Source organism: Peromyscus leucopus, chromosome 14 (genome assembly GCF_004664715.2).
Source record: "Peromyscus leucopus breed LL Stock chromosome 14, UCI_PerLeu_2.1, whole genome shotgun sequence".
Taxonomy (NCBI): Eukaryota; Metazoa; Chordata; class Mammalia; order Rodentia; family Cricetidae; genus Peromyscus; species Peromyscus leucopus.
In genome coordinates, this window is record NC_051075.1 from 78,643,347 (window position 1) to 78,766,093 (window position 122,747).

Consider the following 122,747-nt stretch of genomic DNA (forward strand, 5'->3'; position numbering starts at 1 on the left):
CCTGCCTATACTTCCTGCCTAGCCACTGGCCAATCAGTGTTTTATTTATTGACCAATCAGAGTAATTTGACATACAGACCATCCCACAGCACTGCTTTGTGTTTAATTTGTTTTGCTTTATTTGGGGAGTTAAGTATTTAAAAAAATCTGACCTTATAATGCCAATGTGTAGATAGAAAGGGAAGATGGGTGGTGGTGGCGGCGGTGCACGCCTTTAATCCCAGCACTTGGGAGGCAGAGCCAGGCGGATTTCTGTGAGTTCAAGGCCAGCCTGGTCTACAGATTGAGATCCAGGGCAGGCACAAAAACTATACAGAGAAACCCTGTCTCAAAAACAAACAAACAAAGGGAAGTGATATTTTGGTAGCTTTACACAATTACCAGTGTCCTCTGATGGTTAATCTCCACTATAAACCTGACTAGATTTAAATCACCTAGAAGATACATCTCTGAATGTGTCTATGCAGGCATTTCTAGAGTTTAACTGAGGAGGGAAAACCCATCCTGAATGTGTATCTACCACTGCTGGCCTTCACAGGTACTCAAACTGACATGCACATACCCACACAGGTACTCACACTCGTGTGCACAGACACACGCATCTACACACAATTAAAAATAAAAATAAATCTTAAAAATTCTTTTTTTTAAGATTATTTATTTATTATGTATACAGTGTTCTGCCTGCGTGCCAGATCTCATTACAGATGGTTGTGAGCCACCATGTCGTTGCTAGGAATTGAACTCAGGACCTTTGGAAGAGCAACCAGTGTTCTTAACCACTGAGCCATCTCTCCAGACCCCTTAAAAAATTCTTTAACCGGTCATGGCATCACACACCTTAATCCAAGCATGTGGGAGGCAGAAGCAGGATGATCTCTGAGTTCCAAGCGAGCCTCCTCTACAGAGTGAGTTCTAGGACAGCCAGGACTGCAAAGATTCCCTGTCTAAATATATATATATATTCTTTGTCAAGAATATATATATATTCTTTAAAAACCCCTAAGTAAGATAAATCATAAAAAGACATAGTGAGAGACCCAGGTATCACCTTATGCACATATTGAACAGCAGCATGCCCTGCCCCATCCCAGGGCAACTCTAATCCCGCATACCTCCATGGTAGGTAGGCCACCTCCTGAGAAGTCAAACGCTTTGATGACTTCCTTAGATGATTTTGCCATCGTTGAACATCAAAGAGCGAACTTGCACAAACCCAGACAGTGTATAGCCTTCCACCCACTAGACTCTATGGTACACACATATGGGTACAGCCTATTGCTTCCAGGGCCACAAGAAACAAGAGATTAAATCAAACACAAGAGAAAATGATGCAGTCTAGAGATGCTCAAACTCAGAGGCACTGTAAGGTATTCTGTTTTATGGAAAACTAATTTTTATAAGTAGACGTTCACTCTAAAATGGTTAGAGGTATAGTCAGTAGTCAATAGATACTGTGGGCAAATATCAATTATGACATACTGTATATAATTGTATGTGCCATTCTTTTTGTTTGTTTGTTTGTTTTTTGAGACAGGGTTTCCCTGTATAGATTTTGGTGCCTATCCTGGAACTGGCTCTGCCTCCTGAGTGCTGGGCTTAAAGACATGTGCCACCACCGCCTGGCTGTATCTGCCATTCTAGGTTTGTTTAAATCAGTGTGAGCAAGGAACACATGAGGACGGTGTGTCCCTGACACCCTAAGAGGTCACAGTGGCAACAGTGGCACTAGGAGATAAGACATTTCCAGCTCCGTTAAGATCATAGGAGCCCTGGACGACATGTGCTGAGATGCTAACTTGAACTTCCTTAGGTAGTGCCGTATGATTTATGAACCCTGACACATTCTGCCTTGGGAACATCATGCACTGATGTCTTACAAGGACACGTGAGGAACTAACTCCGAACCCTATATTTTCCTCTCAACGTTGTTATTATTTTCAGCCTGTCTATTGGCCACTTTCACAAGCTTACACACAGTGTTTGCGATTTCATTACTTATGCTTCTGTCCATGAGGACACCCCTTATTTCTCTGACTTGACTTTCCGGCTCCCAGCTTAAGTCATCTTTATGGTTCCTTTTACATTGTCAAGATTGAAGTAATTCTAATCCATCTACAATTACAATAAAGCTTTCTGAGTTTTATAGATTGAGTCAAAAGGTGACGATCTGTCAGTACAGTTTTTATTTGTGTGTGGTGTGTGTATGGATGTTTCTGAGTATGTATGTTTGTGATCTCTCTCTCTCTCTCTGTATGTGTGTAAAGGCCAAAGGTCAATATTGGGCATCTCCCTTGATCACTGCCTACCTTATTTCTTATTTTTTGAGACAGGTTCCCTTAATGAACCTGGAACTGGATTACAGACACATGTGGCCACAGCAGGCCTTTTGCATTGGTGTTGGGAACCAGAATTTGGGTCCTCAAGCTTGCATGGCTGACACTTTATCAACTGAGCCATCTTCCTATCTCCAGCTCTGTTTTTTTGTGGTTGGTTGATTGTTGTTTACGAAGTGTACACACATTTTTTTTTTCTTTTTGAGACAGCATCTCTTGAAGCCCAGGCTAGCCTTGACTCAGTATATAGCCCAGAGTGGCCTTGAACTGCTTACCCTACAGCCTCCACCTCCCAAGGGTTGGTTTACAGGCCGCCACAGCTTGGTCTGAGTCCCAGTGTCCTGGGTTGCAGCTGACTCCTCTTTCCTTGCCGCATCACCTTCCTTTCTTCCGTCTCCAGGCTCCTCTTCCGCAGCCTCCGGACGCAGCAGGGCCTGCAGAGCCCCTTTCCCGAGGGCCTCCTTCCAGCAACATCAACCCCCAGCTCCCATCTTCTGCCCAGTGCCGCTGTTGCCTGGATCTTCCTTATTACTCTCAAGAGTTGAATTCTGTTCCCAAGGTCCCATGTGTTCCCCTCTTTGTCCTCTCAAACCTCCGAAGTAGCTTCCAAAGAAAGGTCAGTGGGGGATGATGTTTTCTTACACTTGGTGACTTTCTCTCTTCGAAACAGGTTCTCTCTACATAGTGCTGGCTATCCTGGAACTCACTATGTAGACCATGCCGACCTCTAACTCACATTTATCTGTCTTCCTCTGCCTCCCAAATGCTGGGATTAAAGGCATGCACCACTACACCCAGCTCTAACAAATAGTTTAAAAAATTAGAAAATATGCCGGGCAGTGGTGGCACATGCCTTTAGTCTAAACACTTGGGAGGCAGAGGCAGACAGATCTCTGAGTTCAAGGTCAACCTGGTCTACAGAGTTCTAGGACAGCCAGGGATACACAGAGAAACCCCAGCTCAAAAAAAATTAGGAAATACAGCCAGGCGGTGGTGGTGCACGCCTTTAATCCCAGTGCTTGGGAGGCAGAGCCAGGCGGATCTCTGTGAGTTCGAGGCCAGCCTGGTCTGCAGAGCAAGAAAGATCCAGGACAGACACCAAAACTACACAGAGAAAGCCTGTCTCAGAGAGAGAGAGAGAGAGAGAGAGAGAGAGAGAGAGAGAGAGAGAGAGAGAGAGAGAGAGAAATATTAGGAAATACATATTTTACATGGATTTATTTGTGTGTGTGCTGGGATTAAAGGCATGTGCCACCACGCCTGGCCATTCCTTTTTGTTGCACAGCAAATCACAATAAACTTCAGTGATAAAATACCATTGCTTTCTTTCTACATATCTGCAACTCAGCTGCTCTCTGGACTTGGCTGGACCTGACTCCGGGCTTGTCTGAGACCAGCCCTACTTGCCTGTCTTCATTCTACTTAAATGAGGGATACTTCAGAAGGTAAAAGTCAAACCCAAGCCCACAGAGGGCACAGTCCAAGCTTTGGGCTGAGTTACCTCACTTATGTAGATCAAAATAAGTCAGATGGCTAGCCGGGCGGTGGTGGCGCACGCCTTTTATCCCAGCTCTCAGGAGGCAGAGCCAGGTGGATCTCTGTGAGTTTGGGGCCAGCCTGGTCTACAGAATGACATCCAGGACAGACACCAAAACTACACAGAGAAAACCTGTCTCCAAAAACAAAAACAAACACAAACAAACAAAAAACAAACAAAAGCTAAGCCAAACCCTGATGGGGCAAGGAAGCATGCTTCTTCTTGGAAATCAAGGTAAGAGGATAACTGTGTGGGGGCAATTCTGCTCTCATTTTATTGATAAGTTAGCTGGTATAGAATCCCAAGGTACAGCTAGCTCATTTTTACACAGACACTGAAGACCTGGTCACAAGGTCTTCAGCTATGAAAGCAAATCAGAGATGCTAGATGTGACTGGATCTACATTCCCTCTCATCCTGCTCCCCCCCCCCATCTCTTAGAGCTTTTATAATTGTTTTGCATTTAATTCTTCCTGTTTTCCTTTGCCGTATATTATTTGACATCTACTAGAGAATACATATGTAATGCATAATGAATGAACCATAAATCACAAATGTAATGAACAATTATTTATAGTACTTTTTTACTCCTTTGGGGAGAGGTTCTTTCTAAGAGCAGCATGGCCTGGAATTCAGGATCCTCCTACCTAAACCTCCTTAGTGCTAGAATTACACCTGCCTCTTAATGAGTTCTAAGTTCTAACTTCATCCCATTGTAGGTGAGGAGACCCTTTGCATATCTTTTTGTTTTTCAAGACAGGGTTTCTCTGTATAGTTCTGGCTGCCCTGGAACTCACTCTGTAGACCAGGCTGGCCTCAGACTTACAAGAGATCCGCCTGCATCTGCCTCCCAAGTGCTGGGATTTAAAGGTAAGGTATTTGACACCACCGCTTGGCTTTTTTTTTTTTTTTTTTTTTTTTTTTTTTTTTTTTTGCTTTTGCTTATCTTTTAAAACACATACACCAGGATTTGATTTGTGCCTCCCCCATATGGCCTGTCCTGGAGAAGGTCTCTGTGTCCTTGTGAAGATGTGTGTGCTGTCTTCTGCGGGTAATGATCTATGAGTATCTGTTGGCTATAGATGGTTTACTGTATTGTTTATGGCCTCTAGTTCACTGGATTCTTCATTATACTTTGTTTACTTTTGGAGCCCAAGATTTATCATTTTTACATTTATGAGTATTTTACCTGCACATAAGTATGAATTCCATGTGTGTGCCTGGTGCCCCTGGAGATCAGAAGGAGGAGTTACATCCCCTGGAACTGAAGTTAGGGAGTTATCAACAGTTGTGAGCCACCATGTGGGTACCGGGAACAAGTGCTCTTAACCAATGAGCCATCTCCCCAGCCACCCCTACCACAACAACCTCCTCCTTCCCCAGTTAGGTTCAGCTTCGCTTTCTTATTAGGCTGATCTAACACCTTCTCTATTTCCCACTTCCCTGAAGAACTCTTCCTCCCCTGTGGCAGAATACTGTTTTAAGATGTTACTTTTGTTTATGTTGCATTTGTTTAGTTCTGTGAAGCTGTGTTACTGTGCCTGTCTAAAACACCTGATGATCTAATAAAGAATTGAACGGCCAAAAGCAAGCCAGGAGAGAGAGAGATAGGCGGGGCTGGCAGGCAGAAAGGATCTATAGAAGGAGAAATCTGGGAGGAGATAGAAGTAGCCAGAGAATGAAGAGGACTCCAAGGGCCAGCCACCCAGCTACACAGCAAGTCACGGAGTAAGAATAAGATTTACCGAATAAGAAAACAGGAAAAGCCCAGAGGCAAAAGGTAAACAGGATAATTAAAGTTAAAGAAAACTGGCAAGAAACAAGCCAAGCTAAGACACGGCATTCATAATTAAGAAAAACCCTCCGTGTGTGAGCGATTTATTTGGGAGCTGGGTGGTTGGGCCCCAAAAGAGAAAAAACAACACTTCTCTGTCACAGTCTCTTTCTAATTTTGTTACCCTGCACCCATGTAAACAATCACATTTTAAATATTAATTTCTGCATATGAAAGAAAACATGTAGCATTTGTCTTTTTTTTTTTTTAAAGATTTATTTATTATGTATACAGTGTTTTGCCTGCATGTACGCCTGCAGGCCAGAAGAGGGCACCAGATCTCATTACAGATGGTTGTGAGCCACCATATGGTTGCTGGGAATTAAACTCAGGACCTCTGGAAGAGCAGCCAGTGCTCCTAACCGCTGAGCCACCTCTCCAGCCCCAGCATTTGTCTTTTTAATCTCATTTAGTTTATGTAATGTAACGACTTCCTATTTAGGGCTGAATACTCAGTCTCTTCTTTTGCTTTTTTCTTTTTCTTTGTTTTGTTTTGTATTTTGAGACAGAGTCTTATTTTGTATTTCAGGTTTCCTGCTAGCACAGGCTGGTCTCAAATCCTCCTGCTTTTGTCTCTGGGAAGAGTTACAGGCATGAAGCACCTGAAGGATTTATATTTTGTGGGAGCACATCTAGTAATAATGACCTTTCTTGGCTTTTGTTTATCCGGGGACCCCTTCCCCCCCTCCCCCCCCCCCCGCCCCGTTTGTGTGTGTGTGTGTGTGTGTGTGTGTGTGTGTGTGTAGTACAAGGTGGATTCAAACTTGCTGTGTAGCTCGGTGCTCAGTGGACCTCTCACACCTCAGCATCCCAAGAGCTGCAATTCATCTTCTTAAGGGAGAGGCTTGGTTTTCACCTTTTTATTGGGGAGCACAGGGAAGGAGACCTCTTCCATCAGTGGGAGTGTTTACAGGTTCTCTAGACACTCCAGGTTTGGGCCCCGAAGGTTCTGGGTGTGGCTGAAGGTCCTGGGTGTGGCTGGGTACCTCAGGCCCAAACCCATTATCTCCCGTGGGCACTTCGTAGCTGTAGGGTGTGGTCTGGTTGATCATGGTGGCTCTTGGTGAGGGGCTGAGTGAATTACACTGAATTACAGCAGTGGAAATGACCAGCAGCCATCTCCTTTGCCAGGGCATTCGGGAGGGAGGCATTCTTAGTCTCAGTGGAGTCTCCCTCTTTTCTGATTTCTTTTTTTCCTTTCCCTTTTTTTATTTCATCAGATTTAAAGTTCTCAGCCATTGTTTTTCATATGATCTCTCTTCTGAATTAGTTTAAAAACAAAACAGCAATAACCTCTTGTTCTCTCCTTTTCCCTCCTTCCCCAGGCAAGAAGTCCCTTACCACATGCTGACCCTAAATGCTGGGCTGGCTCTGACCCCGTGAGACCATACATTTCTACTCATTATGAGGTTGGCTATATGACTCAGTGGGTAACGTGCATGTTGTGCAGTCATGAGGACCTGAGTTTGAATCCCCAGAATCCACATAAAGCCAGGCTCAGTGGCACAAGTGTGTAACTCCAGCACTGGAGAGTGGAGACAGTCAGACCATGGGAGCTCACAGGCCAGACAATCTAGCCAAAATGGTGGGTTCCTGGTTCAGTGAGGGACCCTGCCTCAAAAACATAAGATGGAGAGCAATACAGGAAGGCATTGGACATGAATTTCTGCCTCCACATGTGCATACACAGGGGAGTCCACCCACACCCACACAATCACCAGGTCCCTGGTGTCCTATCACAGTTCACAAGAGGAACTGAGAGGTACAAGCCTTGGTCTGGAAACTGCACATTTTCCAACAGACTCCAGAGAGTCAAAATCATTTGAGACGGATTCTGCTGGATTGTCAAATAAATGAGGAGTCAGTTCCTGGCCCTTCCTATTCATCATCTTCCCTGAATCACTGCTACATAAGGAGCAGACAAGTCAATAACAAAGAAACAAGTGGCTGGAAAACTGGACAACCGGACAAAGGATCTGCGTACACACATTTCTCCAAGAATATGAACTGCTGGGACTGGAGAGGTCCTAAGTTCAATTCCCAGCAACCACATGGTGGCTCACAACCATTCGTAATGAGATCTGGCGCCCTCTTCTGGCCTGCAAGCAGGCATGTAGGCAGAACACTGTGTACATAATAAATAAATAAATCTGTAAAAAAAAAGAATACGAGCTGCTAAGAACATGAGAAGGTGTCAGCATTGTTAGCCCACAGGAAAGCTCCGATCAAAACCACCGTGTGATACCACTTCACACCACTAGTGTGGTGCTAAAAGAAAGCCACATCAAATCTCACAACCTGTGTGTTGCCTTATATGGCAAAAGGTGTCAGGAGCTTGAGGCTAGAAGCTTACCCTGAATCATTTGGCTGCTTTTCAGATGTGATTGCCTGTGTCCTCATGAGAAAGCAGCACATGCATGTGGTTTGTTTGTTTCAACTTTGACAGGTTCTCGCTCTGTAGCTCAGGCTGACCTGCAACCCTCTTGCCTCTCTACCTTCCAAGTAATAGGATTACAAGTGTGCACCACTGTGCCAGGCAGCATACTGAGTGTACACACGCACACACACACACGCACACATGCACGCACGCACTTGGGGGATGGGTAAAACAAAGGCAGAAGTCAGAGTGATGCAGCCCCAAGCCAAGGAATGCCACTTGTAAGAGTCATGAAACAACGTGCAGTAGAGCGCGCTGGTGCCACGGGAGAGGGGAGAGTTGAATTGCACTACTCAGCATGTGGTGCTTTGTCCCTGCAGATGACAGTGATGAGGCAGACCAGGCAATCGGGACCACCTTTCACAAACTCGGATGGTGGGAAAGAAAGAGGGAGCTGCAGCTTTGGAAAACGGGCCCAACTGCAGAGATACCAAGGGGGTGAGCAATTCCACTCCTCAGGAATACACCCAGGAAAGAAGAAAGTCTGCTTCCAAGTAGCAACTTGTCCGTTAATATTACAGCAGCATTAGTCACCTGCACCCCAAATGTCCAGCTGCCGAGTGGATAAATAAAACCTGTTGCGCACACACAACGAAATACTGTGCTTTATTTGTGGTTACTGTTTCTTGGTGTCCTACAAGAATTTTTATTTGAGATAGGGTCTCTCTATGTACCTCTGACTGTCCTAGAACTCACTCTGTAGCCCAGGCTGGCCTCAAACTCACAGAGATCTGCCTGCCTCTTCAAAGCATGGGATTAATGGTGTGTGTGACCCAGCATTCTTGGTTTAGAAATTTCTTACTCAAGATACAGCACTGTCTCTGATTGGACCTCTTTATACCTGGAAGATGCTGCTCATGTGGGGATGGTGGGGGAGCGTGTTCCTCCTCCAGTATCCTCTAGAAGATACGCTCACAGACCTGCCTGAGTCTGAACTCTTAGGTGGTAAGATGCAATCAAGTTGACAATGATTTAACATCACAGCTATCTTATTGTTCCTGAATTTCTGTTCCCCATCTCTCCAACGCACATGGACACACCATGCACACACATGTACACACACACACAGATACACACATGCACACCAGCATGCATGCACACAGGATCACATGCAAGCACATGCTTGCACACTCTTTTTTTGAGACAAGTCTCATGCAGGGCCAGTCCACTTGCCTGGAACTCAACCCTGTAGATTAGACTGGCCTTGGATCCGCAGGGATCCACTTGCCCCTGCCTCAGGAGTGCTCTTCAAGGCTGCACCATCATGCCTGGCATACTTCTTCACAAATTTCTTTTAGATTTATTGTATATGTGAGTGTTTTACCTGCGTATAGATGGATGTGCACCATGTGACTATCTGGTGCCTACCTGTGGGTGCTGGAAACTGAACTCTAGTCCTCTGCAATAGCAGCAAGTACTCTTGACCACTCAGCCAGCGCTCCAGCGCCTCACACACTCCTTGCCTTTGTGTGGAGGCTAAGAGGGTGTTGTTTGATGGTGTGCCGAGTTTTCATGCTAGTTTGCTCTTCTGTCATGGGCGGTATGCACTGGATGGTATACATCTTCCCTCACACTGTCACTGGTCTACACTGTCTTCTCTCTCACTGACTCTGGTCTACACTGTCCTCTCTCTCACTGTCATTGGTCTACACTGTCTTCTCTCTCACTGACTCTGGTCTACACTGTCTTCTCTCTCACTGACTCTGGTCTACACTGTCTTCTCTCTCACTGTCACTGGTCTACATTGTCTTCACTGTCACTGGTCTACACTGTCTTCTCTCTCACTGTCACTGGTCTACACTGTCTTCTCTCTCACTGTCACTGGTCTACACTGTCTTCTCTCTCACTGGTCTACACTGTCTTCTCTCTCACTCTCACTGGTCTACACTGTCTTCACTCTCACTGACTCTGGTCTACACTGTCTTCTCTCTCACTGTCACTGGTCTACACTGTCTTCTCTCTCACTGGTCTACACTGTCTTCTCTCTCACTCTCACTGGTCTACACTGTCTTCACTCTCACTGACTCTGGTCTACACTGTCTTCACTCTCACTGTCTCTGGTCTACACTGTCTTCTCTCTCACTGTCTCTGGTCTACACTGTCTTCTCTCTCACTGTCACTGGTCTACACTGTCTTCACTCTCACTGTCACTGGTCTACACTGTCTTCACTGTCACTGGTCTACACTGTCTTCACTGTCTTCACTCTCACTGTCACTGGTCTACACTGTCTTCACTCTCACTCTCACTGGTCTACACTGTCTTCACTGTCACTGACTCTGGTCTACACTGTCTTCCCTCGCACTGTCACTGGTCTACACTGTCTTCACTGTCACTGGTCTACACTGTCTTCACTCTCACTGTCACTGGTCTACACTGTCTTCACTGTCACTGGTCTACACTGTCTTCTCTCTCACTGTCACTGGTCTACACTGTCTTCTCTCTCACTGTCACTGGTCTACACTGTCTTCTCTCTCACTGGTCTACACTGTCTTCTCTCTCACTCTCACTGGTCTACACTGTCTTCACTCTCACTGACTCTGGTCTACACTGTCTTCACTCTCACTGTCACTGGTCTACACTGTCTTCTCTCTCACTGACTCTGGTCTACACTGTCTTCTCTCTCACTGTCACTGGTCTACATTGTCTTCACTCTCACTGACTCTGGTCTACACTGTCTTCTCTCTTACTGTCACTGGTCTACACTGTCTTCTCTCTCACTGTCACTGGTCTACACTGTCTTCTCTCTCACTGTCACTGGTCTACACTGTCTTCTCTCTCACTGGTCTACACTGTCTTCTCTCTCACTCTCACTGGTCTACACTGTCTTCACTCTCACTGACTCTGGTCTACACTGTCTTCACTCTCACTGTCACTGGTCTACACTGTCTTCTCTCTCACTGACTCTGGTCTACACTGTCTTCTCTCTCACTCTCACTGGTCTACACTGTCTTCACTCTCACTGACTCTGGTCTACACTGTCTTCACTCTCACTCTCACTGGTCTACACTGTCTTCTCTCTCACTGACTCTGGTCTACACTGTCTTCTCTCTCACTGTCACTGGTCTACATTGTCTTCACTGTCACTGGTCTACACTGTCTTCTCTCTCACTGGTCTACACTGTCTTCACTCTCACTGTCACTGGTCTACACTGTCTTCACTGTCACTGGTCTACACTGTCTTCACTCTCACTTCACTGGTCTACACTGTCTTCACTCTCACTGTCACTGGTCTACACTGTCTTCTCTCTCACTGTCATTGGTCTACACTGTCTTCTCTCTCACTGTCACTGGTCTACACTGTCTTCTCTCTCACTGTCTCTGGTCTACACTGTCTTCACTCTCACTCTCACTGGTCTACACTGTCTTCTCTCTCACTGTCACTGGTCTACACTGTCTTCTCTCTCACTGACTCTGGTCTACACTGTCTTCTCTCTCACTGTCACTGGTCTACACTGTCTTCACTCTCACTGGTCTACACTGTCTTCTCTCTCATTGTCTCTGGTCTACACTGTCTTCTCTCTCACTGGTCTACACTGTCTTTTCTCTCACTGTCACTGGTCTACACTGTCTTCTCTCTCACTGTCACTGGTCTACACTGTCTTCTCTCTCACTGGTCTACACTGTCTTCTCTCTCACTGTCACTGGTCTACACTGTCTTCACTGTCACTGTCACTGGTCTACACTGTCTTCACTCGCACTGACTCTGGTCTACACTCTCTTCACTCTCAGTGGTCGTCTTTGAAGTCTTAGTATTCATATTAATCTAAGTGTGCGGACTGAGTGATCTTCCCTACTGTGACAAACACCAAGGAAAACAGCTTCAAGAAATGTTTGCTTTGGCTCACAGTTGCAGAGGTTTCATCCATCATGGATGTGTGTGTGTGTGGGGGTGGGGGTCACAGCAGTTCACACCATGGTGGCCAGAAGGGAGAGAGAAGAGGTATGGCAGTGGGGTGTGTGTTGCTGAAATTTTCCCTTTGATCTCTTTTACTGTGTTCTGGCCCCCAACCTTTGAAATGCTGCCACCCTCATTCAGGGCCGGTCTTCTCCCTCTGGTACCCCTCCCTGCAAAGAACACACTCAGAGCTGTGCTGTCCTATCTCCTGGTGCTTCCTAATCCCATAGAGTGGCCGGCACCGTACATCATACTGTCTAAATTCCAAGGCTGTCTAGTGCAGCTGTGTCCTCTGGGTTGGCATGGTCATTACAGAGCAGCTACAGTGATCTGTATGTCACCCTGGTAGGTCAGGCATACAGTGGGACTGGAGAGGGTCATGACTCTCTGGATGCTCATGAACCCCTTCCCCTCCCTGGATTCCAATGGTCACTATATTAGAGGTCTACACCTCTGTGAATTGGCGGCCAGCCTGGTTTACAGAGCAAGATCCAAGACAGACACCAAAACTACACAGAGAAACCCTGTCTGCCTCTCCCTCCCAAAATAGGTCTGCACAAAGAGGTAAACAGTTGACTGGGGTGGTGCAGTTGCCTGAGAGTCACCGTGCTCCTATAAGTACCGCCAATACAGTAACTGGTTTGCCAGGCTGGACTCGGAGGAAGTTCCTGTCTGTTTCTGTAGGTGCCCTCTCTATCTGGGGCAAATAGCCTTTTCTTTATGTCTCCCAGGAAATGTCACAGAACGTCTTACCTTTTCTTTCCTGTGAATGAAATGGCATTTCTTAGACTCTTTTAAGGAGGAGTTGGAGGAGTCGGGCTGTAACAGTGCATGCCTTTAATCCCAAGCCCTCAGAAGGCAGAGAGGCAGGTGGACATTAATGAGTTCAAGGCCAGCCTGGTCTACAGAGTGAGTTTCGGGACAGCCAGGGCTACACAGAGAAACCTGGTCTCAAAACAAACCTCTTTTGAGACCAGAAGCTGCTCAAAGACCATGCATCTTACCCTGCAGTTATGCCTTAGAATGCCAAGGAAGCCACCACTGTGAAAATGGCCCACTCAGGGTTTGTCCTTGGCTGTGCTGAAGTCGCACTCACTGTGTTGGGGGCACTTGGTGTGTCTTCCAGATTTAGGAAGCCTTTTCTTGGGCTAGGGAGATGTCCCCATCAGTAAAGCACTGGTCCTGCAGGTGTGAAGACCCGAGTGGATAGCCAGAACACAGTGACAGGTCTCTAATTTGAGCATTTCTGTGATCAGATTGGAGGCAGAAGTGGGCCAGCGAGCTATCTGAAACACCTTGTCCCCATCGAGGTGGAACGTGAGAACTCGAGTCCCAGGTCCTCTGACCTCCACAGGCACTGGGGGCACATGCATGCCTGCAGTCACACAGAAATATATTGTGTTTAAAAGCCTTTCTCTGCCGGGTGGCGGTGCACGCCTTTAATCCCAGTACTTGGGAGGCAGGGCCAGGTGGATCTCTGTGAGTTCGAGGCCAGCCTGGTCTCCAAAGCGAGTTCCAAGAAAGGTGCAAAGCTACACAGAGAAACCCTGTCTTGAAAAACAAAAAACAAACAAACAAAAAAAGCCTTTCTCTTACTGCTTAATTTTCTTCCCTCCTTTCCCTCTCTCTGATTTCTATTAATCTGTTCCCTAATGAGACTGCACTTTTTGTTTTGTTTTGTTTGTTTTTTCGAAACAGGGTTTCTCTGTGTGGTTTTGGTGACTGTCCTGGATCTCGCTCTGTAGACCAGGCTGGCCTCGAACTCACAGAGATCCGCCTGCCTCTGCCTCCCGAGTGCTGGGATTAAAGACGTGGTGCCACCACCTGGCGAGGCTGCACTTTTTAAATTCTTACCAGCAGTGAATCTCCATATTCTTTGTTCAGTGCTTGTCACCTGTCTTCTTATTGTTTATTTTATTTTATGTGTATGTGTTTTGCAATCACATATATCTGTGTGTATGTGCATGTACGTGTGTGCACGTGTGCGTGCGTATGACTGGTGCCTGCAGATGCCAGAAGAGGGCAGATTCCCTAGAACTGTTGTTACTGATAGTCGTGAGCCAACATATGGATCCTGGGAACTGAACCCCAGGTCCTCTAGAAGAGCAGCCCATGCTTTTGTCCACTGAGCCGTTGCTCCATCGCCTGTCACTTATCTTTCTGATGGCAGTCATCCTGGTGTGTGTCAAGTGGCATCTTACTGTGGTTTAGATGTCCATTGCCCTGATAGCTGATGAGACTGAGCATCTGTTCATGGGCTTGCCATAGGCCATGTGTGTACCTTCTTTGTAGAAATGTCTACTCAGTGCTTCCATCCATTTTAACACTGCTTTGTGTCTTTATTGTTGAGTTATTTATTTATTGTACATAAACATCCCCGAGAGATACGTAACTTGCAAAGTTTTTATTCTATTACTTGAGCTCTCTCTCTCATCTCATGTAGTCTAGTCTACACTATGTCATTAAGGATGAACTGACTTTCTTACCCTTCTATCTCTGGAGTGCTGGGATTATAGTTGTGCACCCACTACCTAGTTTGTGCATGCTGGGGATGAAACATGAAATACATACATCCTAGGCAAGCATTCTGCCAAGGGAGCTATGCCCCACTGCTTAGTGCTTGTCTTGCTTTCTTTAAATCATTTTTTAATATAAAAAAGACTGAGTGTGTGGATATCCTTGAAAGGCAGAAGAGTGTACTACTGTATGCCCTAGTACTGCAGTTACCGGTGGTTGTGAATTGTATGAAGCAGGTGCTGGGAACTGAACTTGGGTCCTCTGCAATGCAACAAGCCCTCTTAATGGCTAAGCCACCTTTCCAGCCATTTTTTATTCCTGTATTTTTAATTTTTTAAAATTTATTAATATGACTGGTTTGTCTGCACATAAATCTATGTGCAGTGCCTAAGGGAAACAGAGGGCCTTGGATCCCATAGAACTGCAATTAGAGGTGGTTGTGAGTCACCACAGGGGCAGGTCCTCTCTCTGAGCAGCAAGTGCTCTTAACCACTGAGCTCTCTCTCTCTCTCTCTCTCTCTCTCTCTCTCTCTCTCTCTCTCTCTCTGTCTCTGTCTCTCTCTCTCTCTCTCTCTCTGTCTCTCTCTCTCTCTCTCTCTCTCTAAGTGTCCTTTTCAGCACAGAGTTTTTATTCTGAAGATGACAATTTTGTTGTTTTGGCATCTAGTCTGAAAAACTATTTCATTAAAAAAGGAGTTTGAGAGTTTTATATTTGGGGGCTTACATTTGTTTTTAACAGCTTTGATATTAATTTTGTTTTGTTTTGAGACAAGGTTTCTTTTTGTAGCCCTGGCTGTCCTAGAACTCCCTCTGTAGACCAGGCTGACCTTGAACTCAGAAATCTTCTTGCCTCTGCCTCTCAAGTGCTGAGATTAAAGGCAAGCATCATCATGCCTGGCCATGTTCTGTAATTTTGTACTAAGTTTTGAAATCAGGGTTGTCCCAGTGTCCCCCATCCACTCTACAGGTTCCCTGGCCTCATCTTAGTCCTCTGATTTACCATATAATAAAGAATTTTATTTTGTTGTGTTCTTAAGATGCTTTTGCCAGGATATTTTATCTCAGCAACAGACATGAAACTAAACCAGACAGAGTTTGAATGCAGCCTTGGCTAAATGGAAATTCAAGCCTGGCCTGGCCTAAATAAGATGACCTTATAGCTCAGTAGCTGAGCAGTTAGTTGTCCAGCATACACAAAGATCTAAGGTTGGTCCCCAGCGTTACCCACTCCCAACCCACTAAAAAAAAGTTTAGAAGAATCTGGTGAGTTTCTGTTGTTTTGAGACAGGGTCTCACTCTGTAGACCTGCATGGCCTGGAATTTGCTGTGTACACCAAGTTGGCTTTGAACTCATAGGGATTTGCCTCCTGCTTCCCAAATGCTGTGATTAAAGGTGTGTGCTGCCATGCCCAGAGACTGAAACTGTGATTTTTAGAACAACACTTTTACGTAAAAGTAGGATCTCTTCTGAGTAAATTTCCATCATTAGGGAGATTTAGGAGTTTCGAGGTTTTTCTTGTTTTCTATTTATTTGACTTGGGTCTAGATTAGAGAGTTTATTCTACTAGAATCTGTTTTGGATTTGCTTGGCTACAAAGGCTACTTCCTATTAATATTCAAACACACCAATTATTCATCTGTACTTGGTCACATTACGGCCCTGGTTCTCCTGGCCTCATTCTGAAAGAAGGCTTTGAGTCCTGACGCCCCACGGGGAAGGCGTGTAGGTGGGACTCGGGGCTGACTCAGAGGGCCAGCCCCAGACAGCTCATGTCTGAGGTCATACCACAGGACAGGAGGCATTCTAGCCTCAGGAACAGAATCTGTCCTAACAACTTCCCGGGCTCCCTCTTGTCCTGCCTGCGCTGAACCGGAGCTGCCCGTGTGAGATCAGAGACTTAACAAGCTGTGAGAGTGGACCACTGAGGGCTTTGCACTTTCAGCCCCGTCTCCTTTTCAGGCAGGCAGCAGATCTCAGAACGTATAGAGGACAGTTTGCAGGGTCAGGTCTCCCCTTTCACTATGAAGGTCCTAGGTCGTCAAGGTTGGCAGCACTGAACCAACTCACCAACCTCAGATTGTGTTCTTGAGATCCAGCCACTTTATTGTACAAGGCTAGACCTCATCAAAATTTTCTCTCTGTTACATATTAGCTTTGGTGCAAACATTCCAGATTCTCTATTCATACTGATAATGGACATTTATGTCATTTCTAGCTTTTTTTCTATAGAGAGCTGGAGTGTTATTTGTGAATGTCTTTATACATGTTTCCTTAGTACATTTTGAACTGTTCCTTAAAACTTTTTTTTTGGGGGGGGGAGGGGGAGGAGTGAGTTTTGAGACAGGATTTCTCTGGGTAGCCCTGGCTGTCCTGAAATTCACTCTGTAGATCAGACTGGCCTCAAATTCATAGAGATCAGCCTGCCTCTGCCTCCTGAGTACTGGGAGATATGATCCACCACACCTGGCCTGTTTTTATTTATGTATTTATTTATTTCTGGGCCTGTCCTGGATCTCGCTCTGTAGACCAGGCTGGCCTTGAGCTCACAGAGATCCACCTGGCTCTGCCTCCCTAGTGCTGGGATTAAGGTGTACGCCACACCCGGTCTGTTTTTACTCTTAATTATGTATGTCTATGTGTGGGTCTGTGAAGGCACCTGCAGTGCCTGTGGAGGCCAAAAGAGGGCGTCACATTCCCTAGTTCCAGCAGTTGTCAGCTGCCTGATGGGAAGGCTGGAACCCCAACTCTGGTCCCCAGTAAGAGCCATCTTTTCAGTTCCCTTAAAAATTTTAAAAATCAGCCAGGCATTGCAGTGAACACCTTTAATCTGGAGGCAGAGGCAGGCAGATCTCTATGAATTTGAGGCCAGCCTGGTCTACAGAGCAAGTTCCAGGACAGTCAGAACTACACAGAGGAACCCTGTCTCAGAAAACCAACCAACCAACCAACCAACTAACCAACCAACTAACCAAACAAACAACAAAACAAAAACAAACAAAAAAGCTAAAAATTTTAAATTGCATTTATTCATTTATGCGTGTATTTTCATACATAAGTGGCAAGGCAGGCGCAGAAGTCAGAGGACAACCTGCAGAAGTTAGATCTCTCCTCCACTGGGTTCCCAGGGATGGAACGCAGGTTGACAGGATGGTGGCAAGCCCCCCCCCCTCATCTGAGGAGCTACCTTGCCAGCCTCTGTTCAGGCATTCCTTTAGGGTAAATATTTAGGATAGAATTGTGGAGCACGCACAACTTGATGGTGTTGCTAATGTTACTAGTTATTGTTAAATTGTCCTGACATGTCATTAAAAATTATTTTAAGTGTGTTTTGACTCTCTGAGCATGCGTGTATGCACTCCTTGTGCCTGAGGAGGCCAGAAGAGGGCATTGGATCCCCTGGAACTAGAGTTCCAGAAGGTTGTGAGTGGCCATGTGGGTTGGGTGCTAGGAACTGAACATAGGTCCTCTACAGAGCAGCAAGGACTTGTAACTGCTCGGCCATCTCTTTAGTATCTCACTATGTCATCTTGGCTGGCCTGAAACTCTCCACTAGATTGGCCTCAAATTCTCAGAAATCTCCCTGCCTCTGTCTCCCAAATGTTGAGGGACGGCTCAGAAAGTGACGGCTATCTCTGCGAGCACAGGGACCTGAGTCTCATCCTTAGAGCCCAAGTGAAAAAGACAAGTGTGGTGGTCTATGCCTGTAGTCCCAGGGCTGAAGAACAGAGACAGGAAGACCCCTAGGGCCTACTGGACAGCCAGCTTAACCTAATTGGTGGGGAGCTCCAGGTCAGTGAGCGATCCTGTCTTCCAAGCACTGGAATACAAGCGGGCTGCTTTGCCCACCTGGGGTTTATGTGGATTTTGGGAGACCTAATCCTTCCACTTGAGCACCAAGAGCTTTAACTGTTGAACCATCTCCCTAGCCCTGGGTGCATTTCTGAATTGCAATGGATTTGTTGCTATGATGCTCAAGGTAGGTACTATTTTAACAGGAAGACAGGAAACAAATGGAGTGTACATCTGAAATTTTATAATTTGGTAGGGTGAGGCAAGAGGATAGGAATTGGAGGCCAGCCTGAGCTACACAGCAAGACTGTCTAAAAAAATAAAGGGGAGAAGAACCAGGAAGGAAACAAGAATTATGAAAAGAAATGAAAGGTGTCATTTTAACAATAGTTTTAAGGCTTAATTGCTCCATTCCTTTCAGATAGATGACAGATACACAAAATTCAGGACCACATAAGTTCCTCTGGATGGACAATGCTCTCCTCCTCCTCTTCACATCCTGCTAGCCCACCGTTCCTTTTTACATGTCACAAACACGCCTACCGCTTCCAGGTCTTTATTGTGTCTTTAAATTTCAGTGTCTTCAATTCTCAACTTTATGAAAACTAGGAAATATCTGGAGGTTAAGGGCTGTCATCTTTATTCCTAATCTTTAGCATCCACTGACTCACTGTTTAATGTGTAGCAGGAATGAGGAAACCCCCCCTGGGGGAAGCCTCATGTCCATTTACTTCTCTGGCCAATGTGGAATGCTTGAAAGTGTCCACAGGCTTTTTCAAAGCTCCTACCTGAGGCTGGCAACCTTTTGGAAGGTTTCTTGGATTCATCAGGAGCCAGTGTTGAATCACCAGAATTCACCAGGGTTGAGGGGAGAACTGGTGCCATGCTATGTCTAACTCTACCTGGCTCTGTCCCTTTGGCTCGACTCCCCATCTTCACATGGTCTTGATGATGCTGACTTGAATCCACTCTGTGGTTTCTAGCCACATGCCTTTGTATAGCCATCAACCCATCTTCAGAGTAAGCACACCCTCTGTAAGCAAGCCCTCTGTACGGTTCCCCTGACCAGGCCCCCATGTGGGGTTGGATGCCCACACTTGGTCTCCTATCTTCAGAGTAAGCACGCCCTCGGTACAGTTCCCCTGACCCAGGCCCCAACGTGGGGTTGGTTGCCCACACTTGGTCTTCTAGCTCTTGAGCACACTCCCAGTTATCATAATCTACATTTCAGTTGAACTGTGTGGAGCAAAGACTTGATTCAGAGGAATTCCGCTGCAGATCTCTGCTTGACTACAAAAGGAGAAAGAGAATAACCTTTTAAGTAGGGTCATCTGGTCCCCTTGAGCACACCCCAAAGAGCATCTGGGGGTTCTGAATGTGTCTTAGCCCTGTGTTGTTTTGAATTGGGATCCCCTGGCTTCTCTGGAAGTGATGCTGGTGTTTAACGATCTATGTTTCGCAAAGCAGGAAATGTCCCAGATACAGCAAGACATTGGGGTGTTGGGGGACAAAAAACAAAATCAAATCAAGCAAGCAAACAAAACATAGAAGGAAAAGAAAGCAAAACTAAGTCACTCACAAATTTACCTGTTTCTAAAGCTGTAGGAACGGGGTTCAGACTCTTCTTCTATAACCAACACTGATGATTTGGTTAAGAAACTAACTTGTCCAGACTTCAGATCACATGTTGTGTCTGCCCATCTTATATGGGTACGTGAGGCTTAATGAATAACCAGTGCAAGGTGGACTATCAGTAGCGGTTTGCATTACCCCAACCCACACAGCCCTCCTTCCTGTACCAATGGATTCCATCCTCAGAAGACTGAGGTGACAGACAGTTGAGAGCTTCTAGAAAAGGCCGCATATTCAGAGCTCCAGCTGCAGGTCACGCAGCCTGGCCCAAGCCTATAGGAATCTCAGTATTCAGGAGGCTGAAGCAAGACAGGGAAGTCGGATCGGGAGTTTGAGGGAAGGGAAAGGAGGAAGTAGAAAAAGAGAGAGGGAGAGAGAAAGGGAGAGGGAGAGGGAGTGGGAGAGTGGAAGGGGGGTAGGGTGGGGAGGGGGAGACAGAGAAATATTGCTATATAAGCCCCTACCGGCATTTAGGAATTGATCCCTGGGAGGGGGGCGGCGTCTACATGTTCTCATCGAACCCCTCTTCCCATCCCTTTCGGGCCACCTTTGTTACTGCACTCTTTCATCCGAATAGGTATTAGGTTGGGCCGGGTTCAATATCCAGTGGCCTCCTAGAGCCAGAGGCAAGAAAGTTCATTGACTGGATGCTCGGTGTCTCAGTTATGAAGCAGGAGCCTGGCTCTTGTCCTCTCCGCTAGACCTATAACTACTGATTCAGTAGCTCCATCCTTTGCTGCGTGGCCCGGGGAAAGCGAACTCAACTTTTGCCAACAGTAGGATCTCCATGTGTATGTAGGGTAACCCAGCCAGCTCGGATGTACTCTGTAAATGCCAGCCCACCAATCGGGCGCAGGACGCCCACTGGGGCGGTGGCCCTGGAAGGGTCAGGGATGCCCAGGCGCTCTGGACCATTGGAACTCCGCGAGCGCTGCAAGAGACCAAGCCAGTAAGTCCCCACGGCACCTCCCCCTGAGAACCAACAGGACGAGTCGCCCCTAGCAACAGCAGCCGGCCCTCGCTCCAACCGCGCTGATTGGCGGAACTCCAGGCGGCAGCGGCGTCACTTCCGGCAGCCGGAGGCAGCGGAGGAAGCCGAGGGGCGGCCATCTTGGGTCTGTGAGGCTCCCGAGGTGCCGGGGAGCGGCGGTGGCAGCCGGCAGGGCGAGGCCGGGCGGAAAGCGAGCGGGAGAAGGGAAAGCAGCAGGGCGTGGGCGCCTCCTCCGCGGCCCCCTCCATGGTTGGCGCCTGCAGGCCGCGGCGGCCTGTCTTGCTCTGCATCTCCGCTACATCCTCCTGCGCCGCCGCCGCTTCTGGGGCTGCCCGCCGCGCTGTGTGGAGCCCCCGGGACTGAGTTCCGCGGCGCTGCGGCTGCAGCGGCGGGCGGCGAGGAGGCGAGGAGCCCGCGAGGCGCCCTGAGGCTTGCGGCAGCCAGCCGGCCCGGTTCCACCGGGCTCCTCGCCGCGGCCGCCGGCGCTGGGGGAGAATGAGCCCCGGGGCCCGCGGGCGCACGGCCCGGGCCAGGCCGGGGATCTAGACTCCGGCCGGGGAGGGCAGGGCCCGGAGGCTCACGGCCGCTGCTCGCCGGCCGCCCCGAGTTGGGCGGTTTTGTTTTCGCCTTGGCGTTGTGCAGAATCAAAGCGCACTAAGATGTCCACTAGGACCCCTCTGCCAACGGTGAATGAACGAGACACTGAAAACGTGAGTGGACTGCGCTGCAGGGTGGCAGACCCTCAGGGTGGTAGCAGGGGGACCTAGCCCAGATGCTCCAGGCTGGGGTCAAGGCGCAGCCCTGTCCTGCAGCGCGCGTGCGGCCTGCGCGCTGTCCTTACGGTCTGCTGAGCATTCCCCGTCCGTGCGCTGCCGCGGCCGGTGCCTGTTGGAACCCAACTCTCCTTTCACACCGGGCAGGTTAAGATCCTGCCTGTCCTTGGTGCAAATTAATAGCGTTCAGTCGGGTCAAGTGGACGGTCCTTTAAAATGGGACTAAGCTTAATGACAACCGCTAAAACTCAGTGCTCCACGGAGAGATCCCTGTGGGCCCCCGTAGTTCCTGAAGACTGAAGAGCTCTAGAGCGGCCGCCTTTATCAAGGAGTAGCTTCCCGTCCTTGCAAATTAAAATCTGTTCGGAAGCAGTGGGCTAAGCGTTTTGAGAGGCAGATGTGGCGTGAAGCTCCGCTCTGTCCTGCTGCCCAGCTGAGAGACACCCACTGAGCTGGCTTTTCCTTCCGCTGCGCAGGTTGACTTAGAGGAGCTCCCAGGCCCATTTCAGTGTGCACACCCAGCAAATCTGTATAAAAGGATTTTGTTCGAAAGGACCTTCACAAACAAACCAAACAACAACCTGGAACCGCACTGCTAGGGAGTCACAAATGTGTAGAAGTTCTATTGAAGAAATATTTGACCTGCCCGAGTGTGCTTTTTTTTTTTTTTTGAACCCTTCTGCCGAATCAGATTCCATAGTGTTCCAGCCTAGCTTTGTCCTCTGTAAAGCATTTAGCAAATAACTTGTAAAGAAACTTCACTGGCCTTTCATTATACAGAGCTATGAGGTAACTGCTGGCAACAAAATGCCATCTCTTTGGAAAAGCTTCCATGCTCCGGGTGTTTTCATGCTTTGCACACCATCCTTAGATACGGTGACCTAGTGACATCCAATGCCTTCATTTTAATCTTCGAAATGCCACTTGGTACTTGATAGGTATTGAGTAATTTAGTCTAAATCATCTCTGTAATATATTAATATATGGTTGTATATGTTCTTCCACCTGAGAAAGATTAGAAAATTACCTAATTAGGAGAGCTTAAATTAGAACTTTCTCCTTTTCTTCCTCCTCTCCCTTTCCCTTCCTTTTTTTTTTTTCTCTCCCTGCTTCCCTTTCTTCATTTCATAGTTCTTGCTGTGTTTCTTGGGCTGCTCAAGGGAGCATTCTGTGTTTCTTGGGCTGCTCAAGGGAGCATTCTCCCCATAGCTGAGAATTACACATGCCATCAAGCTTGGCATCCTGAGACCTTTTTATGTTCTTTTGAAGACACTTACCTTTAACCTGATTGATGATCAATCAGGCCACTCTAAAAAAAATGAAGCAAGTAAATCGATTGATTGGCTTTGATCCCCTCCCCCCCTTCGAGACAGGGTTTCTCTTTGTAGCTTTGGTACCTGTCCTGGATCTAGCTCTGTAGACCAGGCTGTCCTTGAACTCATGGAAATCCGCCTGGCTCTGCCTCCCAAGTGCTGGAATTAAAGGCATGCTCCGACACGCTTGACTTTAATATGTATGTTTCAATGGGGAGGGATAAGGAGAAATCTAATTTTAGTCTGGAATGCATGGTTTAGGTGGTACTGTGATTATTATGGACTGAAGTGGCTCATTCTTTACCTGTTCTTTGTCAATTTGCTGTTTTGTGATTTTTGTGTGTGTATATTTAGAATTACTACTTTTGTCTTTTAAAAACAACCTAAGAGCTGGAGATGTGGTTCAGTGATAGAGTGATGGTCTTTTATACATGAAGCCCCCAGCTCAATCCCTGCCACCACTGAGTAAGAGAGAACAAACTTAGGTTGTGAAGGATACCCTGTTCTTATGTCATTTAATGGATCTGAGGTTTCAGCATTGCTAAAATCAAGAGGCTTATGATGGTCTTTCCAGCTGGTTGCACTAACTCACCTTGCCATGTTCTGCTTGTAGTTCTTGCGTAGGCCTGATATGGAAATAGCTGTGTGTCAGCCACAGTTTTGGGCCTGTGTCACTGTCACATCTGATGTCACTTTTAGCAAAGCCCGCCCTTACCTGTCACTACTACACAACGTAAGTTAGACTTTTCCCGGTGCATGAAGGACAGCAGTGAAAGAGACATCTCTGTCTGGTGAGAAGCTCTTCAGTTAGGCAGGGGTGTGGACACAACACCACCACTTTGGAGGTGGACGTTGATGAGCAGTCATGTGGACACCACCACAGTCAAGGTACAGAACACTTCCATCTGGAAGGGTCTCCTGTGGCCTCTGATAGCCTCTCCAGGCCCTTGGAAAACACTGCTGTTGTTTTTGTCCCTGTAGTTTGACCTTTTTTGTAATTGGGACCATAAAATGTATAACTTTAAAAAAAAATTGAGACAGTCTCACAGTGTAGCTGACGTTGGCCTCAAACTCATCTTCTGCTTCAGCCTCCTTACTGCTGTGAGTACTGCTGTGGGTAGCTTCATCCATGTAACATATGCCTGTGGGCCTGCCTCCTTTCTTTCCGAGACAGGGTTGACATAAGTATCCCTGGCTATGCATATTTTTTGTTTGTTTATTTGTTTGCTTCTTGTTTTTGTTTTTTTGAGACAGTGTTTCTTTGTGTAACCCTGACTGTCCTGGAACTCAACTCTGTAGATCAGGCTAGCCTCAAACTCAGAGATCCACCTGCCCCTGCTTCTCTGAGTGCTGGGATCAAAGTTGTGTACCACCACTGCCTAGCCATTTTTTATTATTGTTATTATTATTATTATTATTTTGGTTTTTAGAGACAGGGCTTCTCTGTATAGCCCTGGCCTTCCTGGAACTTGAAACGCAGTGATTTGCCTGCCTCTGCTTCCAAGTGCCAGGATTAAAGGCATGCACTACCATTGTCTGGGTGCATAATGCTTTTCAGATTTGTGTTTTCAAGTAAATTAATAGTTCCTTTCTTTTTTTGCTAATTAGTATTTCATCAGATGTACCATTATTTTTTTAAAAAATTCTTTTACCAGATGATGGTCATTGGTTATTATGACTAGAGCAGCTTTGCTCTGTGTGTGTGTGTGTGTGTGTGTGTGTGTGTGTGTGTGTGTATGTATGTGTGTAAAAAGGTATTTTACTTAGCCTAGGCATTTTAAATTTTAAATGATTATATTCACGTGTGGGGGTGGGCTTCCTTTTTAGACAGTATATATCTCACTGTATAACTGGCTGGCCTGGAACTACCTATGTAAACCAAGCTGGCTTCATCTCACAGAGAGCCACCTGTCTCTGCCTCCTGAGTGCTGAGATTAAATTTGTGGACCAATGCATCCTAGCTTTTAAGAAGCTCTGGCTTTCATCTGTAGTGTAAATATAAATAAACATAATTTGCAACAATAATTTTTTCCCTCCTTATACACTATTCTGTTCTCTCATGTGTTTGATTTCACATTACTATTTGCCTTCATGGATAGGAATATAAAAGTTCATCATAGTTCAGAAAAACTAAATATTTGGGGTCAGAAGATGGTGTGTCCAGCCTCCTAGAACTGGAATTTCGGGTGGTTGTGAATCATACAGTGTGGGTGCTGGGAACTCAGCCTGGGTCTGCAAGACCTCTTAATGATTCAGCCCTCTCTCCGGCCCAAAAGTAGAATGCTTTTTTTTTTTTTTTTTTTCCGAGACAGGGTTTCTCTGTGTAGCTTTGCGCCTTTTCTGGAACTCACTTGGTAGCCCAGGCTGGCCTCGAACTCACAAATTTCCTCCTGCCTCTGCCTCCCAAGTGCTGGGATTAAAAGCGTGCGCCACCACCGCCCGGCTTAGAATGCTTTTTAAAGATAAAAGAAAGTTTACCTTTTATATTCTGTTTTATAGTTGAGTTGCATAGAGATCCACTAGTAAGCCCTGCTTTTATATTTGACAGAATTAGAAATGAGTTTTTCACTTAGATTTCAAAGCATACGACACTTTGTAAACATGGATTATTTGCTAGAGAACTGGAGGTAGGGGTCTGCTAATTAACAGTCCCAGATAGGTACACCATTTACTTACTGTTAGATGTCTGTTTGGCAGTGGTCCTCAACCTGTGGGTCTCGACCCCTTTGACAAACCTCTGACTCTGAAACTATTTACATTATGATTCATAACAGTAGCAAAATTACAGTTATGAAATAGCAACGAATATAATTTTATGATTGGGGTCACCACAACATGAGAAACTGTATTAAAGGGTAGCAGAGTTAGGATGGTTGAGAACCACTGCTGTCCTGGAATTCTCTATATAGACCAGACTGTCCTCAAACTCACAGTTATATTCCTGCCCCTACCCCCCAAATTGTTCAGACTAAAGGCGTGTACTACCACACCCAACTACATAGGGTGTTTAGAAGTTAGTATAGCGTGGACTGATGCATCCTAGCTTTTAAGAAGCTCTGACTTCCTGTGAAATAAACTAATGGTGGTATTGTCTAGCCAGCTGTTGATTGGGTGATACTAAATGAAGCTGTGCTGTAGAGGGTGTACTGGATGCCTGGGAACCAGATTGTTCTTGTTGAGGACCTGCTCATCCAGCAGAACAAAGTACTCAGGGCTTTGTGGAACTAGTCTGTACTGTCTAACCTGAGCAAGCATACCTAGAGGATTGCTGTTGCTGACATGCTCATCTCCGGTTCTCACCTCAAACCTGGCTGCATTCCTACCAGGTTCCAAGACAATGATTCGGCACACCCAGGGATCACACTTAAGAAATTACTGCCTTAGTGTTCAGCTTACTATAACTACGCTACCTTTTGATTGTCCAGGTTTTTAGAAGAGAATTTTTTTTTAAAACTAGATGTAATGGGGTTTTTAAATTCTATGAGTTGTTTTGTTTTGTTTTTGAGACAGGGTTCCATCATGTAGCCTTGGATGGTCTGGAACTGCCTACTTAAATTGATTGGCCTCAAACGCTCTATGAGGTGGTTTTTTTTTTTTGTTTGTTTGTTTTGTTTTTGGTTTTTCGAGACAAGGTTTCTCTGTGTAGCTTTGGAGCCTGTCCTGGAACTCACTCTGTAGACCAGGCTGGCCTCAAACTCAGAGATCCACCTGACTCTGCCTCCTGAGTGCTGGGATTAAAGGTGTGGGCCACCACTGCCCAGCTACTCTATGAGTTTTCAATACTTGACTTTAGAAGGTGTGCAGGCTGGATGTGATGGTGCAGCACTTGGGAAGCAGAGGCAGGAGGATCTCGGAGTTTGAGGCCAATCTGGTCTACGAAGTAAGTTCCAAGACAGCCAGGGCTGTTACATAGAGAAACCCTGTCTTGAAATACAAAAACAAACAAAAGATGTGGCCATGGAATATAGGAGTAGTTACTACTTGTTCTTATTTCACTAAACTCAGGCGAAGGTACAAATTAGTTTATATAGTATCTTATTTAAGTATGTAGTATGTGGGGCTGGAGAGATGCCTCAGTGAGTAAGAGCACTGGCTGCTCTTTCAGAGACCCAGGTTCAATTTACGGCAGCCACATAGTGTCTTAAAACAGCCGTAACTCCAGTTCCAGGAGATCCAACACCCTTGGATGACCTTGGGCACTGAGTGTGTATGTGGTGCACACACATACATGCAGGCAAAACACCCATACACACAAAACAATGTAAGAATATAGTGTGAGCTAGACATGATAGTACATGCTTGCAATCCCATTGACTGGGGAGGCAGAATTGTATGTTGGCCAGTCAGTTGAGGTCAGCCTGGGCAACTTAGTGACATCTTGCCTCAAAGTTAAAATTTTTAAAAATGACATATTCATTTACTTTAAAATTTTTTATTTTGTGTGTGTAGTCTCAGAGGTCAACTTTTACCTTTTACCACATGGGCCCTGGTGATTAAAGGTTGTCAGGCTTGGCAGCAAGCATCTTTACTTGCTCAATATTCTCACTCACCCAAAATTATTTTTTTTCTCTTTTGTAAGCTTATTTTATTTTATTTTTGTATGTGTATGATTGTTTTACCTGCCTGTATGTCTGTACTTCATGTGTAACTGGTGCCCAGAAAATTCAGAAGTTTGTTGGATCTCCTGGAGCTGGAGTTGCTGATGATTGTGAGCTGCTTGCTGGGGTTCAAACCTGGTTCCTCTGGAAGGCTAGCCTTAAATCTATTTAAGAGCACTGTTTTAGTGCTCTTGACCAACCTCTAGTCTAAAATATTTACATTACGGTTCATAACAGTAGTGAAATTGCATTCATGGAGTAGCAATGAGTATGATTTTATGGTTGGGGGTCACCACAACATGAGTAACTGTAGTACAGGGTTAGGAAGATTGAGAACTCCTTAGAGACTTATACCCAGTTTGCTATAAATTGATTGTACCTGTTACTTTATTTCCAAATGGAGTGATGTGTTGGTAAGCAAGCTATGGTGGGTAATCCCAGCACTTGAGAGGCAGAGGATTGGAGAGTAGGTCAAGGCCAAACTGCCTGTATAACAACAAGACCCAGTATGTCTCTCTGTCTCTGTCTGTCTGTCTGTCTCTCACACATACAAACACATATACACACACAGAGAGAGCTCCAGGATGGCTCTGATTAAGAGCACTTGTTCTAACAGAGGACCTGGGTTCAGTTATCAATGCCCACATGGTAGCTCACAATTATCCATAACTCTAGGTCTAGGGTATCTGATGCTCTTTTCTGACGTCCTCAGGCACTAGGCATACAAGTGGTGCACCTACACACATACAGACAAAACACTTATCTATAAAAATAAATAAATCTTAAAAAAAAAAAAAAAAGGTTCTGAATTTTATCATTCGAAAATACAACCAAATTCAGCTTTAGAACTTGTTTCCAGGCTAGAAGAGTGAGCCACGGAGTGTAAACCCTCCTGGTTTGTGGCACATCTGTTTGGAATTTCAAATTAAGTTTGAATGGAAAAAAAATCTACCTGGAATGCTTTCATGTTCATTTGACAGAAATTAAAGAATACACTTGAAGGAGATAGCTCAGTGGTTAAGGGCACTTACTGCTTTTACAGAGGACTGGGTTCAGTTCCCAGCACCCACATGTTGGTTTACAACTATCTAACTCCAGTTGGGGCATCTGATGCCTTCTTCTGGCCTCTAAAGTCACCAGACACACGGGGTGCACAGACATACGTGCAAGCAGAGCGTCCATACACATAGAATACATCTTTAAAAAAGCAAAAATAAAAAGATTTCACTTGAAGCATTTGAGGTGCTGAAACAAGTGTTTGTCCCACATTTCAGAACAACCTGGGCTGCGTAGTTTGAGGCCAGCCTGGGCTGCAGTGTGAGGTACTCTATTCTCTATCTCTCTGTGTGTTCTCTTGTCTTGTCTTGGAGTTGATACACTGGCCAAGAATATGCTTATATCTGTTCTACCGACCCATATGTGCCTTCCTATAGGATTAGGAAGAGCAGACATTGACTCAGGATGACTTTCTTGGTGAAAGAGGAAAAATAGACCTTTCTGTTTTGGACTGTGACATTTTGAATATTGATGTCACCCACAGGCCTATTTGTTAAAACCTCATTCCCCATTGTGGAAAAATTAGGAAATCCTTATATCATTGGGGTATTCCCTTTCCTGAATCTCTCTTCCTAGCTCATGAGGTGAATGGTTTTGCCCTGCCAGCTAAACCATTGCCTTCTGGAATATCTGTAACTGTGAGCTAAACTCAACTTTTCTCTTAATTATCTCAGGGTTTTTTTTTTTTTTCCCTTTGAGATAGGGTTTCTCTGTGTAGCTTTGTGCCTTTCCTTGAACTCACTCTGCAGCCCAGGCGGGCCTCGAACTCAGAGATCCGCCTGACTCTGCCTCCCAAGAGCTGGGACTAAAGGCGTGCGCCACCAACACCCAGCTAATTATCTCAGGTATTTTATTGCAAGTTTTTTTTTAAAATTTATTTAATGTGCATTGTTGTTTTGCCATGGGTGTTGGGTCACCTGGAACTGGAATTACACAGACAGTTGTGGACTGCCATCTGGGTGCTGGGAATTAAACCCAGGTCCTCTGGAAGAGCAGTCGGTACTCTTAACCACTAAGCCATCTCTCCAGCCCTTCAGATACTTTATTATAGTAACAGAAGCTGACTGAAGTGATAGTTCAACTCCTTAACCTAGGATTCGTTTTGTTTTGTTTGTTTTTTTGAGACAGGGTTTCTATGTGTAGCCCTGGCTGTCCTGGAACCGGTTATGTAGACTAGGCTAGGCTCTCACAGAGATCCTCCTGGCTCTGCCTTCCAAGTACTGGCATTAAAGGTGTGTGCCACCATGCCTGGCTCCAATACTACTCTCTAATTACCTAAACTGCTCAGCCATGGTTAATCTTGAGGCTCAAACCAGGAGGTTTTGTCTGTATTTCTTGTTAATAGTTAGGTAGTTGCTTCTGGGTGGAGCCTAAATATTGTGGGGTTTGTGTTATCAGTTTGGTAGCATTTAATGTGAAATTTGTGTAAGTTCAAAGATTTTGATCACAGGATTCTGTCTAACCACTTCATATGTGGTCAGTATTTTATGACTATGCTGTCTACAGGAATACATTCTAGAATGAGAACCCTAGAAAGGAGGAGACTTAGAACCATTTCTTATTTGCCTTCTGTTCTAGGACTTACCAAGAAGAGTTAGTTAAATTGGGCAAGTGTCTTGCTGTAGGAGGCCTTGGAGGCTGTTTGGTGTTCTTTTCACATTTTGTCCCCAACTCTTCCCCCCTCTGATCCAGCCCTTACCTATTCTAGGTCTATTGTGGTACCGATAGCTTTACTGGGAGAGTAGACTTAGTCAGTCATCAGAAGAAGGTTGCCTTCTAGACAGTGAAGATACTCAAATGATAAAGCATCTTTTACGTATTATGGTAATGTATTCCAGTTTCTTTTTCCATTTTTATTAATTTAGTTTAGTTTTGTTTTGTTTGTTTTCGAGACAGGATTTCTCCATTTAGTTTTGGTGCCTGTCCTAGATCTCACTCTGTAGACCAGACTGGCCTCAAACTCACAGAGATCCTCCTGGCTCTGCCTCCCAAGTGCTGGGATTAAAGGCGTGCGCCACCACTGCCACCCGGCGTAATGTGTGTGTTTCCTGATGGTCTTAAGCCATTCCTGTGAAAGGGTTGTTCAACTTGCAAAGGGGTCACGACCCACAGATTAAGAATCAGTGCCATATATTAATGCTACTTTTTCATCTTGCTCAAAGGTCCCCTTGGTGAGACTTGTTCTGAGCACCCATGGCCCTTCCAGTCTCCCAACCTTCAACTCTTATTTCTTTTTTCTTTCTTTCTTTCTTTCTTTCTTTCTTTCTTTCTTTCTTTCTTTCTTTCTTTCTTTCTTTCTTTCTTTCTTTCTTTCTTTCTTTCTCTCTCTCTCTCTCTCTCTCTCTCTCTCTCTCTCTCTCTCTCTCTTTCTTTCTTTTTTTTTTTTTGAGACAGGGTTTCTCTGTGTAGCCCTGGTTGTCCTGGAACTCTCTTTGTAGACCAGGTTGGCAGAGATCCTTCTGCCTCTGCCTCCTGAGTGCTGGGACTAAAGGGGTGTGTCACTACTGCCCGGCCAAATCTTTGCTCTCTAACATACTTCATAACTTAAGTATTTCTTATAATCATTGTGCTTTGTCAGTTTCCCATGCTATACTAAAACTCTTTGAGAGCAGGATTGCTTTGCTTACTAATGTTATTATAAATATCTAGGGAGAAGTCATTTATTTATTATAGATGACCAATAAGCAAGTATCTGTTGAATTACTAAGATATAATGAGATGAATAAATTGGGTAAGCCCGACACAATAAATACATAAAAATTAGTCATCATTGATAGTGTATTTAAGGCTCACCACACCTCTGCCCCTGTGCCTTCTGGATTTCACTCCTGTGAGAATACCTTTTTTCTCCTTAAAGCCTCACATTACTTCCTGTGTGTGGTGCTGGTAAGACATGTAGGCAAGTATTGAGTCAGACCCTCACATTCCCTTCAGAATGATTTCTTTTTCTTTTTTGGTTTTTTTTTGAGACAGGGTTTTACTGTGTAGCCTGGCTGTCCTGGAACTCACTTCATAGACTAGGCTGGCTTTGAACTCATTGAGATCCTGCTTCTGCCTCTTAAGTGCTGGCTGTGATCAAAGACGTGCCACTATGTCAGCGCAGACTTAATTCCTTTCTTGGCTTTGGGGTTTTTGTTGTTGTTTTGTTTGTTCATCTGAGACAAGGTTTCCCTGTGTATCCCTGGCCTTCCTGGACCAAGCTGGTGTCAAACTCAGAGGTCAAACTCAGATTCGCCTGCCTCTACCTCCTGAGTGTTGGGATTGGAGCATGTGCCACCCTGCCCAGCCAGACTGATTTCTTAAAGGGTGGCATGATTGAAGGAGTCTGCGTTTGCAGGAGGAAGAGGCCCCCTGAAGCTGTGACTGAGGGAAGGGCTGAATGGATAATGTGTGGAGCAAATGGAAACCACTGTGCAGGAAAAGTTTGCTGTTAAAGACTTAAGCCGCTCTTCAATTGTAATCTTTATTTATGAGAGAGGGAAAAAAAGGGTAACATCATCTACCCCCTCATTGCTGTTGTGATTAAAGAAATATGCCTGTGAAGGGGTTTTCCCATTGCAGACAGTAGGCCTTCTTTAAATGTTAATTCCACCTGAAGACAACTTTTGTAGTTTTTCTGGATAAAGTATTTAAGTACAAAAACTGAGTAATCCAAAACCGTTGATTTAATAGTCGGGTTTATTATTGCCACTATTATTCCTTATTAATTTACTTTATTTTGCCATGCTGAGACTTGAACCTAGAGCCTCCCATGTGCTAACTAAGTAAGCACCTTTTCTCTTTAGAACATCTAGCTGTCCCCATACTGACAATTGCCAACCAAGTAAGTCTGCTTGGCCATTTGTTTATTAGCAGTTTGACGCCTGTGTTTGAACCTGTGGACTGATAATTAGACTCTCGAGGAGACCCTGCTTTCTTGGAGCTCATCAAGTAGAGTTCAGAAGTGAAGCCTTGGGGAGAGAAGGGCAAGAGCAGCAGAAAGGACAGCCTAGTGAAAGGAATAAAGGGAAGACATTGCTATTGCTGGGTGTGGTGGCGCACACCTTTAGCCCCAGCAGCACTGGGGAGGCAGAGGCAGGTGGATCTCTCAGTTTGGGGACAGCCTGGTCTGCATAGGGATTCCAGACTAGCTAAGGTTACATAGTGGAGAGACACCCTATCTCAAAAATCCAAAGATGGGGTATGTGTGAAAATGATGTGTGTGCACACCTTTAATCCCATCTCTCAAGAGGCAGGCAGAGGCAGGCAGGTCTCTGTGAGTTTCAGGACAGCCAGGACTGTTTCTACAGAGGAACCCTGTCTTGGAGTGGGGGGAGCTAGAGCCTTGTTCTGTGGTGTGTGAGGAGCTGAAGAGGCTGTATTAGAAGAGGGCACTGCTAGCAGAGATGAGTGCAGTGATGGCAGAAATGGAGAAGCGAGACTTGAGAGATTGACTTGAGTGGGAGAGAAAGTGGAGAGAGGAAGGAGCCCTGGATGACACCATCAGTTTCTCTGTAGGAGACAGAGATAATGGTTTACAACTGGTAAAAAGTAGAAGCAGGTTTTAGGGAAAATGAGTAAGTTTCATTTCCCTAAAACAGATCATTTTAATCTTGGAATGATTGATATTTTGAAACAATTTTTGTTGTTGTCCTTGTGAGTGCTGCAGGCTTTTATTTGTTCAGCTTGTTTTGTTTTTGCTTTTGACTCACTGTGGAGCCCAGGCAGGCCTCTTGAAGTCTCCCCTCCTCTGCCTCTCCAGTGCTAGGATTACAAACATGAATACGACACCAAACTGGACTGCAGGTCTTTGCTTTACTTACACATTTTTATTACACTTATGACTCACTGGGTAGCTTGGTGCATATTCTGTGGTGTACAAGTGGAAGTCAGGATAACCTGCTCAAGTTTTCTCTCCTTCACCATGTGAATGCTGGGGGTCCATCTCAGGTCTGTCATGCATGACAGCAAACACCTTTGCTGGCTGAGCCATCCAGCCCAGTCCTGTGCGTTGTAGGATGTTTCTAGTATCACTGGCCTCTACTAGCATCCCCTCAGTTATAATCTCCAAAAATATCTCCACCATTGCTAAATGTTCCCTATGGAAGTAAAATTCCCTTCTCCCTAGTTGAATTCCAGCACCTTTTTGGGTCCCTTTATTGAAAGTCATTTGCCGAAAAAGTTTATATAAAGTCAGTTTAATTTATATATAACTTAGTAAGTTTATAATAGTTGGTCTTGAATAGAACTTTAACATTCTCAAGGTTTATGCTTGTCTAGTTGCTTTTTATTTATTCATTCTTTTTTTTTTTTTTTTTTTTTGAGGCAGGGTCTTACTATGTAGCTCTGGAACTTACTGTGTAGACCAGGTTGGCCTTTAATTCACAGAGATCTGCTTGTCTCTGATTTGAGTGCTGGGATTAAAGGCTTTCGTCGCCATGGCCACCTAGTTGATTTTCCATAGAAAAAATGCTGAACCTTTTGGAAGGGTTGTGAGAAAATTAAGGGGCTTATGATGAACATCTCTCAACATCTTTTGGCTCCACCCCTCCACCACCACCTTGTGTTCTTCCTTATTACCAGCCCCCCATGTTTTTAAAACACTATGATAGAATCCAGGGCCTTGTGCATTCTAGGCAAACACTATCATTTAGCTACATTCCTGGCTCTTTCTCTTTCATTTCTGACTTTACCTATCTTTAGTTGATTGGATTTTAATATCTGACTATCATTAAATTTTCCACAAATTTGTATTTATGGCTGATACAGGAAATTCAGTGTATTAACCATATGGTCTATTATGATCTCTTCTGGACAGTTATTTTCCTAATTTATCAGGCATCAGCTTTTCATTCTTTTTATAGATAATGGCCAAATGTGCAGAAATGTAAGAGAGACTGTCCATAGATGTCAAAAAAATCTCTATTTTAGCAATTTATTTATTTTTTAATTTAATGATAAGGTTTGCTATATTGTCTTGGCTGGCCTGCAACCTGATTGTAGACCAGGTTGACTTTGAATTTCTGACAGTCCTCTGCCTTCCCAGTTCTGGGAGCATGCCTAGCTTAGATGCCCTCCTCCCCAGACAGGATTTTTTATGTGTAGCTCTGGCTGTCCTGAAACTCACGCTTTAGACCAGGCTGGCCTCTAATTCAGAGATCCGCTTGCCTCTGCCTCCCAAATGCCGGGATTAAAGGTGTGTGCCACCACTTCTTGCCAATTTTTTTTTTTAATTTAATTTTTTTTAAAGTTTTGTTCTAAAAAGCTTTTGACTGAGTATGGTTGGTGCATGCCAGTGATCTTAGCAGTGAGGGAAACTGAGGTAGAAGGATAGTAAACTTGAGACCAGTCTAGATTATAGAGTGAAAGTCTGCCTCAAGATAAGTAAAAAAAATACTGTTTTATTTATACAGAGACAGACTGGCATGGTTAGGAGGGTATGGCAAACCAAAAGCTACTATTTATTATTTGAATTGGTTTGATAATGAACAGCCTAGAGAGATCAAAGTGACAGAAGACCTTGTGACTGTGAACACAGAGGAGGAGGTGGGGAAATGGAAAAGACAGACACAAACATAAATCTAAACAAACCCCAGCAATGAACTCTGAATGACGAAAGGTACTGCTGCTGGTTTTGATCCCCACTGCCAACTTTAGGTTGTGACTTTATTTTTAAAACCTAAGTGCTTGCAGAGTATTTATTAGGTTTTCTTATTCACACATAACTTCGTTTTGGTTGGTCCTGTACCCTACCCAGTTTCAGGCATTTGCTATTGATTTCTTAGAAGGAAGCTGAGGGCATTGCCATTAAGGTTACTGCTTCCTCTTTTCCATCTGTTTGTCTCTTAGTCTTTTCTAGTTACACCAGTTGTCTTTGTTAGCTCTATCGAGTCTGCACAATATTGTGGGCATTTGGACCTATCACAGCTGAGTTGTATAGCATGCCATGATGATTTTTCCTGTATGTACTTGACACCCTCAAAATTGATTGATATTTGACTGTATATAAAATTCTAGATTGATAATCTGTCCCTTAGATTCTGTGTGTTGTGCTATATGATGTCTGATGGTGCATTTTTCAGGGAGCTACTTTGAAGTTTGCTTATATTTCTGTCCATATTGAAACAGTAAAGATGATTTGGAGGCCTGTGCAAAATACTTGCATGTGTTTGATAAACTGTGGGTCTCCTATAGGAGTCCTCTGGGGAGCTGTTTATTCTCTGTATGTTTTGTTTTTATCTCTGGGCTAGACAGATGCCAGTATAGGTGTAAGCCTAGCTGCCCATGTTCTAAGGGACCAGGCCATTGAAGAGGACAAGAAGAAAAAGCTTCTTCCTTTTCTGTTTTCAGTTCATTCTTGTTTCATGTGTGCCTTGTGTTCCCAGACATATAAGACCTTCTGCTTGGCTTTTTCTCTGTTTTTGTGAAATGGTATGTCATATGTTTTCTAGGCTGATCTTGAAATCCTGGGCACATGTAATTTTAATTCCTTACTCAGCCTCCCATGTGCCTATTTTGTCCTTTCTAGGGAACTCCCAGTTTTTTGCTTGCTTTTTGTTTCATTTTGCTAGACTGAGAGGAGACTCCAGTGTACGTATTTAACAACTGGCACATTCCAGAGGTGCTAGATATTGCCAACTCCTGAATCTTTAGGGATGGGGGATAAATAGTGTAACTCAAGTTACCCCATTATCTTTATAGCTGATTAGAAATTCATCTTTTATGTATTAAAGATATTGTCTCTGGGGCTAAAGAGATAGCTGAGTAGTTAAGAGTGCATATCCTATATCAGAGGACCTGAGTTCAGTTTCAGCACCCATATCAAGTGGCTCACAACCAGCTGTGATACCAGCTCCAGGGGATCCTCTGGACTCCATGAGCACTATTGTTCACACCTGCACATATCTGTACACATATATACATAATTTAAAAATAAAGCTAAATAGTAAAGATATTTCCTTTTCTAGTTTCTGAAAGTATGATTTTCCATCTATTCTTTTGTTGGTTTGTTTTGATGAAGTTTGAGCCCCAGGATGGCCTGCAAGTTTGTAGCTAAGGATGGCTTTGAACCCCTGGTCCTGTTTTCTTCACTTCACAGGTGTTGGAATTACAGGTGTGCTGGTGCACACCTGCATTGTCATCTGTTCATTTTTCCTTAGGTGGTTTGGATTTACTTTCATTTAAATGGACTTTTTGGACAGAGTGGAGGTAGATGTGGTCATAATCTTTAACCAGAAGTAGGTTACATGTTTACATCTCTATCATTGTGCTATTGACGGCTGTGATAACAGAGGAAGACAGATGATGATCTGGAGAAGTTGGACTATGATGCAGTTTGTGCCAGGGAGGTCTTGCCCAGTTGTCTCTGAACTGTCTTGCCTTGTCTTGGGTTGATACCTGGCTTGAAGTGATCTTCATTTTCAACTAGCACTCTCTGTTTGTCAGTCAGACTCTATCCCTTCACTTGTAGGACACCTTATTTTCTTCATCTCACCAAAATGTGACAGTGTTCTTTGCATACTTAGAGGTGCATTGTTAGCCTTTAGTTACGTGGGCTAATAAGCACTTGGAATGTGTCTGGTTTGAATAAAGATGTTCTGCAAATATGAAACAAATCCAAAATTTCAACACTATTTGTGTGTGTATTTGCAGGTGTGGAGGTGGCATGCTTGTTATGTGACTATGTATTTGTATGTGTGTAGGTGTTTGTAGAGGTTAACCTTCCTTGGGGGCCTCATCAAATGCTGTCCACCTTGTTTTGTTTTCCTTTCAATATTTTTAACATTGATTTATTGTGGGAATGTGTGTGCTACAGCATACAGGTGGAGGGCAGAGGACAATTGTGGGGAATCCGTTCTCTCCTTCTATCGTCCGAGTCCCAGGGATTAAACTCATAACACCAGGCTTGGTAGCAGACACATCCACCCGCCGAGCCATCTCACCGGTCTCTCTTTTTGTGAGACAGGGTCTCTCACTGGCCAGGTGCTTGCTGATTGGCCTAGGCTGTCTGGCCAGTGACCCACCCCAGAGGTATTCTTTGGTTTCTGTCTCCTTAACACTGGGACTGCAAATTGAACCCAGTGTTTGGCTGTTGTGTGTGTGTGGGTTCCTGGTTTGAACTCAGGTTCTCATGATGCACAGCAAAATACGGTACTGTGTTTGATCTCTTCAGTTCCAAAGACAATATTTAAAAAAATCTTAATATTATATATTACACACTGAAATATTTGTATATAAATTAGATTGAATTAGAGAAAAACTTTACCTGCTTAATGTCCTTAATGATAAGTCAAAAGTTTTCTGAAATCTGAAGGAACTTTTTGAGTATATAATTTTGGATTTTGAATTAAAGGTACATAAATCAGGAATGTAATGGACAGGATTCTCTGATTATTCTGGGACTGGAGGGGTGATTCAAAGGTTAAGAGCACCCACGTTTGGTTCCCATTACTGACATGGTAGTTCACAACCATTCATAACTCAACTTCCAGGGGATCTGATACCTTTGTTTGACTTCCGTGGACATCAGGCACACACACATGGTGCACATATATACATGCAGTGAAAACAGAAAATAACATAATCCGAAAAAGAATTCAAAAGAAGAAAGAAACAAGATTCTGGTTATATGTTGTGGTACCTGCCTGTATTCCCAACACTCAGGAGTTTGAGGCAAAGATCTTGGGAGTTTGTGGCCAACCTGGGCCCAGTAGTGAATCCAGAGAGGTGGGAGGAAATGAAAAGAGAGGAGAGAAAAAAATTTTAAAAAAAGAGAACGGTTAGACTCTAAAATTTCTCCATTAACTGTAATTTTTTGCTGGAATAGCTGTTGGGAGATGGAGGCAGGAGGATCAGGAACTCAGTCATTCTTCAGTTACATAGTGAGTTTGAAGCCAACCTGCAACCTGAGACCCTGTATCTGAGAGACAGAGACAAATGAAAAGAAATGAAAAGAAAGACAGAGAGAAATGGAAAGAAACAAGTTTCCTTAGTATACTGCCAAGAGAACAGTGGGCAGCTTGACAGTCAGCCAGGTGTGGTGTGGCATTCTGGGAGTTTATCAAATGGAGGAAGGTCTGTTCTTTTTGTTTGTTTGTTTTTGAGACATAGCCTTGACTGGCTGTCCTGGAACTCACTCTTAGACCAGGCTGGCCTCAAACTCAAAGATCTGCCTGCCTCTGCCTCTCAAATGCTGGCATTAAAAGCATGTACTACTATGCTGGGTCAGGAAGGTCCATTTTAATTCTAGTTTGCTGATAGTTTTTCTTTCTTCTTCCCCTCCCTCCCTCCCTCCCTCCCTCCCTCCCTCCCTCCCTCCCTCCCTCCCTCCCTCCCTCCCTTTCAGATTTATTTATTTATTTTTGTTTTTTTGAGACAGTTTCTCTGTGTAACAGCCCTGGCTGTCCTGGAACTCGCTCTGTAGACCAGGCTAGCCTCGAACTCACAGAGATCCATCCACCTGCCTCTGCCTCTCGAGTGCTGGGATTAAAAGTGTGTGCCACCACACCAGGCTCCCTAGATGTTTTTAAAAGTAAAATTTGACTTTGTGTCTCTGAAGAGCAAAATTTAGAAGATAGCCACATACTGTCACATACTATCTTTAACATTTGGGAAACCTTCCCTATAAATTAAGTATATGGCTTATTGTTTTAAAGATTAGACAAGATGTATGGTATGTGTATTGTGTTAGAAGGCAGCGACTAGGTCCTATTCAGGATGATTGGAAATACCATATGCAGGGGCTGGAGAGATAGCTCAGTGGTTAAAAGCACTTGCTGCTCCTCTAAAGAACAGCACCCACCTGATGGCTCTCAATCCACTGTAACTCTAGTTCCAGAGGATCCAATGCCCTTGTCTGGCCTCTAGGACTCCTCGGACCTCCTCCAGCAGGCACTGCATTCATGTGATACACAGGTATAAATGCAGGCAAAATAGCTATACACATAAGTATCAGAACAAAACTTTTAAAAGGAGTTGTAGCTTGCAAATCTGGTGGCTTATTTGGGAGATACTAAAGTAGGACTCTCAACTTCTGGTCGGTTCTCTGCCCCATAAATATAAGTACACAATAATTTTGGGACCATATTTGTTATGTTAAAACAAAACATACATATATATACACATACACACACATACATACAGATACACATATTTCTTTTTGAAAAAACGTTTATTATATATACAGTGTTCTGACTGCATGTATGCCTACAGGCTAGAAGAAGGTACTAGATATCACTATGTGATTTCTGGGCATTGAACTCAGGACCTCTGGAAGAGCAGCCAGTGCTCCTAACCTCTGAGCCATCTCTCCAGCCCCCACATTTATATATTTCTGAATAATGTAATTTATAAATTTTAGCTCTTTTTTAAAAAATTGTTTTAGTTTTACTTATTTTATGTGTTTGAGAGTTTTGCCTACATGTGTGTTTGTGCACCAGGTGTGTGACTGGTGTCTGGAGGCCAGAAGAGGGCATCAGACCCCCTGGAACTGGAGTTATGGATAGTTTTGAGCCAACATGTGAGTGCTAAGAATCAAACTTGAATCCTCTGCAAAAACGACAGGCTGTTCTGAATTGTTGTGGCACTTCTCCAGCCCTAGGCGTAGCTCTTTTAAGTAAAGACCAAAACCAAACCAAAACAAAAAGCCCTAAAATGAAACTAATATATAAAATGAAAACATTGATTGAATATAGCAAGAAATGGTAATTTTTTTTTTTTTTCCGAGACAGGGTTTCTCTGTGTAGCTTTGTGCCTTTCCTGGAACTCACTTGGTAGCCCAGGCTGGCCTCGAACTCACAGAGATCCGCCTGGCTCTGCCTCCCGAGTGCTGGGATTAAAGGCGTGTGCCACCACCGCCTGGCTAATAAAAATTTTTTAATGTCTCACTAATTAGCTATTGACCTCATTGTCGTCAGTGTATGGTGACATTAGCATTCTGCTCCTTCACAGGCTGTGATGAGGATTAGACATACAGATGCAGTTGTTAAGAGTTAAGTTCTCTTTCATGTGATAGTCACCTTTTTAAATACAGGTGCTCATCAGCTGACAGTGGGGTTACATTGTAGTAAACATTACTGCAGATGCCTTCCTAATTATTACCCTTAACCTACCAAACTTCATAGCTTAATCCAGCTGGCCTACCTTAAAGTGTTCAGAATACTTAAATTAGCCTACAAGTTTGCAAAAATTACCTAAAATAAACCTATTTTATAAGAAAGTGTTGTACGTCTTGGATAATTTAATTAAATACCTGTATCCAAAAAGGGCTGGCCGAACTGTGCACTGTACAGTCTTGGTTACTATTTCTCCATCATAGCCTTTTGGTGCTTTTAGATTGTTACACTGTGTATCAGTGGCTCAGGAAACAGTTACAATGCAGAATTTGAAGTATGGTTTCTACTAAATATACTCCATGAATGCTTCTGTAACATGGTAAATTTGAAAAACCATAAATTGGAATTGACTCAGCTCTCTGAGCACCTGATTGAGTTAAAATACTTGATCTGTTTCCTATAACAGTTTCTTGTTTTCTTCATTAAGTTATATCATGTGGTTCAATCCTTTAGGATTCAAGTGAAAGCCTTAGTGTTTTGTTCCTTCCACTAGATGCTCCTAAAACTTGGCAGCACTGCATGTCCTCTCATTTCCTTGTCTTTGTGTACATTACGTTTCAGCACACTTCACATGGAGACGGGAGGCAAGAAGTCACCTCCCGAACCGGGCGCTCTGGAGCTCGGTGTAGAAACTCAATAGCTTCCTGTGCAGATGAACAGCCTCACATCGGAAACTACAGACTGTTGAAGACAATCGGCAAGGGGAACTTTGCAAAAGTGAAATTGGCGAGACACATCCTCACAGGCAGAGAGGTAAATGCTTGTGCTTCCTTCTGCTGTGGTTTTACTCTGTAATTGTGTAAGAACCAGGATGCACATTAACAACTGGGGATTCTGCTTCCCTTCTGCTGTGGTTTTGCTCTGGAATTGTGTAAGGACCAGGATGCTTATTAACAACTGGGGATTCTGCTTCCCTTCCGCTGTAAATACACCAAGTGAGTGACCTAACCTAAAAAATGAGTAAAGTTCTGCTCTTTTCCAGTGGACAAATTAATAAAATTGTCTTGAACTGCATGTATGTCCTGTATATAAGCCCATAAGCTCACGGTGCTTGCAGATCAGTAGTTATCTGGATTTACAGGTTTATCCCATGGGTTTCCTTCCTTTTCTGAGGATTTCTGGTAGCCCATGTTTGCCAGGTTGTGCCGGAAGGCACATGCTTTCCCAGCTTTTGTGATCTTGGCTCTCATGCATCCCTTATCACAGTACATGGATCAAAACCACAAAGCTGACTTCCTCTTTGCCTCTTCTGTGGTTCAGACTTTCTTCTGCTTTGACAGAGTTCTTGTATTAGGTCTCAGCACCTGCTGTCTGACTGTCTGAAGTACTCTTTATCCTTCTGGGTAGGGATTACTTGTGGGAAGTATTTGTTGACACACTCCTTACCCCAGGCTTTAGACTCCTTAAAAAACCCTGATACCTCTCTTACACAGCAGGGTTTCTCTTACACTGATTGACTGTCTCTTCTCCTCCACTCTAACAGTGAATGCTGTATGTAGGGAAGTGGTTGGTACTTGGTACAGGCATAATAAATACTGGTCAGATGACTATAATTGTGTGATTGAAAGGTGATTTTAAAAGAGATGTTCTGGCTAGGAGAGGTGGTACACGCCTTTAGTTCTAGCACTTGGGAGGCAGAAGCAGAGGTAGGCAGATCTCTTGAGTTTGAGACCAGCCTGGTCTACAGAGTTCCAGGACAGCCAACACTTGGTTACACAGAGAAACCCTGGCTCAAAAGAGCAAAAATAAATAAATAAGCAAAACAGCAAAGCCTTCAAAATACAACCAGTTCAGGAATACAGTGACTGTTGGTCCTTTAGAGACAGTTCTTCATTTGATCCATAACATTAAAATGCAGCCCAACAGCAGCAGCACACAGCCCCACAGAGTGCCTGCATTCACACAGAAGGTGCTGTTCTCCTCAGGGCACATGGCAGACCTCTAGCACTCCACTGGCTTTGAGAATACAGCCATGGAAGAGCAGTTCACAAGAGCCATCTCCTTTTCCGTTTCTTCAGCTCTGGCTGGCTTCTAGGTAGAGCAGGCTGGCCTCAGTTTGCAGAGATCTACCCGCCTCTGCCTCCTGAGTGCTGAGATGAAAGTTGTGTGCCACCACACCCAGCATGAGCCCTATTTGACAAGGCAGGTATTGTGTGTGGGCCATGCCCTGATTCGGTTTCTAGGGCAGGATTCTTTGAGATGGGGATCCCTGATTTCAAGGCCAGCCTGGTCTACAGAATGAGTTCCAGGACAGCCAGAGCTACACAAAGAAACTGTCTCAAAACAAAACAAAACAAAAAAACGAAGCCAACAAAAAAGAGATGTGCTGCTGTATGCGTCACCCTCTCCTGATGGATATGCCAGCACGACATGACAGGTGTGCCATGGCATGGCTGCCCACAGCTCACTGGGGCTGGGGCTAAGGAGAACAAGGCCTGTGCCAGTCCTGCTGTCAGCAGGGAGTCAGTTGACCGCCACATGCCCTCTAGCTCTTCTAGGTTTTGTTTGTGCTGGACCTAGAAAATGGTTGGGAAGCCATGTTCAATGCTAGCTGGAATCTTAAGACAGTAACAGAAAATTCGCCCTTCACAATCTGTTTTAGTGACTCTGTTTCTTGTGGATATGTGGAGACTGAAAACAAGCTGAATAGATGGCACTGTCCCTACTGTCCCTAAGTGGACCTTTCTTGAGATACAGGTTAGTTTTCACCAGTCCCAGATGTTTGCTCCAGTTTCCTGATTAGCAGAGGTAATGGGACAGACAGACAGACAGACAGTGTTTGCCAGAGTCTGTCTACTGTGTTTACTCTCAGTGTCGTCTGTCTTCAGAAGGGTTTAACAAGTGTGACCAAAGTGCCTTAATTTAAGGTTTTCTTCAGCTTTTTAAAAACTTTAGTCAAAATGATTTTTCTTTTTTTCCCTTTTATTATAGGTATGACCAGAATCATATATGTAAACATTATAAAAATTTATTACGTAGAAAGCAAAAGGGGGTTTTGTTTTTGTTTTTGTCAATTTCTCTATTCCAAGAGAATTCCCACAGGTTTTATATAGACAGTAACTTTTGGCTTAACAAAAAAGCAGACTCAGCCAGGCGGTGGTGGCGCACGCCTTTAATCCCAGCACTTGGGAGGCAGAGCCAGGCGGATCTCTGTGGTCTGCAGAGCGAGATCCAGGACAGGCACCAAAACTACCCAGAGAAACCCTGTCTCAAAAAACAAACAAAAAAACTAATGGACATAATAGTGATCTCTATTATATGGCTATTTCAATAGTAATATTATTGTTGTTATAATTGAGTATGTGTGAGCCTGAGCATGCACAGCACTGCCCATGCGTAGAGATAAGAGGACAGCTCCGCCGGGTGGTGGTGGTGGTGGTGGTGGCGGCGGCGGCGGCGGCGGCGGCGGCGGCGGCGGCACGCACCTTTAATCCCAGCACTCGGGAAGCAGAGCCAGGCAGATCTCTGTGAGTTCAAGGAAAGGCACAATGCTACACAGAGAAATCCTGTCTCGAAAAACCAAAAAACAAACAAACAAAAAAAAAAAGAATGTAGGATAAAGTCATAGGAAAAAGCCCTGGGTCAGAGTGGGTGAATATTTCACATTGTAATAGACAGTGCTAAGATAATTTTGAAAAATCGTAATTATCCTACCAAAAAAATGAATGTCTACTTTTGTCTGATTGTCTCAATCCATTTTTACTGATGTAACAGAATATTAGATAGTGTACCTTATTTTTTTTAAAAATAATTTCTGATAGTTTGGGCGGCAGAGAAGTTCAAGATTGAGTGACTAGATTCCTTTTACAATGTCCTTCCATCCCACCCTAGGATGACAGCTGAGTCTATTTCTCAGTTATGGCTCAGTCACCCACCCCCTTATAATACTCTCCTGTTTAATGTTGTTACAATGGCAGTCAGATGTCAACATGGGTTTGGGGGCGGGGTAGAGTGACACACAAACCTTCAAGCCCCAACCTTAAACCCTCAGGTTTATAATCAGATATAAACCAAAATATACTTTTTCATTATGATTATGTAAGTTTGTTATATTATCTTCTATTTTTGTCATTTTTTTTTGGTGGGGGAAGGTTTGAGACGGGGTCTCTGTGTAGCCTTGGTTGTCCTGGAACTTGCTCTGTAGACCAGGCTGGCCCTGAAGTCACAAAGATCCACTATCTTATTTTTTCCCCACAAATATCTTTACTGTGAGACCTAATGGAAGTTTGCTAAGTTTTAATCTTCTCTGCATTGTTTTGGTTGAAGTGGATGAAGAAATAAAAGGGAGGAGTGTGGGGCTGGAGAGGTGGCTCAACGATTAAGAAGAGCACTGGCTGCTCTTCCAGAGGTCCTGAGTTCAATTCCCAGCAACCACATGGTGGCTCACAACCAACTGTAATGAGATCTGTTGTCCTCTTCTGGCCTGCAGGCATATATGCAGGCAGAACAGTGTGTACATAATAAATAAAAAAAAGAAAAAAAGAAAAGATTAAAAAAAAAACCTAACCTAAGACAGAGCACCTGTGTGGCCTGGGCAGGTGTCTCCATGACTGGTAAGGTGACCTGCTGACGTCCCACGCAACCTAAGTCAGAAGCTCATTTTTTAATAAAAGGGGGACCTGCAGGGCCCTGGCCCCCGTTTTGGGTAACTGTTGCCTTGCTTGTGGACCTTGACCTTGATATCCTCCCAATGCTAATTCCCTGCCAGGTTCCACCCTCCTGAATGCTTAAGGGAAGTTCCTTGTCTGTGTATCCTGAATAATGGACGTTAACAGCTTAGATGCAAGATTGTAAAACATCAGTAGCAAACTTCTGCCCTCCAGGGTCCTTCCATTGTGCTGTAAGCCTGTATTTAAGACCCCCTACCCCTTCAAGAAATGACATTCTACATTTAAAATTTTATATATATATATATATATATATATATATATATATAATTGAATGAATACTGCGAATGTAATCTATGAATACCACAAATGTGATTAATGTCATGAGTGTAAGTAATGAATATCATGAGTGTAATTTAAAAAATAAATAAAAAAAAATAAAAATTAAAAAAAGGGAGGGATGAGTGCTGGGGGGTGGTGGTGGTGCATACCTTTAATCCCAGTACTTGGGAGGCATGGCAGGTGGATGTCTGAGGCAGCCTGGTATACAGAGTGAATTCCAGGACAGCCAAGCTATGTAGAGAAACCCTGTCTCAAAAAACCAAAAAGAAAAAAAAAAAAGGAACACTTTACGCTTTCAGATATTATGGATATTGTCTTTAATGCTATTCTAGAACTCAGCATAGATTTGTTTCTTAGGATGGAAGGAGTGATTAATTGAAATTTAATTAAAAGCAACTACACAAAGACTGACAAAGTTAATACCCAGAATAATTTGCTTCAGTTGAGTATAAGTAGTAGCATATTTGGAAGTGAGTAACAGAAGATTAAAGGAAAGGCCTTGTATAATCTATAATAATATATGTAACTAAAAGCTGAAACTGATACTATGCTTTTAGTACATTCTGAAAGGACAAGGCAAAACCATGTTCTTTTTAAACATTTTTTTCTCAAGATTTATTTATTTTCTTGTATGTGTATGAGTGTTTTTGCCTGCATGTATGTATGTGCACCACATGTTTGCCTGCTGCCATCAGATGTCAGAATAGAGGGCCAGATCCCCTGAAACTGGAATTATAGATGGTCATAAGCCACCATGTGGGTGCTGGGAATTGAACCCAGGTCCTCTGCAAGAACAAGTGTTTTTAACTGGCTGAACCATCTCTCCATGCTGTAAACTCAATTTTCAGATATAAGAAAATCACTCTTACACTCAGGAGAATTGTTTTGTTTTTATGGCTCTTTGAGCAAGAGTGTCGGCTATGTAGCCCAGGCTAGCCTAGCATTCACTCTGTAATCCATACTGGTCTCAGTGCTCTTCTTCCTTTAGCTTCTCAAGTGCCAAGATTACTGGCCTGTACTACTGCTTTAGTGTGTGGGAAATGCATGTAGTGTAAGAGTTACAATTTTAACTGTTTTTTGAGACAAGGTTTCTCTGTGTAGCTTTGGAGCCTGTCTTGGATCTCTCTGTAGACCAAGCTGGCCTTGAACTCACAGAGATCTGCCTGGCTCTGCCTTCCTAGTGCTGGGATTAAAGACAGGTGCCACCACCCCCTGGCAATTTTAACTGTTTTTAAGTTTACAATTTAGTGATAATATTTTTACTTACATTGTTGTGAAGCCATTACTACCATTCACTCCAGGACAGAGTTCATGCTTATAAATTTATATACTTGTTATTTGCAAGAATCATCCCTCACAGTGCTTTGGCACTAATTTGCCTTTTTTTCCCTCCCGTCTAATTAAAAAAAAAATAATTGTGCTGATTAATGTAGTTCCTGATCGTAGTGATGCAGTGCTGTTTATTTGTCCTAATTGCAAGGCTGAGATGTGTCTTGCAGAGAAAATGCCTGTGTTCAGGTAAGCACCCCGAGGCATGATTGAGTTGTGGGCCATCAGTTCAACACTGACCAATAATATATAGTACCAGTTGCCCCTGAGGAGGCACTCAAATATAATAAGCCATGATTGGGAGGCTGAAGCAGGAGGATCATTAGTTAAAGGCCAGCTCGAGCTACAAGTGATGTTCGATTGACCTGTCATGTCAGAGGATCGAGCTCCATCTGATCAGCACCCAGCTGTTAGCCAAACAGCCACATTATGGCTGCAGGAAAACTTTGCACTTAGTAATTGTGCTTAATTTTGTATGTAAAGTGTTTAGTTTTACTGCCAAAAAGAATTACACCATGGTTTCAGATTATTCAAATTTTAGTAGTCTAAGATGTCCACAATCATTTTTTAAATTACTTTATCTGAAATAGTCTGCTTGCTTTAGTGCTTTTTTCTACTTTTAATTGTCTGTTGGCCTTTTAAAGTTGCTGTTCACTTAGACAAATGTCTGTTTTGAATACGTAAATGCTCTTGAGATCATGTAGTATTTACTGTGTACCCTGCTGCTTTTTTCTTCTTTCCTTTTCTTTTTTTCCTTTTTTCTTTTCCTGAGTCAGGGTTTCTCTGTGTAGACTCAGCTGTCCTGGAACTTTTTCTGTAAACCACGTTAGCCTTAAATTCAGAAATCTGCCTGTCTCTACCTCCCAAGTGCTAGGATTAAAGCTTTACTCTACCATTTGAAGCTGGCTTTTCTTTTTTCCTGTGACATTCTTGCATGCTGTTGTATTTTACTGTAATTGGAAAGCTTTTTTTTTTCTTGTATATGAATTAGTGTTTAATGTGCATGTATGTATGTATGTGCACCATGAGTGTGCCTGGTGCTTACAGAGGTCAGATTTGGGTTTGGATCCTCAGGATCTGGTTTGGATGGTTGTAGGTCACCATGTAGATGTTGGAACTGAGTCTTCTGTAAGAGCATCAAGTGCTCTTAAGTGCTTTGCCGTCTCTTCAGCCTCTTAAGTTTTATTTTGTAACCAACTACTGTCATTGTTTGCATCCACCATGGACTAAAAGGTATTCCCTCAAACTTTTTTTTTGTTTTTGTTTTTCAAGGCAGGGTTTCTCTGTGTAGACTCCGCTGTCCTGGAACTTACTCTGTAGACCAGGCTGGCCTCGAACTCAGAGATCCACCTGCCTCAGCCTCTGAGTGCTGGGATTACAGGTGTGTACCACCACTGCCCAGCTTGTCCTTAAACTCATATGTTGAAGTCCTGGCCTATAGCATGACTATATTTAATAATAGGGTCTTCATAGACGTTTAAGTGAGCCTTAATTATTATTTATATTATTTATGTTTTTGTAAAAAGATACAACAGAGAATCTTCTCTTTCTGGTCTAAGGGGATACAGTGAGAAGGAGTGCATCTATCTGAAGCTAGGAGCAGAGCCCTCCCCAGAACCAGCCGTGCTGGCACTTTGATGTTGAATGATCCATCATCCACTAAAACAAAATATTAATGGTTCTGTTTAAGCTACCAGTCTGTGGTATTTATTATGGCAGCTTAAGCAGACTGCTATTCGGGCTATTGAGAGCTTAAAGGATTTAGAGTTCTTTCTTTTTTTATTGTTAAAAGTTTTATTTTTTAATTTTGTGTGTGTGTGTGTGTGTGTGTTGTCTGTGTAGTTTTGTGCTCCTGAATGTAGGTGCTCAGAAAAGCCATAGACATTGGATCCCTCTACATCCAGAATTGGAGGTGGTTTTTAGCTGCTCATTTTGGTTGCTGCGGATTGAACTCAGGTCCTCTGCAAGAGCAGTACACACTCTTGACTGCTAAGTTATCTCTCTAGGCCCTAGAGTTCCTTTTTGACTATTATTTTAATGGTTATGCATGCCTTAACACCTTTCAGGGTCCAAGTATTAGGATATTTTGATTAGAAGGTAGAAGATGAACATTTTTCTTCAGGGATGCTTGCCTGGCCTGTTCTCATTCATGAGCCTCTTTATTTCTGTTTTGAAATTTTCTACTTTGCTTCTGGCATTACAGTTACTAAATAAAATTTCCAAGAATTTTATACAGCATGTGACAGGCATAATCTCTCCTCACCTAGTGAACCTACAAGGCTTATTCTGTACCACACTCCCCAATCCACAACCTTGAGAATGAGTGGTAGTCTCCACCTTCCTGGTAACACCCACAATCACCCATAGTCATCCTTTCTTGGTGATCTCAAGGTCCTGCTTGGATGCCGCACCACCCCCACCCCCTTCCAGGCTCTAGATCTGGTCCCAGGTTAATTTGGTGATTGAGTCAACACAGCTTAGAGGAAGGTCTAATTGCTGTGTGTATATGTTAAATGATTATCTTTAATTCACAACAGCTTTGATGACTTTTCTAATAATTTAGTGGAGCTGCATACACCATATTTGACCTTTTTTTTTTTTTTTTTCCTGGAGCTGAGGATCGAACCCAGGGCCTTGCGCTTGCTAGGCAAGCACTCTACCACTGAGCTAAATCCCCAACCCCGTATTTGACCTTTTTGAAAAGCAGTTCCTGTCTGGAGTGACGGTTTAGCAGTTAAGAGCAGTTTTTTGCAGAGGTTCAGTTCCTGACCCCCAGGTAACAGCTCGAAACTGTCTGTAACTCTAGTTCAGTGCTGTTTTCTGGCCTCCACGGTTATCAGGTATGCCATGGTACACTTATATCCATGTAGGCAAAACACTTAGACACGTAAAATAAAAATAAAATAAACTTTGCCTGGGTGTTGATGGTGCACACCTTTAATCTTAGGACTTAGGAGGCAGAGGCAGGCAGATGTCCGAGTTCAAGGACAGCCAGTGCTATACAGAGAACCCCTGTCTCAAAAAACCCCAAACCAAAAATCAACCCCACAAACAAACAAAATAAAAGCAATATCCCTGAATGTGAACTATGTAGGAACAGAAGCAGGATAGAATTGTTCTTTATAAATGGAGGAAGTTAGCAGTTGTAAAGAGCAGCTAGAAACCAGGTTTCGGGAACTCAGAGGGAAGAAAATGGGAAAAGGCCTCAACACTGCCAGATTTGGCCCCGAGAATGACATTGAGGGATGACCAGAAAAGAAAGATTTTTTTTGAAATTGGGGATTCTAAATATATCATTTAAAATTGCTTATGAAAGTAAGGTTTTGGGGCTGAGAGGTGGCTCAGAGGTTAAGAGCACTGGCTGCTCTTCCAGAGGACCATGGTTCAATTCCCAGCATCCACATGACAGCTCATACCTGTCTATAACTCCAGGTCCAGTGGATCTGACACTCTTACACAGATGTACGTGCAGGCAAAACACCAATTCACATAAAATTAAAAATAAATCATAAAAAGGAAAGAAAAATAAAGATTAAAGAAAATTAATTCTAACTTGAAATACTGTAAATTTTTATGAGTGACATTGTAATCTGTTAAAATGCTAGAGACAGTGTTTTTTCATTGACCTTTCTCCATTTTTAATGTATCTGAGTGTTCAAGGCCTTAGATTAGCTCAGCAAATGTAAGTACCATGCTGCTGTGTGACAGAACTTCTCCTGAGAAACATTTACATGACAACTTGACTCATGACAGACGCAAGTGCAGATACCACCAGAGGCCAACCTGGTGAGCTAACTCTAAGTTTTATCGGTGTTACTTACAAGAATATGGGTGAGGGGTCACACACAGGAAAGGAAGTGACTCAAAGACAGCTGTATCACTAAAGCGCCCCCAGCTGGGGTGACAGCTCACAGTCTGGGAACCTGGAGCACACGGCAAGGCCTGCACACGCTCACCAGATTGGAGAGTGTGCATCCCAGGTGCCTCAGTTTGTTTAAACTGCTGCTTCAGGAGCTAGCTGGTCTAGCTTCAGTCTTCTTGGCAGCTCAATTCCGTTTATCTGAGAGGGACTCTCAGGTTTTATTGTTTGACCTGAGAAGGAAGGGCCTAGTGAATCTGGTCAGTTTTGGGGACTCCTGAACCTATTGTGAGTTGTTAATCTTCCTGCTGAAGGAGCTTCATTGCAGGGTGGAATGTTTCAATCTCAGAGGAAACTGTTGGGCAACACCTGTCCATCCAACCACTGTCCAACTTGCGCTATACAGATGAATAAATAGTTTGGTGCCTCCCAGGTGAGATATGTATAGGCAATGCTTGACTATCCTACCAGCAAATATTTTTTTTCTCTTATTTAGTGCAGTTTCCACTTAAATTTATATTTTTCAAATATGGAACTAGTATTTTGACTTTTTCCCAGTGCGTCCACATTCATTCTATACTTTTTTCTCAATTCTGAGTTGCTTTGAAGCCGTCAGAATGATTGCTACAATGTTTCTTCTTTCTTGGTCCTGGAGGCCTACAAGTTCATAGAGAATCAGTAATTGGAGCAGGTAGGAGTTTCAGACCAAGTAAAGTAGTTTTTAAAATAGTATAGTGTTGGGCTGGCAAGATGGCTCTCCATGGGTAAAGGTTCCTACAGCTTAGCCTCCTCAGATGACCTGAATTCTTGGAACCCACATAGTGGGAAGAGAGAATTGACTTCAGAAGGTTGTCATCTGTGGCATGCATGTGTGCACACAACAAATACATACATACATACATACATACATACATAAATAAATAGGTTTTGTTTTTCAAGACAGAATTTCTCTGTGTAGCCCTGGCTGTCCTGCAACTCATTCTTTAGACCCAGGCTGACCTCGAACCTAGAACTCTGCCTGCCTCTGCATCCCTAGTGCTAGGATTAAAGGCATGTGTTACCACTCCCCAGTAAAAATAAATATTAAAACTAATTTTTGTACTAATACTATTAAAACTTTTCATTTTCACACAAATGGAAAGTGGATTTTCCAGAGGCCATGTAATCAAACGTATCACAACAGATGAAGTATAGATCCAGAAGCTGGTGCACACCTTTGATCCCAGCTCTTTGGAGGCAGAGGCAGGCAGATTTCTGTGCGTTCAAAGCCAGCCTGGTCTATACAGTGAGTTATAGGCTAGCCAGAGCTACACAGCGACACTTTGTCTTAAAAATAAAAAAGAATTTTGGGGCTGGAGATATGGCTCAGCAGTTAAGAGCACTGGCTGTTCTTCCAGAGGACCCCAGTTCAATTCCCAGTATCCACATGACAGCTCACACCTATCTGTAACTCCAGTTCCAGGAGACCTGATGCCCTCACACAAACATACATGCAGGCCAAACACCAATGCACATAATCCCAGCACTCAGGAGGCAGAGGCAGGCAGATCTCTGAGAGTTCAAGGCTAGTCTGGTCTGCAGAGCTAGCTCCAGGACAGGCTCCAAAGCTACATAGAGAAACCCTGTCTTGAAAAACCAAAATAAATAAAATAAAATAAAATGAAAAGAATTTTATTAGGGATGTTATGGTACCATGATGGGTTTATTGTTATTTTGTAATGAATAGGTAGATGGGTTTTTTGTTGTTGGTGGTGGTGGTTTCCTGTTTTCATTTGTGATGTGGTAAATATTGACAGATAGAGCCCACACTTGGGTCATCCGTAATCCTTAAGGATGTGAAAGCACCAAGTATGGGAACTATTGGCATGGAGACTCTCCAAGATCATGTCCTAGACTTTGGCTGCATATGCTTTCTTCAGTGGGTTTATGAGCTGTGACTTCTACAGAATACACAGTGGGAAATGGGCTCTCCTGCATCTTACAGGGCAGTCTGTTGCCTGATCTGTAACTTCAGTGGAAAGCTGAATTCAGTTCATACTCTAGTCATAGCTAAGTTTTTTCTTCTTAAGTTGCCCTCTACTTCTCAACACTTGACATACATAATCTGTAGAACTTTTTAAAATAATTTTTAATTCTTCTTCCCATCCCTTTTTGTTGTTGTGGATCAAACCCAGTGGCTCATGCGTGGTATGAAAATGCTCTTATACTGTTCTATACTCTCAGCCATCTTAATGCAAGCTTACCAGGTGAGGATACACATTCATCCATTTGTTAAATATTAATAAAACTGACCCCTTTCATTTTTAAGTAAGACATACATATTAAAAGAAGCTGTAGTTTCTCCCTGTATTCTAATGGCTTTTAAAAAAACTATTGTTTGCTCTATACTCTTTCTGAACAAAGGTTGCCAGGTGATACATTTATTATTGCCTCTGTATATGTTTCCCATGGTTAGCCCACAGATTGACCTGGGGTTTTCTTTAACTGTCTGAGGGACTTTTTCATTGTTACTTGAGTTGGTTCCTGGGGGACTTTTGCCATTGTTATTTGAGTTGGTTCCTGATGTGGTACCCAGACTGGTCTTTCAGTCTTCTTATCTTTTTTTTTTTTTTTTTTGGTTTTTTCGAGACAGGGTTTCTCTGTGTAGCTTTGCGCCTTTCCTGGAGCTCACTTGGTAGCCCAGGCTGGCCTCGAACTCACAGAGATCCGCCTGGCTCTGCCTCCCGAGTGCTGGGATTAAAGGCGTGCGCCATCAACGCCCGGCTCCAGTCTTCTTATCTTAAGTCTCCTTGGTACCAGAAGTACAGATGCACGCCACCACACCAGGCCTTCTGTTTTTGGGTGGATTCTTTTGTTGTTGTTTTCAGATTCAGTACCAACTTACCTCAATACTTATGAAAGCTCTGTGTGCAAGATACAAAGGTATTTTAGGCTAAATACTCTTTTCAAATTTTTGCCCTAGAATTCCAAAGTTTGCTGAAATTAGTCTCAGTAAATAGCAAAGTGGGGATGGGGTATAGGTCAGTAGCAGAGCACTCTTGTAGTGTGAATAAGACTCTGTCTAGTCAGCACTACTACCACCACCCCCCCAAAGCGAAGAGATCTGCTACACTGCGTAAGTTTTGAAGTGTATTCATTCTATAATACTTTGAAGGAAGGATAGAAGAGATTATTTCACCCTCCTCTATGTAAGTAACAAATATAAAATGTCACAATAATACCATTTGCATGAGGTCAGTCTCTTCTTAATCACATAGTCTTAGGAAGTTCTAATTGCTTTGTTATAACCAGCTGAGATTTGCTTTTTTGATTGCTTTTTAACAGTGCCATATGTGTGAGAATTTACAAAACTCTTACTGTTTAGTCTATAAAATTACCAAGTTCTGAAAAATCTGTCAATACTTTTTCCCCCTTAGGTTGCAATAAAAATAATTGACAAAACTCAATTGAATCCAACAAGTCTACAAAAGGTATGTTGATCTAGTATTTACTGTTCATTTTAAAATTTTATTTTAAATTTTTGTTTTAATTGCTATATAATTTACTTCTAATTGTTGGGTTTTTTTTTTTTTTAACTTTTTTTATTTAATGTGCATTGGTGTTTTGCCTGCATGTATGTATAAGGATGTTAGATCCCCTGGAACTGGGGTTACAAACAGTTGTCAGCTGCCATGTGGGTGCTGGGCATTGAACCTGGGTCCTCTGAAAGAGCAGTCAGTCCTCTTAACCCCCGAGCTATCTCTCCAAGCCCATTAAATGTCTTAGCTATTAGTAGTTAGTGCAACAAAGCTTTCAGTTCCTCCAGTGGATGTAGCTTGCTGGGCATGATAATGGTGCTTGCCTGTAACCCCAGCACTTGGAAGACAGAGGCAGAAACTCTCCCCCCAAGTTTAAGGCCAACCTAAGCTTTCTAGTTAGATATTTCCCTCCTCCCTCAAAAAAACTTAAATGGAATATTTCATAAAAATAGTTGGGTTAACTTCAATTGAGGGCCATCATTTTAAATGTTCGACTAAGATAGAATTTAAAAAAAAATATGATGGCCGGGCGGTGGTGGTGTACGTCTTTAATCCCAGCACTTGGGAGGCAGAGCCAGGCGGATCTCTGTGAGTTTGGAGTCCAGCCTGGTCTACAAAGTGAGATCCAGGACAGGCACCAAAGCTACACAGAGAAACCCTGTCTCAAAAACAAAAAAAAAAAAAAAAAAAAGAAAATATTTTCATTTGAGACATATAATTTTTCTTGACCCAGCTACTTGTGAGACTGCTGGAGAAAGGAAATTGCTTGAGCCTAAGCATCTTTGAGACTGTACTAAGCAGTTTAGCAATACTTCCATCTTTTTTTCTTTTTCTTTTTAATTTCTTGAGATTATAATTTACTTACAACATTTCTCCCTTACTTTTCCTTCCCTCCACACCCTCCCATAAACCCCTCTGAGCTTTCCTTCAAGTTTATGGCTTCTTTTTTTTCACCAGTTGTTATTGTATGCATATATGCATGTGTATATATATTCCTTTTTTTTTTTTTTTTTTTTTTTTGGTTTTTCGAGACAGGGTTTCTCTGTGTAGCTTTGCGCCTTTCCTGGGACTCACTTGGTAGCCCAGGCTGGCTTCGAACTCACAGAGATCCACCTGGCTCTGCCTCCCGAGTGCTGGGATTAAAGGTGTGCGCCACCACCGCACAGCTGTATATATATTCCTAACTATTACCTGTTCAGCCCATATAATGCCATTTGTAATATGTTTTTAGGGCTGACCATAAGGCACTGGGCAGCCAATGTATATGCTTTTCCCTGGGGAAGACTCTCCTCTCAGCATTCCTCAGTTGTCTGTAGTTTTGTGTAGGATTTGAGTCTTCATGGTCTTTTCTCTGGTTTGCCATATTTATTGGTGTCCTCCTTGTTCAGCTCATGGTTGAGCAGTCACATTGGTGAGACTTGATGGGTGTCGCTTCTGATGTTACTAGGAGACAGTCTCACAGCAAATCCTCTGATCCTCTGGCTCTTACAATCTGCCCACGCTTCCAAAATGTTTGAGCCTTAGGTAAAGGGCTGATGGGGTTTTTGTTGGCATTTTTTGTTTGTTTGTTTGTTTTTGTTTTTAGAGACATTGTTTCTCTTTGTAACAGTCCTGGCTGTCCTGGAACTTACTCTGTAGACCAGGCTGGCCTCAAACTCACAGAGATCTACCACCCAGCAGGACTGTTGTTCTTCATAGGCAATGCTCTATTTTAAAATACATACATACTGTTGGCATTTGGCTTGGTTAAACTCTTTGGGATTTTTTGTTTTTGTTTTTTGGTTTTTGTTTTTCGAGACAGGGTTTCGCTGTGTAGCTTTGCACCTTTCCTGCATCTCACTCTGTAGACCAGGCTGGCCTCGAACTCATAGAGATCCACCTGCCTCTGCCTCCCAGTGCTGGGATTAAAGGCGTGCGCCACCACCGCCCAGCCTCTTTGGGTTTTTTTGTTTTGTTTTTTTTCTCTGTGTAACAACTTTGGCTGTCCTGGGACTTGCTTTGTAGACAGAGATCCACCTGCCTCTGCCTCCCAAGTGTTGGGATTAAAGGTGTATGCCACCATCACTACCTGGCTCTGCTTTGGCTCTTTAAAACTTTATTATTGTTGTGAGTGCATATTGTACCTGTGTTGAGTGCCATGGCACATCTGCAGAGGTCAGTGGACAACTGCATGGAGTTGACTCTCTCCTTCTACCCTTTTATGTGGGTTCTGGACGTAAAATTCAGATTGTCTGCGTTACGTAGCAAGTTCTTTTACCCACTGAGCCATCCCATCCTGCTTCTCTGTCTTAACTGAATGTCTGGCTTGACCATGAGCAAGTCACTAAACTTTTCAGTTTTAGGTCCTTTATTTTTTGTTGTTGTTGTTGTTTTTTGTTTTGTTTTTTGAGACAAGGTCTCACTGTGTATCCTTGACTGGCCAGCAATTTGCTATAGATCAGGCTGGCCTCAAACTCATAGAGATCTGCCTTGCTCTCCCTCCTGAGAGCTAGGATTAAAAGTGCCCCGTAGGTTTTCATCTTTAAGATAGAGATAGTTTGATCCAGTGTTGGTGGTGTGGCCCTGTAGTGTTAACTACTAGTGATGCTGACACAGGAGACGCTCTTGAGCCCAGATATTGGAGACTCACCTAGGCGACCTATCAAGACCTCTCTTTAACAAAGTGATTGTTATCTAATATCATTTCACCATCTCAGAGTGGATGTATTAATGAAACAGTGCATATACAAGAGCTTTGTAAACCTCAAACTCTACAGTTGTAAGTTACTTTGGTATATGTAGTGTACAGTTTAATTACTACTCTATTCCTAATGGTGAGTTTTTAATCCTGATTTTTTTTTTTTTTTTTTTTTTGGAGTCCCATATCTTATTTAGAGAGGATCAGGGAACGGGGAGGAGGTAGACTTTATCTGTACTATAAATAGTATTTAAATATGATGCAAATAGATCCCAGTTCTTGGTTCTAAAGTATGAATTGTTTGCTTGCTTTCTCTTCTCCCTCCCTCCTTCTTTTCCTTTCTTTCTGACAAGGTCTGACTAAGTAACCCTGGCTGGCCTCAAACTCACCTAGAGGTGCCTGCCTTTGTCTTCTGAGTGCTAGGAGTAAAGACATGTTGCCATTATGCCCCTAACCTGTTTGCTTAGATTTTCATATCTAGACCTAATGCGAATAAACTAGGAAATACTATAATTTGGTATTAACTATAAAATTTACTAAGGACTCTTAATTCTGTATTTTATGATACTACAAACTATTTACGGTTCATGTGAACCTAGAGATAGTTGGAATTTTACCAATTTTGCAGGCATTTTAACATAGCTTTGTCTCAGGTTGGCTATAATTTCACCTTGCTCCCTGATTGCTTGCTTTAGTTTTTCATTTTACTGGTTCATTGCTTATTATTTATTATAAGGTACTGTTGCTACAGCATCAAGTTACTACAATTTATGTTTTCTTAGTACCCTGTATGTTTAGCCCATAGTGTGATTATGCATTTTTGCACTGGCATCAATTTTTGTTTACAATAATCTAATAGTTAAAACTTCATAATTTGCCGGGCGGTGGTGGCGCACGCCTTTCATCCCAGCACTCAGGAGGCAGAGGCAGGTGGATCTCTGTGAGTTTGAGGCCAGCCTGGTCTACAGATCGAGATCCAGGACAGGCTCCAAAGCTACACGGAGATACCCTGTCTCGAAAAACCAAAAAAACAAAAACAAAAAAAAACCCCACACTTCATAATTTGTGGTGTAGTGTTGGTTTTGTTTTGTTTTAAACTCTTTGTTCTTTGGGGGCGACTACTCAGCTCTGAAATGACTATACAGAGCCTTGTTCTTTCTTATGAATGTCCAGCCTTACCTTGGCTTGTTTCTAGCCAGCTTTTCTTAAATTACTCTGTCTACCTTTTACCCCTGGGTTTTTATCTTTCTCTAGTCTATATACCATTCTTCTTACTCCATGGCTTGCTGTGTAACTGGGTGGCTGGCCCCTAGTGTCTTCTCTCCTCCTTCTTGCTGCTCCATTACTCTTTTTCTCCTATTTATTCTCTCTGCCTGGCAGTCCCACCTATCCCTCTCCTGCCTAGCTATTGGTCATTCAGCTCTCCCCACCCCCACCCCCAGGAGTTCTCTGTGTAGTTTTGGTACCTGTCCTGGATCCTGCTCTGTAGACCAGGTTGGCCTCCAACTCACAGAAGTCCACCTGGCTCTGCTTCCTGAGTGGTGGGATTAAAGGCGTGTGCCACTGCCACCCATCAATAAATCTTAAAAAAAAAAAAAGCAGCAGCAGCTAGTCATAAAGCTAGGTGTGCTAGTGTGTAGTCAGAAGGTTTCTCCAGTCCCCCCAGGCCTCCTGCACTCTCGTGTCCCGCTTATAAAATAATCACTCAGAGGCTTAGTATTATTTATAACTGTTTGGCCACTAGCTCAGGCTTGTTACTGACTAGCTCTTACTCTTAAATTAACCCATAATTATATGTTTAGTGACGTGGCTTGGTACCTTTTCTTAGTTAGACATTCTCATCTTGCTTCCTCTGCATCTGGCTGGTGACTCCTGACTCTGTCCTTCCTCTTCCCAGCATTCTTCTTGTCTGCTCGACCCACCTATACTTCCTGCCTGGCTACTGGCCAATCAGTGTTTTATTTATCAACCAATCAGAGCAACACATATTCACAGCGTACAGAAAGACATCCCACAGCAGTAGTGTGTTGTAAATCCTACAGGGACAGGTGGCTCTTTGCTTGACAAGTTCCGGCCAGTGAGAGATGACTACAAATAAATGAGTGAATGAAGCCGGGCGGTGGTGGCGCACGCCTTTAATCCCAGCACTCGGGAGGCAGAGCCAGGCGGATCTCTGTGAGTTCGAGGCCAGCCTGGGCTACCAAGTGAGTCCCAGGAAAGGCGCAAAGCTACACAGAGAAACCCTGTCTCGAAAAACAAAAAAAAAAAAAAAAAAAAAAAAAAAAAAAAAAAATGAGTGAATGAATGAATGATAGATCTGGCTGTCCTAGTCTGCTTTGCAAGTTCTAGGCCCATAAAAGACCCTGTCTATAAACAGACAAACAATTAATAGAGTGAGTGACATCTGAGGAATGACATCAAGGTTGTCCTCTGACTTCTACACTAACATTTACTCCACATACAGAGATCATAATTCATTTTTAAACAAAAAATGCTTACCTTTTCAAAGTTACTAGACTTTATCCATTCATTCAGTCATATTATTTATTGAGACAAGGTTTCTGTACATCACCCTGGCTATCCTGGAACTCACTATGTTGTTTAGGCTGGCCTGGAACTCGAGATCTGTCTGCCTCTTCCTCCCAGGTGCTAGGATTAAAAGCATGCACCACTTTATCGAGGCATGTCTGTATACTAAGTGTAACCCATCTAAAGTCAGAGTGTTTCCCTTCAGTCTTAGAAGTAGACTGTAAGTAGACTGTCAACAAAGGAGTAATGCTTAGGAGCATGTGTAAGACAGACTCCATGGACTGAAATCAGACTTCCAAACCCTGCCTACTGTGTGTCATGCCACTTATCTGGGTCTTTAAAATAGCATTGTAGGGGGTTAGAAAGAAGTAAGTTAATATTTAGAGCTTTTAGCAAAGCTCAGAACAATACTTGACACATCATAAGAACACAATAAGCCTTGATCTGTGCTGAGTAGCAGTTTTTTGTTTGCTTGATTTTTGGAGAGGGGTTCATAGGTGTGGGAATAGTGTTTGGTATGCTTAAAATTGTTCCTCTCATAGGAAATAAGTAAAGTTTAGGAAGTGAATGGTAGTTTACAATTAGGTCTCTTTTGTAGGACTTAATTGTTGTATACTATTAATGACAATAATTATTAATACTTGCACGTTTAATCTGGATATATGCTGAACACTGTTTTAATAATTTATTTGTATTTACTTATTTACCCTTTGTAATTCAGAGGCAGATCCTATTCATTCTTTCTATCTGGTTGTTTTTTTTGTTTTTGTTTTATAACAGGGTCTCACTGTGTAGCCCTGGCTGGCCTGGAACTTGCTTTTGTAGACCAGGTTAACCTGGACCTTACAGAAATCCACCTGCCTCTCTGCCTCTAGAGTGCTGGATCAAAGCCGTGTTCTTCTCCACACCCTGGGATAGGCCCTATTAAGGTGAGGGAGGCAGGGAGATTAGGTAATCTGCCCTAATTGATGAAGGATGAATACTTAGCCAGTTATTCATCCTGTTACATGAGTGAAAGAACTACTGAAAAAACCATGCTGGGATTGCACTTGTGTATTGGTGGGTATAGGCATTTGCTGTCATCAGATACTAGACTGTACCTCTCCTTGTTCTTCTGTTAGATACCATGGACCTTTTATATTTCCTATTCTGATGGGCATATTTTCACCTTCACTTTCTTAGATGGGTCTTATTGCCTTCTTATTTTTCACTGAGGAAACACTCTGAGAAACTGATGTAGTCAGGCCCTCCATCTAATTAGTGATGGAGCAGGGGAACAAACAAACATCAACAACTTCCCCAGATTATAGGCTGTTTCTACTCTGTCATGCTGCATTTTTGTAATTACAGTTCCCTAATTCAGGGTTTTAAAAACCCTAGATAAGAACTGAGTGCTTCCTGTTTGAGGTATTGTAAAGAGGTTGGTCAGTAGTTTCAATCTGAGAAAATATTGCAAGTACCTAAAAGAAGCAGATTTGTATCCTACCTCCCCTTGAGCCATACTGGTTTTTCAAGACAGGGTTTCTCTATGCAGCCTTGGCTGTCCTGGAACTCTGTAGACCATACTGGCCTTGAACTCAGAGCGATCCACTTGCCTCTGCCTCCTGAGTGCTGGGATTAAAGGCGTGCACCCTCACCACTCAGTTTTCAAGCCATGTTTTAAATCTACATTTATTCATTCATTTATTTATTTAGTAAACATTTCAATACCTGCTGTATTTCAGGCACTATTCTGTGGACTGTGGGTACATCATTGAGCCAGGTGAAGTCCTTGCTTTCTTGGAAAATACTATGAAGAAAACCAAAGCAGGCTGTGTACACTGTTTTGTTTTCCTATAGTCGTGATTCTATGGTATCTGGGGCCTTACTGGCTTTCCTCAGGGTGAGCTAATTCTTAGTGATAACAAATTACTGTCCCTTATATGTGCCTTTAATATGCAAACCAGAAAATTCAGAGTCTGTATTTGAAACCACCAGCTCTATCTGGCCCTTAAGTACACCGTAGGGCCAAATGTCAATGAGAGACTATCTGTATCTCAGAGTTTCTGAGATTATCCCAAGTAGCTAGTCCAAGCCAGCATCTTGCTCTGGTTTGCCTTTCCTGTAGAAGCCATAATAAAGGCTTGCCCCCTTGCTTTTCCTGCCCTCCTCTGGGAAAACTGAAAGAAGGTATCTATTCATTGGTGGTCACAGATTGGCATGGATCTCAACTGAAAAGGCGGGGGAGGGTGGTGGTGGTGGAGATATCTTTGTAGTGGTTCATTTAAGAAATGTCCTTGTCCTCTGTATGAGACTCTGATACCATCAGATCAGTACAGCTGACCCCGGTGCTGTGCTATAAAATTTCACCTAACCTTGACCTAGACTTTCCAGGTGAAGAAGTATACTTAAGTACATAGGAATTCTCAGTGTTAATACACAAAGACTGGGGAGTACCAGCTGTAGGCTTTCAGAGGTCTCAATTCTGTCTTCTCTGGGACAGAAACTTGTTTCCACGGTGATACAGCCATCCATCTTTTTCTTAAACTGAAACTGTTAATTGAAAACAAGACATTTATAACATGTAATAAAATAGTTGATGGTTTTTTGTTATTGTTTTTCTTTCGAGACAGGGTTTCTCTGTGTAGTTTTGGTGCCTGTCCTGGATCTCACTCTGTAGATCAGACTGGCTTGGAACTCACAGAGATCCACCTGGCTCTGCCTCCCGAGTGCTGGGATTAAAGGTGTGCACCACTGCTGCCTGGCCAATAGTTGATGTTTTTAAAATGTAACCATGATTGCTGGCTGGTTTGCTGGCTAGTCTTACCTTCCCACAGCATCTTGTTCTGGTGTCCAGCAACTTTGTTATTAGACAGCATTTCTCCCTTGCTTTAGATGAGTATCTGTCTTTTGGAAGTGTCTATAACACTGTTCTCTATTTCATCATATGGAGCCCCAGAAGCAAAATTCACCATTTCAAATACAGCCAGCCTTTGAAGTCTTCTCTAAAGTAAACACTTAGACTTTTGGTCACTCACAGGAGATTCCCTTAGCACAGGCCTAGTTTCTACTGTGCTTAAATTGATTGTTTTCCTTACCTAAGTTACATGGTTCTTGCTAAAATGGTTTTATGCTGTAATTTGGACCTGTGTCTATCAGTGTATGTATGTTGTATGTGTGGCATTCTACCCCTGAGCTATATCCCCAGCCCTACTGGGGCATTTTTGAGCCCTGAGTCATTTTTATTAACACATAGGTCTACTTTGGTGCTGTCTAAATTAGGTATGGAGTTTTCACCCATTTAAAATATTAAGCAAGACAGGGACAAAGATCTTTCAGTGGAGAATGCTCCTTCTAAATTGTTGCTGTGGACTCAGTAGTAAAGCATTTAGATTTATTTGTTTTGTTTTGTGTGTATGAATGTTTTGCCCATGTGCATATATGTGTACCACGGTACATGCCTGTTGGATTCTGTAGGACTGGGGTTACGGGTGGCTTTGAGCCACCATGTGGGTATCAGGAATTAAATCTTGGCCTCTACAAGAGCACTTACTGCTCTTAACTACCAAGCCATGTCTCTAGCCCTGCTAAAACATCTTTTTGGAGACAGGATATCTTTATGCTGACTAGGCTGGTTTCAAACTCCTAGGTCCTCCTTTTTAGTGTTGGAACCATCAGCTATTATTTCTCCCTTTCCTTTATTTGTTTTAATTTAATTGTTTGGTTGATGAATTAAACCCACCCCACCTCCACCCCACCCACACCCACACCCACACCCACACCCACCCCGAGACAGGGTTTCTCTGTGTAGTTTTGGTACTTGTCCTGGATCTTGCTCTGTAGACCAGGCTGGCCTCAAACTCACAGAGATCCACCTGCCTCTGCCTCCTGAGTGCTGGGATTATAGGCGTGAGCCACCACTGCCCAGCTTTTTTTTTAAGGCAGTCTTGCTGTACTCGCCCAGTTTGGCCTGGAACCCACAGCTTTGGCATTCTTTTTGTCCTAGCTTCTCAAGTATCACTTTTTAAGATTTACTTATTTATTATGTATACAGTGTTCTGTCCTGCAGGTCAGAAGAGGGCACCAGATCTCATTACAGATGGTTGTGAGCCATCATGTGGGTGCTGGGAATTGAACTCAGGATTCCCTGGAAGAACAGCCAGTGCTCTTAACCTCTGAGCCATCCCTCCATCCCTAGGCTAACTTCTTGAGAGAACTAAACAGAAGTAGGATTAGCCAAGTAGTGAATGTGACTTAATGAACCATTGGCACAATTAAAACTGCCTCTGACAGTTGATTGGCTTGATCTGTTTGGGAGGCAACTAGGCAGTGGGACCGAGTCCTGTGCTCATTGCATGAGTTGGCCGTTTGAAACCTGGAGCTTATGCAGGGACACTTGGCTCAGTCTGGGAGGAAGGGACTAGACCTGCCTGGACTGAGTCTACCAGGTTGATCTCAGTCCTCGGGGGAGGCTTTGCCCTGGAGGGGGTAGGATTGGGGGGTGGCCTGGGGGAAGGGGAGGGGTGGGAGGGGGAGGACAGGGGAACCCGTGGCTGATATGTAGAACTGAATGGTATTGTAAAATAAAATAAAAGGGAAAAAGAAAAAAGAAAAAAAAAAAAAAAACTGCCTCTGGGCCAAGAAGATGGCTCAGCCAAGATTGAGGACTCAGGTTTAATCCTGGGAACCTGCTTGATGGAAGGAAAGAACCAACTTCCTCAAGCTGTCTCTCTCTGCCTTCCCTGTGTGTGCTGTGACACGTACCCATACTAAATAAATGGAAAAAATTCAACTACCTTGTCATAGTCCAATTTTCAACCTATTCTAAAGAACAAGCTATATTACGTTCTGTTAAAAGAAATCTGTCAATGAATTTTAATTTCCTCCAAGGCGTTGGTGGCGCACGCCTGTAATCCCAACACTTGGGAGGCAGAGGCAGGCAGATTTCTGTGATTTTGAGGACAGCCAGGGCTACACAGAGAAGAAAAAAGCGAGTTTCCTATAAAGAAGCAGTAACTTTTCTTCTATTCCTATTATCTACTACTTCTTTAAAACCTAAAAGTAGAAAACCACAGATTTTATTTGTAGTATTTTGAGCAGGCATAACTAAGAATTGTGTCAGAGCACTCTGTTTGCATCAGTTTGCCAGATTCATTGCATAGTCTTACTGCAGACACAAAACTGCAACAGACAAGGGCCTGGGTTGCCAGCCTGCTACAAATCAGTACAGAAGAAGCAAGGAAGAAGATAATAACAAAGGAAAGAAAAAAAAAGGGGGGGGGAGGATGAACAACTATTCTATGACCAAGATTTTGTAAGTGGTCTGTGTTGAGCTGTTAGGGAGGAGTCCGGGGCTATGCAGAGGCATTCCTAGGAGTTCTACAGAGGGAAGGAAGCAATCAGCAGGACTTAGAGAACGCATGGGCAAGGGGTTTTCTTTAAAAAAGGCTGTGTTATGGCTAGAGAGATGGTAAAACACACAAAAAATAAAATGAATAGGCCGAGCACTGGTAGCACATGCCTTTAATCCAACACTCAGGGTTCGGAGGCGGCAGATCTCTGAGTTCAGGGCCTCCTGGACTATTTAGCAAGTTCCTTGACAGCCAAGGCTACACAGAGAAATTCTGTCTTGAAAAACCTAAAACAAACAAATAAACAAACAAACAAATGAGTAAGCTAATTAAAAATTGTGAAACAGGCTGCCTTGTAGAAGAGTGTCTGTCCCAGGTCATTCTCATTCTAATGCACCATCACTGTTATTGTCCCAACCCTTTCAACCAGGACCTCTAGGGGGCAAGTACCCATCTGGGGAAGAAGAAGCAAGGTCTTTAAAAAAGAATCCACAAATGAATCCAATGAACAGAGTGCTGGAAACTACTGTTTTGTTTTTCTTTAGCAGTATTTTGTGTGTGTGACAGTTTTGCCTGCCTGCATGTTTGTGCACAGTATTCATGCCTAATTCTCACTGAGGTCAGAAGAGGGCGCTAGATCCCCTGGGACTGGAGTTACAGACAGTAGTGAACTGCCTCGTGGATGCTGAGAATCGAATCCTGGTCCTCAGCAATAGTAACAAGTGCTCTTAACCACGGAGCAACCCCCAGCCTCCTGAAAACTGCTGATGTAAAGAAGCCAAAGCAGCAGTGCCCCAAGTAGCCCATTGGCAAAGAGCACTGCAGAGCACACGAAGACCACTAACTGGTTCTCTGCCTGTAAAATAGGCAGCTTCTTGAATAGCCCACAACTAAGATTCCTCAAGATAGCAAAAAGACCACCACTGCTGCAGAACTCTCAAGTGCCACAGTAGCTCCAGAAGAAAATCCAGCTTTGAAAAGAAGTCACCAGACATGGTAGTCTGTGTCTGTAATCCCAGCACTTGGGAAACTGAGGCAGGAAGATCACCATGATTTTGAGGAAACCTAGTCTACAGAATGTATTCTAGGCTGGCTTGGACGTTAGACACTGCCTTAAAATAAAAGTGAGATAGTGGGTTGATGATGAACCCTGGTGGTAGAACACTTGCCTCCTGTCTGCAAGGTCCTACGTTCAGTCTCCAGTGCTGCAAGAAGTAATGTGTTGCTGACCCAGCACATTGCTGCTAGTGGTACCCGAGGAACCCTGTTTTAGATTCCTGTTTAAAAAGTCTTTCACGTTACCCCTGACTTCTTGCCTTTGCTCCAACAGAGGACTGGGGGCTCTCTAGGGCTGCGGCCAACAACACATCCACCTGGGAAGTGCTAATCTAGTTAATGCTTGGGCAGTTACCCCTAATTCACCACAATTGAAGACAGCAAAAGCAAAAGCCAGGCCTAACAAAGGGTGTAATGGTGCTTGGCTTTTAATCCTAGTATTTGGGAAGCAGAGTCAGGTAGCCACTCCGTCTGCTTAGCAAGTTTCCTGCAAGCCAGCTACATAGTGGGACCTTGTCTGGGTGAGGAGCTAAAGAAAAAAAGGGAAGACTGGAGATGGCTCAGTAGTCAAGAGCACTGGCTTTCCTTTCAGAGACCCAGGTTTGGTTCCTAGCTCCCAGCTATCTGTAACTATAGTTATTGGGGATCTAGTGCCCTCTCTGGCCTCCGCAGCACCGCGTGCACCTAGTGGACTTACATGCAGGCAGAGTAATCATACTCATAAAATAAATCATTTTGAAAAGAATTGTCTTCATTTGCCAGCATGTGTTTCTGCTACACACTTACCAGTTCTCTGGACATCTGCACATCCTGCATGAGCCAGTTGTGCAGAGGTCCCGTCCTGGTTCACGGGGTACCTGAGTGCTGTTGGAGTCTGAAGAGAGGACCTGTTTCTCTGGACTGCCTCTCACTCAGGACCAGCTTCACACACACCAAAGATGGCAGAACCTGATGGTCAAACATTTTCTCCAGCTTCTGCTCACTTTGACTTTGTTGCTATCACATTGGTAAAGCAAGGAATGCAGCAAGTGTAGCTGCATGTGAGGTGTGGTCAGGAAGCCTGTGTTGCTCCCGCTACGCTATCAGCCACTCATCCTCTCCAGTGAGGACTTCCAAATTGGTGTCATTCGGGATCACCAGATCTCATGTGCTCCTGATTTAGTTCATTGGGACTGCACAGGTTTTTATTGGCTCTCAGGTGTGCAGATAATGAATCAGACCAAGATTAATCACAAACTATTTTTAAGATGCCAAATTAAATTCAGAGTGTGGTTCCTCTCCAGACTGCTGCCATTTCCATTAATGCGAGCATTTGGGATACTGTGTGGTAACAGGGTATAAACCTATTCAGGGCTATTCTGAATTCTATATTATTTTATTTGTAGGATAGGGTAATAAATATAAATAATGAAGCAGTTATCTAAGAAAAACTTAAATTTATATTGTAAGCAGAATATAACATTTAATAACGTAGGGGCTTGTCTTTTTCTTTGTTTTTTAGCTCTTCAGAGAAGTAAGAATAATGAAGATTTTAAATCATCCAAACATAGGTACTTTTCATTTTCTTAAATACTTTGGAATCTTGAAAATATGTCATAAAGCTAAAAGTGTATTCCTGAAGTGCTAGGACGTTCCATCCCTTTTCCCTAGCCGAGCGAGGTCTATTTTTAATAAAACATGTACAAGTTATTACTTGTACTACTAGTTCTTTGAGAGTATAGCTATTAGGCATTTTGACTTAAGCGTTTATGCCATAGGAATATGTATAATTTGGCTTATTAATTTTTTTTAGTGTATTGGGAAATGTAATTGTATTTCATTAGTTGGTAACATTTTCAAAGATAAACTTTTGCTGTGTCTGTGTTCCTAAGAAAATATTTATACAAAGCAGTATATAAAAGATGGGATACATACTTTCTAATGTAATTTATATAGGAACTATTTGTCCTCTGTGTGCTTAACTGTGACAGGTGTTCAAGATGAGGGAAGGACTAAGATCAAACACACATGTGCACACCAGTGAAAACTTCTGTGTATCATAATAGAACTTTTAAATAGTGTCACTGCTTTAATTTTTTTGGTTTTTCAAGACAGAGTTTCTCTGTTTAACAGTTCTGGCTGTCCTGGAACTCACTATGTAGATTTAGCTGACCTGGAATTCACAGAGATCCATCTGCCTCTGCCTCCCAAGTGCTGCGATTAAAGGCATGCGCCACCACTGCCCACCAACACACAGAATTTTTTAATTTGAATATATACTAAGCAAATAGCTTACACACTATTTTAGTAAATAGTCATTGTTATTTAAAATATTATTGGGGCTGGAGAGATGGCTTAGCAGTTAAGAGCACTTGCTCTTACAGAAGACCCTGGTTCAATTCCCAGCACCCGCATGGCAGCTCACAACTGTTTGTAATTCCAGTTCCAGGGGGTCTGATGCCCTCACACAGACATACATGCAGGCAAAACACCAATGCACATAAAATTAAAAAATTACAAAAAAAAAATAAATAAAAACCATTGTTGTTTTATGCACTACTATACAGAAAAATGCTTCTAAGCTATCATTCTGAAGAGCTATTCATGGAAAAATATACGTATTAGAATCCATAAATATATATTTGGCGAAAAAGAAAAACCATAAGAAGTATAATAATGGAAAGAAACCCTTTCTTCATTTTTCATTTTAACCCTTTGAGAGTAATCATTAAATTCTGGATTTTAGATTCCAATTTTTCACCAAAAATTGACTTTATCACTGCTGCTCAGAATTTCATCACTAAATACTTGATCACTCCTGTCGGTGGGATCAAAGCGCAAGGCCTCTGTGCTAGGCCAGTGTAGAGTAAACTCATTAATCACAGTGCTCTACTCACTAAATGTAAGAGATTCAATTTTGTTTTGTTTTGGTTGTTTTTGTTTGTTTTGTTTGTTTTTGTTTTTTTGAGACAGGGTTTCTCTGTGTAGCCCTAGCTGACGTAGAACTCACTCTGGATCCCAGGCTGGCCTCGAACTCTAGAGATCTGCCTGCCTCTGTCTGATCTGCCTCAATTGCTGTGGTTAAAGGTGTGTACTGCCGCTACCCAGCTAGATTTAAATTTTTTAAACTCATATAACATTAAGATAATTTTCTCAAAAGAGCCAATATCTGCTTTTGCATATTAAAGTACTTTTATTTTTTTGTTGCTTGCTTACCAGTACTGCCTTTACTTTCTCAAGGTGTTTTTCTTAACAGTATGAACACAGAGACTAAATAATGGTCTGAGACTCTCCTAGCTCATTTAACACTTACTACTTTGTCAGGTATTTTGTTTGCTCTAGTATCTTACTAAGTCATCCAAAAAAAAAATTCTTTAACTATAAAGGACTAGCATCCTTTTTTTTTTTTTTTTTTTGAGAAAAAATGAAAGGAAATAACAAAATTAAGTAGATCTGTACAACAGTGACTTAATAGCTTCAGAGATTTACTTCATATTCCTTTAAAAATAATGTTTATTTTTAATTGATGTGTTGTAGCTTTATAAATTAGGAGAAATAGGAATTTCTATCTAAAGAAAGGAGTCGTCATAGCAAAATTTCATTGATCCCCATCCCCCTGAAAATCATTCTTTTTTGTTTGTTTTGTCTTGTCTCGGTTTTGGTTTTTAGAGATAAGGTCTCACTATATGGCTCTGGCTGTCCTAGAACTCACTATGTAGTCCAGGCTAGCCTCTGAAAATCATTCTTTAAAAGAAGCTCTGGGGTTGGGAATTTGCTTGGTGATAGAAGATTTTCCTAGCAAGCCCAAGACTCTGTGCTCAGACCTCAGCTCCAGAGGAAAGAACAAAAAAGTGATTTTTGCTGCTTGTGTCACATGCCTGTGATCTTACCTTCTAGGGAGGATGAGGCAGGAAAAAAAAAAAAACAAAAAACCGCTAACTCCACTCCTTGGCTACAGAATGAGTTCAAGGCCAGCCTTGCAATTTAGATCTTATCTCAAAACAAGTATTAAAAAGTTTGGGGATAATGGTTGACTAGCATTTGTGAGACTCTAGATTCAATTCTCAGTACTACAAAAGAAAAAAAATTGATTGCCATATAACCCCTTCTAATTATTCCTAGTTTTACTTTCAGAATATTAACAAAGGGGCCTAGTTCTTTGATAGTTGCAGCAAGTTCCCCAAGTTACAGAAATCTCAGGTGGAACCTTCTTCTTAAAATCATAGTACCAGATGACAGGGCTTGCTCTTGCCAGGAGGGCAATAGGTAAAAAAAGTGAAGAATAGGGTTGAGCTGCCGGAGGACAGCCCCACTTACACAGACACCATCATGGACAGGAAGAGAGGAAGTAAGAAAGCAGTCAGTCATGTGGCCAGACTGCTGAGCACATTCTCAACACCCAGAAATAGTCTTTATTTTTATGGTTTCTTTGTTTTTACGAAATTATGTAATACAGGATATTTTTTAATTCCTACAATGCATTACGAGCCAGCTCTCTAAAACCTTTAGCAGGAAAAAGTTGGGTATTTTTGTAGCTTATAAGTGCATGTTGTGTACATACAGACATTTGTTCTTTTTCTCATCTATCTTCTCCCTCCAGTGAAGTTGTTTGAGGTCATTGAAACAGAAAAAACACTCTACTTAATCATGGAATATGCAAGTGGAGGTAAGCACATTTATATTGTTTTCAAAGTAAGAGAGTATGTGTTTTCGTTTTTCTTGTTAAGAGCAATGTGCAGCCACAGTGCCCATTTGGATAGTTCTTTAGATTTTATTTAATACTCAGATGTTGTAAACTGGTATCATCAGAGTGTGAAATGCTGACCTCTCCTTGCAGTTATGTGGGCTGTAGTGTTTGATTATTAGCATTGCTGTTTTTTTTTTTTTTAATTATTTTTACTTTATGTGCATTGGTGTTTTGCCTGCTTGTTTGTCTTTGTGAGGGTGTCAGATCCCCTGGAACAGGAGTTACAGGCTGTTGTGAGCTGCCATGTGGGTGCTGGGAACTGAACCCAGGGCTTTTGGAAGAGCAGCTGGTACTCTTAACTGCTGAGCCATCTCTCCAGCTCAACATTGCTGTTTTTTATTACATTGATTTATTATGTATATGTGATGGCACATGTGTAGAGGTCAGAGAACAACTTGCAGGACTTGAACTCAAATGATCAGGTTTGCATGACTAGCACCTGACCTCTGAGCACCTCTCTGGCTCCACTTTTAGCATTACTAGTTGATAATATACAACAACTCTCATTTTTTTCATTGTGGTAATATATGTATCACATGGAATTTAGGACTTGGATCTCTGTCTCTTTCTATTCTGATGACCTTGAACTTCCTTCCACCTCCCAGGTACTGGGATTGTAGATGTGTGCCGCCATACCCAGTTGTTTTTCTTTTTCTCCCAGGTACTGGGGTTATAAGTGTGCCGCCATACCCAGCTGTTTTTCTTTTTCTTTTTTTTTTTTAAATGTGATTCTGGGGTTGGAACCCAGGGCTTCCTGAAGCTGAGTAAGCACTCACCAACACAGCCACATCTAGCCCACCATTTGACCATTTTCAAGTATACAGCTGAAAAGCTATCTTAGTCAGGGTTTCTATTGCTGTGATAAACACCATGACCAAAAATAAGTTGAGGAGGAAATTAAGCTTACACTTTCACATTATAGTCTGTCATTGAAGGAAGACAGGACCGGAACCTGGAAGTAGGAGCTGATGCGGAGGCCACAGAAGCCTGCTGTTTACTGGCTTATTCATCATGGCTCACTAGCCTGCTTTTTTTTTGTTCCTTTCTCCAATCTTCCTTTCTTTTTTACACAGGGTTTCTCTGTGTAGCTTTGCACCTTTCCTGGATCTCGCTCTGTAGACCAGGCTGGCCTCGAATTCACAAAGATCCTCCTGCCTTTGCCTCCCGGGTGGTGGGATTAAAGGCGTGTGCCACCACCGCCCAGCTCAGCCGTCCTTTCTTATAGCACCCGGAACACTAGCCCAGGGATGGTGCCACTCGGAATGGGCTGGGCTCTCCTACATTGATCACTAATTAGGAAAATGCTCTACAGGCTTGCCTGCAGTCCAGTCTTATGGAGGCATTTGTGATTGAGCTTCCTTCCTCTCAGATGACTCTCGCTTTGTCAAGTTGACATAAAACTAGCCAGCACAATGATACTAAGTACCTTCAACATAATTCTCTAACCCTCACCATTGTCTGTTCCTCCAGAAATAAATGTTCCTAAACTGAAGCTGTTCATACATTAAATAAACCTTACCTGCCTCCTTTCTTTCTCAGCTCCTTACATCCACCAAGCTATTTTCTGTCTCTGAATTGGACTAGTTTAGGTACCAAGTGTAATGAGATTGTACAATGTTTGTTTACTTATTATAATGTTGTTAAAGTCATCTACATTATGGCATGTAGTGGAATTTCCTTTCTTTTTAAATGCTAAATAGTAATCTGAGAGCAAGAGGGAGACTTACGTGTCTACTGACATTTTGTTTATCCCAAGTATTTGGGTTTTTTTTATGTGCTAGATATTTTATACCATTTTCTTAGATTTTTGTTTTTGTTTTGTTTGTTTTGGTTTTTCGTTTTTCAAGACAGTGTTTCTTGTGTAGCCCTGGCTGCCTGAAACTAGCTCTGTAGACCAGGCTGGCCTCAAACTCAAGAAATTCCCCTGCCTCTGTCTGCCTCCTGAGTACTAGGATTAAAGGCATGTGCTACCAGCACAATTTCTTGGTTTTGTTTGTTTGTTTGTTGTCTGTTTTTGAACTGGGGATTGAAATCTAGGGCTTAAAACCATAAGCTTTAGCCCAGCCGTGGTGGCACATGCCTTTAGTACCAGCACTTGAGAGGCAGAGGCAGGTGGATCTCTGTGAGTTTGAAGCCAGCCTGGTCTAGAAAGCCAGTTCCAGGACAGCTAGAATTACTTACACAGAGAAACCCTGTCTTGAAAAATCAAAAAAGAAAAACAAACCTATAAGCTTTATCACGGAACTATATCTCGTTTTATCAGATTTTAATGCCATTAATGCCTGTCTTTCCCAAAGCCAAAAATGATTTCAGTACATATGATTACCAGTAGATATGTATAGCTTCTGTTGGTTCTAAAGATCTTTCTTGAGGGTTGAGCTTGGGGAGCCTAGTGTTTCAGAACCACATGTAAATTCCACTGTACAGAACAGATGCTTTCCAGGTCATCTGTTCTTACTGTGCCTGTAGCACCATGGTTGGCACAGAGACACTTGACAAGTAAGATTAGCATTCATGTGTTGTATTAGTTTGCTTTCTGTTGCTATGATAAACACCATGACCAAAAGCAATTTGGGAAGGAACAGGTTTGTCTTCAACATCTTGATCACAGTCCATTGCTGAGGAACTCAAGCAGGTTGGAAAGCAGAGCCATAGAGGAATGAGCTTACTGGCTTGTCTCTGGGTTCCAGTTCAGCTACCTTTCTTATACTTTCCAGGATCATAGTTGGTTGATCGAGGTTCCCCTGCCCGCCATTAGTCAGCAAGAGAATGCCACATAGACACATGCCTTATAAGCCATGCTAATGGAGGCATTTCCTTGATTGACGTTTCCTCCTTTTTTTTTTTTTTTTTTTTTTTAAGATTTGTTTATTTATTATGTATATAGTATTCTGCCTGCATGTATGACTGCAAGCCAGAAGAGGGCACCAGGTCTCATTACAGATGGTTGTGAGCCACCATGTGGTTGCTGGGAATTGAACTCAGAACCTCTGGAAGAACAGCCAGTGCTCTTAACCACTGAGCCATCTCTCCAGCCCTGAAGTTTCCTCCTTATAGGTGACTTTTGCTTGTGTCAAATAGAACCCAGGTTCAGTTTCCAGTGCCCACATGGAGGCTCACAACTCCAGTTCCAGGGGATCCAATGCCCTCTTTTGGCCTCCAAGAGCACCACTGCTCACACATGTTGCACAAACATATATGCAAGCAAAACAGCCACATACATAAACAGTTTTAGATTTAGATTAGCTAAACAATTACAAGCTTGTCATGGGATGGAATGAGTTACAGTAGACATAACCAACACCAAATCTTCCATACTCTGAATTCATTACTGGCTATATATTTTGTGTTTGTTTTTATTTTATTTAAGATTTATTATTTTTAGTTATGTGTATATGGGTGAGGCTGTGTGAATTTTTGTATACTACATGGGTGCAGGTGCCCACAGAGGGCATCTGATCCCCTGGAACTGGAGTTACAGGCAGTTGTGAGCCTCCATATGTGGGTGCTGGGAGCTGAACCCAGGTCCTCTGCAAGAGTAGGAAGCACTACCACCCCAGATAGTGTTTCTCTGTGTAGCCCTGGCTGTCCATGAACTCACTCGGTAGACCAGGCTGGCTGTGAACTCAGATCCTCCGGCCTCTGTTTCTCGAAAGCTGAGATCAAAGGCGTGTGCCACCACTACCTGGCCTCTTTTTCTTTTCTTTTTTTTTTTTTTTGAGACAGTTTCTCCCTTATATAGCCCTCCCTCCCTTCCTTTTTTTGTACGTTTGTTTCTTTGAGACAGGCTTTCACTGTGTAGTCCTACTTACTTTGTAGAACAAGCTGATCTTAAACTCAGAGATCTGCCTGACTCTGCCCTCTGCATGCTGGCAGTAAAGGCATGCGCACCGTGCCTGGCAGTGCCATGTCATTTGGTACAGTCTTAGAATTGCTCAGAAAGGTGGTACCTGCCAAGTGTGCCCTCGCTAGCGAGTTTCAAGGCCCAGACTAGAAATAAAGGTATTCTGAACTTCCCCACTCAGTCCTTCCGTCCCCAACATGCTCTCCCTGACCTGGCAGGAGTACCGCTCAGCTTTTTTACTTAGTCAAAGTCAATCGCCTTTGGAGGCTTTTAGTCCAGCTGCTTAATCAAGTGTTAATACATTTTTAATAGGAAACATTTTTCCTGGCTTATAAATTGTACTCCTGATTCATAAAACTTAGTTATTGTGAGTGTCCTTCATAGTTCTAGGAATCTCTTAAGAGGTTTATATTGCATTTGAATTTATAAGTAAATTATGACTTGGATATTTGGACCTCATCTGTGGTCTGTATAACAGTGATTAGGTCTCGTCCACTAATAGTTTTCTTTTTTTTTTAAATTGTTTTTATGTGTGTGTGGTATATGTACATGTGTGCATGGGTCTTGTGCTTGTGCATACATGTGTACAGAAAACAGGATGGGGTTAGGTTTCCTCCTTTATTGCTCTTTTCATTGTACCTTTAAGGTAGGATCTGTCCTTGAATCTTGAACTAGAATTTTTCAGCTAGGCCATCAGCCCCTAAGATCCAGAGATCCTGACTCTCCTCTCTGTGGCACTGCGTTAGAGGCCATGGAATACTGCATCTGCCTTGTTTCAGCCTCGTCTTTTTGGCTGAGTAGCAAGCTCTTTTAACCACTGAGCCAGGTTTCTGCCCCTAGGTGTTTGCTTGTATTGGGGGTGTGGGAATGTGTGTTTGTTTGGTATGACAAGGTCTTATATAGCTCAGGCTAGCCATGAACTTGTTATGTAGCTATAATGCATGTGTGTTACTTTTCTGTTACTGTATTAAAACACCATGACCCAAGCAACTTACAGAAGGAAGAGTTTATATGGGCTTTAGTTTCAGAGAAATAAGCATCCATCATGGTGGGGAGGCATAGCAGCAAGCCACAGTCCTGGCAGCAGGTTCAGAGAGCTGAGGTTCCCATCTTCACCCACTAGCACAAAGCGGACAGAACAAACTGGAAGTAGGGTGAGGTTTTACGCTCTCAAAGCCCACCCTAGTGAACTTACTTCCTTCAGCAAGACCGTATCTATGAAACCTCCCCAAACAACTGTGAGCCAAGTATTGAAATACCAGAGTGTATGAGAGCTCTCATTTAAACCACTACAGTAGTCAAAGACGACACGGAACTGGTCCTTCTGCTTCCACGTCCTAGTGACGGGCTTGCTTCTGAGGACACCACCATAGCAAGCTCTGTTGCCTCACCTCACCCTGTCCTGAGCCTCCCTCGCTGCTCACCACCACTGCACACCCACTTAGCCAGTCATGCTCACGCTCAATTTGATTACTGCAGCATCTTCCAGTGGGCTTCCTATCCTTCCCCTCATCCTGACTCTTACCACTTGCAATTCAGTGGTCCTTTTATGAAGTCACTTATTTCTTCTCAGTTTCTCACCTCATTTAGAGTCTAGCCAGAACCCTTTCCAAAACCTGCTGAACTCTTGTAGACCTGCCTGCCCTGCGCTCTCCCCATTGCTCACAGTTTTCCAGGATCTATGGCTGCCTTACTGCCCTCTCCCCTCCCTTTCTCCACCCCCCCCCATGTATGTGTGTATGATGGATGTATGCAGACTTCCACTTGGACAGCTTCACTGTCCGCTGCATCGGATAGTCAGCAGAGTAAACATGTGCCCTACAAACTCTTGTTATTTTCCTTTTCTTCACAGCATTCATGGGCCTCTGATATATTCTATACATGTGTGTCCATTGCTTCTCCTATTAGCCAGCAAATTCCATTAGGAAAGGTAGTCTACTGAATTTGCTGTTTGTTGTTGTTGTTTGTCTTTACTCTTTTGGGGGCCCACCACCCAGCTCCCAAGTAAATCCCATGGAGTCTAATTCTTTCTTATGAATTCTCAGCCTTAGCTTGCCTTGTTTTTTGCCAGCTTTTCTTATATTATCCTGTCTGTCTTTTGCCTCTGGGCTTTTACCTTTCTCCATTTCTGTATACCTTTCTTTACTTCTTACTCCGTGGCTGGCCCCTTGCATCCTCTTCTCTTATTCTTTTTTTTTTTTAAAGATTTATTTATTATGTATACAGTATTCTGTCTGCATGTATGCCTGCACACCAGAAGATCTCATTACAGATGGTTGTGAGCCACCACGTGGATGCTGGGAATTGAACTCAGGACCTCTGGAAGAGCAGCCAGTGTTCTTAACCTCTGAGCCACCTCTCCAGCCCTGTTTCTTATTCTTGCTCTTCCCAGATTTCTCCTCCTATTTATTCTCTCTGCCTGCCAGCCCCACCTGTCCTTTCTCCTGCCTTGCTATTGGCTGTTTGGTTCTTTGTTAGACCAACCAGATGTTTAGACAGGCACAGGAACACAGCTTCACAGAGCTAAACAAATGCAATGTAAGAGAATGCAGCATATCTTTGCATCATTACACAAATGTTCCACAGCATAAATGAATCTTACACATCTTAAACTAATATTCTTTTCTTTTTTCTTTTCTTTTTTTTTTTCTGAGACAGGGTTTCTCTGTGTAGCTTTGCGCCTTTCCTGGATCTCACTTGTAGACCAGGCTGGCCTCGAACTCACAGAAATCCGCCTGGCTCTGCCTCCAGAGTGCTGCGATTAAAGGCGTGCGCCACCACTGCCCGGCTTAAACTAATATTCTACAACAGCTGTTGAATTTTCCAGAGCATGGGGCATTGCCTTGCAGTTAGTAGAGACTCAAAACATTTGTGGAATAAAGTAATGCTTTGTGGTAATAATCGTACAGGAAGATACTGGGGCATTGCAGGAGAAATGCCTAGTAACACATACAGAGAAGTATAGAGACAGAAATTTTATCAGAATTACTGAATTCAAAACAGGTTAGACAATATGGGTGTGGTGGTGCACACCTTTAATTACAAACCTCAGGAGGCAAAGACTGATTGATAACCAAGAGAGAGACAGGATCTCTCTTTATACCAGGCTAGCCTAAAACTCAGAGATCTGCCTGTCTCTGATTCCCATGTGATGGAGTTAAAGGCATACGCCACCATGCCTGGCTTACCTTTCTCTCCATCTTGATTGCTCAGTTTCTGTTGAGACCTCCTGAAGAGATGCAAAGCTGCATAACTTCAATATCTTAGTCTTAGGGTTTCTCCTCAGCCTGAGGATTATCCTTGTGAGCTAAGATCTTAAGCTTCAGTTATAGCTTAGTGATCATGTTTTAGTTAGTACTTATATTTAAAATATCTGAAACTTAGGGGCTGGAGAGGTGCCTCAGTGGTTAAGCACTCTTTCAGAGGTCCTGAGTTCAATTCCCAGCAACTACATAGTGGCTCAGAACCACCTGTAATGAGAACTGGTGCCCTCTTCTGGCCTGCAGTCATACATATAGGCAGGACACTGTATACATAATAAATAAGTCAACTTTTAAAGAAATATCTAAAACTCAAGAGTGGGCTCAGGGTTAGGGACACTTACTGCTTCTGCAGAGGTGGTGGTTCACAACATGCATTTGTAACTCAAATTCTAAGGGAATAAAATGCCACTTTGTGACCTCTGCAGGCACCAGGCATGCATCCAGGCAAAACACTCACACATAAAATAAAAAAAACCTAAAAGATTCGTGAATAAAAAAAGACTAGAACTTTGTTAAAAGTAGAATGTTATCAGTTTGTGGGAAAATGTGCAGTGTAGGATTTTTGCTTAATTTCATTTCTTTCTGTTATAGGTGAAGTATTTGACTATTTGGTTGCACATGGAAGAATGAAGGAAAAAGAAGCAAGAGCTAAATTTAGACAGGTATGAATTAACATGTCTTCAGTTTGTTAATTCAGTAAATTACATTGTTAGTCCTAGTAGTGCAATTAAGAGAGGCATCTGGAGCTGGGCAGGTGGCTCAGTCAGTAAAGTTCCCAATGTACACGCGTGAGGACCTAAGTTCGAATCCCAAAGAGCACACAGAAAGCTGGGCATAGTGATGCGCATCTATAATCCCAGCACTGGGAGAGAGAAGACCAGTAGATCTTTGAAGTTCACAGTCTAGCCAGTCAGGTTAGAGCATCAGGTTTTGTTAGGAACCATGTCTCAAAAATAAGACAGAAAACAGAAAAGTAAGGCACTTGGTATTCACCTGGCTTCTACACGGACACACATCAGTCTGTCAACAAATAAAGGTGGAGAGCAACTGACGAAAAACACTCCATGTTGACCTCTAGGTTCCACACAAACATGCACACACAGTCTTCCAGGACATTGATTAGCCACTAAGAAATTTAAGTACTTTTCATACCTAAGACACTGTATTAGCAGTGAATTCCAGTCACACTTAATGGATTCTGTAGGGTTTTTAAATTGTATTTATTTGGTGTATATGCATATACAAGCACAAATTTGTCAGGGGCTGCATGTAGATGTCAGCATGACCTACAGAGTTAGTCCTTTCCTTCTCCATGTGGACCCCAGAGCCTGGTCTGCAGAGGTAAGCTTTAGGACATCAAAGGCTACACAGAGAAACCCTGTCTTGAAAAAAGGAAAGAAAGAGAGAGACAGAGACAGACACAGAGAGACAGACAGACAGAGAAAGAAAGAGAGAGAGAAAGAAAAGTGTTTCTAGCTTGATACCAGGAAGCCCCCAGTAATAGGTTTGAGTATCATCTAGTCATTGTGGTGTCAGATGAGCTTTGAGTTGTTTGGAGCTGAAGGAAGAGATGTGAAAAGTGGCAGGAGCTTGTAAGATGTGATTCAGAACTTCAAGAAAAACCTCAACATTAGAAAATATGTTTACCGGGGTTGGAAATACGGCCCAGTGGATAGAGAACCTGCTAGCATCCATGAAACCCTGGGTTCTATCCCAGCAGCACATAAACCCAATGTGGGCATGCTGCATGCCTTTAGTCCTAGAACTTGGATTTGGAAACAGGAGGATCAGAAGAAGTTCAGGATCCTTGTCAGTTGTAGAAAGTTCAAGGCCAACCTGGGCTACATGAAACCATCTTAAAAGTTGAGTACAATAAAGCAGGGTGTAGTAGCACACTCTTTAATCACTTGGTACTCAGGAGGCAAAGCAGCTGGGTCTCTGTGAGTTTGGGGCCAGCTTGGTTTACAGAGCAGTTTCCAGGCCAACCAGAGTACATAGTGAGAGCCTGTCTCAGAAGAAACTAAACAAAAAACCCCGAAGAAGAAGAAATGAGGATAAATGAATATTGAAATTGTGAGTCTGCACCATTCGTGACTAACCCCACTTTTCTCATGTCCAGATTGTTTCTGCAGTACAGTATTGCCACCAAAAGCGAATTGTTCACAGAGACCTCAAGGTAAGCCCAAGCATCCTTGCTAAGTTATGTATAGTTCTCTTGGTGGCCATTTTGCAGAAAAGATTAGATTGTGTTGTTGAATAAGAGAAAAATAAATTTGGGGGCTGTAAAGATAGCTCAGTGGTTTAGAGCACTGCCTGCTTTTCCAGAGGACCCAGGTTCAGTTCCCAGCACCCACATGGCAGCCCACACCTGTCTGTAACTCCAAGGTCTGACACCCTCACACAGACATACATGCAGGCAAAATACCAATGCACATACAGTAAATAAATTCAGCTATAAATTAAAGGTGGTGGCACATACCTTTAGTACCAGCATCTAGGAAGCAGAGGCAGGCAGATCTGAGTTCAAGGCCAACCTGGTCTACAAAGTGAGTTCCAGGACAGCCAGAGCTACACAGAGAAACCCTGTCTCAAAAAATCAAAATAAACAAACAAATTAATTTTTAAAAGTTTGAAGAAAATAGTAATAACTTTTTTTAAAAAGGAAAAAATAAGTTCTATAATGATCGACTCCCTTTGACCCAGATACATAGTGAAAAGGTTTTTGTTGTTGTTCTTTAAGTGAAGTTTATGAAAAGTATTTTAGGTCTCAGTCAAGGTACTTAGTGGTTCATCTCTGAAGGACAGCCGTCCTGTAATCATACAGAGGTCTCCTGAAACTCAGCCCACCTGGCTGTGGATACCAATGCCTGTGTAGGAAGGCATTCTATCTTGTAACCTGTGAGTGATGTTTGTTGGAGGCTTCCATGGACTGCATCTCTGTTCTCCTTTGGCAAGGAGTTAAGACTCACAGAGCAATTTTCTTAGAGGTCTTCAGCTTGACTGTACCCATAGGCAGTCCTCTCTTCTCTCTTCTTGTTACTGGAACCTGGGCAGTTCTGCTGGTCCTCGCCCTGCTTCCAGACACACCCTCTTCCTCTCTCCATATCTCACAGCATCCTCTCGAACAGTCTCTAGACACTGGTCTTAACTTAGTGCTTTCATCACTCTCCTCACAGGATTACTGTCTGCTTGCTTGTCCCTCTCAGCACCCACCCCGAGTGCATCTACTCTGGCAGTTGTGGTAGCTGCCTTTGTGGGAATTCAGTCTGTTTCTGCAGCCAGAGCTGTCCTAAGACCCAAGCATCCTAGTACCTAGGCAAAAAGTATCCCTTGGGCACCTCAGGTGTAGCCAGTTCAAAGTCAAGACTTGTCCTTTCTAAGTAGGATTGTGTTCTTTTTCATTGTGGTGACTGGAGCTGCTTCTCCAGAGCCTCCTGCTTAGCCTCCCTTCAGTTGCCACTTCCTTTGCTGCTCTTCCTGTCTCTTCTGCTTCATTCCTGCTCTCCAGAGCCAGACCACAGCCATGTAGTAGTCAGTTAAAGCGCGATTTCCTGCTGTCTTCTCTACTCCTGGCCTCTCCTCCTTCCCATTGCATCGTTAGTTGATTTTAGTTGTGTGGGTGTGTTTTCTCTCTCTCTCTCTCTCTCTCTGTGGGTGTGGGTGTATCTTGGAGGCAGCTGGACTTCTGTGAGTTCTGTAATCAGGGCAACCTGATTACATAGAGAGTTCCAGGGAAGCCAGAGCTAAAATAATAAGACCCTGTCTCCAAAAGAAAAAAGTACACATAAGATTGTCATTTCCAGCCAGGTGGCGGCGGTGCACGCCTTGAATCCCAGCACCCAGGAGGCAGAGGCAGGTGCATCTCTGTGAGTTCCAGGACAACCAAGGCTACACAGAGAAACCCTCGCTTGAATGCTCCCCCCCCAAATTGTCATTTCCTTGTTTTTAACAACTTTTGAGTGATTTTCTCTCACCTTGAGGGTAGAAAATGAAGTTTCTAGACACAATTTATTTGGTGCCCACTACCTCCCCAGCCATCTCTCTCCCTACATTATCTTGTTGGAGATAGTTGTCGACAGAAATGTGCTCTCACCTTTGTGGACTTCTGACTCTTTATTCTGTCCCTCAAAAACCCCTTGTAACAAGCTTTACCTTTCTCAATTTCACTTCCCATGGCAAATTTCCTTGGCCATCTTTTGCTGAGCCTTTGGATTACCAGTATCCATAATAGTACTCAGATCTCAGCAGCTTAGTATCTTCCTGCTTTTCCTACCTCCACTGTGAATCCTGAGGGCAGGGCCCTGACTTGCTCATCTTTGTACATCCAGACAGCAGTCTCATACCTGATGTGGAGCAGCTGCTTAGTGCCTGTCAGCTGAAATCAACAGAAGTGACTGGTTTGTCTCGGGGATGGGGTGGGAGTTCTCCTTCCCCAGTAATACCAATTTTACATCTATTCTGGAGTGTTTATGAGATGTGACTACCTAAAACAAATACTGTATTGTTAAAAAGCCTCTTATTAATTGAAGAAGCTTTCTACATTTCCCTTGATCTTGAAGTGTTTATTATTTAAACTTGTCTTATAATTAGTCTGTATTTGATTGTTAATATCAAGTTGGGAATATAATTTATCTCCTGTTTTTCTCTAGAAATAATGTTTTTACATTTACTAACTAGGAGATAAATCCTTGTAAAAAGCCTTTATGAAATTCCTGATACTATTATCGTAATTGTATTTTAGTTAAGTTACATTTTTGTCTTGATGTTTTCTCTCTAGGCTGAGAATCTTTTATTAGATGCGGATATGAACATTAAAATAGCAGATTTTGGTTTTAGCAATGAATTCACTGTCGGCAGTAAACTAGATACATTTTGTGGCAGTCCTCCATATGCAGCCCCTGAGCTCTTCCAGGGCAAGAAGTATGATGGGCCAGAAGTGGACGTGTGGAGTCTCGGCGTCATTCTGTACACCTTAGTCAGTGGGTCACTTCCCTTCGACGGTCAGAACCTGAAGGTATAAGAAGCATTGCAGGCCGGGTGGTGGTGGTGGTGGTGGTGGTGGTGGTGGTGGTGCAACACCTTTAATCCCAGCACTTGGGAAGCAGAGGCAGGCAGATCTCTGGGAGTTTGAGATCCAAGACAGGCACCAAGACTACACAGAGAAACCCTGTCTTGAAAAAAACAAACAAACCAAAAAAGCATTGCAACCATGCCCTTCAAAAACTAAGGTTTTTTTGTAAAATTATATAGGTTAACATTTGTAATGTTCTACTTGTATGTGTGCTTTTATGGGTTTGATTTTATTGTTATTGTTTTTAAACTAAAAATTAACTATTATTTCTTTCCTGAATCCCCAAAGGAACTGAGAGAGAGAGTACTACGAGGGAAATACAGAATCCCTTTCTACATGTCCACTGACTGTGAAAACCTTCTCAAACGCTTCCTGGTGCTGAACCCAGTTAAACGTGGCACTCTCGAGGTAACCACGTGAGTGGGAAGGGAGAGTATTTAACAGACTGTGCCTAGTTTGTGTGACTCGGAACGCTTGCTGGGGTTTAAGTAGTAAGTGAAACAAACAAATAGATTCCCTTAAATTTCCTTTGGAGTGTTATGCAATGAAATGTTGAAAATCATGTCCCTAAATATTGTGACTATTGAGAGACTTCATTCTGTGCTGCTAACACACAGTTCACCTTTCAGCAAATCATGAAGGACAGGTGGATCAATTCAGGTCATGAGGAAGATGAGCTCAAGCCATTTGTTGAACCAGAACTAGACATCTCAGACCAGAAGAGAATAGGTAATTACCTGTGTCTGCATGTTTGTGTGTGTGCTCTACATGTTTTACTTCTGTGTATGGGGCTCAAACAGAAACGAAAAGAGGGTAAACACAGAATTTAGAGATCCACTTATTTGTTCTGTCTTAATTAGGAACTTAGCCAGGCGATGGTGGTGCTCACCATTAATCCCAGCACTTAGGAGGCAGGGGCTGGCAGATCTCTGTGAGTTCTGGTTTACAGAGAGACTTCTAGGAGAGCCAGGGCTTCACAAAGCAACTGTGTCTCAAACAAACCAAAAACAAACATACAAAATTGGGATCTTAATCTACGGTCTTCTGTAGCACCACCAGTAACTCAGTAACAGCTCAGTTACTCAGTTACCCCAGTAACATGTTCAGCAGCTCTTCTATGTTAGGAAATGTATAACCTTCTAAATCAAATGAAATTCTTTTCCCCCATGCTAGCATGATTTCCAGTCCAAATAAAATATATAAATCATATTTTATCTTGTAGATATTATGGTGGGAATGGGATATTCCCAAGAAGAAATTCAAGAATCTCTTAGTAAAATGAAATATGATGAAATCACAGCTACATACTTGTTATTGGGGAGAAAGTCTTCAGAGGTAAGAGTGTTTAGAGAGGAAAGCTAAATACCCCGTGTAAGGATGATGAGTGTGCAGTGCATGATGGCACCGGCCTGTAGTCCTTGCTTTGGGGTGGAGACAGGAGAGTCAGGTTCTGCACTCCTCAGCTATGTAATGAGTTCAAGGCCAGTCTGCACTACAGAAGACTGACCCTGTCTCCAAAAGATTGGACTTCATATGTTAAAAATAAAAATTATTAGTTTTTATGTAAACTATTTCCTTAATTTTTTAACATAATATTTGGTATTCATTTTAAAACTTTGCCTACAAACAGTGGTCTAACTTCATTGATCATTACAAGCTATTATTTTATATTTTTGGTTGTGAGTCTAGTGTCTAGTGGCTCATCTATCTCTCCAGCGCATAAGCTACTATTTTAACTTCAAGATAATAACCCTTTATGACCAATAATGTCACAAGCCTATACAATCGTGAGTTAACTTTAGTCCTTAACGTTTGAAATGATGTAAAATACCAAACGGAGGAAAACAGAGTGTAGTGTCTTAGTTCTTTGATAAGGTCAGGAAGGAGCTCATTAGCATATAATCTTATTCCCAGGAGTCAGAAGTACTTCTGACTGAGTTTAAAGTTGTTGTACATTGTGATAGCTCCTCTCCGACTGGGAGGAGTAATCACCAGGAGTTCCTGACAAGCCATCGGGCTCCGTGTATGGTTGTGCTCTTCTTACTCTCCGTAGCTGGACGCTAGTGACTCCAGTTCTAGCAGCAACCTTTCACTTGCTAAGGTGCGGCCCAGCAGTGACCTCAGCAACAGCACTGGCCAGTCTCCTCATCACAAAGTGCAGAGAAGTGTTTCTTCCAGTCAGAAGCAGAGGCGGTACAGTGACCATGGTAAGTCTGAGACTGTTCCAGTAGCTTCCTGTACAGAGCCTGGCGGGGCGGAGATTGGCTTGCTCTCCCTTTGTAGCCTTAGGGGCCGGTATGGTTAAGGTCCCCTAGCTATTTGGAACGTTTGGTAGACTTTGCTGGGTAAGGCTTAGAGAATGAAAACCTCATCTGTAGTTAATGCGTCTCTCTCTTCTGCAGTCGTTGTCAGATAGCTGTCCAGAGCATTGCAGCTGGTGGCCTTTCTGTGCTTGAAGTCAGGGTTGTGACAGCTAACATAGGAGGCTAGGGAGCACTTAAATGGAGGAAATGACTTTCAGATTTTTCTTTTTATGTGTATGAGTGTTTCACCTTCATGTATTTATGTACACTACTTGTGCCTGGTGCCCATGGAGGCCAGAAGAGTTTGTCAGATCCCCAGGAACTGGATGCTTATGAGCCATAACGTGGACGCTGGGAACCAAACCCGATCTTTTTTGAGAGTCGGCAGTGCTCTGAACTGCTGAATCATCTTTCTATTGATTTTAATTTCAGTTAAAGGTAAAAACCTCATCCTGGGTATTTTGACACGTGCCTGTTATCCCAGCATTTGGGAGGTAGAGGCAAGAGGATCAAGAATTTAAGGTTGGTGTTAGAATTCCTAGCTACAGGGTTGGGGATTTAGCTCAGTGGTAGAGTGCTTGCTAGAGGCCCTGGGTTTGGTCCTCAGCTCCAGAAAGGAAAAAAAAAAAAAAAAAAAAAAAGAATTCCCAGCTACTTCCCCAGCTACATGACTGAGCGTGCACTGTCCAGTAGCCAGGCATGCTTAGTCGTCCTAGGGAATCCATGCACTGTGTGATCATATGTGCGTGGGGAGGTGGACGGTGCAGGATGACCTATAAAAGCCGGTTCACCTATTCCTTCCCTCTTCCTGCACAGTCATTTCACAGGCCTATGCACATGCTCTCTGTTCCCTTAATAAACTCTTATAGTGGATTTTGTTGTGCCTTGTGGCTTTTCTTGCACGATAAACAGCACTGCTTAATAAATAACATTTTGTTGCCTAATAAATAACAGTTGAAGCTAGGGAGTTGGCTCAGTGGTGTAGAATACACTGGCTGGTCCTCCAGAGGACCTGTATTCAGTTCCCAGCATCCACATGGCATTACACAAGTATCTGTAATTCCAGTTCTAGAGGATCCATCTCTGTCTTCTGGTCACTGTGGGCATCAGGCACACATGTGCACAGACATGCGCACAAACAAAACAACTGTCTGCATAAGATAATACTTCTTTTCAAACTTCAAAAGAAGTTAAGTCATCCTCGCTATATGCCAAGTTTGAAGTTGGTTTAGGCAGAGACCCTTTTGCAAAATGAGGAGGGGAGAGAAGGGAAGAAGAAAGAAGACAGTGTGTGTGAGGGGGGTTGATTTACCCCGTCTGCAGGGTGGTAGGCAAGGAGGTGAGCTCAGTCCTTCTCTTCCTGTGGATTCATGTTAGCTAATAAGGAAGTTTTCAGGGCCTGTGTACTGAATGCCCTTAAGATAGCCAATTTAAAGGGAATTACTCCTAAATCCTGAGAGAAACCAGTGGAATTTTCTCATTTATCAAGGGAATAATCTTAGTAAGTTTATTCTTCCTTAAGCACATAGGTTTCACGTGGATTTCTATTGACTTTTTCAGAGATAAAGTGAGCTTTGGAACTAGAACCATATATTTGCTAACCCTTCATTTTATCTATAAGGCATGGAAAAAGGAATGTCAGTAAGTCTGGGGACAGAGCTAATGAGGAATGCCTGGAGCAGAGCTGACTCCTGATCCCGGCCTGTGGCTCTTACACTAAAACAGGACTTTTATCCACTCACAATCTGTTTTCACCATAAAAAGTTCTGTGAACCCAGGTGTATATGTATAATGATAATAATGAAAGTAATTTATTTTAAAGTAATTCTTTTGTATACATGCAACACTACTATTCTATTAAAAGGGATTTTTTTCATGCTAATTAGATGCCTATTGTTGTTTATTTTTACATAGACTCTTTTCTTGATGTTAGTTTTTGTTTTGCTTTGTTTTATTGAGATAGGGTCTCACTCTGTAGTCTTAGGTGGCCTGAAACTTGTAGAACCAGCCTTGCCTTGAACTTTAGAGATTTGCCTGCCTCTGCCTCTTGAGTTTTGGGATTAAAGGCCTGTATCACCACACCTAAATGAGAATTAAATGTTGACTGAATTTTTTGATACTAAGGACATAAACACTGATATTATTTTTTCAAATTGATTGTTATTTTTACTTTTATAATCCTTTATAGTATAAAAATATTACCATTTTATTATTTTTATAATAATACTTACTGAGAATACCACGTCATCTAAATGCATATATGGTACCTAGGGCTGGAGAGAGAGCTCAGTGGTTAAGAACACTTAACTGCTCCCCTATATTGGACTACAGTTTGGTTCCTAACATACAAGTATCCTTTCACAACTGCCTGTAACTCCAGTTCCAGGGGATCCAATGTCCTCTATGAGCTCTTACATGCACATGATGCACATAAACCCACAAAGGGAAACACATATACACATAAATAAGTAAATCTTTAAATGCATAGTACAAAGTGACATAAATATTCGACCTCTGGTCTCAGCACATGCACATACACCAAAAGGAGAGAAAAGAGTGCCATCAGGTGTAGCTAGAGTTTTCCTGCCTTGCCCACAGTCAAGACAAATCCTTGTCACCCGCCAGTCCCACAACCGCTCAGACCCAACCAAGTAAACTCAGAGACTTATATTGCTTACAAACTGTATGGCTGTGGCAGGCTTCTTGCTAACTGTTCTTATAGCTTAAATTAATCCATTTCCATAAATCTATACCTTGCCACGTGGCTGGTGGCTTACCGGCGTCTTCACATGCTGCTGGTCATGGCGGCGGCTCACAGTGTCTTCCCGCCTCAGCCTTCCGCTTCCCAGAATTCTCCTCTCTCTTTGTCCCACCTACTTCCTGCCTGGCCACTGGCCAATCAGTGTTTTATTTATTGACCAATCAGAGCAATTTGACATACAGACCATCCCACAGCAATCAGGGTGGCTGAGCAGGTAAAGAAGCTTGTTGACAAGCCTACTAGCCTGAGTTTGGTACATGGGACTTACATAGTGGAATGAGAGAACCTATTTCTGCAAGCTGTCCTCCACCTTGTGAATGCATATTGTAACATGTGTGTACACACACATAAAATAGGTGACTGTTAAAGTTTTAAGAAGATAGAAAGGGAACTAACTAGTGCACACAACAGCTTGGATGTGTGTCAGTGGGGTTTGGTGTTTCTTTAATTATTATTGTATGTGTATTGGTGTTATGCCTGCAGGTATGTTTGTGTGAAGGTGCCAGATCCTCTAGAATGGAGTTACAGACAGTTGTGAGCTTCCATGTGTTTGCTGGCAGTTGGACCCAGGGCCTCAAGAAGAGCAGCCAGTGCTCTTAAGCACTAAGCTATCTCTCCAGCCCTAGTCAAGGGAGTTATTTAAACAGAATAACTCAGGAACTGGAGAGATGGCTTAGAGATAGCTTGTTTCAAGCACTTGTTGCTCTTCCCAGGACTAGAAGTCAATCCCCAATCACTTGAATATTGGCTCACAACCATCCATAACTCCAGTTGCAGAGGATCCGACTGACACCTTCTGACCTCCATGGGTCATACAAGTAAACACATAAATAAGTCTTTGAAAAAAAAAGAAAAGAAAATACTCCAGACCAGCAAAGGAAGAATACATTGGGCCAGCAAGATCACTCAGCGGGTAAAGTTGCTTGCCACCAAATCAGGCAACCTGAGTTAAATACCCAGGACTGACATAGTCTGACCTCCATGTATGAATGTGTGTGTCCTCACAAATAAATGTAATTTTAAAAATCAAAACAAAAACTTCAGCAGTGGGCATTGGTGCCCACTTTAATCGCAGCACTTGGGAGGCAGAGGCAGGCTGATCTCTGTGAGTTCAAGGACAGTGAGGGCTACACAGAGAAACCCTGTCTTGAAAAACCAGAGAGAGAGGTCGTTAGTGAGCATTGTGTCTGATAATCACAGTAGCTCTGTGTCCATTTCCAGTTGTTTGAACTCCAGTGGGCCTCTGGGTGGCTGACTTAGGAGACCAGTTAACCATCTGCCATGATCCTCTTCAGATGTGCTCTCCTAGAACACGGCTATAGCCATTTCTTCCCTCGCTGGCACTTCCTAAAGGAGCATGTTTTCCTCTGCTTTATTGCTTTCCCTTATGGATTCATTTTCTCCCTTATCTCTAATACTGGTGTTTTTTTTAAAGACACAAGATAAATTTCCAAAAGAAATGGCATGTGAAATCTGTGCTGTCTTATTCTGACAAAATGAGAACATGTCATACTAAAGGATGTAATTCGATTTACAGAAGTTTGTTCTGCATGATGATGCCTTTGCATCTAGTGAATTTGATTAATGAGCTTCTAGACAATGACACAGTATTAAGTTGTTTCTGAAAGATAACTAATTTGTTAACTTTTCACAGTCTTAAAAAAGTAGAATCTTTGTATAATAATCAAATGGAAAACATCTTAGAAAATTTTACTAGTTTACACTTAGGTGTGAATAGAAATTTAAATTGTCTTACAAAATGTTATTTTTCACAGACTCAATATGAAACTGCATTCTGTCTTTTAAAGAGTGAACTCTTTGTTGCAGCTGGACCAGCTCTCCCGTCGGTTGTGGCATATCCAAAGAGGAGCCAGACCAGCACTGCGGATAGTGACCTCAAAGAAGATGGAATTCCCTCCCGGAAGTCCAGCGGAGCTGCTGCAGGCGGAAAGGGGATTGCCCCTGCCAGTCCCATGCTTGGGAATGCAAGCAATCCCAATAAAGCGGATATTCCTGAGCGCAAGAAAAGCCCTGCTGTCCCCAGTGTAAGTACTGTTGGGTAGGACAGCAGTCCTCGGTGTTGGGACTTGAATTGGCATCGTCCATTTTACTCTGTTCTCTGCCTTCGATGCCCTTCTTCCAGGCTTCCATACCCACTTCCCGCATTGTAGCTGTTTCTTTGGATAAGTCTGTTTTTTTTCTAGTTCATTTCTGCTGCTCTAACAGAACATCTGAGACATATTTATAAGGAACAGAAATGTGTCCTTAGATCTGGATACTGGGAAATCTAAGATCAAGGTTCCAGTAGGCTCGCTGTCTAGTGGGGATATTGTCTTTGCTGCTTCCCAAGATAATACTCTGTTGCCACCTGCTCCAGAAGTGAGGATGTGGGAGCATCACCTGGTAGAAGGGGTGGGTTTCTCCCTCCCTCTCTCCCTCCCTCCCTCCCTGCCTGCCTTTTGTAATGCACTAATGACCTAGAAGCCCCAGTTCTTAGCACTGTTGCACTAGAGCTCATTTACCCAGAGCTTTGGGGAGCCCAGACAGTCATAGCACATTCTCCACACTAGTAAGTGCTCAGGTCCTTGTGTCAGACGGAGACAAGGAGAAGTTACCCTGGAGACATCTACTCTCTGTAAGTTGTGTCACAGAAACCGTGGCTGTGCAGAAGCTGATAGGCACAGTACCAGCAAGTCGACTGTCGTGTTGAGAGTGTGTTCACTGAGGCCTTTCTGAGTACCAAAGACTGGACTACCAAGGTGACGAAAACGAAGGAAAGTTACATAATTGGTACGCTAAAATTATACAGCTCTGCATCCTTAGCCTTACCACAGTCCCTCAGTAAGTAGTTCCTGTTTGTTAGATTAAGTTGAATTCACTTAGTTTCAGTTGCCTTTTTCCCATGAATGGAAATGGTTCTGTCTGACATAACATGGTAATTATCATTAGTGCTTATAGAAGTAGTTTTGGAAAGAATTTGCACAGCAATGAACAGTCTTGAGGTTATCTTATCAGTATGATTTCCTGTCAAAAATTGACAGAAATGCAACCCTTTTACACGTAGAAAACCCAGAAAAGAACCCTTCATTATGTTCTGGGGTCAGAAGTTCACAAGGAAACCCAAGGGGTTTTGTCCGTTTCATTCTCTGGCATTGTACCTAATCAGAATAAAACATCTACAGTACTTATATTTTAGCTTCCAGATGCCTTATAAAGTGAGGTTGTAGCATTGAACTTTAATTTCTATCTCTTGTTTTTTTTTTGGAAGGGGATAGTTCAAGACAGGGTTTCTCTGTGTAGCCCTGGCTGTCTTAGAACTTGCTCTGTAGTCCAGACTGGCCTTGAACTCAGAGATCTGCCTGCCTCTGCCTCCTGAAGAGTATGGGCCACCACTACCTGGCTCAGTCTCTTGCATTTTAAATTCAGTCTCACGTTTGTGACAGTAGAATGTACTTTCTTTACCATCTTTGTGACATTTCACCCTATTCCTCTTATCTACATGTTTAAAGTATATCCTGAGTGTTCTCAACTGTCCGTATTTACCTAAAGAATAATAAGTAACAGCAGTATTATATAGTCTTGTTACTATAGCGGAATTCTGAGGCAATTAAACTAAAAAGAGAAAAGTTAGTTCAGGGCTAGTTCCAGTCCAAGGTGGGTTAGTCTTATGACTCATACCTAGGCTGTGAAGAACAAGGTAGGAAGGAAGCACGTGACTAGATGGGCCAGAGTCTCAACACACTCTATGGACATGCCCTGGTGACTTTAGAACCTCTGAAGCGGGAATCTAAAGTGTTGTTTGTATTCAAACAAATAAAGCTTGCCTGGAGATTAGAGAAACAAACGAGCAGCCACTAGTGACTTCTTACGTCTCTGAATCCTCAGACCAAAAGGGGCCAAGATCCTGTCTCTACCGCCTTATATTCCTGTCTCCACTTCCCGACTGCTGGGATTAAAGACATGAGCCTTCCAAGTGCTGCGATCAAAGGCTTGAATCACCATTCATACAAATAAAAATAAATCTTTTTGCCCATTGTCATGGTGCACACGCCTTTCATCCCAGCACTCAGGAGGCAGAGGCAGGTAGATTTCTGAGTTTGAGGCCAAACTAATCTACAGAGTGAGTTCCAGGACAGCCAGGGCTACACAGAGAAACCCTGTCTCAAAAAACAAGAGGGTAAAATCATTTTAATTTTCACTTATTATTTATTACTTACTCGCTCTGTAAGCTAGGGTCGCCTCAAACTCAGAGATCTGCCTTCCTCCCAGGTCCTGAGATTAAAGGCTTATGCCACTACACCCATCCGTGATTGTAATTTTATATTAAGTTTTGAAAGCAGGAAGTTTGAATTTTGCAGGCTTGTTCCTATGTCCCCATCCACTCCACAGGTTCACTAAATTCATTTGAGGCTGATTTACCATATAATTCCTGGGAAATTTATTTTGTTGCGTGGTGCTAGGCGTGGTGGCAGAGGCCTTTAATCCTAGCACAAGGAAGGCAGAGGCAGGTGGATCTTAAGAGTTTGAGACCAGCCTGATCTACAGAGTGAGTTCCAGGTGAGCAAAGGCTGCACAATGAAACCGTGTCTCAGAACAAACACAATTCTCTTTTTATAGAGATAAATGTAGCCAGTCATGGTAGCACATGCCGTTAGTCCCAGCACTTGGGAAGCAGAGGCAGGTGGATCTCTGTGAGTTCTAAGGCAGCCTTGTCTACAAAGTGAATTCCAGGACAGCCAAGGTTGTTACACACAGAAACCCTGTCTTGAAAGATCAAAAAATAAAATAAAAAATAAAAATTCAAAATAATTTTTTTAATGCTGTGGTGATGGAGATGAAGCTCTGGTGGTAAATTGTTTGCATAGCATGGAAGAGGCCTTGAGTTCAGTCTTTAGCACCACCCAAACTGGGTGTGGTGGAGAATCACAGTACTTAGGAGGTAGAGCCAGGAACATCAGGAGTTCAAGGTGGAAGGGACTAGAGAAGTGGATCAGTAAATTAAGCATGTTGGCTGCTCTTGCAGAGGAACACAGTTTGGTTCCCAGCACCCACATCAGGAGGATTATAACCGTCTGTAACTAGTTCCAGGTATATCAGATGCCGCTGACTTCTGCACTTTTACTCACATGTAGACACATAACTAATATAAAATAAATTGGCACTGGAGAGACAGAGGTTAAGAGCACTTGTTACTCTTCTAGAAGACCTGGGTTCAATCACCAGCACCCAGATGGTGGCTCATAGCTACTTGTAACTCCAGTTCCTGGGGATCCGACACCCTCTCTGGTCATCACAGTCCACACATGGTGCACAGGCATACATATAGCCAAGGCGGTCATGTACATAAAATAAGAGCAAGCCTCAGAGAGTAAAAAAAAAATCCGTGAGTTCGAGGCCAGCCTGGGCTACCAAGTGAGTTCCAGGAAAGGCACAAAGCTACACAGAGAAACCCTGTCTCGAAAAACCAAAAAAAAAAAAAAATCCTGGCTAGTGAGATGATCCTGAAGGTAGAGATCATTTCCCTAGTATACCTGATGGCCCATGATGGAAGCAGAACACTGACTTACAGGTTATCATCCAACATCCATATGTACACCACAGCATGCATGCACCTATACTATACACATCGCACACAAAAATAATACAGAAGTGTAATTAAAAAATATTCTCTGAGTGAGCTCAATTCTTAAAACAATTCCCTAATGTGTGCCACAGCCTTGGTTTTAATTTTCAGCACCACAAAAGTTAGTAAATATAGATGTTACATGATAAAAATCTTTCATTGTAACTTTTATTCCTTTGTTGGGGTTTTTTTTGTTTTTTATTCATAAGATTAAATTAACATAGAATCTACATAACATATAATTAGCCATTTTAAGTGTGCAGCTGGCATGTACAACCATACATGGTTAAGAACTTACTTTTTTTTAAAAATTTGTTTGGTTTCACTAGATTTGTTTTTTGGTTGGTTGGTTTGAAACATGGTGTCTGTGCCTTAGGCTGACCTCAGCCTCAACCTCCTACGTGATGCAATTACAGGCATGAGCCACTGCCCAACTTAGTTGGAGAATTTTTCAGTACCACAGAATAGCCTGTAACTGTGATCACTTGTCATTTTCTGGCTCCTCGGCTGCCTTTTTTGATGACTCCACATAAATGGAGCCAAATACATACATATATATATATATATATATATATATATATATATATATATATACACACACACACACACACACACACACACACACACACACACCATTGTGTTTGATTTCTTGAATTCAGGGTAATATTTTGAGAGTTCAAGTTTTGGCATATATTAACATGTCATTCCTTTTTAGAGCTTGAGTGTTAGACTACAATTCACTTGATCATTTATTGATAGACATTTAGATTATTTCTACCTTTTAGACATAAAGAATAGCATTGTAAACATTTGTATAAAATGTCTATGTGGCCTGAAGGCGGTGGCATAGGCTTTTAATCTCAGCACTCGGAGACAGAGGCAAGCTTATCTTGGAGGCCAGCCTGGTCAACAGAGTGAGTTCCAGGATAGCCAGGGCTGTTAGACAACTCTGTGTTGACTACAGTTTTCTATTCTGTATGTGTGTGCGTGTGTATGTACTTGTCTGTGCAAACGAGTATAAAAGACAAAGGTTAACAGTGGAAATGTTTTTGTCAATTGCTTTCTACCTTTTGGGTGTGCTCTGCCCCACTCTTTGCGTCTGTAGCCTCTGCCTTAAGTTTTAGCCATCTTAGTCTTTAAGAGGGAGTCTCTGAACTTGAAGCTTGTTGATTAGGTCAGATTGGCTGCCAGTAATTTTTCTGTCTCTGCCTCCCCGCCCCGGGATACATACATACAATACATACTACTGCACCTGCCTGTTGCTTTGTTCTGTTTCCTTTTTTAAGAAGGGTTTTTCTGTGTGGCTCTGGCTGGCTTTTTTTAAATGTGGGTTCTGAACTCACTTTATCCTCTTAAACTTTATACATTACTGGGGAGTGGTTCCTATGCCATAGGCACACATGGAAGTCAGAGGACAGGTCTCTCTGTGTAGCGCTGGCTGTCCTGGAACTCGATCAAGAGATTCACCTGCCCCTGCCTCCCTGAGTGCTGGGATTAAAGGTGTATACCACCACCACCCAGTTTAGTTAAGATTTCTATGGCTATGATAAAGCACTGATCAAAAGTTCAGGGGAAGGAAAGGGTTTATTTCAACTTTTTTTTGTTGTTGTTTTTGTTTTTTTTATTTATTTATTTATTTATTTTTTAGACAGCATCTGTCTGTGTAGCCCTGGCTGTCCTGGAATTCACTTTGTAAACCAGGCAGGCCTCAAACACAAAGATCTGCCTGCTTCTGCCTTCCAAGTGCTGGGACTAGAGGCATGCACCACCACTGCTTGGCTGGTTTATTTCATTTTAACAACTCTCAGGTTGTCTCAGAGGGAAGTTAGGTTAGAAACTCATGCAGAGGCTGGTGACTGCCTTCCCAAGGTTGGTACCACCCACCATGAGCCAAGCCCTCCCATATCAGTCAAGAGAATGACCCCACAGACTTGCTATAGGATTGTCTCTCTGATAGAGGTGACACCTCATTCCCAGGGTTGGCACTGCCCATCATGAGCCAAACCCTCCCATGTCAATCAAGACAGTGACCACACAGACTTCTTATAGGATAGTCTCTCTGATGGAAGTTCTTCCACCCAGCTTACTCTAGCTTGTATCAGGGTTACAAAACAGCCCACATGGGGATTGAACTCAGGTCCTTAGACTCTATGCAGCAAGCAACTTTACCCACTGAGCCATTGTATCCATTCATTTCCTTGTTTATTTAATTACATTTTATTCATTTGTGGGTGGAAGATATCCCAGAGTATGCCTGTGGAGGTCAAGGAACAACTTTATATAAAGTTGTTAATCTCTTTCTACGTGTGGGTCCTAGAGATGGAACATTATGGGGTCTCACTATGTAGCCCAGGGTGGCCTTGAACTCACAATAATTCTCCTGCCTCAACCTCAAGAGTTTTGGAATCTGCTGAGCAGTAGCTTTGCACGCCTTTAATCCTAGCAGGCAGATCTCTGAATTTGAGGCCAGCCTGGTCTGCAAATGGAGTTCCAGGACTGCCAGGGCTACACAGAGAAACCTTGTCTCAAAAAACAGCAAAAAAACCTTTTTTATTATATTTATGTTGTGTATGTATCTGTATGCACACACTCTTGCACACATGTGCAAGGGAGTTGCTTCTTATTTTCTACTGTGTGTATTCTAGGAGTCAAACTCAAGTTGACAGTCTCAGGAGCAAACACAGCACCAACTGAGCCTGAGCCGGCTTGCTGCCCTGTGTTAATATTCTGATCCTGCCCCTTGGCACCACCCTATGCCCTTAAGGGAAACCTCCCCCTCCCTCCCCCCCTCCCCCTCTCTCCCCTCTTCCCTTTCCTTCCACGAGGTGTGCGTACCCTCTCCCCCTTCTCCCTCTCTCCTCCCTCTTTTCTCTTCCTCCACTAAGTAAACCTCTTCACTGAGCGCTGTCTGCATGGCTTCTTTGTCTTTCACCCGCCACAAGAGCACCTTGGCTCTCTACCTGCCAGAGCCTTCTTTACACAATTCATAACACCTTGGGTTGCCCATTTTTAATTTGTCATTCTGAGATTATGTTGTAAGAGTTGTTGCCATATATTCTGAATACTAGACACTGATCAGACGTAAGCATTTCCTGTCCTTGTGCGTTCCTTCACTTTTCACAATATCCTTGGTACTTTTTTGTGTGTATGACTGTTTTTGTCTGCCTCTGTGTCTGTGTGCCACATGCATTCATGGTGCCTAAAGAGCATCAGATCCCTGGAACTGGAGTTACAGACAGTTGTGAGCCACCAAGCAGATGCTGGAAATTGAACCCAGGTCCTTTGGAAGAGCAACCAGCGGATGTGCTTAATCGCTGAGCCATCTCTCCAGTTCATCCTTTGCATTTTTATTAGTTTTTTTATATTCTTGTTCATACTTGTGCTAACTTTGTCTGCTAGTGTGTTGTCAAATTCCAACCTCATGGAAATGTGTTCTAATTTTATTTGCATGTATATTATTATATGTTTCTGCATATATATTAGCCTTATCCTTAAAATACTGCATTAATTTTTTTTCTATCTTTTTAAGCAAGGGCTTACTATGTAATCCAGTCTGGCCTCAAACTCATGATGTTCCTGCCTCAGCCTCCCAAACATTGGGATTACTAGATTTATTTAAAGACTTTTTTTAAAGGGGACTGGAGCAGTGGCTCAGTAATTAAGAGTGCTTTCTATTCTTGCAGAAGACCAGAGTTCAGTTCCCAATACCCACATTCGGCAGCTCTTATATAACTCTAGCTTCAGGAGATCCATTGTCCTCTTCTGGTACACAAGCGCACATGCACATGCACACACACACACACACACACACACACACACACACCATTGTACAAACACAGTCACATACGTTGTTTTTATTTGTTTGTTTGTTTATGAATGATTGTGTAGGTCTAGGGAGATGATTTAGTGGGTAAAATGCTTGCTGCTCAAGTGTTCAGAAACCCAGCACCCAAATAAAGCCAGGTGGTTATGGCCGCCTGCCTATGATCTCAGTACGCTAAAGGCAGTGAGAGAGAGGCTGTCCCTCCCTTTGACCAGCTGGCTAAGTAGCCTGACCTCAGTCTGAGAGCTTTGAGTTTAGGGAGAATACTCAGTAGAGAGTGTTCAGAGAGTTAGCACATTATTAACCTCCAACCTTCAGGCACGTGCACACCCCCAAACACATAGACAACAGCCGTCTTCCAATTTTTTGTTTGCATAAACAATTTTTTTTTATTTCTATTGAATTGTACTTACCAAATAGTCTAAGATAAATACACCCTTTTCTTGCAGAGTAATGCAGCATCTGGTGGAATGACACGACGAAACACCTACGTTTGCAGTGAGAGATCTGCAACGGACAGACATTCAGTCATTCAGAATGGCAAAGAAAACAGGTAGGAGATTTTTACCTAGGAAAATGTTTTCTCCCAAAAGAAGTGGTAGTATGTCACTTCTCACTTTTAAAATCAAAATTCAAATGGTTATTGCTTATTCTTTAAAGGTAAGTAAACTTTAAATGCTAATTTTTAGCAAAATATTGGGATTCCAGATTCTTCTCTCTGTCCAGAGCACCTATCCCTATGGTTGGCTATATGTGACAAGGAAAAGTTGAGGTTGAGCCAGTGAGGTTTCTTCTGGAAGACTCTTAGCATGCCATGCTTTTTGAAAATGGTGAGTAGGGGAATGGAAGAGATTTTGTGTATGTTCATCTTTGGAACAGGTCTCAGTTGTGGTTTAGGTACAGTGCCATAATAATGTGCATGGTTCCATTTCTAGCTCTACGATAACAATAATAATAACTTAAGCTGGGTGGTGGTGGTAGAGGTCTTTAATTCCTAGCACTCTGGAGGTAGAGGCAGGCGCATCTCCAGGTTCAAGGCCAGTCTTGCCACCAGGTGCAGATGGCCAGTCATAATGTAGTCCCCCCCTCAGAGAAATACTCTTGAGACAGTAGGAACATGGAGAGTCCATCTTCTGCATGACTTGAAACACTAATAAGATCATGTGTCTGTAAGTAGATCATATCAGAGTTATGAAATAAGAAAATGAGGGCTGGAGAGATGGTTCTGTGATAAAGAGCACTGTCTGCTCTTCCAGAGGACCCATGTTTGATTCCCAGCACCCACATGGGACTCAACAACCATCTGGAATTCCAGTCCTAGGCATCTGATTTTCTCTTCTGACTTCCACTGGCATTAGGCAGGCAAAACAACCATACATATATCAAACTACAGCCTCTGGTTGTCTTCTGAGACTCAGGAAGTCTCCTAAATGTGAACTCCTGTACAACAACAACAACAATGGATCTGGGCCCTGGTGGCGCACGCCTTTAATTCCAGCACTAGGGAGGCAGAGACAGGTGGATGGATCTCTGAGATCCAAGCCAGCCTGGTCTACAGATCAAGCAAGTTTCAGAGGGCTACATACCCAGAAAAACCCTGTTTCAGAACAAAAGTAAGAAAAATGGGATTAGGTTGATCCAGAAACCATGAAGTACTATTGATTTGTGGGAGAAGGGAAAAGAAATCTAGTTGGTGGGATTTAGTTAAATGCATATTCTGTATAAAATAAACCAAATTCTGAGTGAGGAGTTAGAAATTAGAGTAAGTCTCAGAGAACTCCAAGATGAGTTCAAGTTACCTTCTGCTGTCCTCTGACTTGAATCTTGACCACTGTCTGGTCATATTTAGCATGCACGCTCGCCAGAAAAGGACATTGGATCTCTTGGAGCTACAGTTGTAGATGAGCTGCCCACTGTGTGTGCAAGTGTAACCCTGAGGTTCACTCAGCAGGACAACAGTGAGAAGCACTGTTAGGGTGATAGTAGTCATCCTTTTTTCTTAAGGCTTGAAGCTCCTGATCTTCCCTGCCTCCACCCTCAAGTACTGGTATTACAGATGTGTGGACCACCACACGTGTCTTGTGACATTAATTTGTTTTATTGAATTGGTTTCTGTATTATTATTATTATTATTATTATTATTATTATTATTATTATACTGGACCAAATAGCAAAGTTGCTCCCTTCTGCGCTGACACAGAAGTCTGGGTACTATACATCCACTAAGGCTCCTTGTTTTTGCAAATCACGTTTATGACAACCATAAGGCAAACGAATCTAAAGGAATGGTTACGAGTGTTTCCAGCGAACAGACGGCTCTCCCCTCGCCCAGCAGGGCAACTCACTCCAGTAGCACCCTCGGGAACTTTGTGAAGTTGGGGGCTCTAGAAAGATGGTATTTTCTAGAGATGTGAAGAGGAAAAGAGGAAGAAAGGAAGTCATTTGGCTGGTGGTCAGGTGGAAAAAGGATGAAATAAACAAGAAAACTGAAGTTCCTGCAGCATTTCTTTAAGAACTGGGGTTTGACTGAAACCATATACAAATGGGGGCCACCTGTGCAGTGAGGGTGAAGCTGGCTCACCCGCCCGATGCCAGGCTCACCACAGCAGAGAAGCTCCTGGCGCACAACACGAGGGAAAAGAAAACACTGGCTTGCCAGTTTGTTTTTGTTTTTAAGTTTTCGAAACAGGGTTTCTCTGTGTAGCTTTGGAGCCTGTCCTGGATCTCACTCTGTAGACCAGGCTGGCCTTGACTCACAGAGATCCGCCTGCCTCTGCCTCCTGAGTGCTGGGATAAAAGGCATGCGCCACCACCACCTGGTTGTGAATTTTTTTTAAATAATTTTTATTTTATGTGCATTGGTGTTTTGCTTGAATGTATGTCTGTAGCGCGCACTAGCCCACATGGCCTCCTCTAGCACACATTTAAAACAGGGACCTGGAAGCCCTTATGCAGCAGCCGCTTGGATAGCGTGTGCCAGCGTTTGGCAGTTCTGTTCATGGGCTTTCTCATCTCTCCCATGGTACACCTTAAATGCCACAGCTGAAAATTCCGTCTGTGGGATCAGGATCCTTGCTCTCCAGATGCTTAAGTTTAGCCCTCATGTCAGGTAGCTCTGGGAGACAAGAGATGGATTTATTCCATGTCTTGAATTTTTTTTTTATTTTATAGTTTGCTGGTTTGAGGGCAGCTTTAGGAAGACCCGCCAGGAGGCAGGCTGTAAACTGATCTCTGGCTAGAGAGCCATCTGGATTATTATGATCCCAATGTGGGTCCTGATCATAAACTTATTTACATGCATCCTAGCCTGCTTCCAGACCTGTCCATGCTTAGTGGCCTGCCCGGTACCGGAGAACAAATCGGAGGTCAGATAGGTGAAGCCAGAGTTGGAGAGAAAGACTCAGGGATGGTTCACAGCTTAGGAAAAAGTGTGGGGATAAGATAACTCTTCATTTGCTCGTTCCCTGGCAGAAGTTAGTTAATTCCCGTGAAATATCAGGGTTCAAGCAGCCGTTCTGCGGCCAAATTTACTGGTATCTGGGGATATTTAAGACATTTCTCGCACTGGCGGTGGTGGTGCACACCTTTAATCCCAGCAGGCAGATCTTTGTGAGTTCAAGGCCAGCCAGGGCTACAGAGTGAGTTCCAGGACAGGCTCCAAAGCTACACAGAGAAACTCTGTCTTGAAAAACCACACACACACAAAAAAAAAAAGACATTTTTCAGAGGAGCAGTGGGACCAAGAGGAGGAAGCTTTTTATGTCCCATGACTGCAACCAAGAGAAAAAAATTAAAATAACAAAGGGGATCCCAGACTCACATCTCTGTGGACTGTCATAAATTAACATCACAAGTTACCCAACCCATTGTCATGGGATGGGCAAGGGCTGGGGGGTCGTAAGTACCAGAGGATCCCCAGACAGCATTCAGTGCTTCAAGAGAGAATGTGTCATGATACACAGCCCGAGGACTCCCTGGGGCATCTGGCCCGAGAAATATATCTCAGGCTACAGAGGAAATGGTGAGGGATCAGAAATGGAAAACTCACCAATCTGGTTAGCTGTTGTATGGAGCCGTCCTGGGGACTAGGCAAATGAAAAAAGCTGGCAGTTGTAGATCCAACCAAGTATAGGGCCCCAGACGCAGAGTGCTTTGAGAGCCTGCTTCATCACAGCACCAATGTTGGTTTTAAAAAACAAGGAAAGGTCAAAGGCACATGGGGAGGAGAGAGCAAAAGAGAGGGGAGGAGTCTGTGTCCAGCTTTTTTAAGGATTTCCATGCACATGCACAGGTGGGCTTATGGAGCTACGCCACTCATGTGCTTATTGCGTGACTGCGCATCACACTCATGATGTAAGACGCTACTGAACTGCGCATGGGCGGTCATGTAGCTGGAGTGGCAGAATCCTAACAGTTGTGTCCCCTGATTCCTACCAGGGCCTATTTGCTTTTCAGCAACATTCATTGAAAACACTTTGTTCAGTCTGGGGAGCTGACTTGGAGGGTAAATCGCACTTGCTCTGTGAGCATGAGATGGGAGTTTGAATTTCCAGCACCTATGGAAAGCAAGGCATGGCTGTGCTACCTGTAACTCCAGCACCATGGGGTGTAGACAGACATGAAACAGTTGAGGCATGTCATAGGTTTTTTTTTGAGGGGGGGGGTGTTTTTTTGAGACAAGGTTTCTCTGTATAACATTCTTGGCTGCCCTGGAACTCACTGAGATCGGCCTGCCTCTGCCTCCCAAGTGCTGGGATTAAAGGTGTGTGCCACCATTGCCCCGGCTTGAGGACCAGAATTCTAACTAAAGCTCAGGAGATCTAGTACCCTTTTCTAGAGTTTACAGGCATATTCACTCAAACACATTCACGTGAATGCATGCACGCACACTTTTAATATAACAAAAATAATTTACAAATAGTTCATCCTTTAGCTAGGTCTTGTACTTTGTGGAAGAATCAGTCGTTGTTGCAGAGTATTTGCACATGCTCTCTTCATGCCCCTGTACCTATAGGTCTTGCCTGGGCTATTGGGCCAGTCTCCCCTGCAGCTACTTCTTGGAGAAAGAGAACAGTCTCAGCGGGAAGGTACTTGTGCAGGCCTTTAATCCCAGCACTCGGGAGGCAGAGGCAGGCGGATCTCTGAGTTCGAGGCCAGCCTGGGCTACAGAGTGAGTTCCAGGAAAGGCGCAAAGCTACACAGAGAAACCCTGTCTCGAGAAACAGAGAGAGAGGGGAGAGAGAGAGAGAGAGAGAGAGAGAGAGAGAGAGAGAGAGAGAGAGAGAGAGAGAGAGAGAGAGAGAGAGAGAGAGAGAACAGCCTCTTGTCTACACCCAAGCCCTTTTCCTTCTCCAAGTCTTTAAGACCACTTATGTTCTCCAGAGAAGTCAAACAGCTCCTGCTTTTTCTGTTCTTGCTCTGCTCATTCACATGTTGAACCTAGCTCCCAGTTTGGTAAAAATTGTCAGCACCTAGGCAGACCAATCACATGTATTGACCACTGTCTGGATTTGAACAGAGTACAAGAGATGGGCCAATGAGACAGACAACTTAGCAGGTAAAAAGTCTTTATTGTTTGCCATACAAACCCCGTGACTGGAGTTTGATCCCTAGAACCCATGTGCAGGTGAAAAGAGGAAGCAGGTCTTAGGGTGCTACTCTGTGTGAGTGAGTTTGTCTGAATCCGTTGTGCAAGGTAACACTGAAGGCTTTAAATCACTACGATACTCTGTCCATAAATAGTCCACATGCTGATTTTCCCCATCCTGCTAAGAAGGGAGCACATGTCTTCTGATTGGGATGGTTCTGAACTCTATTGTTCAAATGACATAGGATACTCTGATGGATAATAAGTTTCTATGCTCATGATTGCAGTCATTCATTTAAAAGGGAACAGGTGAAAGGTACTATGTACTTGTGCTACATTCATTTTACCACCTAAATTTATATAGAGACATCTTTTTTTTAAAGATTTATTTATTATGTATACAGTGTTCTGCTTGCATGTATCCCTTCAGGATAGAAGAGGGCATCAGATCTCATCACAGACGGTTGTGAGCCACCAGGTAGTTTCTGGGAAGTGAACTCAGGACCTCTGGCAGAACAGCCAGTGCTCTTAACCTCTGAGCCACCTCTCCAGCCCTGTAGAGACATCTTTAGGATGTATTTTATTTTATGCAGAGCTTGTAGGGCACATGTAAACTGTTATTTTCTTTAAGATAGTGAACTTTTTTTTTTTTTTTTCAAGACAGGTTTCTCTGTGTAGCTTTGTGCCTTCCCTGGAACTCACTCTCTAGACCAGGCTGGCCTTGAACACAGAGATCTGCCTGCCTCTGCCTGCCTCTGCCTCCCGAGTGCAGGGATTAAAGGCGTGCACCAACACTGCCTGGCTAAGATAATGAACTTTTAAAACTGCTGTTTGCAGCTGTGCGTAGTGGCACACGCCTTTAATCCCAGCACTTGGGAGGCAGAGGCAGGTGGATCTCAGTGAGTTCGAGGTCAGCCTGGTCTACAGAGTGAGATCCAGGGGTTGGGGATTTAGCTCAGTGGTAGAGCGCTTGCCTAGCAAGCACAAGGCCCTGGGTTCAGTCCTCAGCTCCTGAAAAGAAAAAAAAAGAAAAACAAAAGTGAGATCCAGGACAGCCAGGACGGTTACACAGAGAAACCCTGTCTCGGGTGTAAAAAAGGAAAAAAAAAAAACCAACAAAAAAAAAAAAAACAAAAACCCTGCTGTTTGTAAAAGCAGTTAAGGGCTAGCAATTGGCCCAAATCCCCAAACAAGGTAAAGAGATTCTTAATCTCTGGAGGTCTGCAGGGGTCTGGGGAGAAGGTGTGTGCATTAGACAGCAGGCTGCTCTTTGTCACTGTTCCATCACACTGTTGTTTCTGCCTCTGCCTGAACCCAAACCCTCTCCCAGCCTGACAGAAGTGTTCGCTTACGCAGCTAGCCCTGCCTCACTCTGTGCCACATCTACCTGTCGGCTGAGACATCAGAAGTCGATGTCCATGTCAGCCTCTGGGCACCCCAAGATGATGTTACCTCCAATAGACAGTGAAGGAGATAACTTCAAGGCTATGTAAGAAAAATGCACATTCCTTGTGAAGCTAATGTGTACCCACTGCTGCTTAATTTTGTGCTGTGGATTTTATGGTTCAAGATTTTGTTACAGTTGTCCACAAGATGTTCTTCCGCCATATAGTTTTAGTGAAGCACATCCTGTCTCACTGTGTCTGTGTTATCTGTGTCTGTATGTATATATGCCTGTCTTCATGCCTTGGCATACATACTACAGAGGGTATAAAAAATCCCCACCCCAACTTGCTTTCAGCATGTGGGATTTTACATTTATGCCATCTGTGTGCTTCTAGAAACTTTTTGGTTGCCTGTTCCTTTTCACATGCAAGACTTTCTTTCCTTTCGGCACAGTTCTCTGTGTGTGTAAGCAGCTTGAAAGGGAAGTAGAGGGGGAAAATGTGAGTTAGCCATTCTCTACCCTACGTTAATCTTGTCCTTGAAATGTACATATATGGTGTTCCTAAACCTTTTGAGCTTTGTCTCTTGTCCTGTTCCTTTGATAGCCTTCCCACTGAGCTTACCTTTTGCCCCTAAGTCCTGTTTTAAAGTATCCTTTGGATCTTGATTCACAGTGGCTGATTTACTTCACTGTATGTAAGGAATATTGTGCTCATAAATTTTCATTTGTTATGATTTCGGGAACAAAGATTTCTCTTTTTCTGCTTTCCTAGCACTATTCCAGATCAGAGAACTCCAGTCGCTTCTACCCACAGTATTAGCAGTGCGACCACTCCAGACCGGATTCGCTTCCCAAGAGGCACGGCCAGCCGTAGCACTTTCCACGGCCAACCTCGGGAGCGGAGAACCGCAACGTATAATGGCCCACCTGCCTCACCCAGCTTGTCCCACGAAGCCACACCACTGTCCCAGACTCGAAGCCGAGGTTCCACTAATCTTTTTAGTAAATTAACTTCAAAACTCACAAGGAGGTAAGTGTCATGTGCTGCTGGTTCTGTTGAAGCAAATACAAAGAGAAAAAGTAAATGTCTTTCCTAATTAGTGAAGCTGCTGCCTGAATCCTTTTTCATTCTTCCCCTTAGCTCGTGTGTGTCCAACTTCAGATTTGAAAGCTTTAAGTAGAGTTACAGAACTCAGCATCTTTTCACAATACTAAAACTTGTCTAGCGCTTGGGTAGAAGTATCATTCTTTAATTATTGTTTGTATTGTTCACACATCTGTCCACATGACATACCTATTTCAGCTTAGCAGACACGAAGAAAAACACTTGCACTGTGATTGTGTCTGAACATGAAGCCATCTGTCTCTTCCATGTCTGCCTTGATACCAAGTACCTGACCCACTGAGCTACCTCACCAGCCCTGTAATTGACTCTGGAGCTCATCAAAGTCCTTCTGTTGAGTTGTCTCCTTTGTGCGCTCTGGTTGTGTAAGACTGTCGTTGACTGAAAATCCCATCGTGTAGGTGGGGGCTGTAGAGATGGCCCAGTAAGAGTGCTTCCTAGACAAGCAGTGAGGACCAGCACCTACATAAAACGCCACAGACCCGCTGCTCATACCTGTGACCATTGCTGTGGTGGCCAGAGACACGACAATCACTGAGGCTTACTTCCCACTACACTTTTTCTAGGTTCAGTAAAAACCCGGTTTTAAGAGCATTTGCTGCTCTTTTAGTTTAATCCCAGCACTCAGGAGGCAGAGGCAGGCAGATGTCTGAATTGGAGGCCAGTCTGGTCTATAGAGCAAGTTCTGGGACAGCTAGGGCTACATACACAGAGAAGCCCTGTCCTGAAAAACAAAATAGCATAGATTGGGGCGGGGGGTGGAGCGGCAAAAACTGGATTGTTGAGACGGCACTTGTCACACAAGCCTAACAGGCACATCATATGTATGGATGTCAGACACAGACCATAAAACACTTTTAAAGGAAAAAGTTAACTGTCATTTGAAGGCTTATTTTGTGGTAAGTTAACCAGGTAGATATTTGCAGATGCAATTTGTTTGGTTTGGGTTTTTTGGTTGTTTTAGATTTTGTTTTGTTCTTGTAGATTTATTTATTTTGTTTTATGGGTACGAGTGTTTTGCTCAAATGTGTGTCTGTGCACCACCACATGCATGCATGCCTGCTGCCCGAGGAGGACAGAAGAGGATGTCAAATTCCTGGGAACTGGAGTTCTGGACAGTTTTGAGCCATTATGTACGTTCTGGGAATCAAACCTAGGTTCTCTGCTAGAGCAAGTGCTCTTAACCACTGAGCAATCTATGGCTCTCATTTTGGTTTTTGAGACAATATCTCTGTGTATCCCTGACCTGGAATTTGCTATGCAAACCAGTCTGGCCTCGAACTCACAGAGATCCACCTACATCTGCCTCTGCCTCCCGAGTACTAGAAGGAATGAAGTATTCAAGGTCACATCTGACTATATAGTTTTTAATAATTTATTCATTTGTATTTTATGTGCATTGGTGTTTTGCCTGCATGTATGTTTGTGTGAGGGTGTCGGATCCCTGGAACAGGAGTTACAGACAGGTGTGAGCTGCTCTGTGGGTGCTGGGAATTGAACCTGGATCCTCTGGAAGAGCAGCAGTACTCTTTACCACCAAGCCGTCTCTCCAGCCCTCCTATATAATTATTTTCTACATACATACATATTTGTATAATATGTGAGCATTTGTATCATACACATTTTATGAGTGGTACCTATAAGTAATCCACACATATTTCTACATGTACAGTGAGTGCATAGCTATATGAATAGTCTGTTCTCTAGTCTTCTCTCCACCTTCTATTTCATCCCCATGGTCTGTTCTATACATGGACATGTTCCCCATTCTGTAGAAGAATGAGGATGAGGTTCAGAAAGATCAGACACAATTTTATATCCTACACCAGAAATGTGTCTGAGCCAAATCTGCCTGGCTCCAGAGCCTGCCCCCCAGGTTCATTTTCTAATTAAACTTAGTTCATGTCATACAGTGTGGGAACAGAAATTATATTAAGGTTTCTTGTTTAAACAAAATATGCATCATCATTTTTATAATTTATAGATACGTCTAATAGTTTGGGTTTTTTTTTAAGATTTAAAAAAATTTTTTTTATTATTATTTGCATGTACCCCCTGCCTGCCAGAAGAGGTCATCAGATCCCATTATAGACGGTTGTGAGCCACCATATGGGTGCTGGGAAATGAACTCAGGACTTCTGGAAGAACAGACAGTACTCTTAACTACTCAGCCATCTCTCCAGCCCCTAAATTTTATTTTATGTGTATGAATGTTCTGCCTGAATGTATCTCTGTGTCTGTCTGATACCCATAGAAGTCAGAAAGAAGGCATTGAACCTCCTGAAACCTGATGCAGATAGTTGTGAGCTTCCTTGTGGGTACCAGGAGTCAAACTACGTCCTCTGCAAGAGCATCAGTGTTCAGACCACCAGGCAATCTCACCAACTACCCCACTCCTGGCTTTTTATTTTTTACTTTTTATTTGAGGCAGGATTGTTTGTTTGTTTGTTTGTTTAAGCAGGGTTTCTCTATATAGCCTGGCTGTCCTAGAACTTGCTCTATAGCCCAGGCTGGCCCTCGAACTCATAGAGATCTGCTTGCCTCTGCCTCCAAGTGCTGGGATTTTTTTTTTTTCTTTTTTTTAAATCCCTGCACTCAGGAGGCAGAGACAGGCAGATCTCTGATCCCAAGACCATTCTGCAATCTGGTTTATGGAGTGAATTCCTTGACAGCCAGAGCTTCACAGGGTTTCAAAACCCTGTCTGAAAAAATGAAAAAAAAAAAAAAAAAAAAAAAAAGCCAATAATAATAACTAAAATATAGGAGCTAGATTTTGAACCAAAAGCACTAGTTGCTCTTCCAGAGGTCCTGAGTTCAATTTCCAGCGAGCACATGCTGGCTCTTCTGGCATACAAGTGTAAGTAACATTCAGACAGAGCACTCATATACATAAATAAATCTTTAAAAAAAAAAATCCTTCACTACGGTTAATTCTTTATCTTCCTCTGGACAATAATTCTCAGGCTAAAATTGTAATTCCTGAAAGGCCATGATATTGACACTTTGATACCATGAGGGAGAGTCAAGGTGGCTTAAGTATGACCATCCAGCCTGCAGATTTGGAGAGCTTTAGGAACTCCACAAGCAGAATTCCCAACCCTAGAGATGGCTCAGTGGTTAAGAGTGCCATAGTGATCTTGTAAACAACAGGAGTTTGATTCCTAGTGCCCACTTTATGTGTGTCACAGCAACTAGAGCTTCAGAAGGATCTGATGGCACGCACACACACACTTAAAAATAAACAAATAGCCAGGCGGTGGTGGCACATGCCTTTAATCCCAGCACTCGGAAGGCAGAGCCAGGTGGATTTCTGTCAGTTCGAGGCCAGCCTGGTCTACAGAGCGAGATCCAAGACAGGCACCAAACATGAATGAATGAATGAATGAATGAATGAATGAATGAATGAATGAATAAGTAAAACAAGTAAATCTGCTCAACACTACAGGCAGTATAAACTCCAGCCCAGACACATGTTTCTGCACCTCAGATGTTGGTCCACAAGATCCCAAGCATAGTACAAGTCTTCACTGTGTCTTCCCTTCCCTCTACCTTATTTGGTATTAAAAAAGGTTTGAGAGAAGAAAAATTAAGAAAAGTATGTATGTATTATTTAACAGTAACTTTCTTTGTGAGGGGCTGGAGAGACAGCTCAATGGTTGAGCATTTACTGCTCCTTTAGAAAACCTGTGTTCCATTCCCAGCACCCACTGACTATCTACTGCTCCGATTCTACAGGACCCATCTCCTTCTGGCCTCCTTGGGCCTATGTACATGTGGTACAGTTACATAGTGCAGGCCAACACGCATACACCTACAATATATAAATAATGTTTAAAAGATGTTGTTGTTGAGCTGGAGAGAAGACTCAGTGGTTAAGAGCACTGGCTGCTCTTCCAGAGGACCCAGGTTCAATTCCCAGCACGCTCATGGCCACTCACAGCTCCCTGTAACTTCAGTTCAAGGCATCCAACACTATCACACATACATGCAGGCAAAACATAGACAGATAGATAGACAGACAGACAGAAGAGAGAGAGATTTTTTTTTTTTTTTGAGAGAGAGATTGATTTTTAAAAAGGCCTTGAGTAGGCATGTAGTTTAGTGATATAACTCACAAGGACCCAGTACTGGGATAGGAAGGTGAAGATTAATAATCATTTTGAAATACTATTTCAAACATATATCTGGTTGTATCTAATTAAAATATTTTACATGCACAATCTTCCATACAGTATTTATCCTGCTGTGTGCCGTTTTTTGCTCTGTGTGATGTGGATAGCAGTTGTCTCTAATAGTTAGACACTATCCGATTCGTCAAAGCAAGTGTCCAGCTGTGGTTCACAGGCTGCGTGCACTATGGGATAGCTGTGAATGGAGCCCAACACAGTTACAGATGACAGTGGCATGGACAAGGTCAAGAGTTTGGACTTAGCTGGGCGTGGTGGCGCACGCCTTTAATCCCAGCACTCGGGAGGCAGAGCCAGGCGGATCTCTGTGAGTTTGAGGCCAGCCTGGGCTACCAAGTGAGCTCCAGGAAAGGCGCAAAGCTACACAGAGAAACCCTGTCTCGAAAAAACCAAAAAAAAAAAAAAAAAAGAGTTTGGACTTTCTAAAAGCAATACAAAGTTAATCCCAAATTAGAGAGGAAAAATCCAAAAATGTTATTTGGTGCTTATGTGTGTCTGCGGTATCTATTACGCAATGGGCTTTTCTTGTCTACACTTGCCCAGAGGTGCTTACTGTGTGGAAGATCTTGTCAGACTGTTCCGCACAGCCCATGTGGCTTCCTAAATTTGTTACTATTGTTTTGGTTTGGTTTTGTTGTTTTTGAGACAGGGTTTCATGGAGCCCAGACTGGTTTTAAACTCACCAGGTAGCCAAGGATGACCTTGAACTTCTGATCCTCCTGTCACCAGGACCTCCAGAGTGTTGGGATTAAGGATATGCCCTGTCATGCATGCTGGGCAAACACTTTACCATTACCAAGCATCATTACCAGCCCCACCCCCTTTAATACAGGATCTTGCTATATAGCACTGGCTCTGGCACTGATTTTATAGACCTGCCTGGCCTCAGATTTGCTGCACTCCCTGCCTCTGTCTTCCCATGCTAGACTGTAGGATTATGCCGTCACACAGAGCTCAGTGGCGATCCTCTTCAGGTCTAAATGGCTTACAATTAGGTCTTTTGTATTTATGTAGCAGAAGTCAAGAAAGTTCTGTTCATAAGATAGTCTGTAGGAGTCTGAGAAATATTTATTACAAGTACAACAAAGTACATGTTATTTCTTTAAGATATTGAATTTGCAGCATGGTGACAGGTCTGTAATCTCAGCACTCAGGTTGAAGCAGGCTGCAGATGCAAGACCAACCTTTGATAGATACAGCAAGGCCTTGTATTAATAATAACATCATAATGATCATGATAAATTTTTAAAGACTGAATTTTATCTTAACTTTTTAAATGAATTTAATTATTATGGATAAGCATGTTTTTATGTTTGAAATTAAAAGACCACATACTCAAAATTTAAGTGTTTATAATAATTTTACTTTTTCAACAAATGTTGCTTTTATTGATTATTAGCCAGAAGAGGAGCCATGGTGTTTGGTTTGTTTTTTGTTTTTTGTTTTCCTATTCTTTCTATAATTAATTAGATTTTCTGTTTAATTTGTACAAGTCTTTTTTGTTAATTTTTTTTTTTGGCTTAATTTCTTTTAGAAACATGTCATTCAGGTTTATCAAAAGGTAGGACTTATATCTGTACACTTACTTTTCAGTCCTCACCCCACCCTCCCCAAATGGCTCCTGCAATTAACATCAGGTTTGGCTTTTTGGTCCTGTTTTTGTTTTTTTGTTGTTGTTTTCTTTTCTTTAAAACTAAACTTTCTGCTAAGAACTAAATTCTCATGTCTTTGAAAGGAAACTGGAAAGAAATAGATTAACTCTGTTTGGCATATTAAAGGAACTATAGCACCCACTCAACAGAAGGCCTGTGCATGCCCTGTGCACTCTCTTTCTTCAGTAGAATGATTTAGCATCCAGATAATTCTGTCTTGGTACTAATAGCACTTAGCATGCTCCTGTTTAAAGAATGGGATGTGCAGTAATCAAGTGTACAATTAATGGTGTGTGTAGCCTGAAGCATACCGAAGGTAAGTGGTGATTGTGTTAGTCATCACTTTTGCTTTACCGAAATTGAGCTGGCAAAAGCTGGCAAATGACAAGGTGGCTGATAACGCTGGGGTTGGAGACAATCCAAAACAATCCTCCGGTCTGATTTGGTTTGGCTCATTTAGAAACTCAGATGTGAGTAGACACTCAGATGTGAGCAACTTCACAGCAGAAATGTCTTATGTTTTTGGAGAATTGAGGAGCAAATAGTATTCTGTCTAAAAGCCACGTCCCAGTGAAGAAAGTATGTGTCATTGTTTACTAGAGCATGATGGTAAGTGGGGTTCCAGTTGGGTTAATATTTTTGGTGTTGATAAATCAAAAATATTGATGTCCTCGGAATGTGCACGTACAAGGCAGAAACACTGCTATTAAGGTTGCTGCCTAGCCAAGGTGGTGCATGCCTCAACATCACCAGGGAGGCAGAGGCAGGCAGACCTCTGAGCTCCAAGGCCAGTCTAGTCTACATACTGGATTCTGGGACAGCCAGGGCTCCAAAGAGAGACCCTGTTGTTGTTGTTTTAAGTTCCTGCCTGCCTCTGCCTCCCAGGAAGGCCAGGCTGCACTTTGGTGTTTATGAAGCATGATCTCTTAAAGAGTGGAGAAGTCGGCTTCCTTTTTGTTGCCAGTGCCACTACATGAGGATGGTGATCTTCCAAAATAGCAAATTTTCAGGACAGATTTGTTATATTTGAGTATAGAGGTCTACTGATAACCTCATTTCTTTTTAAATGGAAACTGTACTGTGTGGCGTGGTAATAGAACACAAAACAGAACAGCTCAGGTCAAATCCACAAATGGGCACAGCAGGAAGAAAACTGATGTGGACGCACAGCTTGCCTTTTACAAGCTTTGTCCTTGGAGACTGCGTCATCAACGGTCAGATGGAGGAGGAGTTTGAATCAGTTCAGTGGTAACTGCCATGCCTAGGCTTAATTCATTGTACAGTGTTTGTGTTGATGAACGTGTGGCTGTGGACCAGTATGTAAGATTTCTTTTCTCTTTCCCACTTTGCTTTGCTTCTACGTTCTGTTCATTGAGACTTCCAACTGAATATGAGAGGAACGGGAGATATGAGGGCTCAAGGTGAGGGAAATGCTTTTTACTTCAAATATTTTCTAAGTACTTACCTACCTCATTGTTGTGACAGAGGTGATCAATGCCGTTTTCTGGTTATTCGTTTAAGTACAATGGGCCTGGTTGGGGCTGTGTCAAGGTTCTGGTTCTAGAATGTTCTTGAGGCTGCTGGCTCTACTTGATGGACCTAGGAGACTGCTTTGCATTCCAGCAGCCACAAGAGGGCACTGGTGTGCCATGAGAACCTTCCTGAGCACCCTCAGCCAGGCTTCACATTTGTGTCTTGATGCCTTGAATAAGGTTGGGAGGGCTGAGACAGTGTTTTCTTTTAAAATGATGTAGCTCTCCTTGTGTGAAATGGAATCACAGGTAGGCTCAGATTCCATCTCTGTAGTGGTAGGCCTCCTACTATGCTTTCCAGTGCAAGTTCTGATGATGCTACTGTTCCAAGGGGAAATCTTCATTGGCACCTGCTGCTTGACCCTCTGTCCCTGTGAGACCCTGAGCACTGTGTAAGCTGCCCTTTCCAGGTAGACTTGGAGTGAGCTCCAGGCAGTCTCTTCCCAGGCCTGTCCCAGCTTAGAGCAGGCTCTGCCTTTCCATATGTATTGCCCCTTCCACAACAGGAAGGTAATGATGGAACCTACTTCCTGGTATGGAGCAGGAGAAGGTTTGCCATGCAAGCGCTCTATAAGGGCCAGTGGTTTTGTCTATGCCACTCTGACCCAGTGTGGTGGCTCCATGCCTGGGGTGGGTCTTGAGTGCATTCTGCACTTTCCTGCCTCTGTGCGAGCATGGTAGCACACACCTGTGGTCCTAGTACTTGGGACATAGAGCAGGAGGACCAGGAGGTCAGGGCAGTGCAGTCTGAGCCCCGTGAGACCCCATCTTCACAAAAGAAGCACACCCACAAACAAAACCCCACAAACCCTCTACTGCTGGTTCCACTGAATTAACTGAGTTGTGTGTGACCAGTCCTGCTCTGCCCCTGCCTCGCCCTTCCCTCCTGTGACTCTCCAACACCAACAGACTGCCCACAGTTTTTATGCTGTCTCTGCCTCCTCACCTAAAGTTCCTGATCCCAAGTGTTGCCAAGCTTGTGCTTGCCTTTGTAACCTGCAGACTGTCTAACGTAGCTATTTGGCCTGGCTTTGAGTGCTCACCTCATACAGACCACTCATTTCAGTTCTCCACAGACAAGTGAGCTGTAGCATTTCATTTTTCTGTCTGTTTCATTAAGATTAGATCATCTAAGTTGTGGTATTTTAGTGTTTGGTTTTGCCTGTTATGAGGTGGGCCTCCCTGTTACTCAGGCTCACCTCAAGCTCCTGGGCTCCTGGGATCCAGTCAGCCTCCTGAGTTTCCTGACCTGCATAGTTTCACTATGAAACTCGAATTTTAACAAAATGGAGAAACAGCAAGGGAGATGGTGAGGACAGAAGGCTGGCCTGGCTGTGCATTCGGCAGCTAGCTGAGGAACCTGTACGAAACTATGGGGATACTGAGTCAGCCTTGGAGCACTGATGTTGTGTGCCTGGGACAAGCATAACTGCACTAACAAGCTGTGGGTCAACAACGAGCAGGAGGTTGCTGTCAGCACTCACCCTGTGCAGCAGGGGGCTCCTGCACAGTTTCCAGCCAGGCAGACCCTTGTGTGCAGTGTTTACGTTTAGAGATTGGGGATACAGGCGTGTACCCCTCGGTATGTGTGAGGTACTTGGGGTCAGTTTGCTTATGTGCTGAAGGAGTTGATAATCAGTTAGCTAAGGTGGAAAAGAGTCTTTTTCCAGTGCAATTAAAAATCACCCTGCCCCTGTGCATTTCAGTCGCAATGTATCTTCGGAACAAAAGGATGAAAACAAAGAGGCAAAACCTCGTTCACTGCGCTTCACCTGGAGCATGAAAACCACTAGTTCCATGGACCCCAGTGATATGATGCGGGAGATCCGCAAAGTGCTGGACGCCAATAACTGCGACTATGAGCAGAGGGAGCGCTTCCTGCTCTTCTGTGTCCATGGTGACGGGCACGCGGAGAACCTGGTGCAGTGGGAAATGGAAGTCTGTAAGCTGCCAAGACTGTCTCTGAATGGGGTCCGGTTTAAACGGATATCAGGGACATCCATAGCTTTCAAAAATATTGCTTCCAAAATTGCCAATGAGCTAAAGCTGTAACCCAGTAATTATGGTGTAAATTAAGTAGCAATTTAAGGTGTTTTCCAGAACACTGATGGAAATGTATAGAGTAATATTTAGGCAATAACGTCTGCATCTTCTAAATCATGACGTGAAGTCTGAGGACGGGAGCACGCCTGGGAGCGGAGGCTGGCCTTTTCTACGAATGCACTACATTAAAGTCTGTGACCCGTGCCTCTGTCTTGTGTCCATTGCCCTGGGAGTCAGAGTGTCGCACCATCTGCACGTGACTCCTGTGTGTGGTGTGAGTGGACGGTGTGTGTGGGAAGCACTGCATTGCAAACATCTCCTTACACTGGCAGCCAGCATTACTAGTACCTTTGTGGGAGATCATTTGGTGCTAAAACATTACAATTGCCAAGAAGGAAAATACTGAATTACTGCTAAGAATTAACCTTAAAACTAGTTGATAATTAATACAGGTTTACAGTTCATGCCTGTGGTTTTGTGTTTGTTTTGTGTTTTTTTGGTTTTTGTTTTGTTTTTTAGTGCAAAAGGTTTAAATTTATAGTTGTGAACATTGCTTGTGTGTGTTTTTCTAAGTAGATTCACAAGATAATTAAAAATTCACTTTTTCTCAGTAAACTCTTGCACTGTCTCCTAATGCTGTGTTGAAGCCTCAGTCTAAGGTAGTCCTGAGGCATGCTGCTTGCCTCCACCATCGGGTTGAATAAAGGCAGAGGACGTGTGGGAAGCATAGTGTTAAGTACTCTGCATAGACCCTAGCATTTTAGCTGAGGAGCATCCTTTCTGCCAGCCCTCCTGGTCCCTGGGAGGGGATGGTAGCTGCTTAGTCCTTGGGGACCATGCCCTCCCATGAGGAAACACCAGGCCCTTGCCATCACGGAGTGGGTTTTTTCCATGCTGTACCCGATATTCCTCTCTCTGCCTGTGATTCACACATGAATCAGACCTACAGCTTTTTCCCAACACCCACATGGTTATATAGAGGGGGGTAATGAACTTGACACTTAGTTTGACATTTTAATGTCACAGCAAAGTTGTTACATTGATTTAGAGTTGTTGTTGTTGATTGATTGGTTGTTGTTACCTGGGGCATGAAATCTAAACTAGCTTAAGTCATGGCTGTTTGTTGTCTTGTCTGCTGTACAAGACAACAGGGTTGAGCATCTCTGTCTCCCTACGGCTTACACTCCAGCAGTCAGTCAACAAACAAGAAGTGGGACCTTAGGAGCTGGAGCAGTTGCTGAGCGGTAGGAGCACATACTACACTTGATGAGATCGTCCAGGGTTTAATTTCCAGCATCCATATCTAGTAGTTGACTGGTCATGAAACCAGCACTTAGGGTCTTCCTGAGCACTTACACTCACATGCATATTACACGCATACACACACACACACACACACACACACACACACACACATTTATATGTGATTATCTGTTAAAAAGAAGTGAGGACTTGGAATGGGATATGGTGCGAAATAATGTGAAATACATTGCAGAGCATCTTGGGAGCTCCAGAGGACACAGGGTCCCCAAGGCCTGCAAAAGAGTGGAGATGTGATGAGGACGGCTCGCTAGGCCTCACAGCAGCTGCTTTCCCTGAGAGCTGCAGGGCTCCCAGCCGGCCTGCTTGGGTTGTCAGCCATCTCTGAGAGCTGTTTCTGGAATCCTTCGGAAGGGGAGAGAGCTAGAAGACAAGAAAGCCCAGCAGAGGCCTTCAGACTGCATGGCTAGCTTGAGGGGGTGGCGTGCTGCTGCTTCAGGCTCTTCGTGAATCTGGGGGGAGAAGGGAAAGCAGAGATGACAGTTTCTGGTCTCTGGGGGGGGGGCGCTGTGAACTGAAATGCAGGAAGCTGGGGGAGGAAGAACCCCAGGGGAGCAGGTGACTCAGTGAGGTCGGAGGGACCCAGGGACCTTCAGGAGGTGGACGAGGACAAAAACTGAGTAGAGCCGAAAGGCCATCCTGATGGTGTTGAGAGGTCAGAAGTGGCCAGGCAGGCAGCAGTAGAGGAGGGGAGGCCCCTGGCAGCAAGTCAGCCGTGACTGCAGGGCAACTGCTCACCCTGGATTCAAGGCCTCTAGAGCTCGCCAGCCTCTCGGGGTGCCGCCAGCTGTGTTCATGGCCCTTTAAAACGTCAAGGACCCCAGGGCCCACCAAGACAGAATGGCTGCTGTCCAGGTACAGGGGCTTTTCCTGGGCTACACATGCAGACTGTGCCCACTGGTGCTCTTGGCCACTGTATCTTTATAACCCTCACTTTCCTCATCCAGGCAGAGCTTCTGAGTTGTTCTTTAAGGGTATTGACCAGCTGTTACTCCATGAATCTTGCCCTAAACTGGGTATGATGACATGCCTTCCATCAAAGCACGTGGGACCAAAGTAGGCCGGTCTCCGTTAGCCGAGTCCTTGACGGCCAAGACTACCCTGGGAGACCCCATCTCAAAGAATCCTGCCCTAGAAACCCAATCAGGGCATGGCCCACACACAATACCTGCCTTGTCAAATAGGACTCATGCTGGGTGTGGTGGCACACAACTTTCATCTTGGCACTCAGGAGGCAGAGGCGGGTAGATCTCTGCAAACTGAGGCCAGCCTGCTCTACCTAGAAGCCAGCCAGAGCTGAAGAAACGGAAAAGGAGATGGCTCTTGTGAACTGCTCTTCCATGGCTGTATTCTCAAAGCCAGTGGAGTGCTAGAGGTCTGCCATGTGCCCTGAGGAGAACAGCACCTTCTGTGCGAATGCAGGCACTCTGCGGGGCTGTGTGCTGCTGCTGTTTGGCTGCATTTTAATGTTATGGATCAAATGAATAACTGTCTCTAAAGGACCAACAGTCACTGTATTCCTGAACTGGTTGTATTTTGAAGGCTTACTAATCTATTTTTTTACTTTGTTGTTTTGTTTTTTTTTTTAATCTTTATACTAGTTTTTGTTTTTTTAAACAGGTTTTCTCTGTGTAGCCCTGCCTGTCCTGGAATTCACTCCGTAGACCAGGCTGGCCTTGAATTTTAGATCCTCCTGCCTCTGCCTCTCATGAAGGGATCAAAGGTGCAATACCACTGCCCAACAAGAAGGCTTACTAAAATTGATGTGTTAGTGGCAGCATTTTAGGTCAAAACACAGAAACTCTACCATCACAAGGACAAGGAGACCATGCCCTTTCTTGTCCAAAAAAAAAGCACTAACATTGAAAGTTGTTTCACAGACCTAGACAGTGCCACATACTTTTTTTTTTTTCTTGTCTGTTTCCTGGGAGTATCTCAAGTTAGTTAGGGAACCTGGGAGGCAGTGTGGTCCTGAGAATAGGGTTGATATGCTAACTTGCCTACCATAGGAACATGTGCCGGGCTCTTAGGACCTCTTTCGTCTCTGGAAATGCTGGCCCACTACAGAAGTCTGAGGCCAGCATGTAGGGCACCACTTGGATCGTTAGTTCACTGTGGTGGGACACACATGTAATCCCAGCACTTGGAGTTGGAGGCAAGTGTCAGGAGTTCAAGGGCAGCTTAAGCTACATGAGATTCTGTTTTAGTTTAACATGGTGCAGGGGGTGAGGTGGGGGGTATGAATTTAAAAAGTACTTCACAGGGAAGCACCCAACCAGTTCATGCGAAGGTGCTAAGTTTCTCCCCTCTGGTTGATGTAGGAGAGGAGCTCAGGTGTGGGAAGGCCCAGGGAGAGCGAGTACCATTCCGAAGCAGGACCATTTCAAAATGCATCTTACCGGGAGGTCAGCACCTTTGTGGAAAACGGATTAGAGCCAGGTGGGGTGGTGCATGTTTATATTCTCAGTCCTCAGATGGTCAGTGCCGTAGTAAGTCGTCTAAGTACACCAGTTCAGGAATCCTACCGCTGACAGTAGTGCCATTGAGAATAGGACCTTGGCCAGGCCACAAAGAGGGTGGCTGGCTGGCTGGGTAATAGTGACTAGACAGAGAGGCCTAGATTGGCGTTTGTGCCTTGGTAGGTCTGACCGTCTGGTGTATAGACTCCTTTGATTTTTTTTTTTTCTTTCAAAGAGTATCTCATGTAGCCTGGGCTGATCTTGAACTCTTGTTAGAGAGTGTACCACCATGTCTGGAAAACCACTGTATTTTTTAGCATCCCCCCCCCCCAAGCTTTCTCTTTATAGCCTTGGCTGTCCTGGAACTTACTATGTAGACCAGGCTGACCTCTAACTCAGACCCACCTCCCTCTGCCTCTCCAGTGCTGGGATTAAAGGTGTGTGCCAGCACTGCCTGGCAAACATTTTTTTTGTGTGTGTGAGAGAGAGAGTGGGGTGTGTGTGTGTATGTGGGTTGGGTTGGGTTGGGTTGGGGGGATGATGCAGGAAAATCTCTGATCTTCAAAGCAACTTTCAGGACAGTGGGACTTCATAGTGAGATCCTCCAGAGGGGGTCAGGGGAGAGATAGTGAGCCTAGCACCTGAGTGCAGGCAAGTGGGAGGGAGGCTGTTGGTGCTCCTCAGACAGTGCTCCTCCCAGGATTGTTCCCTCACACTGTGGGCTTTAATCTACCAAGTCCGGGCCATCTGCACCACCACCACCCCCTCCACAATTTAAGGCTTGTATAGGGTAGAGAAGCTTCCATCTCCTGCATCCCAAGTACCTAGAATAGTGCCAGGCACAAGTGCAGAATGGGAGTGTGCAGAAGTGGTGAGGAAGTTTTGGATGTCTCCAAAGGGCAGGACAGTCTTAGTGGTTGAGTGTCCCACCCCCATGGCGGCTCCTCTCAACCAGCAGCAGCTGTGGGGTCAGTTAACGCCTCTGACCTTTTGACGTGCAGCCATCGGAGCCCTTCCTGGGGGACAGAACAGGTGGAGACCCAGAGGTGGGGCTGGGAGTACAGCCAGGGTACTGGATGGCATTGTCGCTTTGACCTCCACCAAGGTCATTTGGTGATTTTGCTGTTACTGTTTCCTTTTTGTTGTGAGACGATTTTGCTGTTGAACAGGCCTGCTTCAAACTGGAAAGAGATCTTCCTGCCTCTGCCTCCTGTAGGATTGAAAGTGTACACCACAATATCCAGCTTAGTGTTTAAAATATTTTGAACAGTGTGTCACCCCCATAACATGGCCACTGTTGCACACATGAGCATACCTTGCCAGGTGGGTCATTATTGTAGCTCGTGGTTCACAGCTAGGTAAGAATGTTACTTAGTTTTCTACCTCATTCTACATTTTGGGTTTTTGTTGTTATTGTTGCTTTGTTCTTTGAGATAGGGTTTCTCTATGTAGCCTTGGGTGGCTGACTGGCCTGAAACTCAGAGATCTCCTGCCTCTGCTTCCCAAGTACTGGGATAAAGGTGCATCACCATGCCCAACGCTGGGTGTTATATACTTTTGTTTGTATTTTGAGACAGATTTGTAGCCGATGCTGTGCTGGAACTCACCATGTTGCTTTTTCTAGTCCCAAACTTAATGCAGTCTTCCTAAATACTGGAATTAAAGTGTGAGCAACCACATCTAGGCCACCTACTTTTTATCATCCATCTCAGGTGTCTTGTACCGTTTGGATTTCTTTCTTTAGGTGAGGGAGTAGTGTTTGAGACAGAGTTTCTCTGTGTAGTTCTGGCGGTCCTGGATCCCACTCTGTAGACCAACTAGACTGGGCTGGAACTCAGAAATTCACCTGCCTCTGCCTCCCAAGTACTGAGATTAAAGGCGTGCACCACCACCACCTTCCAGCTACCGTTTGGATCTTAACCTATAAAATGTGGTAAGCCTGGACCTTGGGCAGCATGAAGGAACCAGTACTTCTTCACATCCCAGGCTATGATCCTCTTCCATGGGAAAGCCTGATCTGTCCCAAGGGCTAAACTTGAGCTGTGGACTAGACCCCAACCATCTATGGCCAAGGAAACATGCCACACTGGGGTGTTTTTTTTTCCGGGCACTGACTGTGGTTGGCTGTGGGTCTTAATGTCAGCTGTGGTTAAGCTGACATTGCAAACCCAGAGCTCCTTACTTATTTTCCTAGAACCCTGGGTACTCATCTTGTGACTCCTGGTTGTTGATAAGTTGGGGGCTTTTGGGGGGGAGGGTCTCAATGAGGAACAAATATGCTGGAAAGATTGCTCAGCTGTTAAGAGCATTTACTGCTTCTTCAGGGGACCTGAGTTCCTAGCACTCACATCAGGCAGCCTCAACTGTATCCCCATCCAAGGGGTCCAGTGCGGCCTTCTGGCTTCTGCAAGCACTTGCACACATGGTACACAGACACACATAAAATATATTTTAAAAGGAGAAACAAGGGGGCTGGAGAGATGGCTCAGTAGTTAAGCACACTGACTGCTCTTCCAGAGGACCCAGGTTCAATTTCCAGCACCCACATGGCAGTTCTTGACTGTGACTCCAGTTCCAGGGACCCAACACCCATGGCAAAGCAACAGTGCACATACATACATACATACATACATACATACATACATGATAGATGTAAGTAAGTGAGAAGCAAGTACTACTGTGGCTCTTGCCCTGACTGGCCTTGTACATAATCCTGCTCTAGCCACATCTGGCTGCCGTAACTCTTGAGGGATGAGCCACCAACCCATCCTGGGATCTTCTCCAGCTCCTGACACCTTCAGCGCCAGACCCTCAGCATTGTCAGGGACTCAGGAAGCCGCACAGCTCCTGCTCTTTCCAGGGACATCTACTTCCTGAACTGCCCCAGACTCTTGTGTCTCGAGAGCTTTAAGTAATCATGACTCAAGTAGTGAAGGTTAAGTTAAAATCAGAAGATGAAAACAATGGAGATTTTGCTTCTGTTGGCTAACTGCTCCAGGCCCTTTGCCCGTCACATACATAGTTTATCTCTTGGTTGGTTTTGGGGGGTGACTGAGGGAGGCGGGTACTCTGGAGGACCTGTGCTGACCCTAGAGAGGACAAGATACAGACTCCCATATCATTGAGATGCTCAGTGTCCAGGCAGAGAGGGACAGACTGGCTCATGTAGGAGGCCAAGGGATAGCACCAGTGGGACAAAGGCCGAGAAGGTGACAGGCACAGGGAGTCTGCAGCGGAGGAGGGAGGAACAGGAGGTGGGGTGGAGGTGGCTCAGAGCCCAGCTCATCCCCCACTCCTGCTGTGTGGGGCCACGACACCAGCAAGTCCCCAGTAAGGTATGTCTGAGAGTGCACTTCTCTTAGGGTACCCTGTCCTTAGAACTTGACCAAGGAGTGACCTAGCTCCTTGGGGAATATGTGTGCCACTCCCAGACCAAGACAGACCCCACTGTAGGGGGTGACTGACTCCAGGGATCTAGAAGAAAGGCCTGACATGCAGCCTGACTCTGCCATGCCTTCTAGAGCAAGATCTGCACTGGCTTGCCTCCTCAGGGGAGCTGCCAGCAGGCGTGGGCCGTGCAGACACATTCTCAAAGCAGTCATGGAAGTAGCAGATAGTCATTTTCATTGGCACAGTACCAGAAGTCCTGGGTAGAAGAGCCCCAGAGCAGCCCTTCCCACCTCAGGAGGCCCCATTGCAGACTACCCTGGGCATTCTGGGTCTGGACCTGCCCCTCCCCCGTCCTGTGAGTCCTAGGGAATCTGCCCGATCACTCCGAGCAGCCGTGCCACACACCCTTTGGTCCCAGTGGCAGTAAGGGCCCCCCACATTTTGCAGGGTTGCATTGCAGATGGAATGTCACTAATGAACTTAAGCTCCGGGACTCTGCTGAAGAAGCAAAGTCATGTCATCCTTGACTGGAGGCCAGAGAAAGGCAGCGCCTGGTCCCTCCTTTCTGCGTCCAGGACAAAGGAAGAGGTGAGGCCTCTGGCTCG

The 122,747-nt window shown here is 43.6% G+C and overlaps 1 protein-coding gene across 9 annotated transcripts; it reads left to right on the top strand.

The window, feature by feature from the left end:
- The first annotated feature begins 21,085 nt into the window (after positions 1-21,085).
- Mark3 (microtubule affinity regulating kinase 3) lies at positions 21,086-115,588 on the top strand. 9 transcript variants are annotated; one of them, XM_028883759.2, is made up of 19 exons: positions 21,355-21,679; positions 41,363-41,554; positions 54,355-54,408; positions 67,550-67,598; positions 70,628-70,693; positions 78,473-78,543; positions 80,001-80,057; positions 82,659-82,895; positions 83,241-83,360; positions 83,582-83,681; positions 84,175-84,287; positions 85,006-85,159; positions 89,844-90,061; positions 97,912-98,015; positions 104,380-104,538; positions 105,209-105,466; positions 111,281-111,307; positions 112,775-112,819; positions 114,637-115,588. In XM_028883759.2, exons 1-19 carry the CDS (start codon positions 21,629-21,631, stop codon positions 114,980-114,982), a joined length of 2,421 nt encoding a protein of 806 aa, XP_028739592.1. In that variant the 5' UTR covers positions 21,355-21,628; the 3' UTR covers positions 114,983-115,588. The 9 variants fall into 9 exon arrangements, with proteins under 9 accessions (XP_028739588.1, XP_028739589.1, XP_028739587.1 ...); XM_028883752.2 differs by having other exon boundaries at positions 85,054-85,159; XM_037210870.1 differs by lacking the exon at positions 21,355-21,679 and adding an exon at positions 40,189-40,206.
- Positions 115,589-122,747: the final 7,159 nt, after the last annotated feature.

Bases quoted from the DNA above. Each gene is read 5' to 3' on its own strand.
- Mark3 (XM_028883759.2), top strand. From the start codon at position 21,629: ATGTCCACTAGGACCCCTCTGCCAACGGTGAATGAACGAGACACTGAA. The intron at 70,694-78,472 runs GTAAGCACATTT...TTTCTGTTATAG, and splicing joins CATGGAATATGCAAGTGGAG to GTGAAGTATTTGACTATTTG. The intron at 104,539-105,208 runs GTAAGAAAAATG...CTGCTTTCCTAG, and splicing joins GGAGATAACTTCAAGGCTAT to CACTATTCCAGATCAGAGAA.